The sequence below is a fragment of the Globicephala melas genome, chromosome 17 (genome assembly GCF_963455315.2).
Source record: "Globicephala melas chromosome 17, mGloMel1.2, whole genome shotgun sequence".
Taxonomy (NCBI): domain Eukaryota; kingdom Metazoa; phylum Chordata; class Mammalia; order Artiodactyla; family Delphinidae; genus Globicephala; species Globicephala melas.
This window is the reverse complement of record NC_083330.1, coordinates 4691764-4805827: the sequence shown is the minus strand read 5'-3', so window position 1 is coordinate 4805827 and position 114064 is coordinate 4691764. Positions and strand designations below refer to the sequence as shown.

General features: G+C 42.6%; 2 protein-coding genes across 3 annotated transcripts; one reads left to right on the top strand and one right to left on the bottom strand.

Moving 5' to 3' along the window:
- Positions 1-37946: 37946 nt before the first annotated feature.
- On the bottom strand, positions 37947-43584 carry CHCHD7 (coiled-coil-helix-coiled-coil-helix domain containing 7). 2 transcript variants are annotated; one of them, XM_030859718.2, is made up of 4 exons: positions 43448-43584; positions 40516-40585; positions 38831-38929; positions 37947-38085 (listed from the first exon to the last, which is right to left on the bottom strand). In XM_030859718.2, exons 2-4 carry the CDS (start codon positions 40567-40569, stop codon positions 37981-37983), a joined length of 258 nt encoding a protein of 85 aa, XP_030715578.1. In that variant the 5' UTR covers positions 40570-40585; positions 43448-43584; the 3' UTR covers positions 37947-37980. The 2 variants fall into 2 exon arrangements, with proteins under 2 accessions (XP_030715578.1, XP_030715576.1); XM_030859716.3 differs by lacking the exon at positions 43448-43584 and adding an exon at positions 43108-43372.
- Positions 43585-43974: 390 nt separating this feature from the next.
- Positions 43975-95175, top strand: PLAG1 (PLAG1 zinc finger). Its single transcript, XM_060287473.2, has 6 exons — positions 43975-44151; positions 76453-76557; positions 84913-85011; positions 87552-87910; positions 88437-90620; positions 94253-95175. The coding sequence occupies exons 4-5, from the start codon at positions 87669-87671 to the stop codon at positions 89692-89694; spliced, it is 1500 nt and encodes a 499-aa protein (XP_060143456.1). The 5' UTR covers positions 43975-44151; positions 76453-76557; positions 84913-85011; positions 87552-87668; the 3' UTR covers positions 89695-90620; positions 94253-95175.
- The last annotated feature ends 18889 nt before the right edge of the window (positions 95176-114064 follow it).

Genomic DNA, 114064 nt, shown 5'->3' with positions numbered 1-114064 from the left:
TATCTTGCTGCAAAATATGGATGGGGTCATTAGTTTAATGATTTAAACCTCCCAATAAAAAGAAATTAACATTAAAAAAAAGAAGAAGAAGAAAACTGAGGGCAAACCACCACTGCAGGCTCTGGAGAAGTTGGTTCAGGGAGACGGAGCCAAGAGCTACTTACCTGGAGCAGAAACCACTGGAGCTATAAAGTGGTCGGAACACTTAAATGGCAATTCTGACAAATTGCTAGAGGCTGAGGATGAACTAATATGACAGTGAGAAACTCTTGGGAATCAAAGTGTTAAGGGCCCTCACACTCACGTGGGCTTTACCTCTGGGCATCCTAGCAGGTTCTCACAGTGAAGGTCTGAGAAAGATCCCTTCCTGGCTCTGGGGAAGAGGGATCATTGTGAAGGAAGCCCAGGGCCTTCCCCACACAAAGCACTCTCCAGGGGAAAGAACTTTGCCAAAGCCTTATCTCAGCAGGACGAAGGTCATTCTACCCGCTTCCAGCTCTACTGTCTCACCTAAGAGGAGAAGGTAGTCAAGTCGGGCCAGGGCTTCCAGGAAGTGGATTGGGAACACTGCAGCCAGGGAACGAAGACGGACAGGGAAAAAGCTACACTCCTGGAAAACATTTAGGAAGATTACAGCTCTGAGAAACAGGTCCCCTAGAAGGTGAGGTTCAGTCAGAAGTCTGTAGACTGCTACCCTTCTCCCCACACCTTACTGCACACCAACAGAGCTCCAGTGTAATAACAGTGGATTATAGCTGAAAACACTGCAACATACAAGCTCTCTCTCTAAAGAGAAATACTTAGGGCAACCCAAAGACCAGAGGGGAGACAGAAACAAGGGCCGTGGAGGGATTTGAAACCTCTGGCACTTAGAGCTACAGTAAACATTAAATATAGCCCAGCCCCTAAATAGATTAACATCAACCCTCACACCAAAAGCCTATTTACCCCAGTTCCCATAACCCAATAAAACATGCTTGGCTTTCAACCAAAAATTACAAAGCATGCCAAAAAGCAAGAAAAAACAGTCTAAAGAGACAAAGTTATTATCGAAACCAGACTCAGATATGACACAGATGTTCAAATTATTGGGCAAGGAATTTAAAATAACTATGATTAATATATTAAGGACTCTAATGGAAAAAGTAGATAACATGCACAAACATGCACATAAGTGTGATACTGTGACTTATATTGGGATATATATATTCCTCTTCCCCGTTTCTGGCACAGAGCTCCTAAAACCCTAACGATTCCTAAGTGATAAGAGTGATAAAGATGAAATGGGTGCCCTATTATTCATCTGACAAGTTCCTTTCACCCACACCTGAGTTTATATTAATGAGGGGACTTTTGGAAAGCCCGTAAGGGTGCAAGCTGGTTGCCTGGGAAGCCTTTGGGGAGGGAAGAGGGACCAGAGGTTGAATCAGTCACCAATGGCCAATGATGTAATCAATCATGCCTATGTAATGAAGCCTCCATAAAACCCAAAGGACAGCCTTCAGAAAGCTTCCATGTTGGTGAATGCATCCCCATGGCTGGAGGATGGGCACCCCCAGTTCCATGGGCACAGAAGCTCCTGCACTCGAGACCCTTCCCAGCTCTACCCTATGGACCTCTTCTCCTGGCTATTCATCTGTATCCTTTATAATAAACTTATAAATGTAAGTAAATGTTTCTCTGATTTCTGTGAGCCATTCTAGCAAATTAATCAAACTGGAAAAAGGAGTCATGGGAAGCTGCAGTGTCAAGCCAGTTGGTCAGAAACACAGGTGACAACCTGTGCTTACAATTGGCATCTGCAGTGGGGGCAGTCTTATGGGACGGAGTCCATAACCTGTAGGATCAGATGCTATCTCCAGGTAGATAGTGTCAGAACTGTGTTAATTTATAAGACACCTGGTCAGTGTCCACTGAGATCTGGAAAATTGCTTTGTGTGGGGAAAAAAACCCACACATCTGGTGTCAGAAGTGTTGTGAGTGTGGTAGTCTTCCCAACTCAGTTGGTGGTGTTGGAAAACACCCATCAGAGTAATGTAAACAGAGAGATGGAAACTCTAAGAAAGAATCAAAAAAAAGTTAGAACTCAAAAGCACCATAACAGAAATGAATGCCTTTAATGGGCTCATTAGTAGACTAGACACAGCCAAGGAAAGAATCAATGAAATTAAAGAGGAGTCAATGGAAAGTTCCCAAATTGAAATGGAAAGAGGAAACGATGGGGGAAAAGACATCCAAGAACTCTGGGGCAATTTCAAATGTGTATCTATCATAGGCATAACTGGAATACCAGAACCTAAAGGAAGAGAGTAGAAAGCAGAAGAAATATTCCAAGTAATAATGGCTGAGAACTTTCCAAAATTAATGACAAACACCAAACCACAGATTCAGAAAGCTCAGAGAACAACAGCAGGATAAATACCAAACACACACGTACACACACACATATATCATATGCTAACTACAGAAAAATCAAAGACAAAAAAAAGAGACAATCTTTAAAGAAAAATCTTTAAAGAAGCCAAAGAACAAAAACACCTTACAGCTAAAGGAACAAGGATAAGAATTTCAGGGTGCTTTCATTACAAACTATGTGAGAAAGAAGAATGTGGAATTTAAATATGTAAAGTGTTCAAGGAAAAAAACTACCAACCTAGAACTCTATATCCAGCAAAATTATCCCTCAAAAGTAAAGGAGAAAGAAAGACTTTCTCACACAAACAAAAACTGAAGGAATTCATCACCAGTAAACCTATCTTATAAGCAAGAAATGTTAAAAGGAGTTCTTCAGAGAGAAGAAAAATGCTATATAGGTCTGAATTTGGATTTATATAAAGAAAGGAATAATGTTAGGAATAAATGAAGGTACAACAAAACTTTTTATTTTTATTATTTAATTGACCTAAAAGATAATTATGTGCTTAAAGGAATAATAGCATCAATGTATTATATGGTTATAGCGTGTAGATTAGTGGAATGAATAACAGCAATGCCACAGAGAATAGGAGGAAAGAATTGGTGATACTCTGTTATAAGGTACCTGCAGGCCACACAACACTATATGGTTTACTTCAGAGTGGACTTAGATTAGTTAAAACTACATATTGTAAACTTGAGAGCAACTGTTAAAAAAATTTTTGACGTATAATCAATATGATAAGTGGGGAGACAAAACAGAATCATATAAAATGTTCAATTAAAACCAGAGAAGGCAGAAAAAGAGGGGAAAAAAAGAAACAAAGAACAAATGCAACAGTAGAAATCCTTAATTCATCTACATAAATAATCACTTTAAATGTGAATGATTAAATACACCAATTAAAAGACAGAGATTGTCATAGTGGATTAAAAAACCAGGGCTCAACTATATATTACATATATAATTTATATATTAAATATAAAGACTCAGGTTAAAAGTAAAGGGATGAAGAAAGATACACCATAATAATACTAATCAAAAGAAAGCTGGAGTAGTTATATTAACTTCAGACAAAGCAGACTTCAGAACAAGGGAGTTTATCAGGGATAGAGAGAAGCATTACTTAATGATAAAGGAGTCAATTCTCTCTGAAGATGTAACAATTTTAAATGTGTATATATCTAACAACAGAGAGTCAAAATATATAAGGCAAAAACTGATAGAACTGAAAGGAGAAATTTTAAATCTACTATTATAGTTAGAGGCTTCAATATCCCTCAATCAGTAGTGCATAGATAAAGCAAGTAGAAAATCAATAAGGATACAGGTAATCTGGACAGCACTATCAGTGGACCTAACTGACGTGTATAAAATATGCCATCCAACAACAGCAGAATATACATTCTTCTCAAGGTCATCTGGAACGTCCACCAAGAGAGACCACATACCAAGCCATAAAAGATACCACATCAAATTTACAAAAATGGAAACCATACAAAATATGTACTCTGACCGAAGTGGAATTAAACTCGAAACCAGTAACAGAAAACTATCTGGAAAGCCCACAAATATGTGGAAATTAAACAACATATTTCTAAATAACCTGTCTCAAGAGAAACTTAAACATGAAACATCTTTTGAACTAAGTGAAAATGAAAATACAACTTACCAAAATGTAGGCAGGGAAATTTACATCATTAAAAGTATCAATTAGAAAAGAAGAAAGCTCTCAAGACAACAACCTAAGCTTCCACCCTAAGAAACCAGAAACAAGAAGAGCAATTTAAGCCTACAGTAAAAGCACAAGTAAAGAAAGAGTAAAAAATAGAATAGAAATCAATAAAACTGAAAAGAGGAAAACAGTAGGAAAAAATCAATATAATGCTAACAGAGGAGATAAAATGGAATCATAAAAAATGCTCAAAACCAGAGGAAGCAGCAAAGGAGATCAACAAAATTGATAAGCCTCTAGTTTTCTCAATGTCTGGTGGAAAAGTCATCAATGCATTCTTTCTAAGGTTGACTTAAATTATCATGGACCTTAGATCTTAACTCCTGCATAAAATTTTTAGAGCAAGTGTATAAAAGTCCATTTATAAATCTAACTGGCTTTTATTTCAGTATTAATCAACCAACCTATTTGTAGAGTGGGTGGAAGGCTGGGAGTTTTCAGTGGCCCAGAGTAAGAAAGGGCTCTGCAGCAAAGTGGTAGAAAGATGGGATTTTTAATTAATGGAATTGGGACAATAGGAAAACAAACTAGATACCTTACACAACAGTAAAACAAACTTCAAATAAATAGAAGATGTAAATGGACCAGAAGAAAAACATGAGAATATTCAATTTATAAATTCAATTCATAAAGAAAAACATGAGAAACTTTAATTCAAAATACATGAAAGTATTGGAAGAAAAACATAAGAAAATTCAACTAGAGCCTTGGAGTAGGGGAAGCCTTTCTAGTTAAACCTCAAAGGAAGGGCTAACAAGTCCAAATACATAAACATAAAAGCCTTCCTTACAGCAAAGAAAAAATGCTTTATATTGCTTTAAGAGGAATGTGTGTAAAGCTTCTTCATTAAGTATAAAGTTTATACACTTAAACACTTGTAGTTCCACAAGTATAAAATCTTTTAGTATATAAACTTTATCAAGTTCTCTTTTATCCCTAATTCTCCTTCCCGTATCTCTCAAATTGTAATGAGGAGCTCTGCCAGGGGGCCCCTACCCAGATCCCTTTTTCCCCGTGATACACCCACCCCAGCTGCTGCAAGGGATTCCTAGCAGCTGAGGCTTGGGACCTTCTCCCCAGACTCCTTCCTGCCTGACTGAGCCAATGCCCCACCTTCAGGGCCTGCATTTGTTTGACTCAGCGTACAAGGAGTGGACTCAGGATACAGTTTAAGCTCCAGAGTGCCCCCTGCACCCCAACGGAGCCGGGCTCAAGGTAAGGCTTTACCTGCCCACGCCTGGCTTTGCTCTTTCCCCTTCCTTATAAAGCTTCCCTCACTGCCGTGCAGGGTTTTAGCAACCAACCCATACTAAGTGCTGGGGCAGGCTAGGGGTTTTCAGTGGCCTAGAATAAGAAAGGGCTCTGCAGCAGAGCTGTATAAGCTGTGGGATAAGCAGCCCCGCTACCTGGGCCATACGACCCAGAAGATCCCATGATACTGGAAATCCAATAGGAGACATGCAGGCACGCTTCCTGGTTTCTGGAGCAAGACCACACCATCCGTAGTAGGAAATTAGCTCCTGGGTCCAGCTGGGCCCTGGTAGAGATGAAGCATCTGGCTGTAGAGCATCAAGAACTGTAGAGCAAGAACTCCCCACGTTAAATGAGGAACGTCCCACTCACCAGGACATAGGATCAGGCAAAGCCAGCTTCAGTCTAGCACAAGATGGAAGTGGTATATCCAGGATCGAGCTTGACAGGCCCAGAAGGGACAAGTAAGGGGCACAGATAGGCCACTCAGGCTCCCTGTCACCTTCCACTGCTGCACGAGTTCCATTCTGTCAGCTCACACATACGGAAAGTCCCCTGTGGCCAGATGACAGAGGAAAACCCCAAGCTTTGTTCACACGGGGATGTTCAGTGTTGGTACAAGTCAGCAAAGGAGCGATGCGTCACCTCAACCCCCTGTGGGGGGAAGGGGAGGGTGTTAGGAGATCGAGTGGGATGGAAACCATCCCAGTTGCGCAGGGGTCCAGGCGGTGTACCCAGCCATCTCCTTTGTAAGAGAGGGGGGTTCATAGCCAGGATACACAGAGACTCATGCAGTGGAAATGGCTTGGTGGGTGATCAGGACCTAGAAGGAGCAAATCTGGGATATCAGAGACAAGAAGGTCTGGGGAAGGGGCATGGAGATAAACCTATGGGAGTGGCCGTAGCATGTGAGGTCTTTTACCTCATGTTAATGTCCACCACAGAGCATCCCTTTAGCAGAGACGTTAAACTGAACAGACAGGATGGCTCGGCTAGGAGACATCAGCCAGCCTCTGTCCTCAGCTACCCCAGTCTTTGTACAATGGCCATAGACTGGAACAGCCATGGTAGCAGAGAAGGAAGCCAGGCATGTCCCAGCACGGCTGCCTTTCACCACAGGCTCCCTTCCGCTGAGGCTGATCTAGCAGCTGCTACGGAGACGGATGCCGAGCCCTCCATTACAACACTGTCCCTCAGGAAGACTAACCAGGCCCTTCGTGGCAAGTGATTACGTTGGATCCCTTCCATCCTGGCAGGGTCAGCGGTGCCTCCTGACCAGTGTAGAAGGTTAGATAACAATACCATACATCATAAAATATGCAAATTGAAAAAATGATTTTTTTGTATTGTTACAGATTCACAATACCTGTATCACTGCAGTTATGTGTGAGTAGAATTTTGATGAATTAGATTGTTTGTAATTGTTTTTTCCCCTGCTAAGTTTACTCATTTTATTAAGAATATGTGAAAAGCAAGGAATACTGTATTTTTTTTTAAGGTAATGATTTGAGATTTCTCAGGGGATTTCATTAGAGTTGGAACAATGTTTTTAACGTCTTTTAAAAGTCGTTAAAAGACGACTTTTCTGGGGCTTCCCTGGTGGCACAGTGGTTGAGAACCCACCTGCCAATGCAGGGGACATGGGTTCGAGCCCCAGTCCGGGAACATCCCACATGCCGCGGAGCAACTAAGCCCGTGTGCCACAACTACTGAGCCCATGCTCTAGAGCCCGTAAGCCACAACTACTGAGCCTGCATGCTGCAATTACTGAAGACCACGCGCCTAGAGCCCGTGCTCTGCAACGAGAGAAGCCACTGCAATGAGAGGCCCACGCACTGCAACGAAGAGTAGCCCCCACTCACCGCAACTAGAGAAAAGCCCACGCACAGCAACGAAGACCCAACACAGCCAAAAAAGAAAAACAAGACGACTTTTCTGAATTTCATTTGTTAAAAACATTCTCCGATCTGAGCACCATGAAGGATTAGATTCCTGTTCAGTCAGAATTTAATTCAGAAGGATGAATTTACTATTCACTCCCTTCCCCTTTCCCCTTGGAGCAGAGCACACTTCCACACTCCACTGACCTGGGCTTTGCCATGTGTCTTGGTTTGGACAGAAGAGGTGATGTGATCAGTGGAAGTGATCTAATCAGATGTCTTAAGAGGCATGGCCTTGGGCTGACTCATAGCCTGAAGCAAAGCCTCCCAATGACTTGCAGAACTATAATCAAACAGTGTGAATACATAAATAAATGCCTACTTTTATGAACCCTGAGCTTTGGGATGACTTGTTCTGCAGCACTGTTGAGCAATACCTGACAATTACAAACATCACCAACATTGTCTAACCATGATTACAGATAAAAGGCACACACCTGAGTGTCTGCGCTGTCAAACCAGAGGATGTAGAATCGCACTTTAAAGGGATTTGGACAAGATTGTTCACCTAGAGAACAATCTGTGTTGTAAGCCTAGAATTTTATAGTTACGTGGAGTTTATCATTTGCTTAGCTTGATGTTTTTCCATTTACCATGTACAGCACACCTGTGCCTTGGAGGGAACCTACAGCCATATTCTAGACCAGCACTGACAAATCTCATCTTCCAAGTTTCCACTGTCACGCACGGACTCACGTGCATTGGGAAATGGCTCATTGGTGATCAGGGGCCAGCACAACCCAAATAATGAGCACAGTGTCAATCTTCATGTGACACTAGTTGTGAGACAATCAGGAAAGCACATTTTGTCCCAAATTAGGCAAATTCAAAATAAAATCCACCCTAGGCAGATGCAGGAAGTTGCCAATCACTCCCCAAAGGAGAAAGGTGAGCTAAGGCTGTTGCTGCCAACAGCAGGGGTGAGACTTGAAAGAGAAGAAATTGGGCAATATTCTGTATATACCTCATGGCTCAGAATCACACTTCCCAACCATCCAGGATACATTAAGACGGGTTCCATCTCTGGTTGGGAAACTAAGATCCCACAAGCTGCATGGCATGGCCAAAACAACAACAACAACAAACATTATTCATGATACATTAAGAGAGGACTCTAGTCAAGGGGTACAGAAATCTGAGGGATGTGGAAATGCAGAGTGATCCTTCCCCCAAACACACACACACACACACACACCCCAGATTCATGGGTTATGTAGAAACGTAATCAGGAAGCTTAACAGAGTCTAAAACACTTTTTTGAGAGTGTAGTTTGTGTTCTGATTGTTCCCATGTTCCTTCTTTACCCTAAGATTCTCCTCTGCTGGGTGTAGATGTTTCTTCTGCATCCTGCACAAGTACTGAATTCTTGACTGCTGATGCATTTCTTCTTGATATCCCTCTAGCACATCACACTTTCCTGACTCAAGTCTCATCTTTCTGATAGCCCCTCCTCCATCTTCCATGCCAGTTCACTTGTGCACCCTGTTTCTTAGTTCAGGCTACAATAATAAAAAATACCACTGACTGGGTGGCTTAAAAAATAAACTTATTTATCCCGGTTCTGGGAGCTGAGAAGTCCAAGATGAAGTTGCCAGTAGATTGGCAGACCAGCTTCCTGGCTTGCAGACAGCCACCTTCTTGCTGTACCCTCTCAAGGGAGAGGGAGAGAAAAAGAGAGCATGGGGTAGAGGGGCCCTCTTGTGTCTGTTCTTATAAGGGCACTAATCCCATTCATGAGGGCTCCACCCACATGACCTAAGCACCTCCCAAAGGCCCCACCTCCAAACACCATCACATTGGGGATTAGAATTTCAACATACAAATTGGGGGCAGGGAGAGACACAAATATTCAGTCCATAAAATGCTGTCTGTTGCATGTTGCTGTTCTCAGTGTCCCATCTTTAACTCCTTTCTCATCCCACTATAACATATTCTCCCCAGGTGGTCTCCCGAGGCAAAATAAACAAATGGGACCTAATTAACCTAAAAACATTGCACAGCAAAGGAAACCATTGACAAAATGAAAAGACAACCTACTGAATGGGAGAAAATATTTGCAAATGATATGATCAATAAGGGGTTAATATCCATAATATATAAACAGCTCACACAGCTCAATATCAAAAAAAAAACAAATAACCTGATGAAAAAATGGCAGAAGACCTGAATAGACACCTTGCCAAAGAAGATACACAGATGGCCAACAGGCACATGAAAAGCTGTTCAACATCATGAATCAGAGAAATGCAAATCAGAACCACAGTGAGATATCACCTTATACCTGTCAGAATGGCTATCATCAAAAAGTCTCTCTGGATTTGGGCAAACTGCAATTCTTCTTTGGTGACAGAATGTCCCTTTAAGGCTAAAAGTGTTAGCAAGTAGATGCTGTCTTCCTGTGAGAAGGCTTGAGAAAGAGAGCAGAGAGGGAAATCATCCATATATTGCAACAAAGTAGAACCTCTAGGGAGCTTTATATTACCCAGATCGACCTTCAGGATTTGTGAGAAATAAGAAGATTCTCAGTAAAACTCTGAGGCATTACTGTCCAGGTGAACTGTTGTTCTTCCCAAGTGAAGGCAAAAAGGTACTGGGTAACCTTGTCAACTGGAATACTAAAGAAGGCACTGCATAAGTCAATTACAGTAAAGAATTTTCTTCTGGTGGGAATGGATGGTAGTAAAGTCTGAGGGTTAGAACCACAGGGTGTTGAGGGATAAGAAGGTGTTTACTGCTCAGAGGTCCTGGACAAACCTCCACCCTCAGCCCTTCAGTCTCCTCACGGGCAATATGGGAGTGTTACAGGGGCTAGAGCGCTGGGATAATGGGGCCTTGAGAGACTTTCAATCTTCTGTTATGGGTTGTATACCTTGAAAGTCTTCTTTACTTATCAAGTATTGATTAATTCTGGGAAGAGATCTGGATGCCTCTGTTTGAATCTTGACGGAAGGTGCACTGTGAATTTTGCCGATATCAGTTGCAGCTTTTGCCCATAAGGAGGGTGGTAGCTGATTCAACAGGGCCAAATGGTCAGTGTTTCCAGAATCAGTTCTAGTACCATAAGAGATGGAACAAATTAAATCAAAGGGTGATTTAATTCACCTGGTTGGCTGCTTGGATGACTACTGTCAAATTCTAGGATTATTTCTCCTTTTGGGAGAAAGAAATCCCAGCATGATTCTTCTCTAAGAAGTCTTGGCCTAACAGATGGCTAGGGGCAGAGTAACTAAGGAGAAAGTGGCGTGTATCTCTCAAAGGACCTAAACAAAAGGGAACAGGTTCAGAGACAGGAACCTCTCGAGGTTCGTTAGAGATACCCACAATGTGAACTGTTTTAGTCCTCCGAGGCAGGGGCTACTGTATATAGTGGGGTTGAGCACAGAGAGTGTGGCTCCGGTGCCAGGTAGGACTGGACGAGATTCATCCCTGATCTGGGGAAATGTTTCTCCAAGCCAATTAAAAGGGAGAATTGGCAAAAGCCCCTGGAGTTCCTCAGAGCCTTACCGTTGTGAATGGGAGGACATTGGAAAGGCTGGTTAGAAGGCTGAAGGCGTCTAAAGCTCTAAAATTTCTAACAATCTCTTTTCCAGTGTCCTGGATCTTTGCAACAATAGCAGAAACTAGGAGGGTTTGGTTTTGTCTAGAAGACTTCATTTGCTGGAGTTGAAGATTAAGAATTTTGGCGGTCTTCCTTTTGGTGATTCATCTAGAGAGCAAGAGAGCTGGTTTGCCAAATTAGCTAAGTCTGGAGCGGACGTAATTTCCCATTCTTTTTACTAGAATTTTTACTAATTTCCCATTAACATAGAGTTCAAGCTACCCAGGGGGAATCAACATCTGAAGGAAGACCAGGATTTTCTTTAAAAGCAATCTGAAGTCGATCGTAATATTCATAAACAGATTCATCAGATTTCTGTGCGCAAGCCTGAATTTTGTTCCAATCAACAGACTTTGGAAAAGCCCTAGGAATTGCCCAATGTAGTCACCTAGCAATTGCCTGAGCCTGATCATATAATAAGCTAGCCGGCTGGTCACCCAGGTGTAATTCTGGAGAGTCCAGGATTTTCCCAATTGACAATTTTTATCCAATATTGGGCCTGACCTTCACTGACAAGCATATGCTGTAAATCAGAGAAAACCAGGTTGATCCGTTTGAATGACTAATTAAATTCCTCAGCAGATCTATGAGGCTCTTCGGTTACTTTGGGAGAACCTCTATGGTTTGCAGTTCAGCTCTAGCCCAGGAATATAAGAAATCAAGGGTTCAGCCTTTGGCTGATGAGAAGTCTTAATTTTAAAGGGACAGTTTCTGATTGGTTAAGAGGAAAAGGATGTAGGGAGAGTTTCAGAGAGAAAGGGAAGTTTGGAGACAGATTAGTACGGAGGAACTGAGGGTCTAGAGGAGGTGTAAGTGGCAGGAAAGGAAAGAGAAAGATAGTACGAGAGGCAGAGTGTGACCACAAGGAGACAAGGGAGAGAGCTGAGATGGAGGAGGAGGTGGGGTCTGAGGAAAAGAAGCCAAGGAAGAAGAGCCTGACACTTCAGGAGCCATTTTATCTTTCTTTAATCATTCGTTTGCCTCCGTTAATCTTAAAATCTCATTTTACAGAGAGGCAAACCCCTGATAACGTCTAGAAGCCTCAAAACACCATTCGAAATAGGCATTCCATTCACTTCCAGAAATTCTAGACCCCTAGATGTCCAATTTGGTTTTAAGAAGATTAGGTTTGGGGATTTCCAAGGTTCCCCATCATAGCCATTGATGTGCTAATCTGCCTTTGGTCAGGTGGGTCCATTTAGTTAGAAATGGGCATGAGGTAGGACCAGGGTTTTTAAACATAAAATCAGCTAGAATCCCTGTAGGGGGGCACATGCTCAAAATCTTTAGATAACCAGGATCCCCTTTCTCTCTCTCTCTCTCTTTTTTTTTTTCTCTAGAGTAAAAGAATAATTTTCAAACAACCTAAATAGCTCATTACAGCTCAAATGACTCAATTCAAGCAGCTTAAAGAGTTCAGGCATCTCAAACCACCTGCAGGCCTAATGCCAGCCAGTTCTAAGGCAACAACTTCGTCCCAGAGGAGCAGGGTCAAGGGCTTTTCACCAGGGCCTATAGATCAGCTCCTCTTCCAAAAGCACGGTGGGACAGTTTCAGTAAAACAAATACTACAAAAATCACACCAAAGAACCAAACAAGTACGCTCATACAGAACAAGGCCTTCACCAGAAGAAAACAAAACCGTAAAATAGATCCCCATTAAAGCCCAGAGAGCTTCAAACGCAAAGAGGGTGGAGGTTCAGACTGAGGAGAAAGACTCCAGGGTCTTGGAGAAAAACCATGACCTCAGTGGGGTCCACTGTGGGTCCCGCACCTGTTTGCTCACTGGCCCCAGAGCTGGCAGTGGTCTTCTCTGGTGCCCCCACCAGGCCCCCAAAACGTTGACCCGAAATAGGCAGACCACCAGATGCTTCCCTAGCAAAGAGGGGCTTCCCTGGGATAGCAGAGCATTGCAACTTGGGGTGGGCAACCACGGCAGCCACAGCAAGTCCCTGCAAGGCAAGGGAAGCTTTTATGGAGGGGAAAAGTGGAGAGGGATGCATTAAACGGAGCCCACGGCTTGTCATTGGCTGAGTCCTTCCAGAAAAAAAGAGGAGTCGGGCTTCTTCCTGTTCTGCACCGCTAGAGTCACAGGGTGTGAGAGCTCCCCCTGCTGGTATCCTGGCGCTATTTAACTGAGATTTCTGTTTATTAATTTTTTACAACTTCATCTGTAATACGTAGATAATGACAATATTTACCCTATAAAGTTGCTGTGACCATTAAACAAGTTGATATAGGTTTTTAAAAAAGCTTAAAATAGTGCCTAGCATATAGGAAGCACTCAACAAATATTAGTTTACAAGATTCTAGGATATTACTCCTCCAGCTTTGAGCGGAAACAATGTTTTCCTATAAGTTACATCTTCAATTTAAACCACCTTCTGTCACTCTGATATCTAACAATGCCCCCAAGTTTTCCCTCATTCATAGAATTTGAACCTGGTTCCCTGGCTCACGGATCCATCCCCCACCCCCCATTCTACCACCCTTTGGGGTAGCTCAGACGATGCTGTCCCCATGACTAATCCAGTACTCGAGCATCAATGGTACTTGAGGAACCTCCTTGTTTGTGGGCTTCCCTAGAGCTCACTGTTATGTGCTGAATGTGTCCCTTCAAAATTCACATGTTGAAATCCTAGGCCCCCAATGTAATGGTATTCAGAGGTAGGGCTTTGGGTGGTAATTAGGCCTTGAGGACAGAGCCCACAAGGTAGGATTAGTGTCCTTATAAGAAGAAGAGAGCTAGCTTATTTTTTGTTTGTTTGTTTTGTTGGGTTTTTTTTTTTTCTTTTTTTTTTTTTTTTGCGGTACGCAGGCCTCTCACTGTTGTGGCCTCTCCCGTTGCGGAGCACAGGCTCCGGACGCGCAGGCTCAGCGGCCATGCCTCACGGGCCCAGCCGCTCCGCGGCATGTGGGATCTTCCCGGACCGGTGCACGAACCCGTGTCCCCTGCATCGGCAGGTGGACTCTCAACCACTGCGCCACCAGGAAAGCCCAAGAGCTAGCTTATTTTTTATAGCAGCCCAAAAGTTAAGACATTTGCCTGCCAGATTGCCTTGTCCCTGATGCCCTAGGTTTCAGTTTCGCATTCTGATCACAGGGTCTGTCCCTCTACTTCCCTCAAAAGATTTATGCCTTTCTCCCCAGATCAACAGGTTTCTTGCATTCTACCAGCATCATCCTATATTCCTTTATAATACTATCACCAATGAACATTTTTTAGTCTGTTACTTATAACTGTCCTCTTTATCACCTGAACTGAAACCTGGCCCCTATCACAACCTTCCTTCCACTTCACTGACCTTTCTCTTTGTTCTTCACATCTCTCTTGACCGCCTCTGAAGTGCACGTGATCCCCAGGCTTTCTGCCTGTGTCAGAGCAGTCATCACTCTAGGCGCCTCCCATGGTTAGACAGACAGTTGAGTCTATTTCACAAAACAAAACAAAAAAATCATCCCTCTTATTCTTTTAGCAACCACAAATAGGTCCATGGCTCCCATACCAGCATCTGAGGCCCAGCCCTTGCCCCTAAACCTGGATTTCTAAAAGCCTGATGGACGTCTGCACAGATCCCTTCCTGCAAAAGAAAACCAAAACAACAACAACAGAAAAACACAGGACCCTCTCCCCTTGTATTCTCTGTGTCAGTGGATAGAACCACCACCCACCCGGGCACCCTGGAATTGATCCTTTATTCTCCCTCTTGGTAGTTAGTTTCCCAATAGTCAGATCTAGTATGTGTTCAAGGTACCAGTAATGGAAAGACACCAGAAAAAAATATTTGGAAAGCATTCAGTATTTGAAATTGTACACACACACACACACACACACACACACACTCACACACAAACTTACTACAGGAAAACAAAACTAAAACAGAACTTTGCTGAATTTTCTCATACTCGTTATATAGACCATTATAGCTTGTTTTAAAAATATGTACAATGAGGCAACAGATTCATTTTTAACACTTAGGGTCCCTAAAGATCTTAATCTAGCCCTGTCCTTCTCTTTGAGCTGCTACTAGTCACCAGGTCCTGGCAATTTGGCATCCCAAATACTTCCGGCATCCCCACCATCGCACACTCTGACCTTCATCCTTAATGGCCACCACCCTTAGTCAGGCTCTTATCCTCCCACTGGACTTTTACAAGCGCTTTCTCAACTACCTCCCGGTCTCCCTCCCATCACAGCATCCTTCCCTCAGGACCACTGTGGTGGCTCCTCTCAAAAGCAATTCCCAAACCATCTCAGTCCCTTGCAAAAAAGAACAAAACAAAAAAGAAAAAAACAACAAAAAAACCCAAACAGAACAAAATAAAACCTCTTTAACAGTACCCCACAACAACAGGGAAGTCCATGCACCTTAGCCAGACTCGGGGATCCAGGATCTATGTATTTAACAAGCTTCCCGCATGTAAAGTGTGAAGACTCCTGTCTACCTTCCTGGGTCATTTGCCGTCACTCTCTCCCCAGCAAAAACAGTGTTTCCCAACCCTGGATGCTTGTTAAAATCACCTAGCAAATGTATTTTTTTTAAACACCAGCACCTAGGCATCTCCAGATGAATGAAAGACTACCTGGGAATGAAGTCCAGAAGTTGGTATTTTTTAGAAAGTCCCCAAGTGAATCTAATACGCAGCCAAGATTGAGAAGCACTGCTAGCGTTTAAGATGGAGCTGCTTGGAGAAGTACCCACACACCTATGACATATTTCACCTCCATTCCTTCGCCCATAGCACTCCCCACCTGGAATGTATCTCTGCCCTGACATCTGCTGAACTAATTCCACTTTATCCCTTAAGACTAGGCATAGGTACTGTTAATTCCAGGGAGCTCTCCCACACTCCCTCCCACGGACTGAGTTTGATCCATTTTCTCTGGGCTCCCATAACGACAGGTGCATCTCTCTACTATTGTCATAAGTATAATTGTGTACATAGTGTGATTATGTTTCTCTCTGTCTCCTCCAAATAAGTTTTGAGCTAAAGGCAAGGAGCAAAACTCATGCATCTTTGCATTCTTTGAGCTTAGCAGTATCTAGCATATAGAAGGTACTGAATGAATGATTGTAGATTGAATAAATAAAAGAGTGAAAAAAATGAATGGCTTGATCTTTTTGATAAGATAGTAGTTGAGTCACCTGTCTAGACTAAGAGGCCTAGGGTGATGTTAGAATATTGGAAAGAGGGGGATATTTGGGATTACGGTAGTGAATCACCAAGAGAGGAACGGAAGAATTGAATTTTGCAAATATATTCATATAAAATACAGAAGTAGATTTCTTTACTGTAATTAAAATACTGGCTTAGCCATGCAATCCATTCTATGTGCAAGTATTGTAAGTGTCATAGGGCCATAGGTATGTATTTAGCTAAGACCCAAAGAGGATTTTGTAACTGTTCAAATGGACTGTCAGCCCTTTACACCTTAGTGTAAGTAAAAGCTTTGAAGGTGGGAGAAGGCTGCCATCTACTGAGAAAATGGAGCATAACAGAGACGTGAACGCTTCAGAGGTTTCTTATTTTTAAATTGCTCCTAGGAATTGTCTTACCAAATTTCTTACTCTGTCCGCTGCATATCTTATCAAGTATTTTTCGAGATTATTTTAAACACGTTACTTAGGAAAACTTTATATTGCCTCAATAAATATCCTGTGCCCATTTTTAAATACATCAAACTTTGGTCATATTTTCCTTAAAATTTGCAGTGTTTTTTCCTTAGATGTCCTTAATTAAAATTTAAAAAATAGAAATTAATGGATAGCACAGCTGCAAAGTCCAGACTGTTATTTATTAACAAACAAAAACTACTACTTGTTTTGTTCATAAATTCAGGGGGTAAAAGGATTTTTGACACAAGGCAATGGCCAGATGTGTTCACCTTATTTAACACAAATGCAAACAATGCAATTAAATGCACCATTGGAGCCTTTGCAAGAAGGCATCCCTGGCCTGGCATCGCAGTCCACACGGGGGAGCGGATGAAATCACCCGGACACTGAAGAGAAGGCCACCCGAAACCCGCTCCTTAGGTCCTGTGGCCGTAGGATGGTTAATACTTTGTACATTGTATTTTCTCAAGGGCCTTCCTCGTGCACAAGAGACTTAGTTAACATTCAGAGAGGAGGCTGAACCAAATAAAGAGTCTGTTCCATGACCTTCCTGCTGAGGTCCCCTGAAAGTTCAAACAAGTAGGAACAGCATTTATTGAGCAGTGTCTATATGCCCGGCACTAAACTTTTCACCTTGTACATGGTGTATCGTTTAATCAAAACATTCCTAGGAGGTAGGTTTTTATACAGAGTTTAATGATGAAGAAAGGAGACTTGAAGAAACGTAAGAAGCTTACCAGAGCTCATACATTTAGTAAGCTGTTGAAATTCCAAGGCCAATCTCTTCGTTGCTCAGATCTATTTTGTCCCCTCTTGCCCAGGCTGTGTCATAAGGGAAAAGTAGACAATCTAGCCAAGAAAAATGGTTGTGGGCAGCATCAAAAGAGAAACGAATTCTTAAGATGGGGGAGGCAGAGTTGAGTGAATCCCCATTAGTTTGAAAGCAATATCTATGGGAAGTGTTTCTCAAAATGTTTACATTGTAATACTAATCACTGTGGTGCTTCCCTGGAGAAAGGGCACCGCACATGCAGCTGGATTTGGGAAAGGCTGTATCTCACATCCCCTCTCAAAGGGTCAAAATGTTCAGTTAGTACGTTAAGAGCTCTGAGAGGTAAAGAATTCTGTTTAAACTGGTTTATACAAGGCTTTGTGCCAAATTCTTCTTGCAGCACTTCTAACACCCCAGAGAAAGCCAATCTGAAAGTGCCAGTGAGGAGTGGATGGGCTGTCAGCAGGGCGAGATATGGTGACGTTTCCATTCTCCCACAGGCTTCTGGCAGGTGGCGCTGGGGGTTGGGAGAGACATTAGAAGAGGCAGCCAGGGACTTCCGTGGCGGCGCAGTGGTTGAGAGTCCGCCTGCCGATGCAGGGGACGTGGGTTCGTGACCCGGTCCGGGAAGATCCCACATGCCGCAGAGCGGCTGGGCCCGTGAGCCATGGCCTGTGCTCCACAACGGGAGAGGCCACAACAGTGAGAGGCCCACGTACCGCAAAAAAAAAAAAAAAAAAAGAGGCAGCCAGAACCCGTAATAGGATATTTGGGGAAACAGGGATTGAGAGAGAGAGACAAAAATGGAGAAATATGTAGGAAGTAAAATTAATAGGACTTGAAGATGGATTAGGTGCAGAAGGGAAATGAGTAATAATATTATTTTATTTACAACATATAAATAATATGTAATATATACTATAAATAATATGTAATAAACCACCCACGATTTCTCGCTTGGGTGACTGGGTAGATGTTTACCGGATGAGACAGAGTTGTTTAACTTTTTAAATTCAGTGCTCTCCAAATTTATTTATCCCTAACACTTTTTTTTTTTTTTTTTTTGAGATCTCCAATGGAACTGATGACCTGCAGAACACATTTTCAGAAACACTTTCTTCTGCGTTAGAAAGGAATTGGCCCAGAGGATGTGCTCAACATCATTGAGCTTCTGTGGGGAAAATCCTAAGGAATACTTCAGGGAGACAAGTGAGTTTCACTGTACAAATGAATAGTGCGCCACTATAAGATCTAGAGCAAAGCAATCTGGAAAGGGGAGTGCTGAGCCTTCCAGCCCACCGCAGAGGAAGGGAGAGGACACTGGGAATGGTTTTGGGAGCTGTGAAGCCACAGTGTCTGACTCAGAGCCTTTGCTCCCACCATTGTCTCGAAGAAGGCAATGCCACCATGTTGTTGGTGCCCCATGTGGACGGTCCCACTGGCCTTGCTCAGTGTGTGTGCCACAGCCTCCTTTCCTTATTAGTCTGGTAACACGCTGTGGAACAATCAGCAACACAGCCCGACCTGACTGACTTCACCATGGCCCCCTCCGTTCTTATTCTGAAGCTTGAAAGAAACAGGCTTCTTCAAGAAACTCTTGCCCATGTCCTCTCTAGCATCTCATGTTAGTTCGTCTCTGGGGGGTCCTTCCAGATACCTCCAGACAGGGCAGAACCTACAGGTTCTTACAGCTCAGTATCCCACTCTGGGATCCTCGCAAATCAAAAAGGTAGAGCCGGACAAGGTGGATAGAAATAGGGTTTCAGTGCGAAGGTGGAGCCTACAGAATGGAGTGTTTGCGGAACACCTACCACTTGCCACAAACTTAAAGTCTATATTTTAATTATAAAGTATTAAACACAGTCAATAGGATATAAAATATAAATTCTATATTTTAATTATAAAATATTACATTCAATAGAATATAGAATATTAAAGTCTACATTTTAATTCTAAATATTTTATCTGTCTAAATAACAGACCAGGACTTCCCTGATGGTCCAGTGGTTAGGATTCCTTGCTTCCACTGCAGGGGCCATGGGTCTGATCCCTGGTCAGGGAACTAAGATCCGCAAGCCACGCAGCTTGGCCAAAAAAAAAAAAAAAAAGACGTTCTTGGAAATATGGTGACTAGTAAGGAATCATGTTCATAAGTTTGATAAGAATTTGTACTTTGATGACTGGATGAATGGTTGGTTGGTTGACTATTATTTTTGGTTAAAGTCTATGATAAAAAAATAATACAAAATATAATATTGAGTATTCTAAAAAATAGTCTTGCATTAAAATCAATCAGACTTTTTATTCTTCAAATTAAAGAAGTTATATTCAACTCAAGTGCATCACAAAATAGGTATTTACCCCTTTACCAAATATATTGCTTTGGTCATGTGTGAACATTAACTAGGAATCTATCCAATATTATGACATAAAAATAATTAATTTTGGTGTAGAATACCCAGATCCAATTCACGTGCATTATCTCACGGGACTTTCACAAGTATCAAGTCACCCCATTTTCTTCAGATCAGATTTGCTGCCCCAGAAACACGACTGCCTTTATCACAGGCAGATTTAAGGGGCCTTAGTTAAGGCCTCCCTGTATCCCCTAAATATTTTTGCAACCTGCTCACTAATGCTTGACAATTTTTCATAAGAGGTAAATCTTATGAATAAAGACCAAAAAAAATTTCCACGGGATAGGTGATATTTTGTTCAATTTCACACATAAGTGTGAGGGCAACATAGTAAATAAGAGTTCAGGCTCTAGACAGACAGGCCAATGATGAAACATGGGCTCGGCCATCATTAAACATGCTTCCTCGTCTGTAAAAGGGCATCATGATTATGTATTATCTCTACCCCATGTGTTTTTTCGTAGGTTTCTTTTTTTTTATAGGAGAGAATTATTTGAAGAAATATTGCAACATACAAAAACTACATAAAGTCTTAACCTCCACTCATACGGTGGTAAATTCGATACAATGGATAATAAAAAGAAAACTTTTTTATGCTTAAAGTACTGCACAGTTTGATCACTAAGCCCAATTAGTTGATAAGCAAACCTCACAGAACAGCTTCATGTCAGCCAAGGCCACAAACACAGGAAATGTTAGTTGTTCTGGCTCTCCTTCGTGGACTGATGGAAAAGGAGAGACAGTACGAAGGGAATCAAGCTTTCTGAGGGGATGAGAGACATAATCCACAGAGGAGAAAAGAACGCCAAAAGAATTAAGAAGTTCGTGTTGGGCGTAGTGGACCAACAGGTCAAATCCCCAACTTTGCATGTTAGCTGGTGGACCAGCCCAGGGCCAGTGAGTCTGACTCACCAGCGAGGCAGAGCAGCAGTTCACCACCAGGTGGCAGCATAGACCAACTGCCATTTTCACCCTTGGGCAGCACTGCAGCTTCATTATGCAGTACTATATACAATGTTCCAAAGAAGAACCGAGTTCACAGCTATGGAAACAGGTATTATCCCAGTCAGACTCCTTTATTTGCACCATCTAAGACTGGAGCGCTGATGTTCCTGAATTCCATTTCCATCCACTTTCCCTCACTCCCTCTTTTCTTCTTGCTGTCCTTGGGAAGGTAGAATAACTAGTAAATCTGATTTACTACAAAAAAGAATCATTCCACTCCCAAATTGAAGAGTTGCAGGGGCCACTCTGCAGCAAGCATCTTAGCCGTTCTTTCTAAACCCATAGTGGTTCAGCTACAGCTAAAACTTTTATTAAAACAAAACACCATTTGCTATGCTTAACAGTACCACCAGTAAGAGGTAAATCACATTCTGACAAAAGTAGTTCCAAACAGAAGACGCCACAGAAATCCACTTGCTTTTCTGCAGGAGAGTCAAGCGTTATGCCATCAATATCCTTTAAGATTAATTTTCAGATACTGAATAGCTTCTAAATGGATTCATACGAATAAAGTATATTGCATCCAAAAACCCAAAGTCTTTATGAGCAAAGTACTATAGGACCATCAGTCTGAATCCCTTCATTTTTCATTCGCGCCAAATAAGTCATCCAAGGAGAATTTCACAAACATACATAATGTTCCCCAAAATGCTATAATTTACATTTGCTGCTTAGATTCTGTCGACAGATATGAAAACATATGTATCCAAATGATTCCCTAGAAATTATACATTATGCAGAAGTTGAAAACAACACGTTATTATTCTTGCTTATGTCACTGTTTACCTGTACCTGAAGTTTTCCCTTAATCTGCCTTTTTTGTTGCGCTTGAACCTGGCCTGGTATTGCAGTTATGCTCATCCCTTGTTCTGTAGGTACACCTAACTTTCATGTGGATTAAATGTGAGCCCATGTTAATTTTTAAAATAGTTCCCAAACTATCTATTAATAATGACACTACATTGAGCTGAAGACAACAAAAACATCTACTATTTGAAATATATAGCCTTACCCTTAAGTTAACATCACCAGTAATTAACCTCATCAGCGATACTTACTAATCACATCATGTGTTTCTAGTATGATGCACCGGAAAGGCCACAATAGCTCTTAGATAGGACTCTTTCCAAAAAAAGCACAACCTGAATCCAGTCGTGAGGAAATCACAGATAAGCCCAAGCTGGAGAACATTCTACAAATAAATGGGTTGTACCCTTGGAAAATGACAGTCATGGAAGAAAAAAGGAGAAACTGATCCAGATGAAAGAAAACTGAAGAGATGTGGAAAAAACTCAGTGCAACGTGTGATCCTGGATTGGATCTAGAACCAGGGGAAACAACTGCTGTATAGAACATTACTGGGACAATTGGTGGAATTTGCATAAGGTCTACAGATTAGATAATAATAATGTATCAATGTAATGTTCCCTGATTTTGATGGTTGTACATGGTTGTGTAAGTGGATGTCCTTGTTCTTAGGAAATATACACTTAAAGTATTTAGGGGTAAAGGGCAATGTACTCTCAAGTGATTCAGAAAGAATACATAATTTTCATGTGTGGGGGGAGAGAATGTGCAAACATGGCAAATGTTAACAGTTGGTGGATCTGACTAAAGAGTCTGTCAAAGTCCTTTGGATCATTCTTGCAACTTTTCTATCAGTTTGAAATTGTTTCAAAATAAAAGGTAATCCATTAAAAAATGATAGCTAGAAAGTTGTTCCAGGCTGAGATCCAGTAATTTTTACTTATTCTTTTCTTAATGAAACAACATGTACCAAGACAAAAAAAAATATTTACAAAGAAAGTAAAATCACCCACAATCCACCTCCCTACTCTGCAGGCATTCCCACGATGACAGTTTTCCTCCCCTGTCCTTGCTGTCATGCATCTGTTGCCCCCTCTGTGTGGTTACCATCACCTGTTCCAAGACGCCATCATCTGTTGGCCGAAGATTGGGCTCCCGCCTCTACCTGTCACCTCCCCATCTATTCTCACCAGAGCAGCTGAGGTGTGCCTTTTGTGTTTGGCACTTTCAACAAAGTGGTGCACATTCGCCAAAAAACCTCACGGGAGGAGAGATTTGGGCGAAATACATAATGAAGTGTCTGACTGAATATTCTTGCATTTGAAGACATCCAAGCTTCGCTTAACCTAGTAAAATCCCTTCTCCTGTCACTCATCCCTAGAGTTCACCTTCTACCCAGTTGAAAAGGAGACCAAATGTCCCCAACTCCACTTTGGTTCTGCCCCCTCCACCCCTGCATTTATCTCACACTATGGCTCTCTACCTGGACACTTCCGAGGCCAGGTGGCAGTGTCCAAATCTCTCAAGTTAGATCAGATTGGGCTCTGCGCTCCGAGTGAACCAGAACCTCCTGGGTCTCACCGAAATCAGCAGGGCAAGGGTCAGGCGTCTGATCCTGAGCGGAACTCTGCCACTAGCCAGCTGTAGGCCTTTGGCAAATTGTATAATCTTTCCTGTTCCCAATTTTCAATTAAGTAAAACAAAGGCAGGATTAAATAACTTCTAAAATCACTTTTAATTCTGAAAGACTATGATCTATAGCTGGGAAAAGTAGAAATAATCAGATAGAAAATCAGGAGTTGAAAAATTCTGAAATGCAGCAGAATGAAAGATGATTATGAACAACATAGGTTTACTTTAGGACCTAGATGCAGAGAATGGAAGAACGAGACTCTCCTTACGCATAGTGGTGGAATAGAATTAGAGACTAGGAGATGAGATGGTTAATGACTTAATAAAACAGTTGACCATGACTCTTACCAGCTATGGATGAATGACACACCTCCAAATGCTGTAATTAAATCTCTCTGAAACCAAATTCTAGCGATGAGTAAGCTTTTCTTCCTTTATACTTTCAGTAGCTTAGGAAGGAAATACAGTCAGTTTTTTAGGTCAGTAGATCAATGGTTCTCCAAGCATTGTCTATGAGTTTAGACCAGAGATCAGAGCATTTCAGAGGGAGAAGGGTTGATGGCCACCAACTTTTCAGTTACTGCACAAGGCGAGTAAAGACCAGGCTGGTTGAGTGACTTGTCGAAGGTCACACAGAACGGTGGTTCACTCCCAAAATGTCTGATGGGCAGGGTGTCCCACTGCCACACATCCTCGTCCGGGAAACATTTCTCACTAGTCAGTATCAGACTGGTCTCTGGTGCTCTTACTGAAACCATGGCCAGGCTTCACCCCTGTATACACTTCACCCCTGGGACTGTCAGGTTAGGCAGGTCATGTACAAGGAGACCTCTTGCAGTACTGGAGTCATTTCACCGCTCTGGGATGGCATCCAAGATGCACACCTTCTGCCTGCCTCCCTGATGTGGGTCCCTCTGGCAACCATCCAGGTGTTTTCAATTTTTGCAACGGCAGTAGGTGAAGGGCTCCACACTGCTCCAGGGGCATGTATCTCCATCAACGTGTCCTCTAGAAATTTGGAAAGTTTGAAAGCCAGTACATGTTCTGAACTCAAATGAACATGTTCAAGAAAAAAGCCAAGTCCACTTATAGAACACCCCACAGTATGTCTCTTCTCTGGTTTTGCCCAGAGAAGGGGGTAGTTAAGGGGGACTCCATGATAGAAGCTAAGGGGGGACTCCATGATAGAAGCTAATTCCTTGCATTATCGCTATTGGCAATAGTAAAGATAGCTTTCGTTACTTGACATGGTGATGGCGGTTTCCACTGTGGGATGGGATGGAACAAAACAAGTAAGCATCATGCCTTTTGCTGGCCTTGCAGTGAGCTTTCCATGGCACCCCTTGTGTTAATCCCTAGACCCTGGCAAGGCTAGATGAGAGCGCTGCTTTTGCAGTTCACCTTCCTCTGGGCAAGGACCACTCTCTGCAAAGCCCTGGGATCCAGAGAGATAGTGCACCTGCCGTCACACATCACCTTGCAACGTTTTCTCGTGAAAACAGACATAACGTTTTTTATCTGGTAGAAAGCATCTTTAGTACAGAAAAGAATGTCATTCCTTGAATCTGTTAATAAAACCTCCCTAGTCACCTGGCAGGTTTTTTTCTACACCTTTCCAGGTCTCTCATTCTTTAGTAATCTATAATATTCCAGAGGAATTTCAAAGGACATGGATCCCAGGCCCTCATACGAGAGAATCTACACCTACAATTTAATTGGTGAGAGCGTTCCCAGGCAGGGGAAGTGGTACAACTATGGGATTCAATTTCCCTGTTTTTGTAAATCAGACTGCCTGAATCTGAATCTCTATTCTTTAACTTACTGGCCGTGGGAACTTGGGCAGATCACTTCACCTCTTCAAATCTCATTTGGGTCATCTGTAAAAACAAGTCTGATGATAAACAACCTACACGTTTCAGATATTATCATTCCCATTAATTATTAGTTGTTCGGAAGGGAATGTCACATAAAATTTCGGGTTGTGGGTTCTGAAATTACATTGCCTGAGTAACAATCCTGGCTCCATCCCGTGTTAATTATGTGACTATGAGAGAATTATTTAACCTCTCAAGTCACAGGTTTTTCTTCTCTGAGGATGAAGGTTGTTATGAAGAATCAATGAGGAAAAAATGCAACATATCCGCAAAAGTACATAGCACAGCACTTGGTGTGTAGTAAGCATTTAAAAAATATTAGTTGTTGTTATCATCAGTGGAAATGCAGCGGCAGCAATGGCAGCAGGAGTGGTAGTAATACTGCTTTATTTGGGAGACAACTTGTAATTATTAACAGTGGAATATCTCTGGAAAATGTTCTGGCAGAATTAATATTTCCATCTTGGACTGGAGCTCATTACAAATACCCGTCTTCTCTGAACAGCGTAAGAAGCTTTGAAAGAATGTTCCGGATGAATTGGGAGTGCACGGCATCCAGTGATGTGTAGACAGGGAAACATTTTTTTCCCTCCTGAACTGTTCCATTGGACTTATTAAAAATCTTTCATGTGTTACTTTAATAGTTGGGATACTAATAAAAACAATAACAATTCCTGCCAATATTTATAATATAAAATTTTACACTGGTCTGACACTCTTGAGTATTTTAAGTATTTACCTGAAGTCCGACTTATTCTCGAGAGGCACTATTACATGAGATGTGCACTGGATTTTAAGTTGAAACAGAACCAAACATACTGTATGTGAAACGCTCCTCCAGCTACTGTCTTGGATAGAATATTATGGGACTGGACCATCGTCGAATATTTTTTCATCTGTTTCCTCCTCTTTAGTAGCTGCCCCTCCTGTATTCCAAGGTGGTTATTGCAGATAAGATGAGGAAAACCTTGGATCCAATTGTAATTGAAGTTGTACAAATTTAAGTTGTTCTTATTTCAAGATGTGAGCTCACTGCCCCCCTCACACACTGGCTCTTGGATTCTGTTTGCACTCACTGAAAAACAACTCATTTGGTTGGTACATTTCCTCCACCGTCGGGGCCTGAATTTGGCTCCCAGAAAGGAGGACAGGCCGTCTCAGGACTTGCTGGAAGGTATTCGGATGCACACCTATCTGCACTGGAAACAGGGAGGCCATGCTTCTGCAGCAGGAGCCTTTCCGAGACTCCTTTAAGGAATGTTACCAGGCCTTCTCAGAGCTGTGCGCAAGCCAAAATATATATTGACATGATAGACCACAATGGATTTAAGTGTTTAAAGTCAAAAATACACTTTTAAAAATAAGTACTTAAGTTGGCTGCTTGAGCAATACCTGGGTGCCAAAGTGAATTTGTTTAGAATAAACCACCAAGTATACTTTTTTTTTTTTTTTAACATTTTTGCACGGAAGCAAGGAGAACCAAAGGGGAAAAACACAATTCCGTGGAACACTCCCTTGTTTCTACATTAAGGAACAATTGCAACTTGTAGCAGCGTTCTATCATGAGGCCAGCAAATTCTGACAATCTCTATAAAAATGTTTAGCTTCAAGTGAAAATTAAAGATGCTTCCGTGCCCCCGGCTCTGTGCCCTTCTCTCTGTCTCACACGTGTTTCTTACACTTCCTGTGATCCCCTTCCTGACGGCCAGAAACTCTGCTGCAGAAGAATCTCCCAAACTTGGGAAAAAATTGCAAAAATGTCGGCCGCCTAGTTTTCACTGATGTGCCTGTGGGCGCACAGACTCTGCTCTCTCTTCCTTTGGTTACAGCACACAGTTCCTATTACTCTCCCTGGTTGTCTCCATTGTTTTAATTTGGGTGGAATATTGTGAAATATTCTGACTTGGGCAACGTCCTGTGTGGGTGGGCTATGTAGGGTGTTCTGAACGTAGAGGTGAATTTGTCTCATTCATTTGGTTCCTTTTGGGAGACACCAATGCCTCCAGCATACTCTAAGAAGTGCTATTTCATTCTTTTGTGAGGTTTCAAGCACCAGCTTGAAGCATCAGAGGGGAGAAACCGTGTTGACCTAGGTAGGTGGTCAGAGCATTCTTGGTCGCATCATGTCCTCGGATACGCAGACACTTGGGCCATCACACTCAGGGGCGGGCTGCAGGGTGGCCCTGGGAAGGTCTTGGAATTTGCCACAGGGTTTCTCGCTCCTCCACTTCTCCGGACCCGGTTCTTCAGTCCAAGGCTGGGAACTGGGGAGCGGGGCCCGACTCTGGCATAAATGTATAGCAGTAGGTCAGAGGCGGTCAAATTCTCCCTCTGGCTTAGAGGCGCCCTCCGCAATTGAGATAGATTCATCATCACGTTTGCTTGCCTCTGTCAGAGGTGAATGTCCACTAAATAGTGTTTAGCAAGGTCCCCGGCAGCTAGGACAGGGCACAGCATGTTTCCTCAAAGGGAAAGAAGTTTTTCTTCCCTCTACCTGAGATGACATTCCTCCAACCTCAAATGAGAATCCTGATCATTTTCCACCAGCCCCTGACCACAGCTCCGAGCCTGACCACGGGTACGCAGTGCCACGTCCTGGAGGAAAGAGAGAACCTGAGGCAGCCATGTAGGTGCTGGGAGTCACATCAGCAGGCAGTAACTGAGTTTCTCACTTGGGATCTTAGAATCCCCTGTGGGAAGAGATTTTCTTCAAAGGCGTTTAGCACTCTATAGATCCAGAATCCAAAAGCTTCCTGCAGAGCCTTTGTTTATTGTATGTATGACAACAGCTCTCGCTCCTCGCTGCGTGTGGTTTCTGAGTTCATGACACCCACTCACCGTCCTGCCTTCCCTGTCGTCCTTGGTTGCCTGGACCCTGGGAAGCTTCAACACTATTTTTCATTGTGCATTGCCATTACCTCAATGAGTGTGATTCCAGGTTCTTTAAGGGCCTATTCCTGCTCTCCTGCTCTCCCAGGGACACTCGTATGACCTCTTTTACCTCCACATCCTAAAACCCAGGAGACGTCCATTAGAAAAGCAAAGTCAGAATAGCAAGAAGCAAAGTCACCCGTTGCGTGGTGGCCCCAACTGCTGGCGGAGGAATGAGCATACTCAGCACATCCACATCCGCTCCCCCTCCGACGTCCATTACCCCTCACCCCTCTTCTCCTGCCTTAATAATCCCTTTGTTCACAGCACTTATAACTGTCCAACACACTAGTTCATTTATTGTGTTTATTGCTAATTCATAGTCTCTCTGTCACTCTCTTCAGTCATATAAGTCCCACGAGGGCATGTCTTTGCCTATCTTGTTTGGTAATGAACCTTAAGTTCCAAGGACAGTGTAGCACATAGTAAGTACTCGGTTAAGTATTTGCTGAAAAACAAACAAAAAGGTTTTTGCTGTACAAATGAATGAATGCCAAAAGATAGACATTTCTCTAATGCTCAGGTCATAAAGCATACCCTATAGACTGCTAAATCTTTTCCTTGCTTACTTTCCTTATCTCTACGTACAAAGCTTTGGCAAAATATTAAACCTTGTCCATGTTTTTCTTCTGCACTCTCTACATCCTTCCGTAATCCCTGTGGCCCAGAACTTTTATTTAACCTAAACAAAACCATTTCTTTCGTCCAGTCTGACCCATACTCTTCAAAGAGCCCCATGTTTCAATATATAACGCGTTCTCTCTCGGTTGTTCACCCCTTCTAAGTAAGTCCATCCCATCATTTGTTTTATCGTTTAGAGAAGTACTCAAAACTTCAGAGCCATAAACACTTCAGGAGGAAAGTCTCTTCAAATTAGAAGACAGTCAGACTCTCTTTGTAAACATGCTACTGCCTTCTTGAAGATTACTAGTGCCAAATCATACAATCTTATGCAGCTGGCCCTCTCCCTTAAAGATACCCAGATAGTAGAATTACTATGATTAGTTTTGCAATCACTCAGCACTAAGGAACTCTTAGCCAAGACTAGGATGCTCTTTTGAGAGCACGAGGAGGTCAACAACGTGGAGATAAGTGGTATTGATCTACTATTCCCGCGAAGAAAAATCAAAGTATAAGGTCTCTAATTTTCAAAATTTAATCTCCTTGGATGGAGATTTCAAGAGGATATTTTCTTTTCCTTCTCCTCAAAAGGGAGGGATACAGAATAAAAATAGCTGATACTTATTAGTGTTTTCCTATGGTCCAGTTACTGTGCTAAGCTTTTTTTTTTTTTTTTTTTTTTTTTTTTTGCGGTACGCGGGCCTCTCACTGTTGCGGCCTCTCCCGTTGCGGAGCACAGGCCCCGGACGCGCAGGCTCAGCGGCCATGGCTCACGGGCCCAGCCGCTCCGCGGCATGTGGGATCTTCCCGCACGGGGGCACGAACCCGTGTCCCCTGCATCGGCAGGCGGACTCTCAACCACTGCGCCACCAGGGAAGCCCTGTGCTAAGTTTTTTACAGACATCATCTGACTCGATGCTCACAGGAACTATAAAATGTGGGCATTTTACAGCTGCAGAACTTGAGGTTTCTGCATCTAAGTAATTATCCAAAGCCCACAGCTTAGGACAGCTAGAAAGAAGTGGGGTTACAAATCGAGCCAGAACAAAGCGGAGCCCTCACCTTCAACGCCCAGCAGCACCCCTCCCACCCTGTCCCTATTTCCTCTGTTTTCCACATCTTCACCCCACCCCCATCCCCAAATGATAGATAAAGGGGTTTCTAGAGACATACAGGTAACTGACCCAAACGCTGCCCTAAGCCCTCTTGTGCTGGAGCTCGGGGGCCACGCGGCCACGAGGGGCGGGAGCCACGCCCGCCCAGGAACAGGACTCAGGAGAGTCAACCAGGCGGGCTTTGCTGCTATTCTTGGCGTTGTTTGGTCTTGTTTTCCCAAGACGTGGAGAAATATAGTCTATTGAGGTTGTGAAAGACATTCTTCAAGAGTGGGAATTACATACAGAAGCTGTCAAGGCTCTGGAATGCTGCTCTACAAGATGACATCTACGTTGAAAGGGAGAAGCAAGCAGGGAGACAGATGACAGCTCCAGCAGCCCAGCCCATGAACCACGAATTGAAAACGCCCCAACCCCTGGTCACAAGTCCCCAGTCTCTAAGGGGCACAGGTATGTGTCAGGAAGCACTTCGGCACAAGATGACAAAACCCACCTTTATATCCAGGAAAGAAGTCTGCTTTGCAGATGACCTAGACCTTGGCCTCCCCTCCGTGCTCTTCTCGACAAAGAGCACGGTCATCTCAGCAACGTCACGTCCCACTGTCACCTCAAGAGCAGAGGAAGCAGGTAGGGTTGACAGGGCACCCGGCACCAAACATCTGAAAGACTTCTTAGAAGTTTAAGTAAAGAATCAGTCACGCAGTCACAGACGCTGATTAATCTGTAAATTTCTCCCTAGAGTATTAATCCTCATTCACTTTTACATCCCGTGCAGAAGCCTTTTATTTATGTCCAAGACTCAATAAGTACTAGATGGTGAAATGAATAGTAACTGGAACACTAGGCAGAGTCAGGAGCCGCCACGGAGAGGAAAGACGCTGAGGAGCCCGGGTCCACGCGGGAGAAACTGCAACTGCACCAAAACGCAGTTTATAGGCTGCAAGTCTCACTCCTGCCTCTGCGAGCCAGGAAGACCACCTGCTTCCCAGGGGTGGGCTGCGAGTTAAATACGACCGTGCTTCTGACGATACCTTGCAAACTGCAAGGTGCTGCACGAGGAACCATGGTGGTCCCTGCTTTTGCAGTTTAGTGCAGGATGTGACGGGGACAACCTAGGCCTACAGTCAGGGACATGATGGAAACCAGCATCTAATTACGGACAGAGTGGACTAGAGCTGCACTTAGCGCCCAGGCACCAGGAGGTGCAGAGGATGAAGAGCCACTTCTGGCGTGGGACTAGGCCTAGTGTGAGGCAGAGCTGACCCACCAAGAGGCCAGCGCAATTCCTGAAGGGAACAGAGGACAGCTTTGGAAGAGAAGAGGGAGAGGGCTCCTGTGCGCCGGCAGAGGGACCATCCGGCCCGCGGTCAATTCTATTCATGCAAGTCGGGCCCTGAACACCGGTGCCTAGTGAGTTTCTTCCGAGTGACTTGGTAAATATTTCCTGTTCTTCTAATCTGACCCCACCCCCAAAATGAATTTTTTTGTACTTGTTCTTGCTTATTAGAGATTTCAGGTATACATGAGGTGACTAGGATAGCGGTAGAATGTGAGAAGAAAATTAGAGGAGAGAACATTCTGGGCCAAATTACATAATAAAACTGGAAGTGAGGGCGTGAAATAAAACAATGATCAGTTTGGCTTCCTGCAACCTCTTCTGGCAGAGATGGAGTTTGGGGGTATGTTTTAGGGAGGGATTGAGGGAGGGGGTCAAGTTAAGAAGATTGTAGTAGTTGATATTACGGTTTTCAGAGGGGACCAAAATCAGCCAGGCTTTTGCTGATTACATACATATCCATTATCTTTATCAATGCATTTCAAATATTAATAATATTAATGATACCTACTTGCACAACACACGTGAACTCTGCTTTGGGTTTCACAACAACCTACAGGACAGTTAGGGCATATTCACAGTACGAAAGGCTCTAGAAGGGTCAGCGATTTGCTCAGGACTGTGCGGGCAGTAAGGGACGGAGCCCAAACTCACACCTGGATACCGTGACTGCAAATGCAGTGCCGTTTGCACATCGTGCTGTGTCTCGCTTCTGGGTATGAAGTGAGGTTTTTGGTTTAGGCCCTGGCGTTGGAAGCTTTATTTGCAGTGTGAACGATCTTCACCCTCGGTGCTCACTTCACCTCTCCTCCCCCATCTCAACGCCCTACACTTGCCCCTTCCTCATCCTGTCCACCCTGAAGACGGGCCGGGACACAGTCCTGACTCTCTTCCTTCTCTGGGAAGACGGTCAGAACTGGTGGAGGAATCCGAGTCGGTACCAAGCTGACATATCTGTGGTCTCTAAACGCAGTGATGAGATAAAGAGAGAATCTGAGCGCACAACCCCACCGTCTTGGGCTTCGAGTGTGGACACGACCAACGACAGAGGCGGCTCCTGATGCGGACGCCTGTCCACGAAAGCTGTTCCTATGTTCATAACTCAAAGCACAACCGGTTCACCTCTTTCACTCTCCTTTTCAGAACAAAGCATTTCACACTTAGGAGACATTTCTCTTACTCTGCTTCTGCAAAATAAAAACGAAAGGTGAAAAACTAAAAGCCCATCCGGGTGACTTTATTTGCCTGGTTCTACCTCGTCTGATCATATGAACTCACGAAGTGAGAACCACTGCAGGGCGGGGGCGGGGGCGGCGAGGGGGGCGCGATGGGCCCTGACCGGGGCGGCAGGGAGGCTGCAGAGGGGGCGGGGGGGGCTAAAGGCCCTTTGAGACCTGACTGTGGCCTCAGGAGGCCTGGGCGCTCGGCGGGGAGGACCGGGCCACCTAGGGGCAGCGATGGTGCGGGGAAGACACTGTGCCTGGAAGGAGTGGCGGGTACATTCCCGTCTGCCTCCCTCTCTGAAGTCTAATTCCTTGAGGACAGAGCCTGGGCCTCGTGTGTTCAAAAACACATCCTCCGCATCCTGCTCAAGGCTGCACCCTTTACAAATGTCGCCAGATCTAGAGGACCGTGGCAACCAGGGGAAGGAGTGTGGATGTCTATCCTGAGGTAATGGCAGGTCTTGGGAAGCTTAAGCAGGGGGCTTGCTGGGGTTGCATTTAGGGAGGTTCTGTGGGCTGCGGTCCCAAGAAGGACCTGGAGCTGGGCGAGGATCCCCGAGGGCAACAGTGTAGATGGTCGCAGGGATCCAGGGTCATTGCGATAACCTGTCTCAGCGCCTCCAGAACTACCCTTCTAAACACACACGGGACTTGACCTTCTCCATCTCAGAATGCTGCAGAGCTTTTCTTTCTGTACAGAGGGAAGTTTAAGTCCCAGGAACAGCATTCAGGGCCACACACAACGTGAGCCCAGCCCACCTGTCCAGAGCCCCTGCCGCATCCCCTTCACCTACTCTGCTCTAGTCAGTGAACAGGACGTGCCCCTTCGTGTCTATCGAGGCCACTCACCCTCTGGGAAGCTTGCCCTGGCCGCTCCCGGGAGCATCCTGAAGTCCCCTGCGGCCGGCGGTGCCTGGCTCCTCCCACACGGTTACCCCAGCGCTTTGCACGTTGCAGGCACCTGGCGGATGTTTGCTGAGCAGAAGTGAACTGCAAGTGCAGTGCTTGTACTTGGATTCATTTAGTGTTTATTGACCACCAGAAACCACGGGCAAAAAGACTGATCTACTTAATTACCTTAAAATGTAAAACACTGCTCAGAAATGAAAACACAAAGTTAAAAGACAAACTGGGAGAAATATACAGAATACATTTGACAAAGAGGTAATTCCCTTACTATACCAAGAGTTCCCCAAATTGCTCACACCAACAATCTAAAAAAAAAAATGAGCAAAGGAAATAAATACGCCCATTCCATTTTTCACTCATCAACTTACAAGGATGAAAGTTTTAAAGTGCCCAGTGGGACTGAGGGCGTGAGGAACGAAAACTCTCAGGCTTTGCTTCTGGGAGTGCGAGTGTGCTTCCTGTGGGAGGGGGTTTAGCAACATCTACACGATGCAAACTACTGAAACCTTCCACTCCTACACACGTAGCGTACACATAAAAACGGAACAAGCAAAGAACCACAGCTGTCGCCTCGTTCCTAAGAGGGGACCCCTCAGTGGGAGACTGGTTCCAGGACGGTGTACCTGCACAATGCAAGAACTAGAGTAAATCTGTAACCACACGTGGGGAGTTGCTCCAAACTATATTGCTAAGTGAGAAAAGCAGAGGGCCTCCACTCATGTACTATGATGTGCCTTTTGTGCAAAACAAATAAACAAATATACAGATACGCTCGTGCAAACATATAAAACCGTGAAAACCCTTGACGTTGTCTGCTCCTGGGCAGATTTATTTACATTGTAAACCCGTTGGCATTGTTTGAACCTGCGTGTTTTTCCTTTTTATTTTTTTTTAAATCAATTTATTTATTTTTGGCTGCGTTGGGTCTTCGTTGCTGTGCGCGGGCTTTCTCTAGTTGTGGCAAGTGGGGGCTACTCTTGGTCGCGAGGCGCAGGCCTCTCATTGTGGTGGCTTCTCTTGTTGCAGAGAACGGGCTCTAGGCGTGCAGGCTCAGTAGTTGTGGCATGCGGGCTCAGCAGTTGTGGTTCGCCGGCTCTAGAGCATAGTCTCAGTAGTTGTGGCATGCAGGCTCAGCAGTTGTGGCACGTGGGCTCAGTAGTTGTGGCTCGCGGGCTCTAGAGCACAGGCTCAGTAGTTGTGGCACACGGGCTTAGTTGCTCCGCGGCATTTGGGATCTTCCCGGACCAGGGCTCAAACCTGTGTCCCCTGCACTGGCAGGAGGACTCCTAACCACTACTCCCCCAGGGAAGCCCTGAACCTGCAAATTTTTCATTGTGTTCAATTTTAAAAGCCTTCCCTCCCCAAACACATACACAGCTTTGATCCTTTATTACGTACTAGAAGCTTGCCAGGCCTTATGGGCAGAACCACAAATGACACTGCTGCATCCTCCAGGAGCTTTCAGATAGATACAGCGATTCTCAAAAGGACTGGTTTTGCATACCACACACACATGGAACCTGCGATGAGACGCTTCCTACCAGCGTGAGATGCACGGGAACACGGTAAAATACCTTCTATGCATCTTGTTAGTCGATAGTTGCTTCCAAAGGCCTGCCTGCCTCCCAAATTTCTCTAGGCACCTACTCACGTCCTGACACAATTAATTTATTAGCTTCACCTCTCCCAAAGTAGAATCGTAGAAAGAGAAATTAAAAGAGTGGCAAATTTAACAGTGATGACGAGGGAAACCCCTGGGACTCTGTCCCTTCAAGTGGTGCAACAAGATCTCTAACAACCAGGTTACAAGAATAGTGTCCCAAAGTCAGCAGGGTGTGTGCAAAGGTGTAAACAAGAAGTTAGCAAACTGAAGACAAAGTTAGAACTGAACAGTGTTGCCTGGGTAGAACCTGGGTAGAGCCATATGCTCACATATGTTAAGAGTTTGCTGATCAGAAATCCCCAGTTAGTCTGTCTTCAAAAGTACTTCATAGAAAACACACCTATAGATACCAATCATTGAGGAGCTGCACCACCACTACAAAACTACAGTGATCAGGACAGTGCACGACTGGCATAGACATCAACACAGGGATCAGTGGGACACAACTGAGGTCCAGAAACACTTTCACAAACACAATCAGCTACTGTGCCACAAAGGTGCCAAGACAATTCAGGAGAAACCACAGGCTTTTCAACAAAAGAGGCAGGGACGACAGGCAGGGCAGCCACGGGTGCAACAGAATGAAGTTGGACCCCTACCTCACACCACATTCAAAAATTAACTCAAAATGGATCAAAAACCTAAACATAAAAGCTAAAACCATAAAACTCTTAGAAAAAACGTAGATGTAAACCTTTGGACCTTTTCTTAGATATGTCACCGAAAGCTACAACAAAAGATGAATTGGACTTCATCAAAATTAAAAGCTTTTGTGTCTCAAAGGACACCACGAGGTGAAAATACAACCCACACAGAATGGGAGATAAAATTCACAAACCATGTATCTTATAAGGGACTTGTATCTAGTATGTAAGGGACTCTTGACAACTCAGTAATAAAGATACACAACCTAATTTAAAAATGAGCAAAGGACCCAGAAGAACATTTCTCCAAAGAAGATATACAAGTGGCCAAGACGCAAGTGAAGATGCTCGGCATCGCTGGGCATCAGGGAAACGCAAATCAAAACCACAGTGAGACCCCAGCTCACGCCTACTAGAATGGCTGTGACCAAACGCAGATAATAAGGGTTAATGAGGATGTGGAGAAACTGGAACTCTGATACATTGCAACATGGTGCTGCCACTTTGGAAAACAGTTTGCTGGTTCCTCAAAAGGCTAAACACGTTACCGTATGACCCAGCAATTCAACTGCTAGGTATACATCCAGAAAGAAATTAACGTCCACGCAAAACCTCATGCACAGAAGTTCAAGAAGCAACATGACTCATAAAATAGCCAATAGTGCAAACAACCCAAATACCAATCAACTGATGAGTGTGTAAATAAAAGGTGGTACAGCCATACAATCGAAGGTTACTCAGCAGTGAAAGGGAAGGAAGTACTGATACACGCAACAGGAATGAACCTTGAAAACATGAGGCTAAGTGAAAGACGCCAGCCACCAAAGACCACATTGCATGATTCCATTTCTGGAAATGTCCAGAACAGGCAATTCTAGAGACAGAAGGTACGCTGGCAGTTGTCTACGTGCTGGGGAAGTGGAGGAAGGGTGGTGTTAGGAGGAAAGGAACTGTGTGCTAACAGGTACAGGCTTGCTTTCTGGGGTGATGCCCCCTAAAATCCATTGTGGGGACAGCTGCACAACTTTGTCAGTACACTAAAAACCATCGCATTGTACACTTTAAATAGATGGCTTATATGGTTTACAAACTGCATCTCAATGAACCTGCTGTTAAAAAAAAGAGCTAGGCCAGGACAAATAGCTACCGGATGAATGCTGCTGTTGGTATGTACCTTTAAAAGGGTGACATTAAAATTCCAAACCCCTGAACAAGCTTAAAAGTTCTGAAATGCTTCTTACACAGTATGTATTAGTTTCTTGTCAGCTATTTTAACCCATCATTTTAGAGCAATCAGTACAAATCAAAGAATTTCTGAAAGAATCCATCTTTTATTCAAATAGAATCACATTTGGAAATCAAGATCATATGGTTTAAAACCATCTGACCTGGGTTTTGGATTCAGACCAACGAGAAGGATAGTCTGTTGTCAGCATCCGTTAAAACACTACTCCTGCTCCAGGACCAGATGAAAACAAGGGACACAAACTATTTGTTTTCGCTGACTTTATAAGTACATCAAATTTTATCAAATAATGTATCTTTTACAATTCTGTAAATGAAACAAACTGGATTTTAAAAGGTGGTGAGTCTGAGAGCTGCTCCACAATCCACCTGGTCACTATGCTGAACGTTCCTGCTTTCGTATCACTAAATGAAGCTGAGCTCCGGCCTCACCCGGTGCTGCAATCACTTGATGAGCCCCAAACTCTCCTGGTCCACCTCACCCTGCAAGCAGAGATCCTACTTCTGAAAGTATCACCTTTTCTTTCCATTACTGTGGTTCAAGGATACTACGGCTTCACAAGGTTGTCCAGTATTCATAGATTTTATAGAATCTTTTGACTAAGCCTTTCCTTAAAGAAAGAAAATGAAGACAGCCGGTTCTTTTTCACGCCACTTCAGCCAACCTTGCCTTTCCCCTGCTCCCCTAACCTTTTTAAACCGAGGTACGTGAGTGAAGTCAGGGCAGGGATCTAACGCACTGGGATTAGACGCCCACCACGCAGCCACCCTGGACTTACCTTCCCGTCTTCTCCCCACCACTCAGTCCCCCACCTCACCCTCCAGGGGGAACCGTCTACACACTGCTCTCCAGATGTGGCTCCAGCTTTCCCTCCATCATGTCGTCACTCACATCACAAGCACTGCTTCCCTTTCACCCCCATTAAGTCCTTCCTCGTTCCCGACTTACTTCTCTTTCGAAACTCAGCGGAAAAGCTCGACTCTTCATGGACTCTTTCCTGACGCTCCCCTGCCTTCAGGAAGTCTTGTAAACTCGGTGACGCGGCACTGCCAGAGCGGCCTGCTCTCGTTATGGCACTGAGAGCAAACACAGAGGACACAGGGCTTCCCCTGGTGGAATCTGAGATCTGTCTGGGTAAGGCCTGGAAGGTCTTAAGAAGTTACCGTAACCACTTATTAAACATATTCATCTGCTTCTGAGTTAAATAAACCACTTTAATGCAAACACTCAATAGGGCATCTTGCCCATTGCTTGCAAGATTATGTCTCTCTCTGCTGCTGCAGGCATAGACGGCTTCACTCCATCCCGTCTTCTCTGGATCATGATAGAATTCTGTGTGTATGTGCAAAAAAGAAAAACCAAAATCAGTCAAGTACTAAATGCGAATCAGTTACCAGTAATCTGCTATTGTGGTCTTCAGAAAGGAAACGTAAAAAACCGAGTTTAAAAAAAACAACAAAGAATGCATTCTAGGACTCCAGATACTGTTTTCAGACGATTCTCAATTAAACAGAAGTGATTGTTCCCACAGGAATATGTTAACTGTAACTGGGGTGGGGACACACTTTGTAACTTCAGGCCCATCGAGAGGAGCTACGGAGTAATGGCCAAATGAAACCAACAGGTAAGCTAGCAGAGGGACAGGAAGCAGCTGGATCCAGAGCTCAGAGAAACAGAAATTATATGGCAACGTCCGCCAAAAATGGGACCACGGGTGATGGCGGGAGAGGAAGAAGAGAAAAGGAAGCCTGATGCGTGTTGTGACGGGGCGAGCCACCTATTCCGCTCACCTCCAGAAAACTCCAATTGTTAACAAGGCTATCGCTTTAGGGCCGCAGGCACTTATGCACGTAGGAAGACACACCTCTATCAGAGCTGCGTCCTTACACGTGGGCAGAGGGTGAGGCAGCTAACGAGAGCGCCCAAGGATCCTTTAGGGCACACGGAGGATAAAGTCAAAAAGGTAAGTTTCCGACAGCCATCACTAAGGAAGGATTGTGGGTGCTGACAAACTTCAGGCTTCAGTTTCAAGCTGAGCAGATGAGTTTCAACATAAAGGTAACCAAACTAGGCTTACCCAGAACTTCCGGCAGTTTTTGTACTTCAAGAAGTGAGTGGAACACCTTTCTTTGTCATAGTTATATTCATCCATACATCTGGTAGAAGCATCAGATTCCTTAAATATATAAGATAGGTATCATTTAAGAGGTGGAATGGCATCTAAAAAAAAACAAACTTCTGAAGCTGCTTCCCCCCCAGAGCAGGTAATGTGAAATAGTTCCTTTTTGTTCATTTGAACGAACAGATAATGAACAGGAACAGAATTATCTTTCCAACTAACCCAGCATTCGTTCTGCTCAAAGCAGACATCTTCCTTTTCACAGTGGCGTCAGTTTTCTGAACACCTGATCACAGGAATTTGAGTCGAAGCACTGACTGAGATCACTTAACCCAGTAACCGGTCAATGAAGAGGCCGAGGCAAGGTGCGACATGCTCAAGATCACGGTGCAAGGAGTTCCCTGGCGGCTCAGTGGTTAGGCCTCGGTGCTTCCGCTGCCGGGGCCTGGGTTCAATCCCTGGTCTCGAAACTAAGATCCCACAAGCCACAGGAGGCGGGCTGGAGCGGGGAGGGAATCACTGCTGTATGTGGAAGCAAAACTCAGTCTCCCGACTCAGAGGGCAGCTCTCCGCCCCTCCAAGTTCTCGCTTGGCCTTGAATGTTTGAGTTAAGGTGGTTTCGAGAACCTAAGTAAGTTGCTAATGACTGGTCTGCAAGGTAACTTAACGACATTCATCTCAACGTGTGTTCGGCTATCATTTGCTCCATTACGCAAGTAAGTACACAATTATGCAAGCAATTTTAATAGGTTATCATTAATATCACTTCAAAACCACAAGGAGCAACACAGGGCTAAGAGTTCAAAGGAGGGTAGCTGCCATTTGGGAGTTAAATTTCAGCTGTCTGAACTGGAAGTAGATTGGAGAACAAACTTCAAAGTGAAAGGCATGATTCCGAGACTCCAGCTAAAGGGAAGCTTTAAATAAAGGGGAAGGTAACTTCCTTCACAGATCTAAGAAACATGGTCTAGCTAAAGAGACTTAGTAAAGCCGTTAAACAGATGTCATATATGTAGCAAAGCTAATCTTCTAAGCCAAATATTTAACGAATGTGTATATTTGGAAAATGCATATAGGATCGGGAATATAATTTTCATAGCACCAGTCCAACGACTGCATTATTCAAGAGTGACAATGCCACAAGTAAGAACCGCTAAATCTTACCAAATAAATGCCAATAAAGCTTTACCATTACAACGAAATGTTCTGTTTACATGATACCTTTGTGAAAACCTTCAGGCTTTAAATAGCCTAATTCAGTTCTCAACCCTCATCCTCAGCAGGTTGTCTCAGGGACATGATGAAGGCGTTGCTATCAAAACATAAATTTCAGGGACGGTTTAAAAATACCTACTTTCCATCTTTGCATGTTTGGACTCAAGAATTTCCTCTGTGTTACACATGCTTGTCTAGTATAACAGTGATGTTATACAAATTAGGGAAACTTAAAAGAGATGAATCCTTGTTAGCTAGATTATGAATATCTAAAAATGCTCTAGTGAAATAAGGATACACAGGCCAGGAATATTTCTCGTACAGAAATAACTTTATTTAAGAACTGCAGAAAACTGACGCCCACAAAATCAGAAGAAGCCTGTTTTTCCAACTCGATACTCACGACAATTAAAAGCGATCTGGCTTACCAACAAGCAAGGATTTATGTCAGGATCTCTCAGCCTTCCAGCTACCACGGGCATCCTACCTGTCTTCTTCCTGCAGGCAGATGTTGGGGAAGAGTTACACAGTGGATGACAATATAAGCTAGTAAATCTCATCAGCTCCACAAGTACTTGAAAAGTTAATTCTGCCATAATGATTATCCAGTGAGGAACTCATATAACCTCTGTATTTTCAGAGTAAAGACTTGGATGTGATTCTCCTTTGCACTGACTTGTGCCTCAGCACAAAGGCCTTATTTAAATTCCTAAAGTGCATCTACTGAAATTTGATTACAATGTCCAGAACGAAAGATAGTTCAGCTAAAATTTGGTTTTCGTTTACTCCTATTTCTAAAGGTTAAGCAATTAAATGTATTAACGAAACCTAAGAATACCGCATGCACTCTATTACTTCCTTATTATATATGGATTAGCACACAAAATAAGGGTGGAATACTTTAGTACAACCCAACTTTAGCAAAAACATTTGTTAACTAAAGTACGTGAATGTCTACTCCATGGCCAGCCCTGGGATGGCCGATATACCAAAAACAAAAACAAAACAAAGTTATTACTTAGTTGACATTCTGAAAAATTAAAAAAAGAAAATCTGAAACTTAACTTCCAGGGGCATCTTCTATTTAGCTGATACTTCCCAGGGTTGAAGGAAGTCAGGGAATGCTACTGTACAGCATTCATCTTCCAACTAAAGCCGTATACAGAGATACAGCTCTGAAGAAGCCTTTATCCATTAAAGATGACCACAGTTCTCTAAGGGCCAATTAGTGATTCCAAGTCAAGCTGTATACTCATATAACAAGTATGTCGACTCTATCCCAGGACAACTACTCTCTATAATGAAGTTAATTGAAATTGGTATACTATTATCTTCAAAGACATGTCATAGAAATGAACTAAAAGGGAAAACTAAAAAAAAAATAATCAACTGACTGTTAATTACTAAAAGGTAATTTTTTGTTTATTTCAACGTATTAGCATACTATCGATTAAGCCACCCACAAATATTTTTAAATGCTCTGCACTAAGTTTAAGGAACTTACTCCTGAATGGTGTTCTAGCTTAACTGTCTTTTACCTACAGGTCTAAGGAGAAGCCAGCAAATAATGCAGTATGACTTACCAAAAACACCACTGAATAAAAACTGCATCAGTATAACCAGACAGAGCTCAGAATTTTTGTACAAAGTGGTTTCTACTTTCCTTGCCCAAGATGGGACCATCAAAACATATCAGTCATGTTAAAAGAAATAAAGTACATTCAGGAAAAACAATCAAACCCCACCAGCTCCTGAAAAGTGAAGGTATTCTGAATCTTGAGTCAACTAGTTCCGTTTCTCTATTAAGAGAAAGATCACGATGTCCAGGCTAAAGGAGATAACCTCTGCAAAGAAGGATGGAAAAAAGTCTAATCGTTCGGGGGTCTTTTCAGTACCCACTAAGTAATCCTTCTATTTTATCATCTTCACTGACCAATACATGAGTATACCTAGCTAGCAGAAACATCTTAGCAAAAAGGAAATTCAAGATGCTGTTCAACTATATGTAGAAGCTTCTTCCTCTCCTGAATACAATTCCTTTGCAGCCTTCACTTCTTCTTATGAGAGGTGAGGGCACTAAGTAAATTCACAGCCTTCCTTTCTACATCTGTCCTATGCTGTGAGAGCAAAGAACTCTGCTTAGTTGTTCATATGCCTTGGATATAATCTCAACAACGATCAGATGCAGACAGAACTCAGGTTGCCTGCCTCCTGTGAAAGTGTTCTGGTTCGCATTTTATCATTGTCATGGGTCAGAAATTCTTTACAAATAACACCGAGGTAACATCACATATACCGAATCAGGTCTGCTGTAGGAGTTTATCCACCTTTCATTTCCTCTCCCTTCCGGATTCTAAATACAAGTCAATCTAAGTTTGGATTTCCGACTGTCACCTTCTTTGCATGAATCCTCATGTATCAACTGGAAATGAAGAGGAAATGTCAGTTTACAGTGAGGAGCGGGGCTGAAGTCAAGTTCGAGTGTTCCGCCAGCGAGGCCTTATCTACTTAGTTTCTGAAGGTACCAAACAAACGTGACGAAGCTCTACTTGCAGGGGACAGTCAGAAAGAAACCAACGATTTGAGAGAGGGGCCGCAAAAGCACGGCACGTTTGAGGAATAGCCCTAAAATCTTTTCCAAAGGGCAAACTGCTTTAAAAAGTATTTCTTGATTTCCCACCCAGTGGTTCAGGTCGCCACTCCGAGCAGCTCTGCAAAGGAAGGGGGACGCGAACGCTGCTGACCCGTCCAGCCCACCCCTCCCGTGCTGGTCCTTGCCCAGGCAGGGGTTGCGGCCCTCCCACACCGCAGGGCAACCGTCGGGAAGCTGAAACACGTCCTGCGAGGCCCTCAAGCCTTTAACCCACGGCTGGGTGCAGGCAGGCAGGGTCAGGAAGTAGCGGTGGCCCTGCGGAGGGGGCGGGGAAGGCGAACGGAGACTCTGGAGCCAGGCGAGCCCCAGGCCCCGCTACCTCCAACGAGCTGCCCGGCCCCCCGACGGCGGCCGCAGGTGAACCCACCTTGCCCCGACCTTCACCTTCGACGGCGCCCAGAAGAGCAGGGGGAGAGGAAAACGCAGGGAACTGGGGGCAGGGCTAGGCATTTACGCTCCAAAGGCTGGGAAAAAGGGTGAAGGAAGGGCCGGGGGTGCCCAGGCAGGGGGCAACTTCCTCGTCCCCGGCCCGAGAAGACCCGTGTTGCGGGGAGGATGTGACGGGAAGGGGCCCGCGCCCAGGCGAGGCCTGGTGGAAGCGGCGTCACGCCGGAAAAGCGGATGCGGGCCCCGCGGCGGCCCAGGCGCGCCAGTCTCTTCCCGCAGCCCGGCAGCCGCCGCAGAGGGAAGGGCGGGGAACTACTCACCTCGGGCCGCCGCTTCACCAGCGCCCAGGCCGTCTCCAGCTCCAAACACGTCAATGGCTCACGCAGCGGGACCTTAAGTAGCGCGCATCCCAACGTGCTGCCCCCGCTCCCCGGCGGCCGCCGGCCCAATCGGGGCGCGCCGCCGCCTGACTGACAGCTGAGCGGGGCCTGGCGCGGCGGGGGCGGACGGGCCTCGCCCCGCCCCCGGCCGGCGGGAGGAGGGCCGAGGCGGGAGGAGTGGGCGGGGCGGCGCGCGCGGCCCCGCCCCGCGCGACCCCCCCCGCGCCGCGGCCCGCCTCTTAACACTTCGGCTTGACGGGCGGCGTGGAAGGCCAATCGGCGGGCCCAGCTGCGGCGGCGGCGGCGTCCAGTGGTCGACCCCGGGGCGGAGCTTGCGGGGGGGCGGGCACAGCGGCGGGCGGGGGCAGGGGGCGGGCCGGCGGGAGGCGGGGGCGGCGGCCGAGCGGGCCGGGGGAGGCAGCGGTGGGCGCGACGTCGGTGGCGGCGGCGGCGGCGGCGGCGGCAGCTGCAAGTTGGGCTGCAGGGGCAGCGCATACACTACAATGGCTGCTGGAAAGAGGCGTAAGGAAACAATTTCCAGGCCCGCCGCGTCCAGCCCGAAATATGAGAAAAAAATTATTAGAAATTCCGCGGGCGGTGTAAAGGCGGCGGACGGGCCGGAGGGAGGATGTTAAAGCCCCGCGGTGAGTTCTCCCGGGGTCCGGGGCGGCGGAGAGGCGTTTAGCGGGAGAAATATCAGGGTTATTTAAATTATGGGACTCGCCGAGGGGGCAGAGGAGCCGCGGCGGCGGCAGGAGGAGGAAAAGTTTGTGCTACTCTCAGCCCCTGCTCAGGACCCCAGAGAGAAAAATAATAATAAAAAATAAAATAAAATCATTCAGCGGGGGTGCGAGGACTCCCGGAGTCGCTGCTGACAGGGCAGGGGGCGATGCGGCTGGAGACCCGAAGGTGAGGTCGGTGGGAAAAAAAAAAAACCCTTTCTTCAGGGTCTGGAAAGTTTGAAAAGTTTTCCTCCTCCTCCTCCGCTCTGGTGCTGTGAATATTGTGACAGCGGCAGCGGCAGCAGCGAGAGCGGAAGACATTAGAGACCCGAAAAATAAGGGAAAAATTAATATAAATTCAGTTTTACGAGTAAACTCTCCGCATTTTCCACCAAAACATCCCGGGGGAAGGTCGCTTCCCAAAGGGCCTGGCGGAAACCCGCAGTCGGCAATATTTGGGGGGCACTTTGAGTGACTTGGGGGAACTTTGCCCCTTTTTCAAAAGAGGTTTTTCTTTTTTGGAGAAACGGATTTGTTTTTGCCCTTTCCTCAGGTGGGCGAGTCGGGGTCGGGGTGCGGGGTCTACGGGGAGGTGTGAGCCCGGGGTGTGTGCCTGCGGGAGGAGGGGTGGTAAATGAAAGCAGGAGATCTGCACAGAGCAGGGACAGCTTGTTGTCAGTATCATAAACAACCAAAATGGAGGGAGAACTCAGGCATATAACCAAATAAAAATTTTTTAAAAATCGCAAAAAAATCCCAAAAAATCCGGGATGCTCCCCCTTTTCTCGCTCAAGGTAGAAGGATGAACCGCCTTTCCCCTGAAGCCCATTTTGACTTTGCAGGGACCAAGGAGTTAATATTTATTTATTTTTTAAAACTTTCGAAGGGCAAAAGCCTTTTATAACTCAACCGACAATGAGAAAACGTGAAAATCCGATGCTCGAGAAGGAGGGGGAGGGAGGGGGGGAGGTGGTAGTGCAGAAACTGCTAAACTTATTGGTAATGTGGACTGATCTGAGATAAGATAAACACTATATTTGCTATTTTATAACTCTCTTTTAATGATCGTTGCGGGGTTTCCCCCCCCCCTCCGTTGGAAAAAAAAGTGATGCCATTTTCTTAATAGAGTTAATATGTGTGATTGGAAGAATAAACCTTTCCGGCTTTAGATGGCATTTTCGTCGCATTTATGCTTCAGGTTTTGTTGGTGGCTCCCTCGTTTCTTCAAACTAGGCTCTACAGAGGAGGGGTAGAGAGGTGATGCTGCACACAGAGGCTGGTGTGCAAGACTGGAGCACCTTTTGGGGTGGGGTGGGCAGTTGCTGGGTTTATCCCTTCCTGACACGTTTGCTTCACGTGCTCATCCTCAGGAAGGAATGTTCAGCTGAGGTTTTCTGGTTTTACGTATAGAAAAGGATGGTGCCTCTTGCATCACATTGAAGTTAATGGGAAAGTGCTGCTGATGTTGGTTCCACGTGGGATATGGGACAGAGCAGGGCATTTTAAAGGGACAGCTTCTCTTTTCTGATGATTTTCATCACCTACACAGAATCCCTGCGTGAGGATCAGAAGCAGAGGTTCTGGGAGGGTGTGGTGATGGAAGAGTCTCCTCTTTCCATTACTCAAATGCACCCACCTTTAGCAGTGATGGAGGGAAAGGAGGGATAAGCAAGCCCAACAGAAGATGGATATTGTGAAGATCAGTTTGTATCCAAGCTGTTCTTTTGTGTAACAAGCCCTCCCAGGAACTTTGCATGTTACATTGCTTTGCTTTGGAAGCTGATTTTGGAAGGAATTGTGGAAAAATGGGAATAGTTTAAGGTGTGTGGTGTAATGGTATAGCATTATTGAACAGCTATGAATTCTGTGCAGTGAGATCAAAGAGCTGTGTATGCCCATAATGTGAATTTTACAGCCATTTTGTAAAAGCTGTAAAATACCTAATATTCAATTTGGCTTAAGGTACATTGAGGACTTCTGGTTGAAAACTCCAGACAGAGTGGTGGAGATTCTTTTACACTGTAAGCAGGAGACATTTCTTTAAGGGAAAAAAAGCACATACACCAACACCATGGAAAAGTTTACGCATACCCATTTTAAAACCCCATCCTATACATGTGCTGTAACTCTGCGCCTTTGAAATGGAAAGGTTTTAAAGTCCTGTGACCTACCAGTTTGCATCTTTTAGGTTGAATTTATTTGTGTTATTTAACAGGAAATGTTTACTGATCATAAACTACTATTGAGTCTAATGGCTTAGATTTTCACAGTATTTCCAAAATTTAAAATGTGTAGGTTGTTTGCTGTCCTCTATTGGAGATTAAGGTTAATCTCGAATAGAATTTACTTGTGTTCCGTTTTCCACAGGTATATGAAGTTTCTGGAATAGATGCCTATTTTCCCTTGTTTTTATGATTTATAGAAATGGATTAAAATTAGGGCTGGAGTTTTAGACTTCTTATACAGAATATTTTGTCTTGCCATACTGTACAAATTATTATTTTGAAGTCTAGTGTGTGTTAACCTGTGTTCACCTCTGAGCTCTTATCTGCACCTTTCTGTAAACATCTCCATGACAGCATTACATTGGTGTAGTGTGGTTTCTGATTTTGGAAGCAATTGCAACTTTCTAAGAACTCATTAAAAAATTAATCCCATGAACCACTGTTAAATCAAAATTGATTGGAAAGTGATTAAACTGTCAAAGGAGAAGAGAAACTCCCCCCCCCCCAATAATCTTTCCAGAGGTTTTGGAATGCCATTAATACTTATAAAACCTTTGAAATTTATCGTACATTTTCATTGTTATTTTGGCTCAAGACAGTTACATTGACTATAAATGGTCAGAATTCGGTTATGTGTTTAAAATAAGTGGGACTTTTAGATCTTGAATAGTTGCCACTTTCACAAACCAGATACTAATATCAATAAATTCAGTTTCTGTAAAAGTGAAGGAAAAGTATTTCTTCCAGTTACATTAGACCATTGAGTTATTGAGGTTGTTTGGACACTTCAAGTTGTGATTAGTTTACTGTCAACCTAAATAAAAGTGCTGGTATTGTGATTTTTTTTTTTTTTTCTATCTCACAAAGAATGGTATGAAACTTACTTCATGTTTGGGTTTTACACAACTAGTTACTTTTCTGAATCAGAAAATGCACTCAGAGCGCACAAGTATAAACCTGTAATTCCTCAGAGAGCCTTATTTAGATAGAGCAGAGCATGATTGCTTCTTTGAATTGACTGTACTGAGCTTTTTTAATGCCTGAGAAATACTACCTGTTGAACATCTTTTTTCTGAAGCTACCATTAAATTGTACCAATTTACAGAAATAAGCTAAAGTTATTGTATACTCAAAATCTTTATTTCAGTTAAAATTAGAGAAACCTCATAGGCTGAGATTCTTATTTGAAATTTATATGCCTAATTTTGCTATTCGAAATTCTATAAGGTATTTAGCTGCTTTGGAAGATGATTTATAAATGTGGGCTAATTCTGATAAAATTCAATACCTGCATATTTATTATAACCTAAATATTTTAATAAACAGACATCTTACAGCTAAATAAATTAATGAATATGTTTTTATCAACATAGTTTCCCAATTTTAAGGATACTCTCTGTTTTAATATCATACAAAGGTGTTCTTTTTCTTTCCTTTGTTTTTAACATAATCCTGGTTGTCACTGTATACATTTTGGTTTGGTATTCTGGAAATTTTCCTTTGTAAGGATTAAATTGTTATTTGCTGAATGAAATACAATGCTCCTGTCTTTGAGATTTGAAAAGCCTGAGAACTGAAACATGTATCTATAGCGATCTTTGAAGTTTTGTTTTGATAATCATTTGCCCCTTAAGCTGTGTAATCAAAATATTGGTTCCTTCCAGGAATGTTTTAATGTTTTTTATTTAGAATCTTGTTCTTTGGAAAAATAATATATATAAAAAATTACCTGTTACACACACGTGCACACACACATACACACACATGCACACACACACCCAAGAAAAAAGAAAAAAGTTCTACTGAATAACTTTACTTACACAACCTGGAATACTTGTTCTTTTTGATGTGTTTCCAAATGTATAGGAAATAAATAACAAATTGTCCTCTTTATGTTGATAATGTCTTAGATTCTTAAGTTATTTGAGTAGGGAAGAGTTTCAGAAGAAGGAAGGAACAACTGAATCTGTTCAACACAACCCAATATAATGAATATGTTAAAGGTAAAAGGGCTAAAAATTGTCCCTTGAGCCATTTTCTAAATGCTTTAAGAACCTGATAAACACCTTATCTGAAACATCAAATACTTTAAAAATATATCAGACACTGCAAAAGAACAAAAATGGACCTTTGATTTCTTTAATTTTAACAGGAATTAATGTAGGCAGCATATTTAACCAATTAGTAACTGTTTAGGTAGCCTTGGAAAAGTATTTACAAATAAGTTAAATGTGAGGGCAGGGTACACTGGATTGATGAACAGTTAAGTTAACTATGATTTTAGAATCCATGCAGGGGAATTCTTTCCCATTGTACAATAAGACCACTTTGGAGGCAACTAATTTTTACTTTTGTATGTATTTCAGTCCCTAATTTTTTTTTGAAAAGCTTGAACCTGACATCTACTGTGTTACTACTTTTCATTTATACAGGGCAATTTTAATATCTCATTAGCAAATTTAATTTTTAAATTTAATTTGAGAAATTAAATGCAAAATTTGAGACTATAACATTTTATGAAAGTATTGGTGTGTACTTCACATTTGAAGCTATGAGAAATATACATGTGTGAAAACCTGGCAGAAATGATTGCAGGGCCATGATTTGATTTTTACTTTTAAATCGCTTGGCCTACTGCCCAGTCATTTGCATTCTAGTCTGGGTGCCCACCTGTCTCCACCTTTTCCACCAAGGGTGGTATTGACAAGGGTATGGGTGGTGAGGAACTGCCAAAGGTGCTTTGGTATTTTTGTTTTCTGATTTTGTGTATGTACTGGTATTTGTTGTTGTTAAAGTGTTAAGGTTTTTGCTCTTTTTTTTTTAATGCTTATCAGAAAACAAAGTCACAATTTCAGAAAACAAATAATATCTCATTTTTAAAAAGTGAAGTGATGTGATACTGCATTAAAATTGTTAGTGTTTATAAGTCCCTGGATGTCTTGTAAACAGAGTTACTGCAGGGTCATGGTATTAAAACTAACCACAGTGGTGTGTGTGGGGGGGGGATTTGAGATGGCAACCTAAGAAATGGGTATGCCTGCACAGAATGAATGAATTCAGGCAGTTATGTCCTAGCTTAATAGGAGGAGCAACTGGCTTGAAATGTTTCCCTGTATTTTTTTTTAAGTGAAAACTTTTCCTAATCTAAATACATAGAAAACCTAGAAATATGAATGTGTTAGAAAGCAAAAGTGTTCTTTTTTGATGTCTTAAAAAAAATGAGTTTTCAGTAATGAAAGTGTATTACAAGAACAGAAGTATGGACTAAAATGTCCAAAATTAATGGGGAAGAACTAGTGGATGAGAATATCAGATTAAATAATAATCATGGTAAATTTAAAATTTGACTTCTGTGAATAAAGAATAACTAAATACAAAGCAAATAATAATAAATTTACCCCCCCAAAATGAGAGTGATAATTGGGGGATCTATAAGAGAGTATTTGTAATACAAATTGCTGGTTTTATAACCTTTTAAAAATAGTTTCCCCAAAAGTTTTCCCTCCATATCTTTAGACTTGTATTAAACTAAATTAAATTTAAGAATAATATGTAGTGGTTATTTGGAATTCTTTATTTTTAAATAAGGAAAAACGATTTTTTGTTTTTTTTTAAAAGATTAAAGATTATTTTAAATGTGTACCTAAGTGAAGTGTTCTGAAAAATCTTAGAAACTGTTGAAAATTATTTTCTTCATTCTTCATCAGAAAGTTTAAAACTTTCCGTTAAGTTAGTGAAATAAATTTTAAAACCTTAGTATAAGAACAGTGTACTTTGTGGACTTTTTCAGGGCAATTTAAATCATTTCTTACAGACTTCATAACATTTAAAAAGCTTCTCACAAGGTAAAGATAAGAACATTCACAAACTTCTTAATTTCTGGAATGTTTTTAGGTGTAGGCTGACAATTAAAGGAATTTTCCTTCCCATTTACTAATTAGCAATTGATTTTCTGAAGGAGAATCTAGACCTATTACAGTATTATGTTCGGGAGTGGGCTTTTCCTTCAATATCAGAAAATACTTTGAGGGTAGAGGAGGCATCTTTTCTTCATGGGTCTCTACAGATTGTGATGATCTGTCATTGCAGAGTCTTGAGCGCTACCTTTTTTTTGAGAGTGAGAGACTCATTTGAGGCTTTCAGATATTAAATGTTTGAATTATTTTCTCAAACCAGTATTGGAATTGCACATGTGTTTATTGATTATTTATGATGTCCTATCTTTTAGTTTCTGAATATGGGAATGTTAATTCTCAGATGAAATGCTACAACTAAAGGGCTGCCACTTGACTTTTAAAAAAATTGTCTTTTTAATCAATAGTTTGACCTTAGAGCCTTTAATTTTGAGATACATTTTTGGAGACTGTTAAACTAGAAATTAGAGAACGAGGAATTTAGTCCCTTTGTCTAATAGGCAAAATGAGAAAAATGTTTTAGTCAGTTTTGTTCATTTGAAGATACTTTAGCAAAAAGTTGATTCACTTGTTCTTGATCAGAAGAATTTTAAGAAATTGAACCTGAAAGCTTGAGGTAGTTCAAATGTGCAGGTTCAAAATAGCACCAGTTGAATTTTAGCCTGCTAGATTTTCTCAATAACTTGATTTTATTTTCTTGTAGTGTCTTAATGCTGGAATTACACAGAGCCCGCATCACTTTTCATTATACTCCAAAAGAGTTATAGTAAAAGGTTTTATTTTTATCAAGTTTAGGCAATGAAATGAAAATACTGTTTTATATAAGAGAGCATTACCTTTTTTAAGCTACTTTGTGCAAATTCCCAAACAGTTTCTATAACTGTTCCATTCCAAAGAAGAGAAATTAGCTCCTTTACCTTAAAACTAAATTTGCTCTAAATTTACAGTTTATGGGAGGGTTGTCACTTTATATATTTGGGTAAGATCTATTATAACCTAAAAAATAAATATTAATATGATCATCATATCTGATTATAAGCTACCTCTCAAACATGAATTTGCTTCCCTTGTACTTCTAAAATTATTTTCTAAATAAAACTGAGAAAATGTTTTTCATGTGTTTTTCTAATTTGTTATTGTCTGAAGTAATTTAATTGGGTAAAATTTCAGTTTCAATTATGTTTCTCTTCTAATATTAATAGAATTTTACTTGAAAATTACTGTTCAAATGCACAGTGTTTCAGCACTAAAATAGCATTAGATATATAATAAAATAGGTATGTTGATTATACCAAGAGTGGTGGAAGCAGCCCTAGTAATTCTTATTTGGAATAGTTTAAAATGTTTCCAGCAAAATGCCTGTGAGTGTAAGGCACACCTCTAACAGCAGTTAGTGATATTTTATGCTTTTCTTTTTCTGCTTCATAAAATTTGAGCATCCTCAGAGCTGCTGCCATGCAAACAAATAACTGATTTAACTATGCCCTGTGTAAAGTACACATATCAGGTTTAGCTTCTCATGTAATTTGCTTTAGCTTTCTTATAAGAAAATTGTATAAGACAGGTATTCCTTAGTAATAATTTGGTATACATCACATCTTAAAATATATTACAGGTAAAATATATCATCATAATCGTTTACCCAAATCAAAATGGAAGTAAACTATCCAGTAATCGTTTTAATTAGACATAGAACGAAGGTTTTAAGTATTTAACAGGATAACTTGATGTACTGCTGAAATACAGGGAATTGTAGTTGAAAGTTGTTTCTGTACCCGAATCGATTTTTGTGTGCCTCAAAGTTTGTAAACAAAAGTGAACACATATAAAATCTGGCAGTTTACAGAAGTTCCTAAACATCTATCCTTTGACAGTTAATGAAAATGTACTTTTCAAATACATGGGCAAAATTACTTCAAAAATCATAACATATTCAATTATTATAGTTAGTTTTCAAAGAAAAATGGAGATGAATGGTTTAGTATTGCTTTTATCTACATCAATTGAATATTCATTGTAGTTGAATTTTTTAATCATTAAAGCATTTAATACTCTTAGGTATATTTTTGGGTTTTGTTTTTTTTTTTTAAGTAGTGTAACTGTTTTCCTTAAAACTCTGTCTTTTTTGGACATTATAACCTAATTAAGATAGTTATTTCAAAACTTTAACTGCTTTTATTTAATAAGAGAATTCCTGTTCCCTAGATCATATTATTCTTAAAAGAAGTTCCTACCTTGAAGCACTCTTAATCTAGCTCAGGTTATCTTTTTAAATCTATACTACATAGAAACTTTTCTTCTTCTAGAGTTAGGCATTTATCGCTATGATCTTACCTCTTAGAACTGCTTTTGCTGCATCACGTCAATTTTAGTATGTTACCTTTCCATTTTCATTTGTCTCAAGGTTTTTTTTTTTAATTTCTCTTTTGATTTCTTCCTTGATCCATTGGTTGCTCAGTAGCATTTTGTTTAATCTACATATCTGTGAATTTTCTGGTTTTCTTCATGTAATTATCTTCTAGTTTCATACCATTGTGGTCAGAAAAGATGCTTGATATGATTTCAGTTCTCTTAAATTTATTGGAACTTGTTTTGTGGCCTAACATATGATCTGTCTTGAAAAATGTTTCATATGTGCTTGAGAAGAATGTGTATTCTGTTGCTTTTGGATGGAATGTTCTGCAAATACCTGTTAACTCTATCTGGTCTAATATATCATTTAAGGCCAGTGTTTCCTTATTGATTTTCTGTCTGGGTGATCAGTCCATTGATGTAAGTTGAGTATTAAAGTTCCCTTCTATTATTGTGTTGCTGTCTATTTCTCCCTTTAGGGCCATTAATATTTGCTTTATATATTTAGGTGCTCCTATGTTGGGTACGTAAATATTTATAGATGTTATATCTTCTTGTTCAAATAAGCAACCTAACTTTTAGGGATATTTTAGGAACTAGAAAAAGAGCTCAGGGAACTAGAAAAAGAAAGGAAGGAAACATAAAAGATTACAGAAAAAATGAAATAGAGACTACAAAGATAATAGAAAAGATCAATGAAACTAAGAGCTGGTTCTTTGAAAAGATAAATAAAATTGACAACCTTTAGCTAGACTCACCCCGCCCAGAAAAGAGGACTAAGATAAATAAAATAAGAAATGAAAGAGTTGGCACAACTAATACCACAGGAATACGAAGCATCATAAGAGACTACTATGAGAGAATGGACTTGAGGACATGGGGAGGGGGAAGGGTAAGCTGGGACGAAGTGAGAGAGTGGCATGGACATATATACACCACCAAATGTAAAATAGGTAGCTAGTGGGAAGCAGCCACATAGCACAGGGAGATCAGCTCTGTGCTTTGTGACCACCTAGAGGGGCGGGATAGGGAGGGTGGGAGGGAGACGCAAGAGGGAGGGGATGGGGGATATATGTATACGTATAGCTGATCCACTTTGTAATACAGACAGTTATACAGCAACAAATGGACAACCTAGAAATGGATAAATTTCTAGAAACATACAATCTACCAAGACTGAATCATGACAAAATAGAAAATCTGAACAGATGGATTACTGGTAAAGAGATTGAATCAGTAATCAAAACCTCCCAACAATCAGAAGTCCAGGATCAACCAGACACCTTCACTGGTGAATTCTACCGAACATTCAAAGAAGAATTACAGGCATGCCTCGTTTTATTGTGCTTTACAGATATTGTGTTTCTTACAAATTAAAGGTTTGTGGCAACCTGCATCAAGCAAGTCTATTGGTGTCATTTTTCCAACAGTATTCACTTCTGTGTCACATTTTGGTAATTTTCACAATATTTCAAACTTTTTCATTATTATTATATTTGTTATGGTGATCCATCATCAGTGATCTTTGATGTTACTATTGCAAAAAGATTACAACTCATTGAAGGCTCAGATGATGATTAGCATTGTTTAGCAATAAAGTATTCTTTAATCACATTGTTTATTAAGACACGATTCTATTGCACCCTTAATAGACTACAGTATAGTGTAAACATAATTTTTAAATGCACTGGGAAAACAAAAAAAAAAAATCATGTGACTTGCTTTTTGCAATATTTGCTGTATTGCAGTGGTCTGGAACCAGCCCTGCAATATCTCCGAGGTATGCCTGCAATTCCAGTCCTTCTCAAACTCTTCCAAAAAGTAGAAAAGGAGGGAACTCTTCCAAACTCATTTTACAAGGCCAGCATTACCCTGATACCAAAGCCAGACAAGAATGCCATAAGTAAAGAAAATTATAGGCCAACCAATATCTTTGATGAACATAGATGCAAAAATCCTCAAAAAAATATTAGCAGACTGAATTCAATAACACTTTAAAAGGACCACATGCCATGAGTAAGTGGTATTTATCCCAGGGATGCAAGGATGGTTCAACATCCACAAATCAGTATGATACATCACGTTAACAAAGTGAAGGACAGAAATTATATGATCATCTCGATAGATACAGAAAACGCATTTAACAAAATTCAATATTCATTTATGGTTAAAAAAGAAAAAACTTTTAACAAATCAGGTATAGAGGAACTATACCTGAACATAATAATGACCATATATGACAAGCTCAGCACTAACATCCTACTCAGTGGTGAAAACCTTTTCCTCTATGATCAGGAAAAAACAAGGATACCCACTCTCGCCACTTTTATTCAACATAGTATTGGAAGTCCTGCCAGGTCAGTTAGGCAGGAAAAAGACAATTGGCAAGGAAGAAATAAAATTGTCACTACTTGCAGATGACATGATAACTTTATATAGAAAACCCTAAAGACTCCCCCCAAAAACTATTAGAACTAATAAATGAATTCAGTAAAGTTGCAGGATACAAAATCATTACAAAAAATATCTATACATTGCATTTCTATATACTAATAATGAAGTATCAGAAAGAGAAATTAAGAAAACAATCCCACTTAAAATTGCATTAAAAAAAATACCTAGGAATAAATTTAACTAAGGGGGTGAAAGACCTGTGTGCTGAAAACTATTAAGACACTGATGAAAGAAATTGAAGAAGGCACAAATAAATGGAAAGATATCCCATGCTCATGGATTGGAAGAATTAATATCGTTAAATGTCCATATTTCTTTGTAGATTATAAAGCAACCTACAGATTCACTGCAATCCCTTTCAAAATTCCAAAGGCATTTCTCAGAGAAGTAGAACAAACGGTTTGTTTGTTGACGCCATAAAAGACCTGGAATACCCAATGGAATCTTGAACATGAAGAACAAAGCTGGAGGCCTCACACTTCCTGATTTCAAACTATACAAAAAGCTATAATAAGAGAACAGTATGGTATTGGAATAAAAACAGACACATAGATCCATGAAACAGAACAGAGAGCCCAGAAATAAACCTACGCCTTGATGATCAATTAATACATGACAGAGGAGCCAAGAATACACAGTGGGGAAAGCACAGTCTCTCCAATAACTCGTGTTGAGAAAACTGGATAGCCATTTGCAAAAGAATGAACTTGGATGACTGTTTTACACTACACACAAAAATTAACTCAATGGATTAAAGACTTAAACATAAGGCCTGAAATCATAAAACTCCTAGAAGAAAACCTAGGCAGTAAGCTCCTTGGCATGGGTCTTGGCAATGATTATTTTAATCTGACACCAAAGGCAAAAGCAACAAAAGCAAAAATCAAGCAGTGGCATTACATCAAAATAAAATCTTCTGCATCAAAGGAAATCATCAACAGAATTAATAGACAACCTACTGAATGGGAGAAAATATTTACACATCATATATCTGATAAGGGACTAATATTCAAACTATATAAAGAAGTCATACAACTCAAAAGCAAAGAAAACAGTCCAATTAAAAATGGGCAAAAGACATTTTTCCCAAGAAGACATACAGATGGCCAACAGGCTCACGAAAAGATGCTCAGCATCATTAATTGTCAGGGAAATGCAAATCAAAACTGCAATGAGATATCACCTCACAGCTGTTAGAATGGCTATTCTCAAAAAAATAACTAGAAGTAGCAGGTGCTGGTGAGGATATGGAGAAAGGGAGCCCTTGTGCACCCTTGGTGGCGTGAACTGGTGTAGCCACTGTGGAAAACAGTATGGAGGTTCCTCACAAAATTAAAAATAGAAATGTCATATGATGCAACAATTCTACGTCTGGGTGTTTATCCAAAGAAAACAAAAACACTAACTCAAAAAGATATATGCACCCGCATATTCATTGCAGCATTATTCACGATAGCCAAGATACAGAAACAATTTGTGTCCATCAGTGGATGAATGGATAAAGAAGATGTGGTGGGTGTGTGGGTGTGTGGTGCATATGTATATGAATATTATTCAACCATAAAAAAGAACGAAATCTTGCCATTTGCACCAACATGGATGGACCTCGAGGGTGTTAATGCTGAGTGAAAGAAGTCAGACAGAAGAAGATGTATACCACATGATCTCGCTCATATGTGGAATCTAATAAATAAATTAATTTTTTTAAAACCCCAAGTTTATAGATACATAGAGCAGGTTGGTGGTTGCCAGAGGCAAGGGGTAGGGGGTAGGAGAAATGGATGAACTGTTTTTGGTTTTGTTTTAGTTTCAATGGGAAACAAAAACAAAACAAAAAAACATACTAGAGATCCAGTTGCTCTACTTAAACCTTGGGTCTGCTGTGACGCTTAAATTTCATCATACCCATTTCACCTTTTATCAGCCAGTGAAGGAAGAGGACGAGAAAGCAATTTGTTTTGAGAGAAATGCAATCGATCATATTCAGAGGCTGACTCACAAGAGCTTTTCTAAAATGCATGATACCTCTGCCAGCATTAAAAGGAATTTCTTAATTAAAACCATAATACCCGTGTGTCTCAGAAGTGTTTTCATAATCAGATTGCAGGCACACTTGTATGCCTGCGCTGGCCATTCCAAGTGTTCTGCTGTTTGCACGTATTTTGCACTCAGTGCTGCCACCCTGTGTATGGCAGTGCCTCGGTACTGTCTGCACTAATTTTCTGTGGGCTTTTTTTTTTTTTTTTATTAAGCGATAACGTCCAAAACTACTTCTGGAAAATAAGCATGCATATTACAATAAATTTTAAAGATATTTTAGTATACTGTGCTCTGTGTTTAACGCTGTACTAAACCTAGATTTTTAAAGGTTACACAATTCAGAAGTGTGGTGTTCAACTGCCAAAAACAAAATTTGGGAATTTTTACAGATAAATACCTTTATCTGTTTCATCTGTCACTTCACTAAAGGCGGAATTGGACTAGTATTCTAAATACAGCTTGAAATTAATCAAATATGAAAGCAGAGGGTTTGATCCTTTAAAGATGAGAAATATTATAAGATCTTTTCTTTTAGCCAAGTTTTAGTTAAAAGTTCTTCCTAGTAAAAGCAAAACCAAAAATGAGCACAAAAGAGACTGTTTCTGTTTAAAAGAAAAAGAAACTAAACTTGATTGGTTAAATTATTCCCCGAATCATTAGCCAACATGACTTTTAAATTATATCACCCCAAATATTTTGAGTATTAATACTGTGCGGCAGCCATAAAATACTTCGGCTGGATAGCAATCTCTGTTTTCACCTATATTATCTCACTTAAGTTTTACAGCAATCTTGTGAGATAGGAAGTGCAGGCATAATGTGTATGCAAGGAGCAGTAATGATTTCAGAAACTGGAATTCTGTTGCTTTTTATGAGTAAATCTTTAGACTGGACAAGCCATAGGAGCTAAATACATTAATTTGCTAGAGTAAACCTAAATTATCTCCATATTGAAGTTTAAATATTTATTTTAAAAATGGATTTGTTGTAAAAATAAAAATTTCAGTCATAAAGTTGACACTGAGTAACTCAAGTTAGAAAGTGCTTGCATGTCCACTTAATTTTTAAAAGTTATAGATAAGGGGGATAGTTTTTATGAATTTACTAAGTTAAGGAGATTTTTAAAGATATAAACCTAAGCTTCCTTTTTTTTTTAAACATAGTAGACTATCTTTTATTTATTTTATTTTATTTATTTATTTTCTTTTTGGCTGCGCTGCCCGGCACGTGGGATCTTAGTTCCCTGACCAGGGATCGAACTTGCGGCCCCTGCATTGGAAGTGCGGAGTGTTAACAACTGGACCACCAGGGAAGTCCCTAAACTTTTCTTTTTTGACGATCTTAAATAGGTACAGTTTTACTAATTTTTGCTTTCAAACACATTTACAGCAAAGCCTTCTGATTTCAGAATGAGCCTCTCTTTTTGCATTTTTGAATAGTTTCCGTTCAATAAATAATGTAATTCTATATCATGACAGCTGAAAATATTGACAGTAAAAATTGCAGGTCTTCAAGGGAGGGGGAGAGGTGGCACTTGAGGTAGGCTTTGAACAAGGCGTGAGTCAGGAATAGGTGGGAAGGAGGGCAGACACGCCAGTGAAGGGAGTGGTCTCAGTAGGGCTTAGGAGGCAGCAGTGTGCTTGTCGTCAGCAGTCTCCAAGAGGACCAGTCCGACTGCAGAGGATGGTTTGCTAGGGGGTAGCGCGACGTGGGACTGGAAGGGTGCGCTGCGGCCTGACTGCGAGCCACCTTGCCCGCCAGCCTGAGGCATCTGCGCTCTGGGCCTTAGGAGGCACTGCAGCGTTCTGAGCAGGGGCGGGTGTTCGGGAAACTAAGTCGATTCAGAATCCAGAGTGAATCGAGGCCATGGGTGTGAGACTAGTGTTACAAAGACGTTAGTATAATCCAGGCTTGAAGTGGTGGTCCACTGCTGGGAGGGTGACTCAGATCTCTCTCACTAAGCCCATTCTCACTAGCAAGTTCCAGACCTGGATTTTCAGGGGCCTCTTGGACATAACCACCAGGCATGGACGATTGACATCTCAAACTCAGCATCCCTACTGCTGGCAACTCAGACTTCAGGCCTTTTGTGAACGGCCCTCCCGTTCTTTCAGGCCCCTGGTCAGGAAACCATCCTTTCCACGTTGACTTGGAACTTCTGTTGTAGGCTTAGTACTTCGGTCGTAGAGACACAAAACGAAGTGGACACGTAGGGGAAGGAGGAGTTACCGCCAGTGGGAGGATCCAGTTGGCACAGACGTGGTCCTGGCGCAGGGAGTCGGGTTGCCTGTGGGGGGGGGGGGACAACCAAGAACGAGGGGACGATGAGGGTGCCGGCCTGCAGCGCATGCTGGGCGCTCCCCTGTGACGGGGGCCCAGCGTGTCGTGAGCGAAAAGAACGCTGGTAGATGAGGTGGAAAGGGAAGCTGGGGTCAGGGTGGACCAGATCTCCGCTGTTGAGAGATCGACCCCTGAGGCTCAGAGCCGCGTCTGTGGTGATAAGAAGCCATCATGTCACATCTCTTCGCTGGGCCTCCGTTCTTATCCTTCACTCAGCCCTCTCATCACCGATTCCCGGCACCTAACGTTCTCCTGTGCTCCCCTCATACGTCTCCCCAGGTCACAGAGGAGCTCCCCGCCCGGGGCCTCATTAACTCCGGCTCTGAACTGGTGGCCTTCGGCCTGGCCTGGGGAGAGTCGGCCTAGCGGGGAGCTGGGCCCCTCACCTCGTTCCTGCCCCCGCCTCTCCCATCCTGGGGTTTCCACCTACACGGTGCGTTCAACCCTTCCTCCCCAGGGAGAAACAGAATATCCTAGAAGCGCTCTGCCGTCTCACACCCCCTCCTGCGTCGTCCTTCCGTCGCTGCCAGGCTCCCTGGAAGCGTGGCCTCCGCTCTCTGTTCCCTTCACCGCTTCCTCCTTGAGCTGCCCTGCCCCGCCCATTGGAGGCTGTGTTTGGAGGGAGCATCCATCAGTAGCCTCCAGGTACCACAGCCAGTGGCACCTTTTCCTTTTTGTCGGCCCTCCTGCAGCAGGAGACGCGTCGTGCTCCCCTCCCCTCTGCGCTCCTGCGGCAGCTTGCACGGTGCCCCCTCTTCCCCGCCCGGGCCCAAGTCGCCGGCGTTTCCGCGGGCCCTGGGCTCCCCTGGGCCCCTTCTCCTCCCTCCGTGCCCACTTCTCCGCACCAGCGTCCGCTCCTGGGACATGTCCACGTCCCCGCCCGTGTACAAGACGCTTTGCCCCGTCTCCTCCTGAGTCAGCAGATTGGCAGGCCAGGTACCGTGCCAGACTCTGAGCCAGGTGCCCGCCCCCCCCGCGCCTGGGCCCTTCCGGCGCGTACACACAGACCCCCTGTCTGCCACCAGCAGGCCAGCTTTGTAGTGGGTCTGCAGAGACAAGTGCACGTACCCCCGAGAAGGACAGACGACAGACTGGGGGGAGGATGCACACACACCCGGAACTGGGGGAGACCCAGAATCCCAGAAAGAGGCACACACACAGAGCCACAAGGGTCAAGGGGAGATGCGTACACCGGGGCTGCTGTATCTCTCTGTCTATAAATTATTGTTTGTACTTCTGGAAAGACGGAGGAAGGAGAGAGCACACCAGCTCAGGCCCAGGGAGGGGACAGACGCACAGCAGGGAGAGATCCGTGCTCCCACGGGGTGGGCTGGGGGGAGACTGGTGATGCAGTGACACGCATCCAGAAGGTGGAAGGTGGGGGAGAGAGACACCCAGAAAGGGGGGTCAGTAGACAGATCAGGAAGGGGTGGGTCGCTCACCTTGGGGGGATGAAAGGGAGACACACGCACACAGGCAGGAGGTGGCAGAGTTACACTCACACCAGGATGTGAAGGGAGACTCACGCTCGTACACAGGAGGAGCTGGACACCCACAGAGGCACCCGGAGCCTGGGAGAGACACGCGTACACACACCCTGCAGGAGACAGACGCCCAGAGAGGAGAGCGGGACACACAGGTACCCAGAGCGGGAGAGACGTGTCTACGCCCCCAGTTGGGAAAGCAAGACAGATTCGAAAGGGAGCTGGCACGTGGCGCACGTGCATACACGTGCGTGCACACGTAGAGATGGTGTGCGGAGAGGCGCACAGACACCCGCTGAGGAAGAGCACGTGCGCGCGCACAGAGCCCCCCGAGTCACAGAGACACGCAACTCACCTGCGCCTCCAGTGGCTGCGCTCGCACCCGGGGCCCCGGGTCGGGGGTGACGTGTTCTGACGCCCCCTGGGTTTTCCCGGAGAGAATCTCTGAGCGGACGTTATCATTTGACCTCTGTGCGGAGCTCACACGCCAGGCCGCCCTCAGGTCACAGCTGCATACGGAATGCCAGACTTCAGTGCCCTTAACCTCAGTAAAGGACTGAATGCTGCCGTACGTTCCCATCCAAGTTGCATTTCTCCGCGGGTAACGTGAGTGTCATCGCAACCGTCTCCCGGGTCCGGGAGTGGGATCGCCATGGCTATGGCCGGGACTCTGCTCGCTACCGGCTTCCGGCCCTGGTGCACAGCTGGCTGGGACTTGCAGTGCTGGATGGCCTTGTTGCCCATTCGTGGAACTGGGTCTTGCTTGTCATGAAATCGCCCCTCACCTCTGCCCAGCGAGCGCACGGGAAGCCTCGGGAGATGCCAGCTCCTGGGCTGAAACAGTCGAAGCGGAGTCTCAGGTCGCGGCTTCCCACCCACCCATCGCTCCTCGGGGCCGCCCCTCCCGGCTTGGCTCCTGTCCCCACCGCGAGCCAGGCCTCCCTCACCTCCCCAGTGGGCCTCGCCCACCACCTGCCTCCCTGTGCTGCTCCCATCTCATCACGGGGTCCAGGGAGCCTGGAAGCTTCTGTGGGAGCCCCGTGGAGAGCCAGGTGGGGAACTCGGAACAGCAGCGATCACCTGGCGTTACCAGGCTGTTACCAGGCGCTCCCTCCGCGCTTCCAGCCAGCGCGCTCACACCTGGCCATTCCTTCCAGGCTCATCACAAGGCCGTAGATGGGTGCTGAGCTCCTCGAGTTCCAGGAGGGAGAAAAGGAGGCTCAGAGGAGTAGCCAAGTACAAGTAGTAAACGAGAGGATGCACGGAAAAGACTCAGCATAGGACCTGGTTCAGATGCGTGCTCAGACGGTCCTCATTGTCTATCAGCCCTGTCGACTCAGTTCTGCGAAATTCTACCTGACAATGGTAACAGCGATAATAGTTCCTCTAATAGAACTAGGACCTCTAAGAGTCCAATGGTCTAGTAATAGACAAGTATTAATTTGTTGCATGATTCATGTTTTCCTTTTATTTATATCCTACTGTAATATTTGATAGAATAGGAATATCTATTATTTTATGTTCTAATTAATACTAACCTATTAATAGCTAATAGTCTAATAGAGAGCTAATTAGAATTTATAATAGACATTAGGTAACTCTGCCCAGGTTCACTGAGAAGACTGAGTCTCTCAGGCTTGCCTGTCAGCAGCCTGTTCCCTGACCACCAACCCCATCTCTGCCCCCTCATCCCCTCTTTTCTTGGCTGCCGAGCAACTGTGCTCTCCTGCCCAAGGCTCACCATCTCTTTTCCTGTCCCATTGAGCATGGAAATGTGTTCACCCCACTGGCTCTTTTTCTCCGGCCAGTGGAGATGTTCAAGATTCTCCAGACCAAGCAGGTGGAAGCTGGACTCTGCCACCTCCATCCATCCCGCCGTCCTTTCTCCTGCAGACCTTCGTGCCTTCACCTCCTTTCCCAGACCTCGCCACGTGGGGCTTCCACGTGCGTGAGCATGTCTGTGCACACGCACCACACACACACACCCCATCGCCAAGCCCGGCAGGTGCTCCCCTGTGCTGTGACTCGGGGCCCTTCCCCTGTGGGGCGCCTGCCGCCTTCGGGCCACTGTGTCCAGCCCCCTCCCAGCCCGATACAGTTCTCAGATCTTGCTAGACTGATTTGTCCTCTACCCTCATTACAGTTAAAAATGACCCAGTCATTGTATGCTAAATGATTGCTTGAAAGCCTGAATGTTGAAAACCCTCTCCCAGAATATTTATTTCTAGAAAATAATTTACATAGTTGAAAGGCCATGACTAATAAAGGTATTTGTTCCTGTTACTTTTACATCCTCTCAGACTCTGAGCAGTAATTGCCTGGCTTCAGTAGAGTGTGTAGAACGGTTGGTTGGCCTGTGACTCTGTGTCAGGATTTCAGAAACGATCTCATGGACTCCGTCCTTCACAGAAATTGTGAGAGTCAGAAACTGCATGTAAATCATTTCTGGCTTCGTCACCATCAGCACCCGCAGAGTTTGTAGGATATCACATATAGGTTTACTGTGGAGGTTAAGTTTAGTGCTGCCTTCAGAGATTTTTTGGTACAAGTTCTTATTATAGAGTATTTCAAAAATACTGAAAAATCGAAAGTGGAGAGAACAGTAGAATGCATCCTCACCTACCCATAATCAGTGTCAGCAGTTATCACCTCAGTGACTAGGTCCTCCTACCCACACCCACCCCTTCTCCTGCCCACTAATTTAATACAAAATTCTTTCATGTCACTTGTATATTTTTGGTATGTACAAAATGTGCAGACTCTTTTTAAAGATATAATCACAGCACAACTGCCACATCCCGAGAGAACAATAATGCCTTCATGTCATCAAATACCTACTTAGTGTTCAAATCTCCACAGTTGTCTCTTAGGTTGTTTTTTAACAATTTGCATGATTCAAATCCAACAAGCCTGTGTATATAATCAGTTGACACATCTCTCAAGTCTATTTTGACCTCCAGGTTACCTGTTCCCTTCCCCCCACCTCTTAAAATTTCCATGTTGAAGAAGTGGGTTTTTCAGTTCGGTTTGGTTTCGGTTTTGTCCCGTAGAGTTTCCCACAAGTCTGGATTTTGCTAATTGCATCCCTGTCGGGTTACTCGACGTGCTTCTGTGGCCCCTCATTTTGTGTAAGAATCAGGTTCTGCTTTTTGCCTCCAAACACGTTGAAGTCTCCTAGAAAGAAAAGTGGGGAAGCTGGAATGTGGAAGAAGTAAATTTTGAATGAAGTGCTACAAGCAATAAGAATGCCATTGATACATGTGTGGTAAATCTAGATATGTGATCCCTTATTTCTGGTGGAATACTGACGTTCACATCGTCCAAAATGTGGTTCAATATTAGCAGGTATTTCCTTCTGGTATTTTTTTTCTTTCAACCTGTGTAATACTTTTGTAAACTGAATTGGGATCTTCCTTGTTTTGTATCCTAACACCGTATAAAGGTTATTTCCCGTGTACTTTTATGTACGTATTCCTCAGAAGCTGGACTCCTTTGAATGAGCACCTTTGAATTCAGAGCATCCTTTGAATGAGCACCATATTTTACTTAGTCGTCCCTGTGGTCGGCCAGGTAGTTGATTCCTAGTCTTCACATAATGCAGTGATGGATGGTCTTGTGCATAAATCGTTATGTGCGTCTCAGGTTATTTTCTTTAGATAAATTCTTAGGCATGAATGAGTGGAGAAAATGATAAGTGCCGTCTTTTGCTCGGCAGTCGCGTGGCCAGTTTGACTTTTGGAAGTCGCCGTGGGAATGCACATTTCCTCAGCCCTCCCCAGCGTGGCCGTGACCACCGTCCATGCTTTTTTATTTCTCTGGTCTGTATTTATCTTTCATATCTTTTCCCCACTTAGCTGTCCCCTCTCGCCGCCGTCATTAATTTGCCTTTGACACCTGAGGCTGCGAATCTTCCCTGGGCCAAAAATCTCAGCCACCCAACCTGCTGTGGTTTTGCCTGAGAGACTGGCCCTGAGTGAGGGCAGGCACAGCGCCCACCTCCGTTCTGAAGTGTGTGATGCGCGTGCATCTGGGTGTTCAGAACCTGTGTTCCTTCTCTTTGTCTTGCTCCCCCTCTGTTTTAGGTCATGGATGTTGCAGCTTAAATGAAAGATCACTGTGTATTAATACTACAAGCTCATGGGAAGCTGAGGGGGGAGAAACTCACCTGCCAAACTCTGAATTAATCGGAATTTGCAAAACACATAAATGAAGGGAGTCATTATTCACGTTACCCGACAATTCCTTTTCTAAAACATAAGGATTCAGATTGGCACCTCTTTCGGTACCTTTCGCCATTTAACTATCTGGGGGGACGTCGGTTAGAAGTCGAAAGTCTTAGAAACATTCAAACGTCCTAATCAAGACGCTCTGAAATTACAGCACCTCCGAAGAATACCTCCCATTTGTATAACGCTCTGCCACGTGTCATTGGCCCTTGAACCGCTGGCCTCTGCGACCAGGTGACTCAACGGCGGCCGCACGTGAGTGCGGAGTCGTCCTGAAGCGGCAGCGGAGCCCCAGGCCTGTCCCTCCGTGACTTGGTGCCGCAGCGCGGCCACGGCCAGCCCTGCCTCGGGACTGTCCCTCCCTCCCCGGGTCCCGCCCCCCAGCACCAAACTGCCGCAGCTCCTCAGGCTCAGCAGCCTGGTTTCCTGTGCCCGTGCTCACGTTGGCGGGTTCCCCTCACTGTTCTAAAGGAATCAGGCAGTTTGGGACTGATGGACGTTGCCTGGGGCTCTTCCGTGACAAAGGACTTGATACGTCCACACGGAGGCAGAACCACACGGGGGAAACGGAGGACCAGCATAATCTTCAGAAACAACTTCAACACAACCTGCATTTGGGATGTTTTGAAAGGCCGTGTCCTCTGCTGGCTGGTCGTCGGGCACGTTCTCACGTCCTTTGACCACGTGGCCGGCGCCCGTTCCTCCTTGCAGACTGTGCCCCGGGGTCCCCTCTTCATGCAGCAGCCCTAGTTTCTGTCCCCTCTGTCCTCTGCCTGCACCCGGTTGTCCCACTCTGGCGTCTGCACACACCCCGTCCTGCTGTGTATTCTTTTTTTTTTTTTTTTTTTTTTTTTTTGCGATACGCGGGCCTCTCACTGTTGTGGTCTCCCCCGTTGCGGAGCACAGGCTCCGGACGCGCAGGCTCAGCGGCCATGGCTCACGGGCCCAGCCGCTCCGCGGCACGTGGGATCCTCCCGGACCGGGGCACGAACCCGTGTCCCCTGCATCGGCAGGCGGACTCTCAACCACTGCGCCACCAGGGAAGACCCCTCCTGTGTATTCTTGTGTTCTGGGTGCCATCCCCTCTCATCCGTTGTTCTTTTTCTCTCAGCCTTTCCTTCTCTACCTGGTCCTTCCCGTCAGCCCTTAACGCGTCAAGCCTCTGCTGTTGTAAAAACAAGCAGCACGTGGTGACGGAAGGTTCTCTCTTTTTCTACCCCTCGCCCTCCAGCTGGTGCCGCTTCTCCAAAGAGCAATACGTGCTGGGAGCCTCGGACTTCTCAGGTTCAGCTGATTCCTCAACCTCAGTGATCCATCCCGGTTCCTCCATCCCCTGACATAGTTCTTCCCAAGATTTTACTAAAAGCCTGCGTATCACTCACGCAAAAGGGAGTAGGATGTGGTCCTTACCTTGACCACTGTCTGCATGAATCACTCTCTTCCTGGTTTTTCCTCCTATTCAAGGACGTTCCCTCTGCGGGCCACCCTCTTCCGTCCATCCTGTAAAGGAGGAGTCCCTCCTCGAAGCCCTGTGTGTTGTAAGTGGCCTTCCTGCTGGGCCTCCGCTCTGTCCTCACCTGCCCTTCAGAGCCTTTGCTGCTTCTCCCTCGTCTGTCAGATAAGCTGCCGTTCAAGGTCTTCACCCGATCGGCTGTTTCTTAACATGGATAGTGTAGCCCTTACTGAGTGCTGGTCACTGCGGTATGTGCTCTACACACGACATCACTTATTCCCCATAACAACCCTGTAGGGTTTAATTATCTCACTTTTCAGCTGAGGAAACCCAAGCTGGGAAATGGTAAGTCATTCACCCAAGGGCTCACAGCTGGTCCCCTTGACCCCGTAATCGCAAGCCTGCCTTTCCCTCGCCTACTCGGCTTCCAAAAGCACAGGCCCTTCATAACCTCCTGGTCTCCTCCTAGCCTTGCCTTTCCCTAAGGTACCATTGGCTCCAGGCAAAAAGCAGTGACCACGCCTCCCCGTAGCCCCTTCTCCCCAGGCCGGGCGCTGTCCCCTGTCCTGCTCCCCACTCTGGGCCACACTCCAGCCTCTCCAGCCACACTTGACAGGCCCACACCTCACCTCTCTCACCCCCAGTTTTTTTTTTTTAGAGACATTTTTTTTTACATTTTTAAAATAATTTTTATTGGCGTATAGTTGATGTACAACGTTGTGGTAGTTTCTGCTGTACAGCAAAGTGAATCAGTTCTACATATACACATAGCCACTCTCTTTTAGATTCTCTTCCCGTATAGGTCATTACAGAGTGTTGAGTAGAGTTCCCTGTGCTCTGCCGTAGGTCCTTATTAGTTGTCCAGTTTATGTACAGTAGTGCGTATTTATCGGTGAGTGTGTTCGGACATCCCATTCCCCCCTCTGTGCAGGTGGGGGGACTGCCCTCCTCTATGGAGGAAGACGAGATTTCTAGGCATGACCACCAGGTGGCACAGTGACTGCAGCATCCTGGTGTCGGTGAGCTTGGGCCAAGCCAAGACAGACAGCAGGTGCTCTTGGCTGCCGGGCCCCGAGGGAGACCCGAGAGAGTTTTCAGATTTACAGCATTCAGCCTATTCGTCGCCATTCACAAAGGCAGTCAAGGAGGGTGGACCACTGTGTTCCTTCACAGGTCCATGTGGCCAACAGGAGGGAAGGCTTCCCTCCTTCCCTTCTTCTCTTCCTCCTCCTCTTCGTTCAGCAAATATTTGAGCACCTCCTTTGTGCATCCACTGTTCTAGGTAGGAGGCATATGGAAGCAGATAAGAAAAGGCAAGATCTCAGCTCCGAGGGTGCTTACCCTGCGGCCTTTGCCGGGACCCCGTAGAAGATACTGGAGACAGAACCAGGAGTCTCTTTGCTCTTTTTGTTACTACCCCCAAAGCCCCTTTTTCCCCTTGCCTCCGGCGTGGATTGACCCCTAGTTTTATATTATCCAAATAGGTTTCAGTTTAAAAAGCAAAAGGACCACCAGTCAGTGTACTGTTGTGACTAATTTTGTTTTCTTGATGATTTTCTTTGGCCACTTGTGACCCTACTTCTCAGTTATCCCACTTAATCAAGAATTGACTGTGTTCTCTTTACAGTTAAAGATGTTAAGGTTCAGAAAGGCCACAAGGCATGTTAATGTTGCATAGGTTAATACACGAAGAAATAGGTACTCAGGTCTCTGTATCATCACTCCATCATGTTCAGGATCAGTGCCAGTGAAGTTTTTGGCTTTTTTAATTTATTGAAGTCGAGTTGATTTACAGCGTTGTGTACATTTCTGCTGGACGGTAAAGTGATTCAGTTATGCACGTATATATTCTTTTTCATATTCTTTTCCATTACGGTTTATTATAGGATACTGAATAGAGTTCCCTGTGCTATAGAGCAGGACCTTGTTGTTTATCCATTCTGTATATCATAGTTTGCATCTGCTCATCCAAAACTCCCACTCCATCAATGCCAGTAAAGTTTTTAAAAATAAAAAGAAAAACAGGCAAGTCCAGGGTTGTGACAGGTACCTGTAGATAAATTTGGCAAACACTGCATTTTTGCTGGAGGGAGCTTGACAAGGTGGGCCCAGTGTAAATTATTGAGTTAAAATGACATCTAGTGTTTCGAAACATTTCCTCTGCACGGGATGAGCAGGAGTGTGAGAGGAATGCACGTACGATCACTTAGAAACCTCAGAGATCACGAGTTGCTTGTTTGAAGCTAGGGGGAGTTCCTGTCTGCTGGAGCAGCCCTCTTGGTGGGGTCAGCCTTCCCTGAGTACATGTGGACTGCCATCTCCTCCTGTGTCTTCCCTCCCTTTCTAATCCCTCCACCCGCCTGGCTCTGCAGCACGGCATTCAGTTCCCAAACCCTTGCCAACCCTGCTTCGGTTTCAGCAGAATGAGGGGAGGGGACGAATTCGAGATGCCACGTGACAGGGACATTCCCACGCTGCAGTGTGGAATGTTGGTTTACTACGTACTTTGATAAAGTAGCTGTTTTCTCTGAGTTTTAGTAATCGTCATGTTTCCACAGGTGCATTAGAATCTTTGACCACGGTTCAGCCACAAGCAGGGGTCAGTCCACCATCCCCGGAAAGTCAGCAGTCACATATTCCCTGAAATGCCATTCAACACAACTCGCAAAGTGATTGCTGGCTCCGTGCAGATCGGTTTTGTTTATCAGTGACATGGGATTATCTGTGCCCATGACCACCATGAGATTTAGGCTACACCCCACCTCTCTCACAGAGACGAGGCGATCAAAAGTACACTGCTACCAAATACCAGTTTTCACATGAATCTCACATCACATGTGACGGGTTAGTGTTCTTCACTTGGAGTCCTGCACTTGTCTGTCCTTCGAAGATTCTGTTGGCTGTGATTCTATGTAGGAGCCTGTGCCAGAAAAGAAAAGAAAAAAAAAAAAGAACCCTTATTTTCAAGTGCACATCTGGTCGTTTGGGGGCAGCACTAACTCCTGAGTCACCCACCGAATAGGAGAGTTTTGCATTTTGAGCCCTGAGAGCCCTGCTAGAGACCTCAGGTACGTCCCCTTGGTGAATTCTCACAGGACCGCACGGCGTTCATCCCCATCCTGCAGAGACACTAAATTGTCCGAAATTACACTTAGGTAAGGGTCCGGCAGGATTCAAACCCAGTTCTGATTCTCAAAAAGCGAGTCCTTTGCCTCTGTGCCACTGTTCCCCATACTCTGGCTCTGAACCGTGTAAGGCCTCACACTGATGGGTTTAAAATCCCTTTTTGTTAATTACCTATCAGCAAACACTGCAAAGGCTAAAGTGAGTTTATAATTGAGGAAGGTCACATTTCTTTTTTTTTTTAACTTTTTATTTTATGTGGGAGTAGAGCCGATTACCAATGTTGTGAGAGTTTCAGGTGCACAGCAAGGCGACCGGCCATACATATACATGTATCCACTCTCCCCCAAACTCCCCTCCCATCCAGGCTGCCACATAACATTGAGCAGAGTTCCCTGTGCTCTACAGTAGGTCCTTGTTGGGTATCCATTTTAAATATAGCCGTGTGTACATTGCCAATCCCAAACTCCCTAACTATCCCTTCCCCCCATCCTTCTCCCCTGGTAACCAGAAGCTCACTCTCTAAGTCTGTGAGTCTGTTTGTGTTTTATAAATAAGTTCATTCTTTTTAGATTCCGCATATAAGCGATGTCATATGATATTTCTCTTTCCCTGTCTGACTTACTTCACTCAGTATTACAATCTCTAGGTCCATCCATGTTGTTGCAAATGGCATTATTTCGTTCTTTTTTATGGCTGAGTAGTATTCCATTGTATATATGTACCACATCTTCTTTATCCACTCCTCTGTCGATGGACACTTAGGTTGCTTCCATGTCTTGGCTATTGTGAACAATGCTGCAATGAACATTGGGGTGCATGTATCCTTTTGGATCATGTTTTTCTCTGGATATATGCCCTGGAGTGGGATTGCAGGGTCAAGGTCACACTTCTTTTTAAAAAAAAAGAAATGCTAACCTAAAAAAGTTGATAGGAAAATCACCACTTAATTCTCTTTCGGAAGGCAACACGACACAGAAAGGTTGGCTGTTTGCCGCATAATCTAAAAACGTGTCTGGGGATGGGGGTGCGGGGAGCACATTATTCAGGCACCTACATTTAGGAGAATTTGTAAATCATGAGAATAATTTTTTTTTTTTTTTTTTTGCGGTACACGGGCCTCTCACCGCTGCGGCCTCTTCTGTTGCGGAGCACAGGCTCCGGACGCGCAGGCTCAGCGGCCATGGCTCACGGGCCCAGCCGCTCCACGGCATATGGGATCTTCCCGCACTGGGGCATGAACCCGCGTCCCCTGCATCGGCAGGCGGACTCTCAACCACTGCGCCACCAGGGAAGCCCCATGAGAATAATTTAAAATGTTCAGCCCTCGATAACATGAGTCGTACAGGACTCCTCCACTATCTCCAGCTTCGTTCTGTCTCTGTCACCCTTGGCTCCAAAAATAACCAATTGCCTGAAGTTATCCAGATCCACCAACAGTGTCCAACTCCCCACCTGCCATACCTGCCCAGGCTTGGCTAATTCTTACTCATACTTTTGTTGTCTTGGCTCAACAGTTACTTTAATTTTTTAATGACTCAAAGGCAGGCCTACCAGTCAGCACGACACTTTTCTTTTTTAAGGCTACCACTAATTAACATATTTAAAAGACCTGTACCCAGGCTGAAGTGAAACCCTCCAGTGAGTACTTCCTTTGGTATTTGATAAATGGAACCTATCCCAGAACTGTTTATTATTTGTACATCTCAGTTCCAGTTCCAGTGTATTCCCGGAGCCTTTAAATCACGGAGCGTGATGTGCCAGTGTGTAAGGGACAGGTGAGCTGCGCTGGCCTCCTCCAAGGGCGGCAGCTGAGAATGTGGCTCTGAGAACTGCCTCGACATCTATCCTCTCTAGTAAGGATTCAGTGTGACCCTTACAGTTAGGCCAGTAGCCCGCTCATCTTTTTCTTTTCCCCCTCCGCATGGGGAGAAAAGATTTTAGCCATTTTGTGTCATAACCCTCATAAAGGATTTAGTCATGAGTTTATCATCTCACAGAAAAGTGGAGTTTTTTTTTTTTTTGCAAACTTCAGTAAATTCATAAGAAGAGTTGTTTCTTGGCCTCGTCACTTTTAAGTTTCTCTCAGTACGGAAACTCGGCCTTCCTCCTGACTTCCTTGAAGTATAATTGGTATTTAATACACTGCACGGATTTAAAGTGTACAGTTTGCCAGGTTGCGACATGCATCCCCGATACCATCACCACAACCAACATAGTGAACATAACCGTCATTCCCAAAAGCTTGCTCATGTCCCTTTGTGAGTGGTGCCCCCCGATCCCACCCAGTCCCCAATAACTACTGAGCTGTTTCCCGTCACTCCAGGTTAGCTTGTATTTCCTAGAATCATATATAAATGGAGTCACGCGATATGTCCTCTCTGCTTCTGCCTGATTTCTTTCACTCCGCGTGATTATTCTGAGGTTCACCCGTGTTACCGTGTGTATCAGTGGTATGTTCCTTTTCATTGCTGGTTATTAGTCTGTTGCATGAACCCGTTACAGCTTGACTATCCATTCACACATTGAGGGACATTTGGGTTGTATCTAGTTTTTTACTGTTACAAATAAGGCTGCTGTGAATATGCATGTATAAATCTTTGTATAGACATCTGTTCTCACATCTCCTGGGTAAATACTTAGGTGTGAAATGGCTGTGTCACATACTTAACTTTTCAAGAAACCGCCAAGCTTTTAAAAAGTGATTGTACATTTTTACCTTCTTGCCGGTATGAGTTAGACTTGTCTCACATACTCACCAGCACTTGATACAATCAGACGGTCACTTTTTCTTTGGTTTCTGGCTGCGTTGGGTCTTCGTTGCTGCGTGCAGGCTTTCTCTAGTTGCGGTGAGCGGGGTCTACTCTTGGTTGCGGTGCGCGGGCTTCTCATTGCGGTGGCTTCTCTTGCTGTGGAGCACGGGCTCTAGGCGCACAAGCTTCAGTAGTTGTGGCACATGGGCTCAGTAGTTGTGGCTTGCGGGCTCTAGAGTGCGGGCTCAGTAGTTGTGGTGCACGGGCTTAGTTGCTCCGTGGCATGTGGGATCTTCCCAGACCAGGGATGGAACCCGTGTCCCCTGCATTGGCAGGCAGATTCCCAACCACTGCGACACCAGGGAAGTCCTTTTTTTTTTTTAATTGTAGTCATTCTAGTGTGTAGAAAGCAGTATTTCCTTGTGGTATGATTTGCATTTCCCTAGTGACCAGTGATGGTGCGCATCTTTTAATGTGCTTATTTGTCATCCATGTACCTTTATTGGTGAAATGTCAATTCACATAGTTTGCCCATGTTTTAACTGGGTTGTTTTATTATTGTTGAGTTTTGGAAGTTCTCTCTATAGCCTGAATACAACTTCTTTACACACGCTTAGCAAAGTTGTTCTTCTAGTCTTCTAGTGGCTTGTCTTTTCATTCTCTTAACATTGCCTTTTGAAGAGCAGTTTTAAAGTCTGATGGAATCTAATTTATCAATTTGTTATTTTATGGGTCGTGCTTTTAGTATTGCAACCAAGGAATATTTGACTGACTGAATGTCACAAGATGTTTATCTTTGTTTCCTCTTCGCATTTTTATAGTTTTGGGCTTTAAGTTTGTGTCCATGATCCATTTGTATATGGACTGAGGTATGCATCCAAGTTCTTTTTTTTCCCCCAAAAAAACCTTTTTTTTTTTTGTAAAAAGATTTTTTCTAATTATAAAAGTAAGACATTTGTAAAATACGGAAGAGTATAAAGCCTACATCTTGCTAATTTTTTAATAACTTACCGAGGTACATTTAAAGGTATTGTGGCGGAGTGGGGCGGAGTAGTTCTAAGTGTGACTTTACAAAATTGGAATCAGAGTATATTCCATGTCCTGCTTTTAAAAATTTGAGCATTATATCAGTGTTTAATCATGTGACTTAATGTTTTTTAAATGCATGTTTTTAATGGCTGTGTAGTTATCCTATCATATAGACATATGCTACTTTACCCCTTTTATTAGACATTATCAACTTTTATTCTTAAAATATGCCTGTACTTAAATCTTCGTTTCTCGGCTTTTTTCCTTATACTTTTAGAAATGATTTATCAGGTCACCATACATGTACGCTTAGCTTTTACTACCTATTTCCACAGTGTATTCCAGAAAAGTTTCAATGGTTTACACTCCCAACAGCAATAACTAAGACACTTAATTTTTTTCAATTAATTTTAAAATCATTTTTTGAAGTAGAGTTGATTTACAATGTTATATTGGTTTCAGGTATGTAACAGTGATTCGATATTTTTATAGATTTTAATCTATTTCAAGTTATTATGAAATATTGGTTCTATGCCCTGTGCTGCGCATCACGTCCTTGTATCTTAAGAAATTTAATTTTTTATGGCAAGTGTGTTTCTGTGAAAGCCTCAGGGATGCCCCTGGACACCCCTCTCTTGTCCTCCGCAGGGTCCCTCTAACCTCGGCTGCTGTCCCCAGGCCAAGCGCCTTGCTCTCCCTGCCTCCTTACCAGATGCACCCCTCTCGCTGGGCTCTGTGGACACTGGCCAAGTTAAGCAAACTCCTTGCATAGCTTACCCCTTTCACCAGAAAAAACTTGCCTGGTGAGTGCGCATCTGTCTTAGGTCTGCAATCATGGACGAGGAAAGCGTGTCCGTTTTCTTGGCCATGGTTTGTCTTGTCTCCGTTTCTCCCCTGCCTCTTTATCCTCAGCCCCGCAGCGTTCTCTGCTCTCTCCTGCCAGGCACCCCGACGCCGCCTCTAACCAGCGCCCTACCATTTTTCTCCTCCAGCGCCCAGCTGTCTCCTCCTCGCTGCAAGTCCCTTGCTGGCCCTCCGCTGGCACCCACGTGGAGGTGCGTCCCGTCCTCCCGGCCCCGGCCTCTCACCGCCCGCCCCACCCCACACTCTTCCTTGCTGGAGGCTGGTGTCCTCACGCCTGAGTGGTGACCTCTGTGCAGCAGTGGCAGGGGTGCTCCGGAACCCTTAGCAGCTCTGTCTTTTTGTGGGTTGTGCCACCTTTTCCTTCCTTCTCGATGCTCAGCCTGCCACTCGGCCTCTAAATGGCCTGGTTTGGTCCTACCGTGGTGGTCAGGAGGCTCCACCGGTAACGGGGTTGGCCCTGAGTGACAGGAGGCGACTCAGCCAGCTCTGCCCCCCACCCCCTGCATGTCCTCTGTCAGCACTGTCGGCTCACAGGCGGCCTCTCTCTGGGACAGGCTGCTTCTTGCTGGTTTTCAGCTCTGTGCTGTGTGCTCGTCCAGCACTGTCTCCTGCACCCCACTGAAGTCCCCGCCCCTGCACCTCCCCCGTGCTTGTTCTCAGTGCCGTGGACCCCTTCGCTGTCTCACACCTGCTTCTCATCGCTAGTACGTGAGCGCGACGGTCCCTGCACTTTTCGCATCTGAACCCTTAGGACGGCTGTAACTGTGCAGCACGGGTCACCTTAGACTCTGTAATCCGCAGGGGTGACCTGTGAGTCCTGGCTAACTGGCATGCTCCCCACACCCCGTTTCCCATCTATGTTGTACACCCTTCAGGGCAAAAGTCCACGGTATTCTTCTCCTTTTCTGATCTTCTGTCACTTGTTTATACCATACAATGTTGCTTTTGCTGTCGAGTGGTCACCCTAATACCGCCTTAGGGCAGCTTTGACTTTAACCGTCACGCTGCTTGCCCTGACATAGGCGTCTTTCCTGTAGCTGCAGCTCCTGTGCACCTCGAGAACAGGGGCCCGTGTGTTTGCATCCCCAGTGATTCAGATCTGTGCCACATGGGATAGAGGCTAGTAACAGTTATCACGTCGGTGTCAGCTGTCTATCTTACTGGAGGGGTGGTCACATGTGGCTGCACGCTGACCCCGGGTCCAGGGAAGTGAAGCAGGTGGTTTCTGCACAGAGCTCCTGGGGCTCCTTTCTTTCCTGGTCAGCACCTGCAGGTGTAGGTCTTCATCACCTGCACAACATAAGGAAGCTCAGGACGAGCACACATTGGGTGCTTCAGAATTCATTTGGGGTTTTCTCTGTGTTGAAGACGGACTTGCCTGCCACCTGCGAATTCACTTTAAAACCAGTGGCCTCTTCGTGAAGAGCAGCTCAGCAGCTGGGCGATCGCCCCTCTCCTTGTTCTGCCTCTTCTTCGGGGTGCACCCCTCCCTGTGAACACACAGCCTGAGGGAAACACTCATCCAGCAGGATTTCTCCCTCACCTGTTATTCAGAACAAAATATACAACCCAAGAGGTTTTTCTCAAAACTGTGTTACAGAGGAAATCATGGATGTGTCTAGAGTATCAATGAAGAAAATAAGCAGCAATTTTGAGAAACAGCAGTAAACTTGGAATAATATTTTACCGAATAAAAATACAAACAACCCAGATAATTTCATTGTGATTCGAGGGGAAGTAACTAAATCTAGGGATATTGATCTGTTTACTTTTCATTTTTCAACGTACTGTAAATATTTCATTTGATTCACATTTGTTCCTAACAGAATTTGAGATAGATTTTCCAATAAAGTATAAAGATGTGAATAAGTGATAATGAATTAAAAGAACCAATTTGGTTCATATGCCATTAGCCAAGCTGGGTCTGACTTTTGGAATTTCAAACTAACTCTTCTTTTCTTTTTAGGTTGCCTCTTGGTGCTGCCTTGACCGTATTTGGCACCCAGAATGCTTCATTCTGTGATGGTCTATTAATAAGGTTGCCTTGCTAGAGTTTGGAGCAGGGCCCCAGGTAGGTGGCTTTTATCATTATATGGCATGGCTTTCAAAGTGATCACTTATTCCAGCTTCTCAATAATCTAAGATATGACGTGAAAAGCTTTGAAAAGCCTGCCACATAATAAGCATGCCACTTACTATAATTTTAAGGTCCATCAAAATGTATCATGTTTAACAGGACGGCGTTAATACTTACAGAGTCTAATGGAAGGATTGGAATGGTGGCAACGAGCACTTTTTCCTTACCTTGTACACAAAACGCAGAGCTGCTCTAAAAGCTGTTGGTCCATGTTCCCCAAATCACCCGCAGATAAACTCGTAAGCTCTTCCCTCTCCGAGTCTTGCCCAGCGTGATAGATTATCCCGTGGTGCCACTGTATCTCTTTCTGTCCACTGGGAAGGGTCTGGTTAACTCTGGGCAGGTGGGAGCTCGTTCCGCTGGCTGGGATGCGGCAGATGCTAGAACGAGGACCTCAGTGGGACAGCAGCAGTTTGCTGGCCTTGTCGGAAAGAGGACAACTCAGGCTTCTAGATTTCCCAGCCTGTAAGGTGCAGCTCAGTGGCACAGATCGAGGTGTAGCGATACTTGGAAACCCAGGCACACGTGGATATGGTACCAGGTAAGTTTGTCAGCGGGACCTCAAATGCAGGATGGAGGTTTAGGAACCTGGGCCCGGGCCAGAGGATGGGCTTGAGGCCCTGAACTCCACCGACGGCAGGCGGGCAGCACCCCGGAAAAGGAGGATGCAGCCGAGGCCGAGAGCCAGGCAGGGTCTCACAGTGCAGAGGGACAGAGTTCTGACCGGATAAAAGGCCCGTAAACTGAGCTGGTTGAAATTCTCTAATCTCAGCACACTGTGAAGAGTAAGCATGAAAATCAAGTCAGAATAAACTGTTAGTTGTTCGTATGTTGTAAGTATTCTTTAATTATATATGAAGATGTTAATGGTTTTTCAGTGTTACGGGTTATGGAGTTGTTTCTTTTTCTATTTCCTTGTAGTTTTTACACTCTCTTGTAATGAAGCTGTTTTTGAGCAGTTAGAGAAAGAAAAAATGTTTTCATTACTTTTACTTAGCCAACTCTGTTTATGCAGATTCTCTCCTTTTTCATTTCTCTTGTATCTGTAACCAGTCAAACATTTTCTCTGCCGTCTTCAGTTTTCATCCCCCCATTTAATATCACAGGAAGAACATCCTCTTTAAAGATTTTGAACTTTACTTTGTTCCTTTTTCTTTCCCATAAAACCATTCATTTCCCGACAATAAGTCATAACGAGTACAGGTTCCATGTGCTCGCCGAGCTACGGAGCAGAACATTTGACAGCAGAAACGTTCTGAAAATCCAGGCCAACCGAGTGCCGCCCAGGGGGTGCCTCCCCGCCCGTCGGGTCCCCCGCGGGCCTGTGAGTGGATGTGCCCACGTCTCCCTAGCTTTAGACACCCACGGCCTCCCAGGGGCTGCAGTGCTCCCCTAGGTTTCCACCCCTGTGCCAGAACTAACAGCTTCATCCTATAGGGTTTGTCTTCTCAGCTTGCTTTTAAACTCATTTGAGGTTTCCAGAACCCTAAACCATGTTTACGTGCTTGCTTTGATTCCTGAAATTCCTTAAAGGGATTATAGTGTGTTCCACAAATACTCATCCAGTGTCACCACAGGCCAGGGCACCATGCCAGGGATGTGGGGTGACTGACGGTCTCCCTGCAGATGAATTTACAGTCCCGGGGGAGAGACAGGTAATTGAAACATGAGTTTTACAATCCATGTTAGAGGTAAAAAGCTCAGAGAGGTAGAGTTCTGAAAAACTTCATTCTGGAAAAAGTTTATCCTCACTCAAGTAAAATCGGTCAAGCGATATAATTCTCGGTTCTCTTCTGATTGTGACACAGCTGGAGGGAGGGCACAGGTCCCCTGACCTGACAGTCTTGCCCAGAGCGGATCCCATTCACCTTCAACTCTGTGGGAATCAGTAGAAGTGGTCTTGCCCTGGACAGTCACACGGGTGCAGCTCGGGGAGGACAGGGTGATGGCACACGTAGAGCCTCCCCCGGGTGTGGGTTCCTCTGTCCTTACGTTGTCTGGTGCTCCCGAAGATTTTACACACACACACACACACACACACACACACACCTCACAACAGTTATGCCTTGTCTCGTGTACCACCGCACGGGCCTACGTTTAAAGTGCGCTTGACTTTGAGATGGCTTGAAACTAGTTCTTTGCATGAGCTTTTGTAACTAGGTGAAACTTTCTTTCCTCGCCCCTCTTGTTTTATGGTGCGCTATCTCTGCCTCCTGTTAAATGTATAGGTAGAGACAGACTGAGTGTGTATGCTTGGGAAGGTCAAACTTGAAGCCTGGGAGATGCTATATCTGCGATTTTAATAGCATTAGGCAGTTAGCCATTTATGAACAGAGGCACGCCCTCCAAATGTTTGGGGTCCTTCAGTGTGAACATTTTTATAGTCGGTGTCAAGCGTTTTTCTTAAAGCCCCAGTAACTTAAGGGGTCAGTGGTAAGAAAAACATAAAAACAACTCATCATAATTTGGGACACATGCAGTTTTCAGATTAGCTGAACTGCGAGCTGCCTACCTTATAATGCTAGCCTGAGCACCAGTATTTTGGAAATGCTTTATACAAAAAGAAAAAAAAGGAAAACCTCTAAAAATAGTTAACGTGTGATTAAGCAATCTTACTCTGTATTCAGATGTAATTGCGATGCTTTGTGCTCTCTCTGTCTCTCTCTCTCTGTCCCTCTCTGGCATCGTTTCTTTTGCACCATTCTGCTCTCATTTCCTGTTTGCAAATACTAATTGCCCATGTGAAGAGAATGAAAATACCCTGGTATACCGCCCATCTGTAGTTTTCAGGTTTTTTTATTTTGAAATGAATATACAACCATAGGAGGAAAAATCTCCCACACAGGAGTTAAAAGGAAATGCCTAACTTCTAAGTTATGGATCCTTAAAAGAGCTTTTAAAAGAGAAGAAAAATTTATAACCTAACGTGACATTTTTGCTCCGTAAAATAATTAACCAAGGAAAACATTTCCGAATTGAAAGATAAAATGTGTTTGAATAATCCATCTTCATCAGATTGTCTCTTCATTTTTCTGGGGACGCTAGAAAATGAAATAAACAACCACACCCAGGCTCCAGGTGGCCCCCAAAGGAACCTCCTTGTCGTGCACATAAGAGAACTAATGTTGGAATTTGTTGATTCCACTTTGGAATTCATTGACTTTTTCCTCTTGGTTCCTAAAAACAAATAGGTCTGCTACTCCTTTCACATCTCTGTTGGCTTTCAGTATTTGTATATTAAATATAAGCCTTTCTAAATATTGTAAGGCTAAATTGCATGGTAAGTTTCAAAAGTGTTGTCCTAGAACTGCCCTTTAATGAATTGCTCAAAAGTTGAAAATATCACATACAGTAATTCTAAAAAGGCATCCTTATAGTTGATTGATATCAGTTAACGACATCTACCATAGGAAGATAAGTTCTGTAATTTTGGGTATTCCGGGTATGAGTCATTTGGGTACCTGCTTACAACTTGGATGGGTCGGGTCAGGTCAGGTGCAGCCCCGCTCTTTGCCACGTCTCCTGCTTCTGGGCGGGCGCCCTTCTCCTTGCTGTCCTCTTGCGGCATCAGTAGCCTCTCTAACTACCTAACCATCCAGCCATCCTTCCTGCTCTATGCAGTCATGGACGCAGGCTCCAGGCATGTTTGCACTTTAGAAATTTTTATTAGGAATGAATGTGGACCAAATGGATATTATACACTTGTACTAGTTGATTCCTCAGCAGTGAGGTCAATCAGAGGATGCTTGTTTTCTGAAACAAAACGAGTATTTTAGACAGCTTTTCCTGCAGTTACTATTGTTTTAATCTAAGGCCTTACAAATAGCTGTTAGGTTTAGGGAGTCCCTTTCTAGTGACTTAATTTAGTGTGTGGGACCAAATTGTATCCACACTGTATTATTTTTTACTTGAACTTAGGTATATGTGTTCTGTCCTGTGTCTACTGTGGGGATTGAGCCTATAGTTCACTTCCTTGCTGGAAAGCACTTGTCCTGCTTTAATTATTTTCATTCACTCAACAAAAATTCTACTTCCTTTTACGGGAAACAACAGCAAATGAAACTAACACAGGTCCTGCCCCAACGCTGCCTACCGTCTACTTTTAATGCTGTCTTAGATTTGTATACTTGCAAGATATGTTTTTTCCTTTAATTAATAAGTGATTTTACAGACCTACAAAAATTGAATGCTGTCAAAATGTCCACATTATCGTACAGGATCATAGAAGCGTTCTAAGTGTGTTGTTGCCCTTCAGAATTGACTGCAGTTATGTTATGGTGTTAATAATTTGTTTCGCATTATCCAAAGCTTTATTGTATTTTATACATGTAAAGTGAAGTATTAACTACTGGTAAATTTCCTTTTGCAACCCACCTATTTACTCTATATGAAAAGCACGTTTTAATCAAATGTTGACATTTTCTGAATTGTTTACTAATGGTGTTTTATGATTAGCATGAAGGAGAATAAAGCTTTGAGTATGATAGCACTTGCCCTTAATTTGCAAAGTATATGCTTGAGTTTTAACTTAAATATGAAAGAATTATTGATGCAGGTAAGTGTTGTAAAACTTCACAGCTCTTAGAGAAGTGACTTTTAGAACTGTGAAATTTTAAGTACAGAAACAGTTTTAATTCAGGCCTGTTCTGTTGCCAGCATCCTCATAGGAATTCGTTTTAGTAGACCCTCTGATGTATGATTCATTTTCCTTGTTATTTTTTTGTGTGTGAGTCACCGTTTTAGAATGTAAAACACAGAGATAATAAACCTGTGTGTGTGCGCGTACACACACTGTATCCCCTTTAATTATTGTTTTTGTGTATGCAAAGTTGCCCTAGGAAAAAAACATCTGTTCTGGTACCAGCAAAAACTGGGCAGGTATTCTGAAGTGTTACTTCATCTTAGAGCAGTTTGAAATGGGTAGATGTATATTTTCTATGTTGCTTCATGATTCTTTAGATCAAGACAAAGAACTTTAATTATTTGAAAAAGCATAGTAACCAATCTTCGATATGTAAAAAAGAAAAACTGGAGTACAAATTTTGTTGCAGACTTTTCAGAATAGTAGTCACAATGCTTTTTAAAAGTTTTTCTTAAAAATCTACAAACAATAAATGCTGGAGAAGGTGTGGAGAAAAGGGAACCCTCTTGTACTGTTGGTGGGAATGTAAATTGATACAGCCACTGTGGAGAACAGTATGGAGGTTCCTTAAAAAACTAAAAATAGAATTACCATATGATGCAGCAGTCCCACTACTGGGCATGTACCCTGAGAAAACCCTAATTCAAAAAGAGTCATGTACCACAATGTTCATTGCAGCACTACTTACAGTAGCCAGGACATGGAAGCAACCTAAATGTCCATCAACAGATGAATGGATAAAGAAGATGTGGCACATATATACAATGGAATATCACTCAACCATAAAAAGAAACGAAATTGAGTTATTTGTAGTGAGGTGGATGGACCTAAGGTGTGTCATACAGAGTGAAGTAAGTCAGAAAGAGAAAAACAAATACTGTATGCTAACACATGTATATGGAATCTACAAAAAAAAAAAATTGTTCTGAAGAACCTAGGGGCAGGACAGGAATAAAGACGCAGACATAGAGAATGGACTTGAGGACACGGGGAGGGAGAAGGGTAAGCTGGGACGAAGTGAGAGAGTGGCATGGACATATATACACTACCAAATGTAAAACAGATAGCTAGTGGGAAGCAGCCGCATAGCACAGGGAGATCAGCTCAGTGCTTTGTGACCATCTAGAGGGGTGGGATAGGGAGGGTGGGAGGGAGACTCAAGAGGGAGGGGATATGGGGATATACGTATACATATAACTGATTCACTTTGTTATACTGCAAAAACTAACACAACAGTATAAAGCAATCATACTCCAATAAAAATGTTAAAAATAAATTAAAGAAAAGTTTTTCTTAACAGTATAAAAGAGAATACACAGGTAATTTTAGTTGACATTTTAGTTAGGATTCCATGAATGGAAACTGTATTTATGTTTATTATACCAAGCCAAATAATAATGAACTCTAAACAGCTTCTGGTTTCCTTTGTTTGGGAAAATAATTAGCCACTCATAAGAACTCAGAATAATTAGGCTGAATTTAGGGAACTTAACCATGACTTTGGAATTATGTTTTGTGATAAAATGAATGAAAATGATATCTATTATTTTATTTCAAGCTATAAAATACGCAACTGGGGTAATTTGTAGACTATTGTAACATTTCAAATCGAGAGACATACAATTTTAAACTGTACTGAAACATTTTGACTCTAAAGGATTTTTATTACAAACGCCATTGAACAGTAAGCGTAAATAAAATTTTTATGGATGTATTTGAGATGCAATAAAATTTATATTGGTCAGGGGAAAAAAGAAAAAAATATGTAAGTTTATTGTTCACTAGTCAACTTTGGTTTTAGATTTTTTTCTACCCAAATCACTGTCCACTAAGACAGATATACTAGTTGTTCTTTTAACTGCTATTTAAATTACTTAAAGATTACTTTACCAACTGTCTTTATTTAAAGGAAACTTTATAAATCTTAAATGTGTTTCTGTTTGGGGATCGTATTGGCAGCTCTGATAGAGAAATAGGTACTGTCACCTGTTCTCGCCTTTTAAGTGCAGTGACAGGATTTATCCACTCTCAAATTGGTTTGCCAATCAGCCCTTCTCCTAGAATGCAGTAGAATAAGAGTGACGTAGGGCACTAGCCCCTTCCTGACCACATATATGCTGTCGAGATGGTCAGCTTCTCTGGGCCTCTCACCTTAAAATGGATATGGTGATAAAAGCATCCACCTCTCAGGTCCATTGAATTCCAGGGAGGTAATAGAGACGAAAACACCCTCCACTTGTAAGGTATTTACATTATCAAAATAACAATGCACAAAATAGGCTTTCGTATTCTTAATTAGCCTACCCAAAACTTAGTATGTGCCCTGGGCAAGTAAGTATTTACAAAGTTAATTTTATTATTTTGCAATTTTGATGTGCAGAATTCAGTTCTTCCATTTATGCATGTCCTGTGCTTTACAAAAAAAATTGAGCTTTTGCTTTAACTTTTTAAACATCCTTTATTAGTCTAAATTTTTATTTTTCTTGTCTTTTAAACTATGAGAATAATGCTGCTTTCAAATATACCCTTAGTATTTTTGTAATGATGCTTGAATGCCCTCTATTAAATATTTTATTTACACATCATCAAATTCTTAAAGTATGTGAAAATTTGATTTCAGGGGAAATTAATTAGATTCGTGTTTAGAATGTTAAGTAAAATGGTTTTCATTTAACCTGTCATTGGTGAATCTTATTCTAACTATTTGATTTGTATTATCCCTCTCAAGTTGTCATAATCATGATTTCTGAATGGTCATCTTCAAACTATTCAGGGTTTACTACCCTGTACTCTCTATAACAGATAATTCTGATTTTTTTCTGCTTTTTGACCATTATTCTTTTCACATTTACGTGTACAGTCAGAATTATTAGATTTTTTTTTCTATGCGCGTTCTTAGTCTACTGAGGATCATGCTACTAATAGCATTTTTTAAGATATTTTAAGCTTTCTCAACAATGATCTCTTAAAACCAAATGATGCTTTCTTCCTGACACCGCTTCTCCTGTAGCAAACCTATATTTAACTTCCCTTGCATGCTTTTGAAATCTAAGGAGCACAGAGTTATTGCTACATTTCAGCAGCACTTGCAGCGTTCTGAGAAATAAATTGGCAGGTATCGCAGGTAACACAGATGTAGCCCAGAGAAGCCCACGTTGCACCGTCGCGTGCCGTGTGAGCCTGGGAGGTGCTGTCCTCTGGAGCCTGCTGGCTGCTGTCAGGCTACAGGTGTGCTCTCCCCGGGAGAGAACTGCGCTTGTCTCTTCCCGAATATTATTTAGCTTAATGAAAACTTGATCCGTTTGGTTTACAAATAGTAACCCTAATATCCATTTCTCTCAGTAGGCGAGTTAGGTTTAAAAAATTAAATTGAATTTGGGAAAGAAGTGGGGAGTCATTCAGCATCACCAAATGCCATTTATCTAGGTAACACTGTTTTACTTTTTGTTTCTGCCTTAATTTGGTCATGTAAATGTGCTTTGAACTAATAAAGATTTGCAATTGGTGAAAATTAATGCATGACTCTTCAGCAGAGTACGGAATGAAAGCATGTGTCATGAAATTGCCATTCTTTGATCCTGTGTTTTCCATCGCTTGCGGACTGGTTCCGTTTAGAGTGTAGTCCATTCTTATTTTTTGTCTCATAGATTGGCCAAAATGGGAAGGACTGGATTCCGCTCTCTTCCACGAAGAGTCAATGGAACTGGCTAAGATCAAGGTCTGACGCTTTTTCCATCTGTCATCAGGTATGCATTGAACAGAAATCACTATAGTTTTATGCACGTATCTTTAAAGTATTTGATTGCTATGAATATTATGAATTTGGATTTTTATTCAATGTTGAGCTCGCAACTTTATGTTTATCCTGTAGTTCTTAAATGCACCTATAAGTAATTTGAGTTTTGTAATATATTGAGATAAAAGATATTGTTAGCCATGAAAAAATTTCAGCTGGTCTTAGAAAAGTGTAATATTTGAAATCTGCAATTCTTCATTGCTCAGTCTGTACATCCAAAGATAACAGAATTCATTTGTTACTCCATATTGAGTATCACCAATTTTCGTATGATCAAATGTTTGTTGTTTCATGGTGCAATTTTAGTACATTCTTTTCAGTAACTTAGAAGTTGTTATTTTTCTCAACTGGAATTTTCTGCCCAATTATGGTTGGGTCTCATAACACAATAATGGCAAAATACGACCAGTCTTTGAAATATTTTCAGATATTAGCTGTATACAGGGATTTAGATACTTCGCATTCCATGTTGATTTTACAGTTGAAAAGTTTATCAGCTTGTTTCCCACAATGTTCTAAATAGGTGCACAAAAGCATCATGTTAGGAAATAAGAGAGTCAAAATTATTCTTTTTTCCTGCTCTGGCAGAATGCTTTATACCAATTTACAGTGTCATTACTGGTTACAGCAGAATAGCTGTTTAGATATTTCTGAGAGAGGCAGAGAAGCTGTCTCTTGAATGAAAATATAACAGGAAAAGAACAAGTCCTTGAGATGCAGAAAAATCTAAAACCAGAGGGAACATACTGTGTTAGCAGTAGTAATGTCAGTTGCATTCATTGTGTTAATGTCAGTTTTAAACTGCAAAGGAGACGTAGGCAATTTGAACAGCGTGTAGCAAGGCCTTGCCTGTATCTACCTACTGAAGAAGAAAGGCTGTGTGAACCAGACACCAATTAATTTACCCATATGCTGTACACTTTAATCAAATGAGTGGATAATTGCTATATTTTGCCTGTTTAATGATAGCCTCTACATTAAAATGCAATAGGATCTGTTGTAATGTACACTTAATTTTACAAAAATGTAGGTTAAATTTGGAGCTCCTGCCAAAGGATAACTGGAATCTGCAAAAGTCAGATCATCCTTCTAGCTCGCGAGGGCAAGTGTCAGTCTGATGCCAAAACACAAGCGAAACAAAGAAATTGGTTTTCATTGTTTTCTGGATATATGATAGGATGAGAAATCCAATTGATTAGTAGTTGATGACAGTCATTTAGCCACATGCCAATTTTCAATTTAAAATCAGATCTTTTTCAAAGAGGTTGCTGGTATTATTTCTGTGTCTCTTAAAAATAAATACCTTGCTAAAAACTAGCATTCATGAACCTTGAGGAACCATTTAACTCGTTTATATCAATTGGATCTTTGGGGAGTTGGTTTCTTCCTCTGAGAAATACAGTTGATAATATTTCCTATCTCTTGTCCACAAATTTTCAAAGGTTTCAGTCAATTTAAGTTTTTGTCTAGGTAGACATACTCTTTGCCATACAATATACACATTTCCTTCCTTCTCACAGCACCGATAATGAATTGAAACTCTGACACACCTTTTACAACCTGACACACCTCTACACTGATGCATCCCTGCACAGGTATTGTGCTCTAAGCCACAAGGCCCACTGGTGTGCTCACACCCACACGGGTCACAGGTGTGTCAGAGACTCTGGTCCCCCAGCTCTGGCTCTTCCACTCACCTCGGGTGCCCAAAGAATAGCATCATTTCCTGTGATGTGAAAAACGGTGGGGAAAATTACTCCAGCCAAATCATTGCTTCCACCCAAGAGACAGGGAACCCTGATCCTCATCTAATGTAACACCAAAAGGTTTTACCATTTCAAGAATGCATGTTTGTTATGAAGACAAGTCATTTCTGCTCTTGACTCAGAAATCCCTCTGTGTGTGATGACACTGGTATAAAGAATCAATTTTCAATTTGGGCGATGCGTTCAACTCTTTCAGGCGTCTGGTGTCTGTGCCTTGAGTACTCCTTCCCTGGAGTAAACGGTTCACAAGGCGCCTGAAAGAGTTTTCGGCTGCTAATCTATATTTTCCTATAACACGGAGCGTGACTAGACCTGGCTTGCACAAATTATTGCACAAATGAGTTTTAGACATTAAAACGTTTGCGGAAACATTTTTATGTGCTTAGCGAGACTTATGTTCTCTAGTCCCTTGTAAGAAGTGAGGCTTTAATAATCCACTTTTAGTGTCATGACTTGATGCTTCCCGAGAGCTCCCGACCGCTTTCCCTGAGTACGACGTTTGTCAGGTGGGGTTTCAGGGGATCTGTGAACTGTTCATTCTGAGCAATGCGTTAATATGTGTTTTGACAAATATAAAGAAGCCTACAGATATTACATTAGACCAGCTGAATCCATTTTATGGTTTCTTTTTTTTTTTTTAATTCAAAAGCATCACATAGCAAATAAAACTTTTAAAAATTAAATCTAGTTACAAACTAGTTGTTTCTTATTTTTTTTTTTCCAGTCCCTTTTTGCTTTCTTTTACGACCACATGAAACTTGAGAAGCCACCTAAAGCTAAATCATTTAGTGGAGTTGGGCAGTTCCCAAGTGTCCAACAAGAAGGCCTGGTTTAGGCTGCGATGGCCACTGTCATTCCTGGTGATTTGTCAGAAGTAAGAGATACCCAGAAAGTCCCTTCAGGGAAACGTAAGCGTGGTGAAACCAAACCAAGAAAAAACTTTCCTTGCCAACTGTGTGACAAGGCCTTTAACAGTGTTGAGAAATTAAAGGTCCACTCCTACTCTCACACAGGAGAGAGGCCCTACAAGTGCATACAACAAGACTGCACGAAAGCCTTTGTTTCTAAGTACAAATTACAAAGGTATTAAACTCTATTTGTCTTTCAGATTCTATTTTCTATTATGTTGGCCATGTGAAGCCATTGTAAACGTATATATTTGTATCCACATCTTTCCGCTGATTTGCAGAGAGAAATGTTAAGTAGATTAGACGTTGGCTAGTTTTAGCATTCTGAGTCACAGACTTTTATGGGTTAGTGTTTTTGGATTTTTTTTTTTTTAATGCAATGCTTAATGAGAGTAGAATTTCCGTTTGTACAAAAAAAGAAATTGCAAGAAAAGGGTGTGGACATTAACGTGAGTATATTCAGCCTTGCTCGTTAACGTTTGTAATCGCTAAAAACCAGTGAAAACTAAAGTGGCGACTTAGATGGCTCCAGCTCTGCAGTGTTTAGGTGTGGTAACTACCCTCGTAGCAGATGCATATTAAGTTAAAAGAGTGTCCGAGCCGAGGGAAGTTCTGGGTTAGCCTAGCAGCTTAGCTTCCGTTTGAACAGTGAGGTCGGGCGGTTTTTGTCTTGATGCTGACAGAATATGTCTGTGTTCAAGGCACATGGCCACGCACTCTCCCGAGAAAACCCACAAGTGTAATTACTGTGAGAAAATGTTTCACCGGAAGGACCACCTGAAGAATCACCTGCACACACACGACCCCAACAAAGAGACGTTCACGTGCGAAGAGTGCGGCAAGAACTACAACACCAAGCTCGGGTTCAAGCGGCACCTGGCCTTGCACGCGGCCACGAGCGGCGACCTCACCTGCAAGGTCTGCCTGCAGACGTTCGAGAGCACGGGTGTGCTGCTGGAGCACCTGAAGTCCCACGCGGGCAAGTCGTCGGGGGGCGTGAAGGAGAAGAAACACCAGTGCGAGCACTGCGACCGCCGCTTCTACACGCGCAAAGACGTGCGCAGACACATGGTGGTGCACACGGGAAGGAAGGACTTCCTCTGCCAGTACTGTGCACAGAGGTTCGGGCGCAAGGACCACCTGACGCGGCACATGAAGAAGAGTCACAACCAGGAACTCCGGAAGGTCAAGACAGAGCCCGTGGACTTCCTGGATCCCTTTACCTGCAACGTCTCCGTGCCCATCAAGGACGAGCTCCTCCCGGTGATGTCCTTGCCTTCCAGCGAACTGTTGTCGAAGCCGTTCACAAACACGCTGCAGCTGAACCTCTACAACACTCCGTTCCAGTCCATGCAGAGCTCGGGATCTGCCCACCAGATGATCACAACCCTGCCTTTGGGCATGACGTGCCCAATAGACATGGATGCTGTCCACCCCTCTCACCACCTTTCTTTCAAATACCCGTTCAGTTCTACCTCATACGCCATTTCCATCCCCGAAAAGGAGCAGCCGCTGAAGGGGGAGATCGAGAGCTACCTGATGGAACTGCAAGGCAGCGTGCCCCCCTCTTCCCAGGACTCTCAAGCATCGTCGTCTAAGCTAGCGTTGGAGCCGCAGATCGGGTCGCTGGATGACGGCACGGGGGACCTCTCCCTGTCAAAAAGCTCGATTTCTATCAGCGAGCCCCTGAACACAGCAGCGTTGGACTTTTCTCAGCTGTTTAATTTCATACCATTAAGCGGTCCCCCCTATAACCCCATATCGGTGGGGAGCCTTGGGGTGAGCTCTCCGCAGGAGGAGGCACATTCTTCTGTGGCTCAGCTCCCGCCACAAACCCAGGAACTTCCGGATCCTGCCGGCACCATAGGTCTGGGCTCTCTGCACTCACTATCAGCGGCTTTCACCAGTAGTTTAAGCACAAGCACAACGCTGCCACGTTTCCACCAAGCTTTTCAGTAGGTTCCACGATGCGGATCCGTTACAGAAGTGTGTGTGTAGCCCTGCCTTAGGTGACCATTTTTATTTTAGTGCCTACTTGCAGACAGTATAAAAATTTCTGCTTCTGTATAGTACCAGTTTTCATTAAGCCAGTATAAAATAGAAACTAGCTTTTTAAATGAGCTTGGGAACCATTTGTGTTCAGTTATGTTTACCTGGGTATTTTGTCCTGACTCACTGCCAACTGTCACAATTTAAGATGATTTCTCATACAGGAAAGCCATTATTAGTAGTAAAGTCTTACCAACCCCGTGTTCCAATTACTGTTAGATCTTAAATTTTTCATTTTTTGTCCAATAACAATGGCTCTACCTTTTGACATTTGGCTCATTAAAAAATTTTGCAAGAGAGTTAAATTTTCTAAAATGTATATGAATGACCTGAGAGTTGTAAAATTTCTACTAGCCTCTAAATGGATTAATAATCAAAAGCTTCAAATGAATTAAGAATCCAGTCTGGGGACATGACATATGTTTCTTAGATAGACCATAATTTCAGGTCAGTATATTTTGAAGACTTGCTATCGTCTGGCTCAAATGTTTGCCGTCTTTATTATGCACATGTAAGGAAAACAAAACCGAAACACAAAGCACCAGTATCTGTAGCAAAAAGAGACCCCTAGTAAGGTGACACGGCATTCCACGTTACTTAAGAGTTGGCCTTAATTTAGTACACAGGATGTTTGCCACGTTTTATACTTCTTGCTCTCTTTTCGTTCGATTCACACTAATAGTGTATGGCGTCAGAGTCTTCAGTCAGTCTCTGGGTGGATCTCTTTCGTCGTTTCCACCTTACATGGCCAGAGGGTAGGTCAAGCACAGCCAGAAGTTCTCCTTGGATTGTCAGTGTACAGTCGGTCCAGAGTCCAGAGCCGCTGGGGAACACAGGTGTGTTTATCCCGGCAGGGGATGGGGGGGAGGGGGGCGGAGGGGAGGCGTCTCCGCTTCTAGGGTGAGAGACCCTAGGCGGGGAGACAGATGTGAGACCTGCAGCTCTGCCTGGGAACTTGTCTGGGGATCGCGTCCCCTGTCGCCTGGGTGGAAACGAGATCCCTTAGGAGTCAAGTCAAAGCACATCGCTTATGTCACTTCTTGCTGAATTTGAGGCAGTTCGTGGTCCCTAAGCACCAAAAACAGAAAACAAAACAACAGCCCTGCTCCCATGGCATCTTTCTTATTCAGTGTTAATTCATCTTTCCTTGCTATTTTTGGACGGAGACTTTAAAGTTAAATGCATTCGAAAACTATTTGAGGAATGACCACAAAGTCTTAAGCGACTAAAAATATATACAGTAAAACCCCACTTTTACACGTCCCTGGGAAATAGGAGGAACGTTGCAAATAAGTTGAATTTGTAGAGGGAGGGAGAAAAGTAAAGCAAAACAAGCACTATCTTAGTGATTGTGAAAAGAACAATCGAGAACATTGTGTTCAATGCATACAACAGTTACTATGGGCTTTCTTCATGTTAGGCAACCAGCATATGTTCTCAAAGGTCGAATTATTATTCTGTTTTGCTAATAATCAGTTGGGGCATCAACCTAAGAAACGTATCTAGTAAGCACTTGTTAACACCTTATTTGGGGACCCTGTCTGTTGGGGTGGGTATGAGGAGGGAGGGTTTATAGAAGAGTATATATCTCTTTAAAAAAAGAGAGAGAAAAATATTTCTGAGCACTCATCTGCCCTATGTGGAAGCTTCTTTTCCCTTTTATAGGGCCAATTATCACTGCAGATTTCGATGTTTACCAAGAATTCCTAAAAATGAGTGCGGATTACTGAATAGAATACACTATTTAAAATATTGGGGAGTAGTATAATTTGTGGAGAAATGTAAATTGTAATAATGTAAATGGGGGTTTCACTATATATATTATATGTATGTACACACACGTCGCACTTCATAGAATCAGAGTGGCTCTTAAGGAGCTTGGGCTCCTGTTATTTTATCATGCTCCTATGTTTGTTTGTTTTTTTTAATCCTAGGAGCAGTAGTTTTTATACGTATGTATTTAAATTTTATTATTAAAAGTTACATTTTATTAAAAAAAGTGTGTTCCAAAGGCATTAAAATTATATATGTTAATAAGGAAATACATTTTTAAATTTTTCAAACTGCTCCTAAGCTTTTGATTAGGAGAATATTTGCTCTGAAAGTAGGCGTTTAGCTCTGCTTTATTTCCGCCTCCTTTAGTTTCTATGAAACAGATTGCTTACTTAAATCACTAGTTGAATGATTAGTGTTCAATATTGCTTTAATCACCATTGAAAAAAAAAAAAGGAGAAAGAAATCTGGTGACAGAGCACAAATAAATAGAAAACCTATTTTTAAATAGAAATCACAAATACAAGTGTGGAAGCACTACTTTATTTTGTCTAAAATTTGCTTAAAGAGAAATCAGAATAACGAACTGAGACGTTGGCCTTAGTAGGCTGTATTTCACTGCTAATTAAAAAAAAATTAAAAAGGGAGTACCAGGATTTATTAAATAAAGCATTTTGGAAATGGAGAATGGTGCCATGTAGGTATATATATTTTGAGCCTAATTCTCGCCCTGCGTGGAATTCAGATACGTGGAGGCATATCTTCCAGGGCACCAGTGCTAAAATTGTGGACTCATATTTTCATATGTACACCCTTTTTCCTGTTGCTGCCCCACAGACTTGAAATAACACTTCCAAGTAAGAGGGAATTCAGCTGATTTGTTTTTTAAATTGACTGTAGCGGTCACTAAACCCCTTTTGAGAGAATCTATATTAAACATGAGGCTGACTCATTTATTTTAATTGCACAATGGTCTGACAAGGCTGTAACACCGAACTGGCTCTTTTTTTTTTTTCCTAAAAAAAAAAAAAACAAAAAAATTGACACATTTTTATGTCAACTGGATGTGATTAAAAATAATTGTTGCCAATGCTGTTTTCATTCTCCGGTGGCCAGAATCATCATCCCTGGAATTTCTAGTAGTGCCTTTGCTTGGTTTAAAAAAAAAAAAAAAAAAAAAAAAAGGGATTATCATTAAGTAAAAATATTTCAGTTTAGGATTTGGACCTCAGACAAGATATTGAACCTCATTCAGTTTGACCTTCCATGTGTTTGTACAAATTAGATCACCAGACACAGAAAGCATGAGTGTGGAAGGATCTTGACACCGTAAGCAATATTCTCCACCGATGGATGCAAATACCACCTTTATAGCTGTTGGTCACTGTTACAACGTGCATCTTAAAATCCTCTTAGCAGGTTCCATTTTCCAGAACGTTGTCCTGGCTGATGATGCACTACTCCTTGTGCAGCTTTTTCATTTCGTTTCGTGTTTCTTCCAAGCTGTGTATTTTTGCCTATTTGTTGCTTGTGCTTTTACTATTCTTAGTCACTTGTGGAATATAGTGACGTATTGTGTTAATTTGGACAGTAGCGGTTTTTAAAAACCATATACTGACTGAAACATGAGCCAGAGCTGATTGCTTTATGAAGCTAATAATGAATGTTAAAGAGTACATATTTTCAGGATCATTCATCTAGAAAGCAATACACATATATAGGCCAATATTTTTTTACAAAATAGAGCTTGGTCAACCTCTATACTACACATATTACAAGATATAGCACTTTCAAAACGAATCTAAACCTTTACAGAAACTTTCTTATAGGTTATGCCTTTTATTTTAAGACTTATTATAATTTGTTTCAAGTGCCGTTAGATGATATATATGTAGGCCTTTGATATATAATGCTTTGTGTTCAAAAATGGTAGATGGTATTTTAAACAGGTACATTTTTACAGTGTTTTCTTATCAATTTGCTATATTGCACAGAATCAGTGTGTGTCTTTTCATAAGGTTTTACAATGGTTTATTTTTTTACAAGGTTTACGTGTCTCAAAACACACTGTCTTCCCAGTATGTAAATTAAAAAAAAAAAAATACCAGTTCACCCAAGTTGCTTCTAGCCTACTGAGATCCATGTGGCGTTGGAGGAGATCTTTCAGCTACCGAGTATTCTTCATTAGCAGTGGCAGACTGTTATCTCTGAGAAATGAGTGCCTACGTTGACCTTGTCTTATTTTTCTCATACTGCGTCAGCAGCTGTCTACCACACAGATAGTCTGTTGTGATCCCATAGAGCCACATAAGTTGTGTTGTGTAGTTCTGTGCTAAAAACCCATACAGAGCTCCTTTCTGATCATCTAAATCGAGATGATCCCACCCACAATGGTAAAGGCACGCTCAGCTCACCCCCCAGGCCCTTCTCCAACGTTGTCAGCCCTCTGAGGATGGAAGGCAGTGTCTTTTGATAAGTTATCTAGCTTAGAAATAACAGAACTATTGCTAATGTATAAAACACTTCATTGTATAAGCTTCAGTGGTACAGATGAACCAGAATGAATGTGTATCTCCTCAGAAGCACTCCTTCAATATTCTGTTGGATCATATGCTGCTAATGTAACTTGGGATACAACTCTTCATGGTGCTACAAACTTCTCTGTCTCATTCAGTCGTGTTTTTTTTATCCATAGGAAAAAAAGGACTACATTAGGCGTAAAGGTGTACAATATATTTTTATACTGTGACTTCATTTGTCTTTAACAAGACTTTTACACCACCCACAACAATGTATTCATGTGCACTTGCAAAAGGAAATCTCGGACGTGCAGATGTTACCAGAACAAAACCCAGCTTTGTCCACAAGGTGACTATAACTCAGAACGAAACGTGGGCTTTATGATATGGTGTGGCGTGAAGAACATGCTGTATGTTACTAACAGCCCTTTGAATTTAACAAAAACTGGGAATCCATTCGGAAATGGATTGCATCATGCCTGAACATAAGCTGGACTGCTGAGATTGTATTTTTAGCTGATGGAAAAAGTGTTTGGACTAGTACTCTAAAAATGTTCTAATGATAAAGTTTTGAGTCAAAATAGAAAAGAAAAACTCTGCATTCCAGGCTGAATTTTGTATATTTTTATTGCATTTAAAATCGCTATTCTGTGATATGGGAAATCAAGTGGCTTATCATGTATATCATGTACTTAAAATGTATTCACAAACTACTGTTGTATTTGTATAAAATATAGACAAAGATCGTATTTTTTGTGTGTGTATAAGCTCTGTAAATTAGCAATCACATTATGAAGCTGCAGTGATAACTACATTTTAAACATCCACACCCAAAGAAGCAGCTATTTATTGTCCAGTTACCCAGATATAAAATATTAATTTGCTGCTAATTAAACAAGAGTGCTGCAGCTTCTTGTGGCCTACAGTGTTATGTTTGCTGTAAGAAAAAGATATGTGAACTCCACAAAATATATGAATAAAAATTATAGAATGGCTTTAGATAATGTAGATCTTCCTGAAATTTTAATAGATGATAAATTTCTATTTGGTATAACATTTTTTCCCTTTGAATTTTAAATATTTTCTCATTCGATAAATATAAGATTCTAATAGCTGCCTCTAGGACAATACTCGGTTGCTGAAATGAAACGTAAAGTTCTAGGGTTTCTTTTGTTTTATAACTTTTGTACCTTTAAAGGAAGGACAGAAACTGTAAATAAAAAAGCCAGAACATCATGCATCAAACCGTTAATCCAGGTGAGAATTCAAAAAACCCCCCGAAGGCTGTAGGAATGTATAAATTGATCATGTTTCTTGTTCACCTGAGATAAAACTGGCATTCAACATTCCTTTAGCCCTTATTGTCTGTCCGTCCTGCCTGTAAATCATCTTTTTAGAAGTTCCCTTTGGGCTACTTGTCTAAAATTTTGCTGAAAACCCTCCCTTGACAGTTCATCTGGACCAAAATGATGAGCAACAATTTCATCTAAAATTCATCAAACAGTCACGCAGCTTCGAAAGAGAGACATTAATTCTGAAAATTCAGTTAATAATCTGGCCAGGAACCAACTGTAGAATTTTTTTGTTTGTTTTTTTTTTTGGTATCTCATAGCGCCTTTTTTAGCATGATAGGAAAAAATTCTTTCTTTACCTTTGGCTTTCCTGTCTTAAGGCTGTCTACCTTCAGAGAGGTAAAGGAAATGCACAGTGACCCCAAATTTTGCAGTTCCTCTTTTTACATACTTAATTCCAGCAAATCTAAAAGCATTACTTTGTTAATTCTTAGCATTAACACTAAATACATTTTCATTTAAATTTACACATATGAAATATTTCAAGGACTATTTATAGAAAGAAAAATGCTATCGCTTTTTATAGTTAGAATACTCTGAAAAAGGATGTTTGGGATTAATTCACTTAAGGAATATTCTCACTTATGGAAAAGTAATTAGAAATGCAGTTTGCTTACTGCACCATAGACCCAGTGGGGCTAAAAGACTTTTTCATTCATGTTTTTGTTAACTGAAAAGTTCCTACGGATGGTTCACCGTTAAGGGGAGGAAAAGGTTCAGTCTGGCTATAGACGGCTTGAGTTTTGCTGCCACTTTTCCTGAATTAAGCATTTCTTAAGCAAAAGGCACTGCTTCGTGCTGAGCCCTAGGGCTGTTCCAAAGAAGTCAGCTTTACAGAAAGAAGGCTGTTTCCTGATCAAACATCAGAGTGAAGAGGACAGCATCACTGCAGCTGTGGGAAAGTGTCAATATTGTATTGAGTTGTACCCAGTTACTCATTTCTGTAGATCAAAAATGGTCAAATATTGGCGATTCAGCCTAAAACTAAAACAAAACAAAAGAAGACCCAGAAGGTCTTGACTGCATTCTATTCAACACAAGGTCAATAATAAATCTGTCCATCCTGCGGAGGTTTGACTCTTGGCTAATGCGATGGTTAATGTGTCCACTCGGCTAGGCCACGGTACCCAGACTGCATGCCCGGTCTAGTCAAACACTGGTCTAGATGCGGCTGTGGAGGTATCTTTTTAGGTGTGACTTATAATCAGCTGACTTCAAATAAGACAGACTGCCCTCCATAATGTGGGTGGACCTCATCCTATCAGTTGGAGGCCTTAAGAGAAAAAAGTGAGCTCTCCAAAGCAAAAGGGAGTTCTGTCTCCAAACGGCCTTTGCGGACTCGAGCCGCAAGATCCAGCTCTCCCCTGGTCCCCAGCCTGCTGGCCTGCCCCGCAGGTGTCGGACTTGTCAGCCTCGACAGTCACGTGGGCCAGTTTCTTAAAATAAATCTCTACCTCTGTGGTATACATACCCCGTTGCTTCAGTTTCTCTGGAAAACACCACCACAGCTAGTCCCAATTGCCGTTCTTTAGAGGCGCTGGTTTTACCTTGGAAGAAGTAGAAACATCTTTCGCTCTGATATGCTGTTATAGCAGAGAACATAAATTCCCAGATTCCGACTGCTTTAGAAAAGAAAGAGAAAACGAGCACAGCACTTAATGGAGATGGTACCTATAAAGGGTTTCTCAGACTCTCCTTTTCCATACTGTTATTTTGGCTGCAATTATTTTTTAAATTTATTTATTGGAGTGTAGTTGATTTATGATGTTGTGTTAATTTCTGCTGTACAGCAAAGTCATTCAGTTATACATGTATATATTGGGTTAGCCAAAAAGTTCGTTCGGGTTTTTCTGTAACATCTTCCGTAAAACCCAAGCGAACTTTTTGGCCAACCCAATACGTTCTTCATATTCTTTTCCATTATGGTTTATCACAGGATACTGAATATAGTTCCCTGTGCTGTACTGTAGGACCTTGTTGTCGGTTGCCATCATTGCAGATGAAAATGGTTTTCTCCTACTGAGCAAGTTTTCTTTAAAAAAAAAAAAAAATGTAAACAGGCTAATCTTGTTCTGCCCAAGAGAGGCATACTTGGCATGTAAACCAATGTTTATTCTAAATGCACAAGTGGAAACATTTGTAGATTGAATCTTTTTTGAAAACATGGTCCATTTATAGTAATACCTTAGTCAAGGTCTTGAGATCCTGAGGGAGATGAGAGTTGGAAGTGCAATAGCTCCTCACATCAGCTGTGGAAGTTTCCTGTTTTATGGTAGTAGAATTTTTGCAAAGGTTTAACTTTTGGTTTATTCTAGCTGTAATTAGAGAACTTTAATCTTTTTCTTGGGGCCCCTTTCAAAGTGTCGTTCTTGCAAAACTGCTCTGTTTCTACAAACACGTAATTGATCTGTTATTAGTATCCACACACACCTGGTGACATTTCTAAGACGGCTCCCGTAACCAGACTTTCATGCCCTAGGAATGTTCATCGTGGAAGTAGGTTAATAGCCTAAGCTATGCCCTATTTAAGATTTTAAGCTATGTCAGCTTTTCCCACCCAGAATTAGTGGTGACCATCGGCTGTAATATACACCCTTATAAGCATCTCGAAGGCCATTTTGTTTACAGACTACAGGCAGCTGAGTTCACCTCATCCGTAGTTTTCTAAGTTACGTTATCTCTCACAGGAGTAAAGTGCACTTACTGTTGTATTTTCTATGATAAATTCTTTCATATGCTATTTCCATAGTTATTCCTAAATTGGATGTTTACTAAAAGAGCTTCAGGTTAGTACTAGTCAGTGATTTGAAGGACCCTGAAAATTCTCTTCCATTCTTGACAGCGTCCGCCCGTTTGGTCCTCTTCCTCTTTCTGTCATTTTCATGTTAAGTCACTCGCTGTTCCTTGTGCTGACGCATCCCTCTGTCGTGTTCTCCATCCCTGGAATGCCTGCTTTCTCTGTTCCTGCCTGTGAATGCCACATGCCAAGAGCTTAGCATCCTCTAGCCCTTTCTTGATGATAGCTCTTCCATTCACAATACCTTCTTTGCTCTCACCCACTGAAAAGTATCTTATTTTCCCTATGAACGTTTATTAGATCTTCTCAGGGATGTGTCTGTCCTTTTTAATTCTTTTAAGCCCTGGAGGTGAAAGCCCTGTCCACGTGGTTCCCTGCACACGGCAGAAAATCAACACATATTTGTTGCCTGAAGGGCAATGATGGCTCTTACCTTTCTCAACTATCTTAACAATTAGGACACATAGTTTAAAAGAAATACTCTTTTAAAAGTTGAACCTAGGGCTTCCCTGGTGGCGCAGTGGTTGAGAGTCCGCCTGCCGATGCAGGGGACACGGGTTCGTGCCCCGGTCTGGGAAGATCCCACATGCCGCGGAGCGGCTGGGCCCGTGAGCCGCGGCCGCTGAGCCTGCGCGTCCGGAGCCTGTGCTCCGCAACGGGAGAGGCCACAACAGTGAGAGGCCCACGTACTGCTTGGGTTATCTTTGTTCTATAGAAAGTCTTATTTGATATACTAAAGATTGCGTGGGGACTTCCCTGGCGGTCCAGTGGTTAAGGTTCCGCGCTTTCAATGCAAGGGCCGCCGGTTCCATCCCTGGTTGGGGAACTAAAATCCCAAATGCCGCAGGGCGCGGCCAAAAAGATTGTGTGATCACACTTAAACCTTACATTTTGCTCTGCCCTCCTGCATCAAAATGAGCAAATTCTACAATACAGTACCATTTCTTCAGAAATAAACCACTCTAAATGCTTTCACTGCAATGGACCAAAATTAGAGAGCTTTTTTTTTTTTTTTTTTTTTTTTTTTGTGGTACACGGGCCTCTCACTGCCGTGGCCTCTCCCGTTGTGGAGCACAGGCTCTGGACGCGCAGGCTCAGCGGCCATGGCTCACGGGCCCAGCCACTACGATGAAAAACAGGGCTCAGCTACGATGAAAAACAGGATATTTATATAGGATTAAAGTATCTTCCCACAAAATACTTATTAATTACAAAAAGAGTAACTTTGCATTAGAAAAACCAGTGGACACCTATTTAAACAATTCATCAAAGTGAACCTCGTCGGTAATCGGACAAGTCAATAGACCTCCTAATATGCTACACTGAGAAGAACACAACAACATTCACTTCACTGGTATTCCTGCCAACATTTCATAACCTGAATTTAGTCATGAGGAAATATCAAACAAACCTAAATTGAGGAATATTCTATAAAATATTCTTCAAAAGTGTCAAAGTCATGAAAGACAAAGAAAGACTGAGGAACTGTTTCATATTAAAGAAAACTAAAGAGCCTTGGTAACTGGATGAGTTTTCTGTTGCTGCTATAACGAACTACCACAAAATAAGAGAAAAGAGAGATAAGCTCAGGAAAGATCTACAAGATCCAGGACTTGCTGGCTTCAAAATAAAACTATTATTATTTTCATTCGTTCCAAGATATTCAATTTGACAAAGGGCTCAGAGAGAAGATCAAATTCAAAGTAGGACTATAATTCCATTGTTAATATCTCAGAAAGATCTAAGACGGTACCTCAGAGAACCATTCAGCCAGACAAAATGCCCTCGACGGCTCTCAAGGGCATGCCTAAAAGATCCTTTGCACTAAACAACAGGGCTTCTAAGAATCTTAAGTTTGTTGTCTCTAAGCAGCCTGACTGGAACTCAGTGACTCTTGTGGATGGAGTGTTTTTTCATGGAATGGATTTGTCAATTGATTTATAGAAAACCCACAACGTTTTTAAAGGAATTGTATCAGCATGACATGAAAGGGACAGAGACAATACAAAATGGAGAAGTGCGTGTCTCACGGACCTTCTCCATTAAACAGAAGGGCTTCTAAGAATCTTAAGTTTGTTGTCTCTCAGCAGCCTCACTTGCAGCCCAGCCAACAAGGTTTCAGGGTGTGAATTTTTTAATGAATTGATTCATAGGAAACCCACAAAGGTTTAAAAGAAATAGTATCAACGTGACTGAAAGGGACAGGGGCAGTAGAAATGAAAAGGGATTTTTTACCCTCAAATCAATTTGGGCAAGAAGCAGGCTACAAAATTTCCTCAGCTGCCAACATAGCTACGTTTTATGACAAAGGAAGACTAACTCAGAAGGCAGGACCAAGAACCTAGAGCCATGCTGAATCACCCCAGATGGTGGGCTGAGCCCTAATGAAAGCAACATGTGCCTAGCTGGATTTCAGAACTGTATAGACCAGTGATTCCTTGTGTGCCTCCTGTTTTTCCCTTTATGAATGAGAGGTGTTCTCCCATATAGCAGTTATTATGCCTGTCCCTCCATTGTACGTTGGAGGTTTGGGGTGCAGATCATTAGTCTTTTTAGTTCTCAGATCTCAGATTGAGAGGAGCTGTACGTGGAGATCTGTATCAAGGAGCTGCATTTGAGACACCGTCCCCAAGGAGCCGCATCCATATCTGGACCGGATTTAGATAACAGGATTCTTTTTTTTAAAAAAAAAATGAATTTATTTATTTATTTATCTTTGGCGGTGTTGGTCTTTTTGTTGCTGTGCGTGGGCTTTCTCTAGTTGCGGTGAGCGGGGGCTACTCTTCATTGCGGTGTGCAGGCTTCTCATTGCGGTGGCTTCTCTTGTTGCGAAGCACAGGCTCTAGGAGCATAGGCTTCAGTAGTTCTGGTGCACGGGCTTAGTTGCTCCATGGCATGTGGGATCTTCCCAGACCGGGGAAGGAACCTGTGTCCCTTGCATTGGCAGGCAGATTCTTTCTTAACCGCTGTGCCACCAGGGAAGTTCCGATGACAAGATTCTTGACCTCAAACCTGAGTCTGTGCTATAATTTTTAGGGATATTGGGAAGGTTATATGTAATCTGCATATGGGGAAAAAGTAAATAATTTGAGACCAGAGAGCAGATTATAGCAAATTTAAAACATGTCCACAAAATCTTTGATATTCCTCCCATCCAATGATGCTGTCTAATTCCCCTTCCCTAGAATATGGACTGACCTCAATGACTCACGTCTAAGAAAAAGAATGCAGCATAAATGCTGCTGTGAGACCTATAAGGCTAGGTTGTGAAAATGATAAACCTTCCCTTGTCTCAGTCCCTCTCTTTGGACACACAACTTTGAGTGCCCTGGGCTGGCTTGTAGACGTCTGGCTGCCTAGAAGTTGCCATATAGAAAAATAGTATTAGTATAAATATTCTTCCTTGTGTCGGCAATGAAAATTGGCAAGTGCCTGGTACAGTTATCTATATATGTTGGAATAGTAGAGACAGTCCACTAGTTAATGATTAAATTGGTTAGAATGATAACCAGGATGGAAAGATAGAAAGATGAAAAACATAGACAGATAGGTAAATAGATAGATAGATAGAGTGGATCTGACTCTCCCAGTAACATAGGCAGATTATTAGGCCCAGTAGCAGAAAGAATACTACTCATATGTATAGTTCTTTACAGTTTACAAACACTCACACAGCCATTATCTTCTTTTATCCTCACAAAAGGCAGGGCATTTTTTTTTTTTATCTTCATTTTACAGAGTAGAGAAGTAACTCTTAGGAAAAAAATAGATGAGAAATAGGTACTAAATAAATACAAGCAAAAAAGACATCACAAGTAGCATTATTAATATCAGAACACATAGACTTAAGATTAAAACATTCAAAAAGGAAAAAGAAGAGAAAGTAATATGAAATGCACAATTTTAAAAGGAAGATGTAATAGCTATAAATTTGTTGCACCAAAAATCATGGCAGCTAAATATATAAATGGAAACTATTCAAAATGCAGGAACTTAATTCCAAAAATTCTGTTACAATGAGAGAGATTAGTAATTCTTTCAGAATGAAATATAAAAGAAAAAAACAAAAAAAAACATAAAATAATATAATCAAACTTGATGTATATATTAAAAAAAACTTTGTCATTTTCAAAAGGAATACATACACCCTCATATGTATGTCCAGGTATTACAAAATCTCTTATGCAAGTGATCATAAATAAAATGTAAACGCATTTTCAAAAGGATAAATATTAGGGCCACATTCTGTTAATAAAATTAGAAATAAATAACAAAAATATGACTTGAAAAAAAATGTAACTACTTGAAAACTAAGAAACGTCATCCTAAATATCCCTTGGACTTAACAAAGAAATCCAAACTGAAATTACGAACTACCCAAAAAAGGCCAGTGAAAAGAAGAATGTGTCATATCCAAAGCCCCGAGTCAAAGTTGAAGTTGTGCAGGGGAAAAATTATGACTTGAAAATTCTTCATTATTGAAAGAGAAAGACAGAAAATAAAGGAACTCGGTGTTTATCTATGGGGAAACTGGTAGCTAGCCTCCAAAATCCATTCTCCCCTTTTACCACAGTAAAAGAACAGTAGCCAGGAACATGGCGTGTCTAGTTGGTGCCCAACTACACTACCCCCCCCATGACTCCCTTGCAGCTAGATGTGGCCATGTAACCAAGTTCTCCCAATAAAATATGAGTGACAGTGTTAAGTGCCACGTGTAGCTATGGGGGGGGGGGGCTTGACTTCTCCACATTTCCTTTCCCCTCCCCACCAGCTGGAATGAGGGCAGGGTGGTGACCCAGTTTTGATTATGCACACAGGACACTGCTTTAGAGCTGTGTCAACAAACTTTCTGAAAAAGGTCAAAGAGAAAATAATTTATGTTTTGTGGGTCATCTGATCTCTGTCATAACTACTCATGGTGGCCGCTGTAACTCAAAAGCAGCCACAGACAAAATGTAAAGCAATCAGCATTTTTGTGTTGCCGTTAAACTTTATTTACAGAAACAAGCAACAGGCAGAATTGTCCCTCTGTTGTAGTATGCTGACCCCTGCCCTAGAGAATGGCAGGGTTTTCCCACTTGCTTGTGTCCTGAGTGACTTTATGGAACAGACCACTTACCTACCCAGGACTGTTCCATGAAAGAAAAATAACAAAGAAGTTTTGGGATCCCCTTGCTACAGCAATTTAGCCTTCATCCTAACTAATATATCAACTCAAGAGATTTGGGGGAAAAGGACGATAAAGTAAGTCAGAAGAGAGTAAATAGATAAAATAAGTTAAAGGTGAATTCAATGAGGTAAAAATTAGCAAAACATACGTGCAAAATTAATGCTTTGCAACAAAAAAAAATCAGTAAGGTAGATAAACCCTTGGTGATCCTTGCTAAAGAGAAAAAGAGATAAGAGAATAAAAGGATTGTAAGAGACCAATACATCTAAATCTAATGAAGTTATTTTGAAGGTTTAGAGGAAATGGATGATTTTCTAACAAAAAATTTAGAGGAAATGGATGATTTTCTAACAAAATATTAATTACTAAGACTCAGGAAGGAGCAGAAAATTGGACTCAATCAAATACCATATACAAGAATGGAAAAGTGATTAAAACTACTGTTTGAAAAGACCAGCATCCCATGGATAAAACTCATAGCTTAGTTCCATCTAAACTTGCAAAAGCATGTATTCATTCATTCTATAAATATCTACTGAGTGCTTACCACCTGCCAGACACAATTCTGGCCAGTGAAAAGCAGTGAACAAAACATAGTCCCCACTCACACAGAGATGACATTTTACTGGAGGGAGACAGACAATAAATACACACACAAATAAATACATGTTGCATATTGTGATGGTAAATGCTGTGGGGAAAAGCAAAGCAGGGTGTGGGAGATACAGTGAGCACTTGTACTGATACTGAGTTTCCCTAATGGCATGTTTTTGAATGTGATTGTCTGTTATCTGCATATCCTCTTAGGTGAAATGTCTCTTCTTGTCTTCTCCCCGTTTTTAAAGTAGATCATTTGGTTCTTTAACTGCTGGGTTTTGAGGAGTTTTTGATGTATTCCAGATTCAAATTATGTACTTCATATTGAGTGAATTATGGTCGTTTGTATTTTTTTGAGAAATTGGTTTATTTCATCTAATTTGCCAAATTTACATAGAGTTGTTTGCAGTAGCTCTTATTTTTTAATGCTTGCAGAGTCTATAGTAATACTCCCTGTTTCAATCTTAACATTGGTAATCTGTGTCTTCTCTCTTATATGACAGTCTTGCTAGAGGTTTGTCAATTTTGTTGATCTTTTCAAAGAGCTAGATTTTGTTCCATTGACGTTCTCCATTGCTTTTCTGCTCACAATTTCATTGCTTTTTTCTATTATTTCCTTCCTTAAGATTCTTTTGAATTTATTTTGCCCTTCTTTTTCTAAGTTCCTGAGGTGAGGATGTAGACTACTGATCTGAGACTTTTCTTTTCTCCTAATGTGAGCGTTTGGTGTTAAAAATTTCCTTCTGGAAATTCCCTGGTGGTCCAGCGGTTAGGACTCGGTGCTTTCACTGCCGGAGCCTCGGTTCGATCCCTGGTCGGGGAATTAAGATTCCCACAAGCTGCGTGGCATTACCAGAAAAAAAAAATTCCTTCTTAGCACTGCTTTAGTTGTGTCCCACAAATTTTCATATGCTATATGCATATCAGTTCAATGTTCTTGTTGTTTCTAGTTTCCTTTGAGATTTCCCACTTGACACCTGGATTATTTTGAAGTGTGTAACTTAGTTTCCAGGTGTTTGGAGATTTTCCTGTTACCTTTCTGTTATTTCTTTCTAGTTTAATGCCATTGTGATCAGAGAACACACTCTGTTTGGTTTCAGTTCTTTGTTGAGGTTTGTTTTATGGATGTGGTCTTGATATATTTCATGGACACTTGAAGAGCATGTGTTAGGTGGGATACCCTATCAATGTCAATTTGATGTGGTAAATAATAGAGGACAAAGAAACAGGTTGAAATACACCCATAAGTATGCCATCAGGAAAATCCAGATGGGGGAATGTCTACTGATAAAGTGGCCCACTTGCTTCAACAGATAAATTGTAAAGAAAAGAAAGCGATGGAGAGTCAGTCTGTAGATTACAGGCCTTAAATATACATCAGTGTAAATAACGTGTGATTTTTATTTAATTTATTTATTATTTATTTTTGGCTGCGTTGGGTCTTCGTTGCTGCACACGGGCTTTCTCTAGTTGCGGCGAGTGGGGGCTACTCTTCGTTGCGGTGCGTGGGCTTCTCACTGCGGTGGCTTCTCTTGTTGCGGAGCACGGGCTCTAGGCACACGGGCTTCAGTAGTTGCGGCACGCGGGCTCTAGAGCGCAGGCTCAGTAGTTGTGGCACACGGGCTTCGTTGCTCCGCGGCATGTGGGATCTTCCCAGACCACGGCTAGAACCCGTGTCCCCTGCATTGGCAGGCAGATTCTTAACCACTGCACCAGCAGGGAAGTCCTAATAATGTGTGATATTAACCATAGTGTCTAGGGATGTATACATGGATGATAAAAAGTATTAAAACACACAGACACACACAAGGAAGTGCTTACTGTAAAGTCAGGGTAGTGGTTACTTTTGGAGAGAGAGGGCTGTGATGGAAAACATGGAGGGTTACTGGGGTGGCAGGCAAAGTTTTATTTATTAGCTTGTGGTTTTATTTCTTTCCTGGGGTGGTGGTTACGAGCAGTGGTATGCTGGTATTTAACAACTGACTCTCCAAGGGGAAAAGAAAGCCCTGACTTGTAGCAGTTTCTGATTTCCATCATGTAAATACTACCACCATGGCCAATTTCAAGCTACCAACATGATGTCATTTTATGTGGATCTGGGAAGAGATTACACAAACAGCTCTTAGGAGGCTGTATGAGCCAGTTCCAGCGCAACCCTGGAAGGGTGTGTGCCTTACAATAATTCACTGAACTGTACATTTATTTTTTCTGAATATTTTAAAGTTAAAAAGATAAAAAAATAAATTTAGAGAAATAAATTGCACTGGATAAGTGGCTGATTCTAGGACTGGAACGGGAAATATTTAAAATGAACCTAGAGCATCTTGTAGGGTCAGAAAGTAAATTAGTGCTCAAAAATAGAAAGAAAAGCTCCATGATGATGGGGTATGTCAAAGGGAAACAGTAGCCAACTGAAGGAGTTTCCAATGGCCAAAAAGCCGGAACAATTTTAGCAAGAAGATAAAGTAGTATTGGATTATAACCCGAAGTATAAAGTAAATATCCATGACTACCTACTGATATAAATAAATGAGTGAATAAATAAATAAGTGGGGGAGAATAGACATATCTCTTGGAGAGAAAAATCCAAACACAACCACATTATTCCCTGCCCCTTAAGAAAGGGCTGCACATAGGGACTTCTTTCTAATAAGTATAGTATGGAAAAGGGGGTAAAAATAAAGACTTTATAGAAGAGAAACCTGACAAATACGACCTCAGCCAATGATCAAGAAGAGCATCGACAGGGGGAAGTCGTGTTGATTTACGTACCCTCAAAATGATGTGATGAAAATGGTAGTTGACTTCTGTGGTCTTCCTTTCAGAAACCCATCATCCCAATCTAATCATGAGAAAAACACCAGGCAAATCCCAAATGGGGGACATTGTATAAAATACTTAACCAGTACTCCTCAAAACAGTCAAGGTCATCAGAAACAAGGGAAGTCTGAGGAACTGCCACAGGCAAGGGAAGCCTAAGTGGCCATGACAACTAAATGCAATGTTTCCTGCATGGGATCCTGGGTATTTGTCAGACGCTGTCTCTAAGACAGAATGAAGCAAGCCTGTCACATCCAGAAAAACAACTGACGGCATTTGTTTCTTCTGATAAAATTTGCTTTCAAGAGAAAAGTGAAATTTTGGAAACGTTTTATCTACCACCTTGATTTGGTGGCCTTCCAGTATGATGAGATCAGGGGTGATATTAACAAATGTGATTTTTTGGTATTATGTAATGAAATGTGTCAACATTTGGAAGGTTTGCATAACTCAGTGAACTATTACTTTTTTCAAATGACCGATGTTACAAACTCATGCCTGGGTGAAAGAGCCATTCAGTGTTCAAGAGATACCATTGGATTTTAATGTAATACAGTACAAAAAGCACATTGTTACAGTTTCAAATTCCACATGGCAACTAACATGTAAGGAACTACCACTTGCCAAGTTTGGATACAGTATCAAAGTAGAATATCCACAGTTATTTGAAAACACTAATAAAAAATGCAACTGTGCACGTCTCTGTGACACTAGTTTTCTCCGCGTATTTCATCCAAAACCACATCTCACAACACACTGAATGCAGAAGCAGGTGTGAGAATCTGGTTGTCTTCTATTAAGCCTGACCTTCAGTTAAATGTACTTGCAAAAATGTTAAACAATGCCACTCTTCTCACTAAACCGTTTGGCTTTGCAAAATAGTTGTTTTTTATTAAACAAAAATTCTACTCCTGGAGTAGAGGCAAAGAAAAAAAAGCTATGGATCCATTTTTGTTTGGGTTTGGGTTTTTTTGCTTTGTTTTTTTTTGTTGTTGTTGGTTTTTTCTGAGGGGTGGGTGTTTTCTTGCAGTTAATGGTAGTCAGGCAACACCGTTTGTGGCAAATGAGAGGCACGTAAGGGTAAAAGCCAAGCTCCCTCTGGGAAAGCTTCTGCATTCCTAGCAAAATGACAGACATGGCTGGCTTTTTCCAACATCCTGCCCGGATGTAGCTGTGATGCAGAAGCTGGCACACTAACGTAACATTAAGTCGTCTGACAGCTCTGACCACCTCCTTCTATATTTCACGTTACATGAAATAATCCTTCGTTACTTAGACCGATGTTAATTAGCTATTCTGTTACCTGCAGTAAAAAGCATTTCATGCTGGTACATGACCTCACATATCTGGGAACAGGTAACTCAGGATCCTCAAAGGGACAAGAATTCTAGTGTGGGAGCTGCACAATTCTGATTGGATGAACTCGAATTCTCTTCCTTCCCCTTCCTCATTTTAGGACCCCTCAGAGCTGATATCCACATGGGTAATAAGGACTTACAGAATCAGGGAGGCTAAATTCGGGATCTGCACTCAACAGGACAGCGCCCTGAGCATCCTCTGTGGTCCTCCCCCACCCCAGTCTTCCCCCCAGGTCAAAGAGCAGACGTGGAGTGTGCACTGCTGTGTCTGTAGTGTCACCACCCTTGTGTGATGAATCCCAGTGAAGTTCTGAGTGGTGTAAAAGTTGGGGGATAATCCTTTTAAAACCTCTTATAATTGCTATTAAATCATAAACTTCCTGTCATTAATAAAACTAAGGACCAGCTGGTGGTGGTGGCCCTTTTTCAGAGTCAGTCAGTGGCGTAGCACTAAAACCTCATGCGTCACATGGACGTTTGACAGAATCGGTGTTTGTCCAGGGACAACTGTATGCCTCCTGGACCCGCCCTAAGGGGTCACGCTCCTCAATCTTTGTGCTTCTTGTGCTAAACCAGCAACTCTAGACAATGAATAGCCCCCATTAGTTTTCCATTCACTTGTAAAATCTGGTAGATGCCCCAGAAATATCTTGGGACGTTCATTCAAAAGTTAAAACTATATATATATATATATATATATAGATATATATATATAGATATATAAAAATAATATTACTCAGTCATAAGAAAGAATGAAATTCTGCCATCTGCAGCAACTTGGATGGGCTTAGAGATTATTATGCTTAGTGATATGTCAGAGAAAGACAAATACTGTATGATAGCACTTAAACAAATATATATGCAAAACAGAAACGGGCTCAAAGACATAGAAAACAAACTAGCGGTTACCAAAGCGGAGAGGGAAGGGTGAGGGAAAATTAGGGGTATGGGATTAAGACATACAAGCTACTATGTATAAAATAGAGAAGCAACAAGGATATATTATATAGCACAGGGAATTATAGCCATTATCCCTTAATAACTTCTTTTAACGGAGTATAAGCAACACGATGCTGTATACCTGAATCTAATATAACACTGTAAATCCACTATACTTCCATTTTTTTAAAATGCCATAATATTGAAACATCCTGGAAGGAGGAAATCTATCTTTGAGAGTCCCCTGGACTTTGCCTGAATGAGAAATAAACTTTGTTTCTTAAAAAAATTTGTTTAAACCACAGACTACACATAAAGGCAGCTCTGGCTTTGCCCTCCCCAGCTCTATGTATAAGTTAATACCGACTCATCAAGTCCAATACTGAGAACTAACAAATTGCTACAATGGATTCATCTACCGTAGGCTCCTGTTCTGAGTGCGAGGGTCTATGCACACTCATCATCTTCCTGATTCTTCCTCATTACTACAATGCAGGGCGAGGGGGATGGATAAAGTCTCAAGTTTTACATGCCATGTCATTAACTGATCACTCTCTAATGAGATTTCATGAGTCTTAATCATCTTTCTGAGACCTCTCGAAAAGTCTACAGAAATTCACTTCAAATAACTGTTGAGCATCGTGGAGAGAACAGGAGTTTTATTCATCAGTGAGCAGACAACCCTCCCGGGTCAAGAGTTACATTTACAGTCCCCTTCTACTCCTCAGAAGCAGAGATTTTCTGAAGTCAGAGCTCCTGGATCTAGGCTTCTGCTCAGCCTCTAACGCCCCATAGGCATTTGCTCTCAGAACAGGAAGAGGGTGGATTGCCAGATCTTTGGCACTCCCTGCTGGCCACATTATTGGGCCACCACTATTCAAAGGTTGAGAATTGTTCAAATGCCTCTTTAGCTGGATGAGCAATTCTGGCGTTGTCTCCTCATGGATCTGCATTATCCCTTGGGAAGTTCCAATCTAAGCACATAATCCAGCAGTTGGAGAGCCAACACTTCCAAGCTCTATCAGGAGAGATGATGAGATGCTTCTTATAAAATGAATCCCGGGCTCTTAAGAACACTCTCTGTAACCACGGAGTTTCAAATTTCCTGTTTTCCCAGCCACCACCATCGAGTAACCAGCAGCCACCATAAGTGGACACCTGCTAAGCAACCCACCTAAGTTTACTTTGTCAGCTCCAGGAGAAAACTCGGCTATTGGGCACCTGTGTCATTCCCCCCTTGTTCCTAATGGTTCCGTCCTTCTAAGGTGTAAGGCCTAGGGACCTGCCCCTGTTCCAACTAGCCAGGTAAAGGTGGAGCCCTACTCAGCAGAGTCCTGAGAACTCCATACAGTCAGCTGTCATTGGGGGAAAGCGTGCCAAGGAAGCATCTCCCTGACTCTAACTTCTGAAGGCCTGTAGATCTGCCATCATTTTACTGTAGGGGAATTCACTCTAAACTGCTAATGCATAAACTGTGAGTTTCATATCTAGAGAGTGAGGTACAGCACAGGGTTATAAAATCACCAATTTTCTCCTTAGGGACAGTTAGAATTTGGAGTACCCTAATCCGGAATTCACATTGCAGAGTTAGAGAACTAGCACATCAAGATTATGATGGAAATATATATCCAAAGGTTTGTTAAGGGATACAAGGAAAGAAATCATTGGTGAAACTGATGTCTTCAAGATATGTGCCTAGTTATGGACTCTGTGGGGCCCAGGACGCTTTGAATGAATGAACAGAGTGCAGGTAGCCCAGCACTCAGGTGTTGTTGGCAGTGCTCAAGAATCCCTCCACTTCTGGAAGACTTGGTGGGATGACCTGACAACCAGGTTGGAAGAGCGTGTGTCTTCCACAGAGCGCATCTGTCATGGTGGTGTCTAGGGGACACTAAGGCACTGCCTGTAGCCCTCTTCAGGACTCGGAGTGTGCCAGGAGACCCCTCTACTGTCAGCCTTCTTTCAGGACTGCCTCAGTGGAAAGGCCCCCGCTTGCCCACCATCACACCCCTTTCACGAGGGGAGTCCTTACTCAGTAACTGGTCAGTGTATGTGAACAAGTCCCTGGCCCCCCTTTCCTCAACTTGGGACACTTCTGCAGGATCATCCCAGCTCCGGAGCAACCTCACGTGACTGCCTCACAGCCCAGCTTATCTCTCGGGCCCCTCCTGCTTCCACGGGTCCAAAGAACCCTCTATAAAGAACATCCTGCACAACGATCTCCATGTCTCCATGCCCGTCTCCCAGGGAGCCCACCCTGCCACAGTTGAGTCAGTAGTGGTCTACTGGCACTGGACCCTCCCCCCTCAAAATGCAACGAGTTAGGACTCCTGGTAAGTGCGAGAGGCAGATGGGCTCCTGTATACGGTAGCAGAGCAACTGTTAAAACTTTTACCTGTGATGAACTGGGATGGTGCTGGGTACCCTGCCAGTATCCTGTCCGAAATACGGAGTAAGTGATAACTATACGAATAGTTGAATCAGGCGGCGGTTGCTAAAGGCAGTGGACTCTTTGACAAAAGATTAAGCGTCTGGGACTGCTTAATCAGCAATTGAACTCTAAGTGTGAAGGCCTAGGGCTCCCTAAGTAGAGTAAAAACACTCATCTCCTACAGCCAGAAGGATACCAAATATATTTATTGCAAATACCTTTTTTCCCCACTGTAGGGCTTGCATTTTTATTTTCTTAATGGTATCTTTTGAATTGACTCCTGATTTCCTTGTCTTATCTTTGTCTAGCCTAAGACTGTGAAGATTTTATCCTATATTTTCTTATAAAATTTTTAGTGTTTATATTGAGGTCTGTGATTCATTTTTTTTTTCATATTTTATTTTTATTGACATAGCCCCAGTAAACGTTCCTGCTAGAGGACCACAGATATCATCAAGGGCCATTCTTCCTTTTTGGACAAGGACAGTGAAACCCACGTATGAGCCCTGAACATGCCCAAAGCCACCTGTTACCTTGAGGTTTGAGCCCACTCTGAATCTGACTTCATTTCTCACCTTGACTGCATAGTTTACGGACCCCCATTGATGAAGACGGCAACGTGCCGTCCAGTATGGCAAAGGTGGTTCAGAAAGACAAATATCATATGATATCGCTTATATGCAGAATCCAAAAAGAATTGATACAAATGAACTTATTTACAAACAGAAACAGATTCACAGACTTATAGGTACCAAAGGGGAAAGGTGAGGGGGAGGGATAAATTGGGAGTCTGGGGTTGACATAAACACACTACCATATACAAAACAGATAGCCAACAAGGACCTACTGTAGAGCACAGGGAACTCTGCTCAGTATTCTGCAACAACCTAAATGGGAAAGGAATGTGAAAAAGAATAGATACATGCATTTGTATAACTGAATCACCCTGCCGCACACCTGAAAGCAACACAACATTGTAAATAACCACACCCCAGTATAAAATAAAAATTAAAAAAAAAAAAGGAAGCCTTCCCTGAATCAATGTATTAACTTTAGATGAGCATTCTTCACTGCAATGTCTTTCTAAAGGGACCTAAAACAAAAGTCGTTTTAAAAATGGGTGGCTCTCTTGACCAAAATTCAATGTTGGTAAGATCCTATTTTGTTTTCATAGCACAGTACTAGAGGTAGTTCCAAAGTTCTATCAATGCAGTTGCTTAACTGCATGGAGTAGTAGGGTCTCTTACTGAGGAGAGTTGAGATAAAAGAAGCGAAAGTAGAAGCCAGGTGCTGATGTGACTACAGCGGTGACCACAGGCTCCACAAGGGCAGAAAGCTTACTTATTTTATTTACCACAGCAAACCCGGTATGAACAGTGTGATTCATTTCCATTTCATTTTTGTGGATGGTGTAAAATAAGGATCCAAGTTACATTTTTTCTGTATGGATATCCAGTGGTTCCAATACCATGTTTTAAAAACACTACCTTTTCCACCGTTGAATTACCTTGGATACTTCGTCAAAAATCAATTGACTCTACGTAGCTGGACCTACTTCTGAGTTTGTTATTACGTTCCATTGATCCATATTCCATCCTTATGCCAGTACCATAGTCAGGATTACTTTGCTTTTTGTTAAGTCTTGAAATTAGACAGTGTCAACTGTCCAGCTTTGTTCTTCTCTGTCAAAGTTATGTTGGCTATTCTAGATTTTTTGCATTTCCATAGATACTTTTTAAAATCAGATGATCAGGAGCTTCCCTGGTGGCGCAGTGGTTAAGAATCCACCTGCCAGTGCAGGGGACATGGGTTTGAGCCCCGGTCCAGGAAGATCCCACATGCCGCGGAGCAACGAAGCCCGTGTGCCACAGCTACTGAGCCTGTGCTCTAGAGCCTGCGAGCCACAATTACTGAGCCTGCGTGCTGCAACTACTGAGCCCACATGCCACAACTACTGAGCCCGCGTGCCTAGAGCCTGTGCTCCGCCACAAGAGAAGCCACCACAATGAGAAGCCCGTGCACCGCAAGGAAGAGCAGCCCCCGCTCACCGCAACTAGAGAAAGACCATGTGCTGCAACAAAGACCCAACGCGGCCAAAAATTAAATAAATAAATAAAATCAGACGATCAATTTCTAAACACAAGTGCTGGGAATTTGATTAGTATTGCACTGAATCAATGTAAAAATGAACAGTGACTGACATGTTAGTATTTAGTCTTCCAATCAATGAACACAGTACATCTCTCCATTCATTTAGGTCTCCTTTAATATCTCTAAGCAACACTTTGTAGTTTTTAGTGTGAGATCTTACACACATTTTGGTAAACTTATCACCATCGACACGTTTGCTGATGCTACTGTAAAAGAGTTGCTCGTATACTGACCTTGCAACTGCCACCTTGCTGAATTCATTTATTATTTTTCCATTTCTTTCTTTTGCAGATTAAGATTTTCTCCCTATATATCTATTCAAATTTATACATTCAATTGTAGTGTTTTTTTCAAATACTTATTTATCTTTGGC

What these genes read in the sequence shown, in the direction of transcription:
- CHCHD7 (XM_030859716.3), bottom strand. Translation starts at nt 43,190, where the DNA reads ATGCCTAGCCCTGCCCCCAGTTCCCTGCGTTTTCCTCTCCCCCTGCTC. An exon ending in AAGGTGAAGGTCGGGGCAAG is followed by an intron (nt 40,586 to 43,107) that starts GTGGGTTCACCT and finishes ATCTGCCTGCAG; the next exon opens with GAAGAAGACAGGTAGGATGC. An exon ending in ACATAAATCCTTGCTTGTTG is followed by an intron (nt 38,930 to 40,515) that starts GTAAGCCAGATC and finishes TATATATTTAAG; the next exon opens with GAATCTGATGCTTCTACCAG.
- PLAG1 (XM_060287473.2), top strand. Translation starts at nt 87,669, where the DNA reads ATGGCCACTGTCATTCCTGGTGATTTGTCAGAAGTAAGAGATACCCAG. An exon ending in TCTAAGTACAAATTACAAAG is followed by an intron (nt 87,911 to 88,436) that starts GTATTAAACTCT and finishes TCTGTGTTCAAG; the next exon opens with GCACATGGCCACGCACTCTC.